At 39.1% G+C, this 144,179-nt stretch overlaps 5 protein-coding genes across 5 annotated transcripts; 4 read left to right on the top strand and 1 right to left on the bottom strand.

The window, feature by feature from the left end:
• Positions 1-35,505: 35,505 nt before the first annotated feature.
• LOC122472312 (olfactory receptor 8S1-like) lies at positions 35,506-36,417 on the top strand. Its single transcript, XM_043561732.1, has one exon. It carries the CDS (start codon positions 35,506-35,508, stop codon positions 36,415-36,417), a length of 912 nt encoding a protein of 303 aa, XP_043417667.1.
• Positions 36,418-59,706: 23,289 nt separating this feature from the next.
• Positions 59,707-61,353, top strand: LOC122472311 (olfactory receptor 8S1-like). Its single transcript, XM_043561731.1, has one exon. It carries the CDS (start codon positions 60,412-60,414, stop codon positions 61,321-61,323), a length of 912 nt encoding a protein of 303 aa, XP_043417666.1. The 5' UTR covers positions 59,707-60,411; the 3' UTR covers positions 61,324-61,353.
• Positions 61,354-85,632: 24,279 nt separating this feature from the next.
• LOC122473611 (olfactory receptor 8S1-like) lies at positions 85,633-110,757 on the top strand. Its single transcript, XM_043564260.1, has 4 exons — positions 85,633-86,558; positions 109,745-109,965; positions 110,091-110,256; positions 110,367-110,757. Exons 1-4 carry the CDS (start codon positions 85,633-85,635, stop codon positions 110,755-110,757), a joined length of 1,704 nt encoding a protein of 567 aa, XP_043420195.1.
• Positions 110,029-125,761, top strand: ZNF641 (zinc finger protein 641). Its single transcript, XM_043561729.1, has 6 exons — positions 110,029-110,189; positions 112,978-113,186; positions 113,811-113,902; positions 115,041-115,170; positions 116,053-116,166; positions 116,995-125,761. The coding sequence occupies exons 2-6, from the start codon at positions 113,003-113,005 to the stop codon at positions 117,747-117,749; spliced, it is 1,275 nt and encodes a 424-aa protein (XP_043417664.1). The 5' UTR covers positions 110,029-110,189; positions 112,978-113,002; the 3' UTR covers positions 117,750-125,761.
• A 2,562-nt stretch (positions 125,762-128,323) lies between these two features.
• LOC122472310 (testis-specific H1 histone) lies at positions 128,324-129,249 on the bottom strand. The gene has a single exon (XM_043561730.1). It carries the CDS (start codon positions 129,247-129,249, stop codon positions 128,506-128,508), a length of 744 nt encoding a protein of 247 aa, XP_043417665.1. The 3' UTR covers positions 128,324-128,505.
• Positions 129,250-144,179: the final 14,930 nt, after the last annotated feature.

The following is a 144,179-nucleotide window of genomic DNA, read 5'->3' as shown; positions in this document are numbered from 1 at the left end:
AACATTCCACTAAACAACAAATAGGTCGACCAGGAAATCAGAGAAGAAATTAAAAAATACATGGGGTAAAATGAAAATGAAAACATGATTGTCCAAAACTGTTGGGATGCACCAAAAGTGGTCCTAAGAGAGAAGCATATAGCACTACAGGCCTACTTAAGAAATAAGAAAAATCTAGGGGCGCCTGGGTGGCTCAGTCGGTTGAGTGTCCGACTTCAGCTCAGGTCACGATCTCGCGGTCCGTGAGTTCAAGCCCCGCATCAGGCTCTGGGCTGATGGCTCAGAGCCTGGAGCCTGCTTCCGATTCTGTGTCTCCCTCTCTCTCTGCTCCTTCCCCGTTCATGCTCTGTGTCTCTCTGTCTCAAAAATAAATGTTAAAAAAAAATTAAAAAAAAAATAAAGGAATAAGAAAAATCTATGGGGTGCCTGGGTGGCTCAGTGGGTTGAGCATCCGACTTCAGCTCAGGTCATGATCTCGCGTTTGTTTGTTTGAGCCCCGTGTTGGGCTCCATGCTGACAGCTCGGAGCCTGGAGCCTGCTTTGGATTCTGTGCCTCCCTCTCTCTTGGCCCCTCCCCTGCTCATGCTTTCTCTCTCTCTCTCAAAAATAAATTAAAAAAAAAAACATTAAGAAATAAGAAACATCTCAAATAAACAACCTAAACTTAAAACTAAAAGTGTAAAAAAGCAACAAACAAAAAGAAGAATAAAAACAACAATAAAGAAAGCCTAAAGCCAGCAGAAGGAAGGAAATAATAAAGATTAGAGAAGAAATAAATGATATAGAAACTAAAAAACCCAATAGAACAAACCAATGAAAACAGGAGCTGGCTCTTTGTAAGAATTAACAAAATACATAAACCTCTAGCCCGCCTTATCAAAAAGAAAAAAGAAAGGACTCAAAATTACAAATGAAAGAGGAGAAATAATCAACACCATGGAAATAAAAACAATCATAAGAGAAAATTATGAAAAAGTATATGTTAACAAATTGGGCAATGTGGAAGAAATGGATAAATTCCTAGAAACATATAAACTACCAAAACTGAAACACAAAGAAATAGAAAATTTGAACAGAGGGGCGCCTGGGTGGCGCAGTCGGTTAAGCGTCCGACTTCAGCCAGGTCATGATCTCACGGTCCGTGAGTTCGAGCCCCGCGTCGGGCTCTGGGCTGATGGCTCAGAGCCTGGAGCCTGTTTCCAATTCTGGGTCTCCCTCTCTCTCTGCCCCTCCCCCGTTCATGCTCTGTCTCTCTCTGTCCCAAAAATAAATTAAAAAAAAAAAAAAGAAAGAAAATTTGAACAGACTGATAACCAGCAAAGAAATTGAATCAGTAATCAAAAAAACTCCTAACAAACAAAAGTCCAGGACCAGATGGTTTCCCAGGGGAATTCTAGCAACTATTTAAAGAAGAGTTAATACCTATTCTTCTGAAACTATTCCAAAAAATAGAAAGGAAGGAAAATTTCCAAACTCATTATATGAGTCTAACATTTCCCTGATTCCAAAATCAGAGAAAGACTCCACTAAAAAATAGAATTACAGGCCAATATCCCTGATGACCATGGATGCAAAAATTCTCAATAAAGTAAGAGCAAATTGAATCCAACAGTACATTAAAAGAATTATTCACCATGGTCAAGTGATATTTGTTCCTGAGCTGCAGGTGTGGTTCAATATTTGCAAATCAATCAATGTGATACACATATTAATAACAGGATAAGAACCATATAACCATTTTAATAGACAAAATGCATCTGACAAAGTACAACATCCATTCATGATAAAAACCCTCAATAAAGCAGGTTTAGAGGGAACATGGCTCAACATAATAAAGGCCATACATGGCCTTTATATATATAAAAGCCACAGCTAATATCATCCTCAATGGGGAAAACCTGAGAGATTTTCCTCTATGGTCAGGAAGAAGACAGTGGTGTCCACTCTCACCACTGTCTTTAACATAGTACTTGAAGTCCTAGCCTCAGCAATCAGACAACAAAAAGAAATAAAAGGCATCCAAATTGGCAAGAAGTCAAACTTTCACTATTCACACATGACATGATACTCTATGTAGAATATCCAAAAGACTCCATGAAAAAGTTTCTAGACCTGATACACGAATTCAGTAAAGTCCCAGGATACAAAAATCAACATACAGAAATCTGTTGCATTTCTATACACCAATAATGAAGCAGCCAAAAGAGAAATTAAGAAATAAATCACTTTTAAATTGCACCAAAAACAGTAAGATACCTAGGAATAAATCCAAGCAAAGGTGAAAGATCAATACTGTGAACACTGTAGGACACTTATGAAAGAAATTGATGACACAAAGAAATGGAAAGACATTCCATGCTTATAGATTGGAAAAACAAATATAGCCAAAATGTCTATATTATCCAAAGCAAACTACATATTTAATGCAATCCCTATCAAATTACCACCAGCATTTTTCACAGAGCTAGAACAAATAATCCTAAATTTATATGGAACCACAAAAGACCCTGAATAGCCAAAGCAGTCTTGAAAAAGCAAAGCAAAGCTGGAGGCATCACAATTCTGGACTTCATATTATATTACAAAGCTGTAGTGATCAAGACAATATGGTACTGGCACAAAAACAGACAAATCAATAGAACAGAATAGTAAAGCTAGAAATGAACCCCCAACTGTATGGTCAACTCATCTTCAACAAAGTAGGAAGGAATATCCAGTGGAAAAAAGACAGTGTCTTCAACAAATGGTATTGGGAAAACTGGACAGCAACATTCAAAAGAATGAAACTGGATAACTTTCTTATACCATACACAAAAACAAATTCAAAATGGACTAAAAATCTATATGTGAGACAAGAAACCATCAACATCCTAGAGGAGAACAAAGGCAGTAACCTCTTTGACATCATTTGTAGCAACTTCTTTCTAGATATGTCTCCTGAGGCAAGGAAAACAAAAGCAAAAATAAACTGTTGGCACTTCATCAAAATGAAAATCTTCTGCATAGTGAAGGAAACAATCAACAAAACTAAAAGGCAAACTACTGAATGGGTGCAGAGATACACAAATGATATATCTGATAAAGAGTTAATGTCCAAAACCTATAAAGAACTTATCAAACTCAACACCCCCCAAAATAATCCAGTCAACTGATGGGCAAGAAGACATGAATAGATATTTTTCTAAAGAAGACACAGATGGCTGACAGACACATGAAAAGTTGCTCGACATCACTCATCATTGGGGAAATGCAAATCAAAACCACAATGAGATATCACCTCACACTTGTCAGAATGGCTAAAATTAACAATACAGGAAACAACAGATGTTGGTGAGGATGCGGAGAATGAAAGAATTCATCAGTAAAACTACAAGGATGTTAAAGTAAATTCTTTAAGCAGTAGGCAAATGATAGCAGATGGAAATTTGGATGTATACAATTTTTCCTACAATGGCAAACATGTGGGTAAATATAAAAGGCATTTATCTCGTTTATTAATCTTAAAGCATAGTTGACAGTTTAAAGCAAGTATAATAACAGCGTATTGGGGTTATAATATATGTAGAATTAAAATGTATGATAACAATAATACATAAGACAGAAAGAGAGACATGGAAGCATAGTACTGTATGGTTCTAACCCTATATATGAAGCTGCATATTATATATAGGTAGACTCCGATAAGTTAAAGATACACCTAACATCATAATGCTAAGAAACTCAAAATTTCCTATGAAGATCAGATATAAGGCAAAGATGTCCCATTTTACTGGTCCTTTTCAACATCATACTGGAAGTTCTAGCTAATGCAATTAAGGCAAGAAAAATAAATTAAAAGCATATAAATTGGGAATGAAGAAATAAAACATTGTTCACAGATGACATGATTATCTATGTAGAAAATCCAAAATAACTGACCAAAACAAAAACAAAAACAATAAAAAAGACAAAAGACAAACAAAAAAAACTCCTGGAACTAATAGGCATTTATAGCAAAGTTTCAGGATAAAAGGTTAATATACACAAGTACAAGTCCATCACTTCCCCATATACCAGCAATGAACAATTGGTATTTAAAATTAAAAACACAATACCATTTACATTAGCAACAGAAAAAAATGAAATGCTTAGGAATAAATTTAACAAAATATGTACAAGATCTATATGAGGAAAGTAACTCAGATCAACAAAATCAAAGAAAAATTAATGGAGAGATATTCCATGTTTATGGATAGGAAGACTCAATATTGTCAAGATGTTAGTACTTCTCAGCTTGATCTATAGATTCAATGCAATCCCAATCAAAATCCCACCAAGTTATTCTGTAGATGTTGACAAACTGATTCTAAAGTTGATATAGAAAGTCAAAAGACTCAGAATAGCCCACAAAATACTGAATGAAAAGAACAAAGTTGGGTGACTGACATTACCTGTATTCAAGGCTTATTATAAAGCTGCAGTAATCAAGATAGTATTGGTGAAAGAATAGACAAATAGATCAATAGAACAGAGTAGAAAGCCCAGAAATAGACACACATAGATACAGTAACCAGTCTTTGACAAAGGAGCAAGGGCAATACAATGGAACAAACACAATCTTTTCAACAAATGGTGCTGGACAGCTGGACATTGGCATGCAAAAAAATGAATCTAGACACAGACCTTCTACCCTTCACAAAGATTAACTCAAAATGAATACAGACCTAGATGTGAAACGCAAGCTATGAAAGTCCTGGAAGTTAACATAGGAGAAAACTTAGATAAACTTGGGTATAGCAATGACTTTAAAAATATCAAGGACAGGATTCATGAAAGAAATCATTGATAAGCTGAACTTCATTGAAATTAAAAACTGCTTTGTGAACAGTGTCAATAGAATGAAAAGACAAGTCATAGATTAGGAGAACATATTTGTAAAAGGCAAATTGGATATAGGACTGTTATGCAAAATATACAAGGAATACTCATAAGTCAAAAATTAGAAAACAAACAACCTGATTTAAAAAACAGGCCAAATACCTCAACATTTTACCAAAAAAGATACACAGATAGCAAACAAGCATCTGAAAAGGTGCTCCGCATCATATGGCATCAGGGAAATGCAATTAAAGTAACAATGACATACCACTACCCATCCTTTAGAATGACTAAAATGTGGACATTGTCAACATCAAATGTTGTTATAAGAATATAGAGCAACTCATTCATTGCTGGTGCAAATGCAAAATGGTATAGCCATTTTGGAAGACAGCTTGACATTTCTTACAAAACTAAAAATACTCTTACCATTTGAGGAGTTATGCTCCTTGGAATTTATCCAAAGGATTTAAAAAGTTATGTCCACACAAAAACCTACACATCGATATTTCTAGCAGCTTCACTAATAACTCCCCAGACTTAGAAGTAACCAAGATGTCCTTCAGTACGGGAAAGAATAAATAGAGGTACATCCAAACAATGAAATATTATTCAGTGCTAAAAAGAAATAAGCTATCAAGTCATGAAAATACATGAAGGATCCTTAAATGCATATTACTAAGTGAACAGAACCAACCTGAAACGGTTACATACTTTGATTCCAACTATGTGACATTGTGGAAAAGGCAAAACTAGAGACAGTATAAACATAAGTGGTTGCCAGAACTTGGTGTGGAGGGATGAATAGGTGGTGGAGTACAGAGGACTTTTAGGGCAATAAAACTACTCTGTTTTGTCATTATACATTTGTTCAAATCCATGGAATGTACAACCGCAGAGTAAACCTTAAAGGAAACTGTGGACTTTGGTTGATTATGATGTGTCAGTGCGGGTTCATCAATTGTAACAAATATATGATTCTTGTGGGGGATGTTGATAATGGGAGGCGCTATACACGTGTGAGGGCAGGGGTTTTGGGAAATCTCTATTACTTCCTTTCAATTTTGCTGTGAAGCTAAAACTAAAAAAACAAAGTCACAAAAATTATTGAAAGATAAAACCTAAAATGAAAGAATAGTCTATGTTCAAGTACTGGAAGTCTCAATATTGTGAAGATGTTAATAGTCCCCAAATTAATCCATTGAATCTTTACCCTAAGAATATTTTATTAATAAACAAAAGAAAAAGACTGAATACTCCACTATGAAATGATTATACCATCTTCTCAGTCTTGGTATAAAATAGTTACAAGCTTAAGGTAATTAAAAAACAACAACGAATAACAGCTATGCTTAGAACACTGTCTTCTGAAATCTTTCCTCCTAAAATCAAAAGCAAAAAAAATTTTTTTTAATACATTTGCTTTTGTCTTATTATCAAAATAAGAGGAAAATGCAATTTAAAAAATAAAGGAAGATGAGATAATCAGGAATAAGAGAAAGCAGATATTGTTGGTGCCCTACTCTTAACCCCTTACATTTTACCTTACCATTGAGGTACAGGCTGTCCTGATAGAGCCCACATTTATGTAACCTGTGGTATCAAAAACAAATGGTAGAACCAAAATGTATTCAAAATTTTTGAATACTCTGAAAGGGAAAGAAAGTACTATTAAGAAAACCATAGGCCCCAAATGGTGTCACTTACATTACGGCCCCAAGTCAGTAAACCAAGATTTAATGCTTCTTCTCCCTAACTCACCAATCAGGTAACAACTTGCCTCCTGTGGGAGGTTGGAGAGATTGATTGAAGCTTAGGGAGTGTCTTAGGTTGGATTCCCTAGAACCAGAGACTGAGAAGGATCTAACTACAGTTTCAACCCCCCAGAAATGTAGCTTATAACCAGTCAACACAGGAATTTCCTGATCAGCACTAGGAAATTTACTGATCCCTTTGAGCCAAACCATAAGAGACTCTTAAAAACTGAGAATAAACTGAGTGTTGATGGGGGTTGGGAGGGAGGGGAGGGTGGGTGATGGGCATTGAGGAGGGCACCTGTTGGGATGAGCACTGGGTGTTGTGTGGAAACCAATTTGACAATAAATTTCATATTAAAAAAAAAAGATCCCTTTAGTTCCCCCTAGGAGCGTGACCTCGCCAAAAAACAATGGATTCTTTGCTAATTTCCATTTTTCTCACTCTCTTACTGCCTTTAAAGACCCTTCCATTTCTGAGCCCTTTGGAACTCTCCTCTCCTAGCTAGATGGGATGCTGCACAATTCACGAAATGATTAATAAAGCCAATTAGATCTTTAAAATACATTCAGTTGAATTGTTACTTAATACCTTACCTCAGTAACCATATCAGAGACTGGGACTACCACTATTACAAGTGCTAACACTTTATAAGATAGTGTTAAATACCACACTCTGAAAGATGTATACGTGCATATATGGCTTTGCCTCAACAAATATGGCAAAGCAAGTGGGGTCAAAATGACTTCTTGATAGATTATTTCTTCCATTTGTGTTTCAGTAACCAAATTATGTCCTTTAGGTAATTAGCAAAGACTGGCTGGTGTCCTGGTTACCCTAAAACAAAAATTTTCTTCATCTCCTTCCCTTCCCTCTACGTCTCTGCTATGGTCTTTGACAATGGTAATGTAGTTTTAATTGAACAATGAGTTGCGTTTATTCAATATGCTCATAATAATTTATTTGATGCTACTTGTTGTTTCTTTCATGGCTGGTACTATGATAATTTTATGGGTCCCAAGTAACTCTTTACATTATTCAAAAGTGGAGCCTATTATGAGAGATTAAATCAACTTCTGAAGTTCAGAACTACAGCCATCCCAGTAGATTTCATCTTAGAATACAGCTGTTCGACTTCACCAAAACAACATTCTTATCCAACTCCTTCCTTATACTGGATATAATGGATTCCCTTACTTCCGTATAGATTTCTCCTGAGAGCATTCTCCTATTAAATTACATACAAATATCCTTCTCAGTCTGTGGTTCTAGGGAATCTAAGCTAAGACATTCCCTAAGCCTGAATCTCTCCAACCCCTGCAGGAGGCAAGATGTTACCTGATTGGTGAGTTAGGGAGAAGCATAGCTCAATCCCACCTTTCCCCTCTTTCCTATTTGCTCATGGAGAAGGTACATGCTAGTTTATTCACATGAATAAATATTCATGTGATAAAATTAGTGGAGCAAGTTCTGCCCTGTGTTGAGACATGTATGGTTATCTTGTGCTATCTATGATGGGATGGGTAAATCTAATTCAGGGGGAGTGTTAGCTACTCATGACTCAGTAGATCTTTTGTGTGTGTGTGTGTGTGTGTGTGTGTGTGTGTGTTCCTTATGTTATATTTCTTTGTTTTATCAGTATTCATTCTTTGTTTTAAGTTGTTTATATCAGCAATAATTTTTTATTACAGTTTCTGATTCCTGTGAGCATTATTCATTGTGTTCACAATTTGATCAGAAAAGAATCATCCATTACTAATTAGCTCTTCACATGAAGTAAGAAAATACAATTTTCATAATAGACAACTATAGAGAAAGAGGGAAACAGAGACATAGTGAGACAGGGTAGAGTAGGGTATGTGTATTAGTAAAATCAGGATATATGACTATGTGTTATAAACGTTTCTAAATTCTTAGAATATCTTTGTATAGATATACAAGAAATTGGTAATAATGAAAGAGTAGTTATTGTAGAGAGCGATATGACAGTGGTTAAATATATGCATAAATTATGACCCAGTGTCCTCTTTCTCTCTCTCTTCCTCCCACCCCATATTTCCTTTCCCCTCTCCTTCTCTTTCTCCTTTTACAACTCTCCCTCCTCCCCCCCCCCCCCCCATTCACACACGATCTGTAAAGGAAAACATACGAATTACATTTTGGCATTGATTGTGGAAGAATGGAGTTGGAAACTTGGAATTATATAATGGGTGTCAATCAGAGAAGCAGAAAGGAAAAAATCTTGGTGGATGCATACCATGGGGCACTATGTAGTAGTTAGAAAAAACGAGCTAGATGAGTTGTTACTATCTTGCTGAATTTTATGTGGAAATTCACATGCTAGAAATTGCACATGGCAGAGTAAGCCATTTAAATACCTTTTACACAGGGCCACCTGGGTGGCTCAGTTGGTTGTGTCTGACTTCAGCTCAGATCATGATCTTGTGGTGTGTGAGTTTGAGCCCCGCATCAGGCTCTGAGTGGATCTGTGTCTCCCTCTCTTTCTGCCCCTCCCCCTCTCACTCTCTCTCAAAAAAATGAATAAACATTTAAATAAATAAATACCTTTTACATGAACTATACAAACCACCAATATACAAGGACACATTCAAATGAAAGGAGATGGGCCTGTGCAATGAGCATGAAAATAAACAAAGAGTACATTGCAGAGACCAATAATGAAAAAATGCTACGAATTTAGAAGTTATTATTATACAAAACTTCACCACCACCACCACCACAACAAAAAACAACAGCAACAAAAAATTAAGTTGAAAGCTTGGCTTCAGGCTATGCCTCCAAGGAATGCTAGGTACCATCTCAGCCATCTTCTAGATCCAATTTAGCTACTGACCCATTGGCTACTTAAACCTAGTGGCACTTCTGGTTGACTAGACCTGATAATCCTTTGTTTTGATAATACTCTCAGGTACTTAGAATGGTCTGAAAGCTATATGGGAGGAAAAAAGTGGATGTGTGACTGGGAATGAAACAGCATGCGGGTAGGTGTTCAAAAAATTACCTGGAGAGAATTGTAACATTAAAAATTTTTTTAAAATGTTTATTTATCTTTAAGAGAGTGCAAGAGAGACAGAGTGAGAGTGGGGCAGAGAAAGGGAGACACAGAATCCAAAGCAGGCTCCAGGCTCTGAGATGTCAATACAGAGCCCAACATGGGGCTCTAACTCATGAACCAGGAGATCATGACCTGAGCCGAAGTTGGACCCTTAACCAACTGAGCCACCCAGACGCCCCGAGAATTGTAACTTCTTGATTGATCTTGGCTCTCTTCAGAGTACACTAGTAAGTTCAGAAATGCTTCTGAATATTTTGATTGGGGATTCCTGTAACCTCAATCAGTATGGTTCACTTTTTTCACAATTATGTCCAGAAAGAAAAAGGAAAAAGACTGTTTGTCCCCAGATGCAAAGTTTTCCTGAAGTCAGACCTGTTTGCCCATCAAGGCAGAAAACCTGGTCAATCTTTCTATCTCAGAAGATAGAAGCAAGGTACCATCCTGAATTCTCCTGCCTATCTACCAGATGTTAAAATAACAAAATTCAACAAAGTAAATCTGAAGATCTAATTGGCTTTATTAAATGATTCATGAATCAGGCAGCACCCCATCTAGCAAGTAGAGGCCCTTTGAGAAGTTGTACAAAATGGAAGGTTTTTATAGACAAAGAATGCAAGAAAATTATTAGCAAAAGAAAAAGATTGTTCTAGAGGAGGATGTTTGCTAGGGGAAAAAGCAAAGTGTCTTATTCAGATTACCTCATCTTTGGGGGATGGAGAGGACCCAGGTGAGAGACTCACTGGTGCTAATGGAAAGAAAAATTTTCCTAACTGATTGGTTAAGGTCACATTTCTGGAGGAGGTTAAAACTGCAGCTAGACTGGGTATTAAGTTCTGGTTTGGAAATTCGGTCTAAGTGATGCCATTTTAGGCCTGCAGTTTTCTTTTTTTAACACAGAGTTGCTGACTTTTCTTAATTCCCACTCTCTCTCTGCATATTTCACTTGGAATATGTCTTTTCTTCTTTCTTCTTTTTTTGTGTCCTCTAATCATCTAACTTGTAGTGATGCTTGCCTCACTTAGGCAAGACCTGCTTCTTAGGTCTCTGTTCCCTTAGTTTTCTTTATCTTTGTAGAGATACTGGGAACTTAAATTTAGAATGGTTGAAAAAGTTGGAAATATATGACTGAAGGTCATATGTTTAATTAGTGCTGAGCACTATTCATAACTAAATCCTCACATTCTAATTAAATCCTCACAACTTTACAGAGAATATTATTATCTCTGTGGTAACTTTGGGGGGGAAAAAGGAGGGATCAAAACCTTTCCCAAATTCACCCATAGAAAACAGTGGAAATCAAATTGTTATGTCTTTACCTAAGCCCATTTTCATTTCCCATGCCTTGATCCTCTTGTCTCATCTCTGGAGCATTTTTTAATATTGTGTTTCCATTCATAAGTTATTGTTAGTGTAGTTTTCTTCTTTCAACTCTTATACTAGATTTAAAATTACAAAGGGGAGAGGGGTGTCTGGGTGGCTCAGTTGGTTAAATGTCCTACTCTTGATTTTGGCTCAGATTGTGAGATCCAGCCCTGTGTTGAGCTCTGCACTGAGCTTGGAGCCTGCTTGGGATTCTCTCTCTATCTCTCTCTTTGCCCCTACCCTGTTTGCATGCACATGCAAGAGCTCTCTCTATCTCTTAAAATAAATAAATAAACATTAAAAAAAACCCTGCAATTCGGGAGAGAGACTGAACTCCACTGAAAGAAAAGGCAGGAGAGTTTTAAAGCACAAATACTATATGATTTCACTTATATGTGGAATCTATAAAACAAAACCAATGAATAAAAAAACAAAAACAAAAAAACCAGACTCTTAAATACAGAGAACAAACTGGTGGTTGCCAGAGGAGATGGATGGGGCGATGGGCAAAATAGATTAAGGTAGTTAAATAATAATATTTTATTATTATTAATAATTAATAATAATTATATTAATTATTATATTAATATAATAATATTGTAGTATATTATATATTTATATTATATAATATATAATATGTTATAATTAATAGATTTATATTAATTAATATATAATTATATTAATATAATAGTTACTATATTGACATATTATATTATACAATTATAATATATTAATTATAACATATTATTAATAATAATTAATAAAATAAATTAAGGTAGTTAAACCAAAATAGATTAAAATAGTTCAGACGTACAAACTCCAGTTATAAAATAAATAAATTATGGAGATGAAAAACACAGCATAGGGAATATACTCAATGATATAATAACATTGTATAGTGACGCATGGTGACTGCACTTATTGTGGTGAGTACTGAGTAATGTATAGAATTGTCAAATCACTATGTCGTATATCTGAAACTAATATAACATTGTATGTCACCTATACTTTAAATAAAGATAAATAGGGGCGCCTGGGTGGCGCAGTCGGTTAAGCGTCCGACTTCAGCCAGGTCACGATCTCGCGGTCCGTGAGTTCGAGCCCCGCGTCGGGCTCTGGGCTGATGGCTCAGAGCCTGGAGCCTGTTTCCGATTCTGTGTCTCCCTCTCTCTCTGCCCCTCCCCCGTTCATGCTCTGTCTCTCTCTGTCCCAAAAATAAATAAACGTTGAAAAATAAATAAATAAATAAATAAAGATAAATAAATAAAAAACTGGTATGAGCTAGTTGAAAAGCACTAGAGGATTGTGGGGGAGGATATTGATCATTGCGTTGTGTCAAATACATTGAATTATTCATGAGTTTCCAAATGTTCTTCTCTGTGATTAGGCCACCTGTATTTGCTAATTGTCCACCTAAATTAGGCTCCTATCCTCCCACAGAGACTGAGGAATAGGAGTACTATCTCCTTCAATGTTTGCATTTCACTGAGATAGTTCTCAGGTCCTTGGGAAAGACAGGCAAAAGGCTGGGAGAAGATTTATATCCACTTTAAAGAGGCAAAGAAAGAATTTACAATTTCAAGTTTTCTAGAGTAACTGCTCTAAGAAAAGAGAAATCAGAGAAGGGAACTGTCTATACTCAGGAAGAAACCTGTCTAAAGTTTAGTCAAGTTGTGGAGAACTTTAAGATTATTTTGGTCAATACATACATACACATAAGGAAATTTCTAAGATAATGAGGTCAAAAATTTGCTTCTGGCTGAACTCCACAGAATTCAGCGCATCAATTCAGCTGTCTCCTGGGCTTGCTGGCCCAGCTGCCCAGCCATTGGCTGCTTAAATCTAGCTGTCCTTCTGAATGGTTAGATCTGAAAAACCTGTATTTGCATAATACCCTCAGGAAAAATATTTAGACCAATAAGAGAAAATAGTGAAAAATAACTGTAATCAGGTTTGAAATGGTCTGGATAATTGGTCAAATATTTATATGTCAAGAATCAAAACTTTTCGAAATTTCTCTTTATTTGGATTCAGAGCAGCCCAAACTTATAAGAATCTAAAAAGGGGTTGTGAAATATTAGCCTGGAAGGATCCTGGCACATGCACTAATGCGTTTCTTTTTGTAATACTGGCACCTAGATAGACAAAAGCCTCTTCCTGGAAAGAAAGTTGTTGCTTTTTCCTTCTGCATGAAGGTTTATTGAGACATTCAGTTAACAGGCCAGAGCACCTAGAGGGTTTTGCCATCTGGGAAGAGGAGAGCCAGGTCCCCCTTGATATCTCTGATCAGCTCCTGGGCCATTTATCACACTTCCCTTCATCTCTTCCTCTCTATGTCTCCTTTGCTCTGTACTTTCTTTGTGTTTGAGCACTCCTGAGACTCTGCTCTCACAAGTGGGATCATCCTCCCCTCATCCATCTCCATCTCTCCCACCTTGATCTGGTTTTTACTTCTCTTTTTACTAATGTGTTCTGATCTGCCTTCAGAATGGATTTTTCTCTTCCTTGGGAACATTAAGGGATTACAATTAGGCAATGAATAGCACAGTTTAATCACAGCCAAAATGTGCTTAGCATGGCACATAAGTTATCTAAATAACTTCTTAAAACCATGTAAGAGAGGTATTATTAGATGCCATTTTGTGGATCAGAAAATTGAGATAAGGAAGCCTTAAAACTTTTTAAAAGATTATACAGTTAGTGAGAAACAGAACTAGGACTTGATGACTTGGCCCCAGATATGTCTACAAGACTTTCTTAATTTACTTGTATCCTGCTGCCTTCTCTTGTTTCTAGAGCAAAGTCTGTATTTCTCTGGGGCGTGAAATGTCAGGGAAGCTGATATTAGCATTGTAGCACTAGCTATCTGGAAAGGATAGAAAAAAAGATATTTTTTTGATTTTTGATATATGATTTTCATGTATCCTCTGCCTTCTCTTGCCTCTAGACCAAAGTCTGTATTTCTCTGGGGCATGAAACTTCAGGGAAGCTGATACTAGCATTGTAGCACTAGCTATCTGGAAAGGATAGAAAAAAATATTTTTTGATTTTGGTACTTAATTTTCACCAAAAAGATATTTTGAGGGGCACCTGGGTGACTCAGTCAGTTAAGGATCTGACTCTTCCAGAGCTAGCTTCCAGCACTAGCTATCTGGAAAGGATAGGAAAAAAAAGAAATTTTTTGATTTTGATATTTGATTTTCACCAAAAAGATATTTTGAGGGGCACCTGGGTGACTCAGTCAGTTAAGGATCTATTTCAGCTCAGGTCATGGTCTCACAGTGATCTTTGGGATCTGTGCTGATAGCATGGAGCCTGCTTGGGATTCTCTTCCTCTCTCTACCCCTCCCCTGCTCATGCTCTCTCTCTCTCCCTCAAAATAAATAAATGAACGTTAAAAGATATTTTGAGTTTCCCATCTCTCAATAGGTCATCTCAACCAGCACCCCATTCCTATGATCTCCAGAGCATTAATTTTTCTACTCTTACAGTAATCTCCAATTCTGTCCACCTATCAAGACTGTAGGTTACAGAAAATGGAAAGGATGCAAGATTAGGCATTTGCTGGGCAAAATTCTACACCAGGTAAACTTGTCTCTAATACCTTCCTACCTTTGTTTTTTGGTTATCTCCTCTTCTTCCCAGACCAATACATTCCCACAAACTCAGGGATTTCATGGTAGTACAGAGCCCTAAATTACTCTTCTGATCAACTTAACCTCATGTGTCTTACAAAAACAGTGAAACGCTGTTCTTTTCCAGGTCATCTAGGTTCTTCAAGTCTGTATGCCAAGTACTTCTTGTATGTCTCACTCTGTAAGGAACTGTTCTCAAGTAGCATTTCTTTTAGACAAGTTCCAACAAACCCAGGCTATGGCTTGTTGATACGAGGTGACAGTTGTTATTATGTTCCTTGCTTCCAAGAGCTCCTTGAATTTTAACTTTGCATGCACAATCTGAATAAATAAAACCTCATTGAAGAAATTTTCAGCATTAGCTGCAGGAGAAAGGAAGTGAATATTTTATTTTAGGGATATCATTCATGATCATTTTAATAGCTCTAACACAAAAACCTACTGTTTCATTTATAGATGTCAAGCCTCTGGCTAGTGACATTAACTCTTAGCACAGGCTGTGAGAAAATAATCTAGCAATATATATATTTTTCAATTTGGAGCCTCAGTTCCAAGGTCAGAAACCTTTCTACAATTCGTAGATTCTGTACACCCAGGGGTGTGAGTGCATCCATATTTGGGATGTTAGGAGGAAGGTTTTATTTGTGCTATCCTTAAAACCACCTGTGTAACCTGTCTGTTCACAATTGGTTCATGTGGACCCTTTGCCTAGGATGAAAGATTTCTTGATTTGATTCTCTCTGCAGCTACTTTTCCAGGGTTTTTTTTAGATGGGAGATTATAGCAGTTAAAGAAATGTTTGCTAGTACCCAGATTTTTTAAAGTAACAGTATCACTCTAAGTGGAGTATTAAAGTCCCCTGCAATGACCACATTCTTATCAATAAGGTTGCTTATGTTTGTGATTGTTTTATATATTTGGGTACTTTCGAATTCAGTGCATAGACATTTATAATTGTTAGCTCTTCCTGATGGATAGACCCTATAATTATCACATAATTCCCTTCTTCATCTCTTGTTACAGCCTTTAATTTAAAGTCTAGTTTGTCTGATATAAGTATGGCTACTCCAGCTTTCTTTTGACTTCCAGTAGCATGATAGATAGTTCTTCATCCCCTCACTTTCAATCTGAAGGTGTCCTCAGGTCTGAAATGAGTTTCTTGTAGACAGCAAATAGATGGGTCTTGTTTTTTTTTATCCATTCTGATACCCTATGTCTTTTGATTGGAGCATTTAGTCAATTTACATTCAGTGTTATAGTTGAATGATATGGGTTTAGAGTCATTGTGTTATCTGTAGGTTTCATGCTTGTAGTGATGTCTTTGGTACTTTGTGGTCCTTGCAACATTTCACTCACTTAGGATCTCTTGTAGGGCTGGTTTAGTGGTGATGAATTCCTCCGGTTTTTATTTGTTTGGGAAGACCTTTATCTCTCCTTATATTCTGAATGACAGGCTTGCCAGATAAAGGATTCTTGCTGCATGTTTTTCCTGCTCATCACATTGAAGATTTCCTGCCATTCCTTTCTGGCCTGCCAAGTTTCAATAGGTCTGCTACTACCCTTATGTGTCTACCTTTGTATGTTAAGGCCCGTTTATCCCTAGCTGCTTTCAGAATTCTGTCTTTATCCTTGTGTTTTGCCAGTTTCACTATGATATGTTGTGTAGAAGATCAATTCAAGTTACATCTGAAGGGAGTTCTCTGTGCCTCTTGGATTTTAATTCCAGGTTCCTTCCCCAGATTGGGGAAGTTCTCAGTTATGATTTGTTTAAGTACACCTTCGGCCCCTTTCTCTCTCTCTTCTTCTTCTGGAATTCCTGTGATATGGGTATTGTTCCATTTGATTGAATCACTTAGACCAATGGAATAGAATAGAAACCCCAGATTTGAACCCACAAATATATGGCCAACTAATCTTTGACAAAGCAGGAAAGAGTATCCAATGGAAAAAAGACAGTCTCTTTAACAAGTGGTGCTGGGATAAATGGACAGCAACATGCAGAAGAATGAAATTAGACCACTTTCTTACACCATACACAAAAATAAGCTCAAAACGGATAAGGACCTGAATGTGAGACAGGAAACCATCAAAACCCTAGATGAGAGAGCAGGCAACAACCTCTTTGACCTCAGCTGCAGCAATTTCTTACTTGACACATCCCCAAAGGCAAGGGAATTAAAAGCAAAAATGAACTGTTGCGACCTCATCAAGATAAAAGGCTTCTGCACAGCAAAGGAAACAATCAGCAAAACTAAAAGGTAACCGACGGAATGGGAAAAGATATTTGCAAATGACCTATCAGATAAAGGGCTATGATCCAAAATCTATAAAGAACCTACCAAACTCTACACATGAAAAACAAATAATCCAGTTAGAAAATGGGCAGAAGACATGAATAGACACTTTTTCAGAGGACATCCAGATGGCCAACAGACACATGAAAAGATGCTCAATGTCACCCCTCTTCAGGGACATACAAATCAAAACCACACTGATATACCACCTCATGCCAGTCAGAGTGGCTAAAATGCACAAATCAGGAGACTATAGATGCTGGTGAGAATGTGGAGAAATGGGAACCCTCCTGTACTGTTGGTGGGAATGCAAACTTGTGCAGCCGCTCTGGAACACAGTGTGGAGGTTCCTCAGAAAATTAAAAATAGAACTACCATATGACCCAGCAATAGCACTGCTAGGAATTTGCCCAAGGAATACACGAGTGCTGATGTATAGGAGCACATGTACCCCAATGTGTACCCCACATGTGTTGAAAGCAGCACTTTCAACAATAGCCAAACTATGGAGAGAGCCTAAATGTCCATCACCTGACAAATGGATAAAGAAGATGCGGTTTATATATACAGTGGAATAGTACTTGGCAGTGAGAAAGAATGAAATCTGGCCTTTTGCAGCAATGTGGATGGAACTGGAGGGTATTATGCTAAGTGAAATAAGTCAGGCACCATGTCTGAAATAAGACAGATACCATATGTTTTCACTCATATGTGGATCCTGAGAAACTTAACAGAAGACCATGGGGGAGGGGAAGGGGGAAAAATTACAGAGAGGGAGGTAGACAAACCATAAGAGACTCTTAAGGACTGAGAACAAACTGAAGGTTGATGGAGGGTGGGGGAGAGGGGAAAGTGGGTGATGGGCATTGAGGAGGGCACCTGTTGGGATGAGCACTGGGTGTTGTATGGAAACCAATTTGACAATGAATTATATTTAATACAAAAAATAAAAAATAAATTAAAAAATAAAGTAACATCATCTCCATGTGGACCAGGATAGGTTAAAGAACTATTTTATGGTGATGACACAGTCTTAATTTTCTCAGAAGAAACAAGATGGTCAAATAATCCCTGTTTTGAGGTAATGTTTATTTACTATTCACAATGTAGTGGATTTTATTTTGTTTTTTCCTAAACAGTATGTTTTCTAGTTTCTTCGTCTATAGCAATCCATACTTCCTTTCAAAAAGTGTCACTTATCTAGTCCACATGGACAACCGGTACCATTAGAGTGTCCTTTGGTATTCAGGAAATCAAGATGTGACAGTTATTTACCCAATTGACATGACAGAGTAAATGCCAAAGATAAATACATGAGACCCAAGCTAAGCTTCAGGATATCTTTCCTTGGAATATGTCTTTTAAACACATAAAGAGCAGAAGAGAGTTGGTTTTGAGTAAACATAATGGTAGTATCTCAATGAGGCTTCCTGACCTAGAGTTCCCTCACCAGATTGCTGTTGTTCTTTGAGTGGAAACTGAAGCTGAAAATTCTTCCCAGCAGCCTGAGAAGAAATGCATTCAAAGGATGGTGAGAGAGCAAACACATCTTCAGGAATAAGGAGACTATGGAATTTTCAGGTAGAAAACAGAGCAGCCATACTCAGTGAATTAAAGACATTTTCATCCAATTCAGGACATGCAGGAAATGGTGCTTTGAAGGGAATAAAATTGACCTTGAAATGTCAACAACCTTGACCTTAAAGTGTCAAGGAAAAATGAAGAAATATAAAGTTTTGTGATAAAGAGATTCTGTGATCTATGGCTTTTATACGAATGCAAGGCTAAATATCTCTAATAGGAATAGTATTCAGCTTTAAAAAGGAATGAAATTCTGACACACACTACAACATGGATGAACCATGAGGAAATTATGCTAAGTAAAATAATCCAGGTGCAGAAATTACTGCAGGATTCCACTTATATGAGGCACCTGGAATAGTGAAATTCATAGAGACAGAAAGTAGAAGGTGCTAGCCAGAGCTGGGAAGGAAAGCAGAATGGGAGTTGTTATTTAATGGGTAAAGAGTTTCCATTTTGCAAGATGAAGAAAGTTCTGGAGTCTTGTCATATAATAGTGTGAATGTACTTAACACTACTGAACCGTACATTAAAAATGGTTAAGACGATACATTTTATGTTCTGTGTATTTTACCACATTTAAAAAATGTATTTAAATTCATGTTATTTAACCTATAGTGTAGTACTGGTTTCACGAATAGAATTTAGTGATTCATCATTTATATGTACACCCAGTGCTCATTCCAACAAGTGCCCTCCTTAATGCCCATCACTCATTCAGCTCAATATCCACCCACCTCCCCTCCAGCAACCCTCGGTTTGTTCTCTGTATCTAAGAGTCTTAGTTTGCCTCCCTCTCTGTTTTTATCTTACTTTATTTTTCCTTCCCTTCCCCTATGTTCATGTTTTTTTTTCTTAAATTCCATATATGAGTGAAATCATATATTTGTCTTTCTCTGACTGACTTATTTTGCTTAGCATGATACATTCTAGTTCTATCCATGATGTTGCAAATTGCAATTCTTTTTGATGGCTGAGTAATATTCCAACACACAGACAGACACACACACACACACACACACACACACACACCACATCTTTTTTTTAAATATAACTTATTGTCAAATTGGTTTCCATACAACACCCAGTGCTCATCCCAAGTGTCCTCCTCAATGCCCATCACCCACTTTCTCCTCTCCCTCACCCCCCATCTACCCTTAGTTTGTTCAGTCCTTAAGAGTCTCTTACGGTTTGCCTACTTCCGTCTCTGTAACTTTTTTTCCCCCTTCCCCTACCCCATGGTCTTCTGTTAAGTTTCTCAAGATCCACATATGAGTGAAAACATATGGTATCTGTCTTTCTCTCCCTGACTTATTTCACTTAGCATAATACCCTCCAGTTCCATCCACATTGCTGCAAAAGGCCAGATTTCATTCTTTCTCATTGCCAAGTACTATTCCACTGTATATATAAACCGTATCTTCTTTATCCATTTGTCAGGTGATGGACATTTAGGCTGTCTCCATAGTTTGGCTGTTGTTGAAAGTGCTGCTATAAACATTGGGGTACATGTGCTCCTATGCATCAGCACTCGTGTATCCCTTGGGCACATTCCTAGCAGTGCTATTGCTGGGTCATATGGTAGTTCTATTTTTAATTTTTTGAGGAACCTTCGTACTCTTGTTCAGAGTGGCTGCACCAGTTTTCATTCTCACCAACAGTTAAGACGGTTCCCCTTTCTCCACATCCTCGCCAGTGTCTGTTGTTTCTTGTGTTGTTAATTTTATCCATTCTGACAGATGAGAGGTGGTATCTCACCATGGTTTTGATTCATATTTCCCTGATGATGAGTGTTGTTTAGTATCTTTTCATGTGTCTGTTAGCCACCTAACATGTGTCCAAACATGTGTCCTGTTTGGAAAAGTGTCTATTCATGTCTTCTGCCCATTTTCTAACTGGATTATTTGTTTTTTGGATACTGAATTTGATAATTTCTCTATAGATTTTGGATACTAACCCTTTATATGATATGTCACTTGCAAATATCTTCTCCCATTCCATTGGTTGCCTTTTAGTGTTGCTGATTGTTTCCTTTGCTGTACAGAAGCTTTTTATCTTGATGAGGTCCCAGTAGTTCATTTTTGCTTTTGTTTCTCTTGCCTCAGGAGACATGTCTAGGAAGAAGTTGCTCCATTCGAGGTCACAGAGGTTGCTGCCTGTGTTCTTTTCCAGGGTTTTGATGGTTTCCTGTTTTACATGTAGGTCTTTCTTCCATTTTGAATTTATTTCTGTGTATGGTGTAAGAAAGTGATCCAGTTTCATTCTTCTGCATGTCGCTGTCTAGATTTCCCAACACCATTTGCTGAAGAGACAGATCACAATTAAAAAAAAAATCTCTAATAGTAAGATAAGGAAATCTTAATACTGAGCTTTATGGACAAGATTGAACCAGTTAAGCAGGTAAACTGAGATCATCTTTGTTTGCTTCACTTGGGAGTTTTTAGAAGACACAGTAGGAAAACACATCAGAATGGGAAATATTAAATCAAAATTGATAAAATTTCTCTGGCCTCCTAATCATTGAGTACTAAGTATTTAAAAGGTAATATTTTAGCGTAAAAAATGTGGGCTGGTGTGTCTAAGACCAAGAGCTTCCCGACCTACTCTTTATTTAACAAAATCCACATTGTTAGGCTTTGTTCCTCATACTGGAGAATTCATGGTGAAAGATATAGTCAATGTCCTTGCTCTCATACAATTCACAGCTTAGTGAGGTGAAACCAGCAATAAAAGAAACAAATAAATGATGGATAATGAATAATTAAATCTCAAACAATGATAAGTTCTGTGTGGAGAATGACATTAGGCTTACATGGTAAATACTGTCTGGTTCTTTACTTTAGATTGGGTTGTTATGGAAGACCTCTCTGAGTAGGTGTCATTGAACGGAGATAGAATGACGAGAGAAGCCCTCCATGCTCAGGAGGAAGGCCGTTCAGGCAGAGGAAACAGTTAGTGCAGAAGCCTTAAGGTAGAAGCAGCTTGAGTTGATGGGGGACAGAAAGAAACTGCAGACCTGAAGCTCAGTGTGAGAGGGGTTAGGAAGACTGTCAGCGGTCCCCTAGTAACTTTTACATATTTAGATTTTTAAGCAGAAGAGCTTTGAAAGATTACTGTGGCTACTCAATGGAGAACTAATAGAGGGACAAGATTGAAATTGGTGATAAAAAGACTAATAGCTATTATAGTACTCCAGGTGAAATATGATGGCAGTTTTTTTTACTAAAGATGCTCAGAGAAAGAAAGAGTAGAGAAATTTGGGGTATGTTTTGGAAGTATAATTATAGGACTTGCTCCCACATTAGATATAAACTGGAAAAGAAAGAGAAGGCTCAAGGGTAAGTCAGATTTTTACCTGAGCAAACGGGAGATGGTGGCATCATTTGCTGAAATCAGCATATTTGGGGAAATGCACATTACGAGGGTGAAAATTAAGGATTTGATTTTTGTTTATTAGATTGGTTGGTCGGTTATTTGCATTTTAACTGAACTGTTTCAAGATGGTTTTTAGACATCAAAGTGAAATGTCAAGTCTCTAGTTGTATATATTATTTTGAAGTTCTAGGGAGGGGTCAGGGCTAGTATTTGGGGTATATGTGGTATTAGGAAATATTATATGATTGGCATAGAACGTCTAAGGAAAATGAAGTGGGGAAGAGGTCCTGGGAATAAGCTCTGGAGCACTTCAGCATTTCTTTTTTTTTTCAACGTTTATTTATTTTTGGGACAGAGAGAGACAGAGCATGAACGGGATTGGGGCAGAGAGAGAGGGAGACACAGAATCGGAAACAGGCTCCAGGCTCCGAGCCATCAGCCCAGAGCCTGACGCGGGGCTCGAACTCACGGACCGCGAGATCGTGACCTGGCTGAAGTCGGACGCTTAACCGACTGCGCCACCCAGGCGCCCCTAGCATTTCTAATTCAAGTCGAGAATGATCCAACAAGAGAAACAGGAGCAGCAGCCATTGAGTAAGGGAGAAAATCAGGTAATTTTTGTATCACAAAAGCCAAGAAAAGAGTGTTTCAAGGAGGACAGAGAAGTTAGCTGTGTTGAATTGAATCCACTGAAAATTCAAGTGAGAAGAAACAGAAAAGTTACATTGGATCTTGCAACATTGGTTTTGGAAGTAGTTGATAATATTGACAAGAGAAGTTTCAGTTAGCTGGAGTAAGATGAGGAGAGAGTGGCAGGTGAAAAAGTAAAGAGCAACCACAGATAACTTCTTTGAGAAGTTTTCTTGTGAAGGAGATTGAGAAAATGGGGCCACAGGTTTAGGGCAAAGGGAGTCAAGGGAGTTTTTGTTTATTTCTGCTTGTTGTTTTTGGTTTTGTTTTGTTTTTAAGATGAGAAAGACTAGAGATTATTTAGGTGTTCATGGAAATGGTCACGTAGATAATATAATATCAAGATTTTAGGCAGGATGGAGACAAACCTTAAATCAGTTCTATAATAGTTGATGGAAGGGAATTCTTGAAGAAGTTCCAACAGGCTGAACGGACACTTTTGGGGGATGCTTTACAGGGCTCATGCTTCAGGTTGGAGATTGAAATAAAATGATCTGTGTGATCCTTTGTGCTCCATAGAATCCCGTGATTCTAGAAGGGAGGCTTAACTGTGTGCATGTACGTGAGAGAGTGTGGTAGGAGTGTGTGTGCATGGAAATGTATAGCGAAGATCAAGTTCTGCCAAACCTGAGGAAGCCCCAGGCTGGTCCCTGGCTAGGAGAAGCATTTACAGGCCCTCAGTGCCCACCCCTTATTCTCCCACCCTTCCTCAGACTACAATTGAGGCAAGAGTGCCAGGGGCCGAGATAACTGACTAATATCACTTCCCCCATAAGTACAGATTAGCCCAGGCTCCCTGGGGCCCTCATTACTCACTTGCCCTCTCTAAGGGCCATCCTGCCATATGGGTACCAAGTAGAAAAAGACTAAAAAAAAAGATAAAATTCTTACATACTGGCCAGCATCTCTCCTCAGAACCAGAAGAGATAAAGAAAGAAGACAGGAAGAAAAAAAGGATGGCCAAAGCCTCTTGACAGGTACTGGCTCACACCAGAGCCCATGCATGTCAACACTTAATCCTTTATCTAAACTAAACATAAGGTGACTTGCTTAACTGCACTTGGACACAGCTTTCAACTGGTTGGGAGGGAAAATAAGTTTTTCCTAAGACCTGAGTTCTTTGAGTACCCCACATCATTCGTCTCTCAAAAGGAGGCAGAAGGCAGCAAATCAGGTCTCCAAGGAAAACTAGATTTCATAGTCCTTCTCAATCTTCCCCATCTCACCAGGTGTGAGAAATCTTACTAGACAGCTGTTCTAAACCTTTCATTGCACAGCAGAGGAACTGAGCCCAGGAAGAAGCAAAAATGCCTTTCCAATTTCACAAAAGAAGGTTATGACTGGGCTGAGATGAAATATTTAGGAGGTTGAGTAGTTTGTCACGTCATTAATCCATAATCTGTTTGTCCTTTTTCTTCATCAGATTCTAGACAAAAGGTTGAGATTCTTTTGGGATTAAATGGGGAGGGTGCAGCTACAGCTACCAGGTAAGCAGCTGGATGGAGCATTCCTGATTTATGGGTGACAGTGAGTTTGGAGTATTCTCATTTTCTCTGGTGGGGAATTTCCTAGCTAAATGCCAAGATCTTAAGCTGAAATTAATTTCAGAGCTCAGTTAGTTCATGGCCTAATCTCCAAGCAAGGCCTCATCTCCAAGCAAGACCAAATATATAGAAAGCATAGCCTAATTGTGCAGCTCCTTAGAATTTTTCAGAGATGAAGCAAAATCTGTAAATTTGCTTTGCATTCTTGTTATAAAACAAGATTTTTTTTTAAAGAAAAGTTTTCCATTCTCCATCTGAGCAACTAAGACTCCTTCAAGAAATGGCTTTTTAGACCAAATTCAATTTTGTTACAGAATAGGCAGGGCAGACACAGAATGGGAAAAGAAAGAGGTACATACTCTTTATTGGAGTTAGATTTAATTCATTGCTGAGTTTGAAGCAAAAGGGTACAATGTAGCTCATATATTACCTACCCCCAAAAGATATTTTTAATTGAAAGTATAAGAAACATATTTTTAAATGTAAAATCAAAACAGTTGTCCATTCTGTTACCAGCTTAACGATTTTTTCCCCATTTTTAATTTCATATAAACTCCTATTGTGTGCATATTTTTACATTATATGAATTTGTACTAATTGTATATTCTGATCTTTTTACTGAACTATAGTTTCTGCCTCTCTGTAATTATCATTTTCATCATTACATAATATACTGTTATGTGTTTCTACTAAAATGTAGCAGCTGTTCTCCAATTATTAGATCTTTAGGTTGATCCTAGTGCTACTATCTTGAAAATAATACTGGGGTGCCTGGGTGGCTCAGTCAGTTGGGCATCCAACTTCGGCTTGGTTCATGATCTCGCGGTCCGTGAGTTTGAGCCCCGTGTCGGGCTCTGTGCTGACAGCTCGGAGCCTGGAGCCTGTTTCCGCTTCTGTGTCTCCCTCTTTCTCTGACCCTCCGCCGTTCGTGCTCTGTCTCTCTCTGTCTCAAAAATAAATAAACATTAAAAAAATTAAAAGAAAAAAAGAAAAGAATTCTGGAATATACATTTTCCCACAGTTGTTTTTCTCTTCTTTTGAAGTATGCGTTTAAGATAAATTTCCAAAAGAGACATTTTATATTTCATATTGCCAAAAGTATCGTACCAACGTATAATGCTACCAACAATGTACAAGGGCATAGAAGTCTCACCGAATCTTGCCAGCACTGGCAAGTTTTATTTATTTAGTTATAAAGTTTATCTCCATATAAATAGATACTGAGCAGTATCATCATCTGGCTTTAGTTTGGAAGTCTTTGATTATAAGTAGAGTGGAGATCTTTCCCTATCTATCTATCTATCTATCTATCTATCTATCTATCTATCATATATGCATAGGATTTCAGGCATTCATGCCGTCACTTTAATTTCGCCCAAGGAATGACAGCAGCTGCAGGTCATCACAGAAGGGGAAAACTTGCATACAGACAGACCACTAATAGGTTTCTGAAGTCCTTCAACGCTTTATAATGATCCCAAAGGGTAAATACTGTAGAAGATTATTAAAAGAGAGAAATTTTAAAATAGTGAGGCAACAAAAGAGTAACAAAATATGTTAGGGAGAAATCAGGGAGATTACCCTGTGCTCTGCACCATGTTTAGACTAGACCCAGAAAAAATCAGTTGACTTGTTAAAGATCATAAGCTAGTTAGTCTAGTTCCTATCAGAAATACAGCATTCATACATGACCAAATTACTTTTGTTTTGCAGTTAACTTTACTCCATTAAGAGTATGTTATTATCACTATTTTTTTCCAACAGTGTAACAGAACCTCTCTAGTGAATTGACTAATCTAAGGTTCCTAAGCTAAACCAATTGCTGTTGGAATTAGGACCAGAAACCAGACTTTATTTTTTTTCTATTTCTTAAATTTTTAAATTTAAATTCCATTTAGTTAATATACAGTGTAATATTAGTTTAAGGTGTACAATATAATCATTCAACACTTCTACAAAACACCCAGTGCTCATAGCAAAAAGTGCACTCCTTATTGCCCATCACCTGTTTAACCCATCCCCCTGCCCACTTCCCTTCTGGTAACTATCAGTTTGTTCTCCATAGTTAAAGAATCTGTTTCTTGCTTGCCTCTCTCTTTTTACTTCCCTTTGCTTGTTTGTTTCTTAAATTCCACATGTGAGTGAAATCATATGGTATTTGCCATTCTCTGAGGTATCTCGCTTAACATAATACTCTCTAGTTCCATACATGTCATTGCAAATAGCAAGATATATATCTATATACCTATATATCTATATGCATATCTATTTATATCTATCTATATCTATACACACACACACACACACATCCCCATGTATCCCCTTGGTTCAGTATTTTTGTATCCTTTGGGTAAATACCTAGTAGTAGTGCAATTGCTGGATTGTTTGGTACTTCTATTTTTAACTTTTTAAAAATACTATCTGGAAATTTTTTTTCTTCAAAATTTTATTTAAATTCTAGTTATTCTAGTTATTTAACATATAGTGCAATATTGATATTTTTAACTTTTTGAGGAGCCACCATACTGTTTTCCAGAGTGGCTGCATCAGTTTAAATTCTCACCAACAGTGCAATAGGGTTTCCTCACCAACACCCATTCTTTCCTGTGTTGATTTTAGCCATTCTTAGAGGTGTGAATTGATATCTCATTGTAGTTTTGATTTGTATTTCCCTGATGGTCAGTGATGTTGAGCATCTTCTGCTTTATCCATATGTCTTCTTTGGAAAATGTTTATTCTTGTCTTCTGCCCAGTTTTCAATTGGATTATTCTTTGGGGTGTTGAGTTTTAGATGTTCTTTATAGATTTTGGGTAAAAAGCCTTTACCAGATATGTCATTTGCAGTTACCTTCTCCCGTTCCATAGGTTGACTTTTCATTTTGCTGATTGTTTCCTTCACTGTGTAGAAGCTTTTTATTTTGATGAAGTCCCAATAGCTTATTTTTGCTTTTGTTTCCTTTGCCACAGGAGACATATCTAGAAAGAAGTCGCTGTGGCCAAGGTCAAAGAGGTTGCTGCCTGTCTTCTCCTCTAGGAGTTTGATGGTTTCCTGTCTTACATTTAGTCTTTTATCCATTTTGAATTTATTTTTGTATATGGTGTTAGAAAGTGGTCCAGTTTAATTCTTCTGCATGTCGCTGTCCAGTTTTCCCAACACCATTTGTTGAAGAGACTGTCATTTTTCTACTGGGTATTCTTTCCTGCTCTGTGGAAGATGAATTGGCCATACAGTTGTGGGTTCATTTCTGGGTTTTCTGTTCTATTGATCTATATGTCTATTTTTGTGCCAGTACCATACTGTCTTGATCACTACAGCTTTGTAATATAATATGAAGTCCAGAATTATGATGCCTCCAGCTTTGCTTTTCTTTTTCAAGATTGCTTTGGCTATTCAGGGTCTTTTGTGGTTTCATACAAATTTTAGGATTGTTTGTTCTCCCTCAGTGAAAAATTCTTGTGGCATTTTGATAGGGATTGCATTAAATGTGTATATTGCTTTGGGTAGTATTGACATTTTAACAATATTTGTTCTTCCAACCCATGAGCATGGAATGTCTTTCCATTTCTTTGTGTCATGTTCACTTTCTTTCATCAGTGTTTTATAGTTTCCAGAGTACATAGATTTTTAACATCTTTGGTTAAGTTTATTCCTAGGTATTTTATTCTTTTTGGTACTATTGTAAATTGTAAATTGTAAATGGAATTGATTCCTTAATTTCTCTTTCTGCTGCTTCATTATTGGTATATACAAATGCAACAGATTTCTGTATGTTGAATTTGTATCTTGTGACTTTACCCAATTCATTTATCAGTTCAGCAGTTTTTTGGTGGAGTCTTTCAGGTTTTCTACATAGAGTAACATGTCATCTGCAAATAGGGCAAATTTGACTTCTTCCTTGCCAATTTGGATGCCCTTCCTTCCTTCCTTCCTTCCTTCCTTCCTTCCTTCCTTCCTCTCTGTCTCTCTCTGTCTCTCTCTCTGTCTCTCTCTTTTTTTTTTTTTTTTGGTTTGTTCTTGTCTAATTGCTGTGGTTAGGACTTCCAGTACTATGTTAAGTAACAATGGTGAGTGAACATCCCTGTCTTGTTCCTGACCATAGAGGAAAACCTCTCAGGTTTTCCCCATTGAGGATGATATTAGCTGTGGGTTTTTTGTATATGACCTTTATTATGTTGAGGTATATTCTCTCAAAAATTACTTTGTTGAGGGTTTTTATCATGAATGGGTGTGGTACTTCATTAAATGCTTTTTCTGCATCTATTGAAATGATCATATGTTTTTTAAAAAAAAATTTTAATGTTTATTTATTTTTGAGAAATAAAGACAGAGAGCAAGGGGGAGAGGAGCAGAGAGAGAGGGAGACACAGGATCTGAAGCAGGCTCCAGGCTCTGAGCTGTCAGTACAGAGCCTGACGCAGGGCTCAAACTCACAGACGGCGAGATCATGACCTGAGCTGAAGTTGGATGCTCAACTGACTGAGCCACCCAGGTGCCTCAATGATCATATGGTTCTTATCCTTTCTTTTATTAATGTGGTGTACATGTTGATTGATTTTGAACTACCCTTGCAGCCCAGATATAAATCACACTTGATCATGGTGAATAATGTTTTTAATGTATTATTGGATTTGGTTTGCTAGTATTTTATTGAAAAGTTTTGCATCCATGGTCATCAGGGATATTGGCCTGTAGTTCTCTTTTTTAGTGGAGTCTTTGTCTGGTTTTAGTATCAGGGTGATACTGGCCTCATAGAATGAATTTGGAAGTTTTCTTTCCTTTTCTATTTTTTGGAGAAGTTTCAGAAGGATAGGTATTCACTCTTCTTTAAATGCTTGGTAGAGCAACATCTGGATGGCTCAGTTGGTTAAGCATCTGACTCTTGGTTTCAGCTCTAGTCATGATCTCAGGGTTTGTGAGATCAAGTCCCCCATTGGACTCAGTGCTGACAGTGCAGAGCTTGGGATTCTCCCTCTCTCTCTGCCCCTCCCCTGCTTGTGCACTCCCTCTCTCAAAATAAATAAATAAACTTAAAAAAAAATGTTTGGTAGAAATTGCCTGTGAAGCCGTCTGGCCCTGGACTTTTGTTTGTTGAGAGTTTTTTGATTACTGATTCAATTTTTTTGCTGGTTATTGGTCTGTTCAAACTTTCTATTTCTTCATGTTTTAGTTTTGATAGTTTGTATGATTCTAGGAATTTATCCATTTCTTCCACATTGTCCAATTTGTTGGCATATATAGTTTTTCACAATACTCCTTTATAATTGTTCATATTTCTGTAGTGTTGGTTGTTATTTCTTGTCTCTCATTTGTGATTTTATTTATTTGAGTCCTTTCTTCTTTTGGTAAGTTGCGCTAAAGGTTTATCAACCTTTTCAAAGAATCATCTCCTGGTTTCATTGATTTGTTATATTATTTGTTTTAGTTTCTATATCATTTATTTCTGCTCTAATCTTTATTATTTCCTTCCTTTTGTGAGCTTCAGGCTTTGTTTGTTGTTCTTTTTCTAGCTCCTTTAGATGTAAGTTTAGTTCATTTATTTGAGATTTTTCTTGCTTCTTAAGGTAAGCTTGTATCGCTATTATATACTTTACTCTTAGGACAACTTTTGCTGCTTCCCAAAGATTTGAGACCATTGTATTTTAAGTTTTATTTGTTTCCATGTATATTTTTAATTTCTTTGATTTCTTGGTTGCCCCATTCATTTTTTAGTAGTATTTTGTTAACATCCATATATTTGTGGTCTTTCCAAATTTTGTCTTGTGGTTAGTTTCAAGTTTCATAGTGTTGTGGTCAGAAAAGGTGCATGGTATGATATCAGTCTTTCTGTATTTGTTGAGGCTTGATTTGTGACCTAATATGTGATCTATTCTGGAGAGTGTTCCAGTGCAGTTGAAAAGAATGTGTATTCTGCTCTTTGAAGATGGAATGTTCTGAATATATCTGTTAAGTCCATCTGGTCCAGTGTGTCATTCAAAACCATTGTTTCCTTATTGGTTTTCTGTTTAGATAATCTGTTCATTGATATAAATGGGGTGTTAAAGTCCCCTAATATTATTATCAATGGGTTCTTTTATGTTTGTTATTAATTATTTTGTATATTTGGGTGTTCCATGTTGGGTGCATAAATATTTACATTTGTTAGATCTTGTTGGATTGTGTCTTTATTAGGACATAGTGCCCTTCTTTATCTTTTGTTACAGTCTTTGTTTTAAAGTCTAATTTGTCTGATATTAAGTATTGCTATTCTGGCTTTCTTTTGACATCCATTAGCATGAAAGATGGTTCTTCATTCCCTCACTTTGAATATGCAGGTGTCTTTAGGTCTAAAATGAGTTTCTTGTAGGTAGCATATTTAGGGTCTTGGTTGTTTTTTTTTTTTATTCTGACATCCTATAGCTTTTTTTTTTTTTTGAGTGTTTAGTCCATTTACATTCAAAGTAATTATTGATAGATATATATTTTTTGCTATTTTATTACTTGTTTTCCATTGTTTCTGGAGATTTTCTCTGGTTCTTATCTTTGTCACTTGTGGTCTCTCCTTTGCACTCAGAGTCCCCTTTAATATTTCTTGCAGAGCTGGCTTAGTTGTCACGAACTCCTTTAGTTTTTGTCTGGGAAGCTCTTTCTCTCTCCTTCTATTCTAAATGATGGACTTGTTGGATATAATACTCCTGGCTACAGATTTTTCCCATTCAGCACTCTGAATATATCATCCCACTCCCTTCTAGCTTACCACGTTTCTGTTGAGAAATCTCCAGCTAGCCTTGTGGGTCTTTCTTTGTAAGTTAAGGACTCATTTTGTCTTGCTGCTTTAAGATTTTTTCTTTATCACTATATTTTTCAAATTTCAAGCAATATGTCTTGGTGTTGGCTTACTTTTGTTGATTTTGATGGGAATTCTTTATGCCTCCTGGATCTGGATGTCTGTTTCCTTCCCTAGATTTAGGAGGTTTTCAGCTATTATTTCTTCAAATAAATTTTCTTCCCCCTTTTCTCTCTCCTCTTCTTCCAGGACTTCCATAATACAAATGTTACTGCATTTGATGAAGTCGCTGGGTTCCCTAAGTCTGTTCTTGTGTTGCATAATTCTTTCTCTCTTTTGTTCAACTTCACTATTTTCATTATTTTGTCTTATAGGTCACTAATTCATTCCTCTGCTTCTTCAAGCCTCCTGTTTATTGCATCAACGCTGTTTCCAATCTTATTTATTGTATTTCCGCCTCTGGTTGATTTTTCAACTCTTTTATTTCTGTCATAAGGATTTCATTGATGTCTTCTATTCTTTTCTCAGGTCCAGTGAATATACTTCTGAATGTTACTTTAAATTCTCCCTCAAGCATGTTACTTACATCTCTTTTGCTTAGATCTCTGGCTATGGCCTTATCTTGTTCTTTTATTTGGGGTAAATTCCTCCACCTTGGCAGTTTGTCTATATCTCTGCCTTCTTGTCTGTGTTAGAAAAGTCATGTCTCCTGCTCCTGAAAGTAAGGGCCTTATGAAGAAGAGGTCATGTATCTCCCAGGGCCTGGCACTTAAAAAAGTGTCTCTGGTGTGTGCTGCATATGCTCTGCTGTTGGATTTGGCCTTTCCTCCCTTAAGGCCAGTTATCTGCAGAGGGTCTCCTTGCCTGCTGTGGGCAATGTTTGGTCCCTGAACTGAATGTGCTGAGTTTGAACTAGGTATGCTCTGGTCTGCTTGTGAAATGAAATCTGGTACCACCTCTGCCAGAACTGAGGCCCTGAAGAACTCCCTAGTCAAAAGACATGGTGTGGACAGAGGTTTATGCTGGTCTTCTGGGGGACGGGCCCACCACGCTGGGACTGAGGCAGACTTGGGTGAGAAAAGCAATCCTGCCAGAGTGCAGAGGGAGTGGGGCTTGGTGTAAGCAAGTTAGGCAGCCAATGTTGGCACTGTGCTGCTTCCCACAGGTCACTCTGTGTTTACGCTGAGCATGGGAGAAGAAATGGTGCCAGCTAGCTCCTTTGTTCCTGGAGAGGCATCCCTATGAGTGCTCCCTGTCGGGGACATGCTCTGAGAAGAGCAAATTAGCACCCTCTTGTGTGCCCCAGGAATTCTTTATATCACTGTTCCATGCCATCTGCTCCCCAGGTTTTTTGCCTGCCTTCTCTCCAGAAACAGCACAGTGCCCCTTCAGGCTCTATCCCAGACAAGCCACTAACCTTTAAAACTCCAGGCTTTAAGCCCTGCTGGTTGCAAGAACCCATGAAATTCAGTTACTCTCATTTTATAAGCCAATGGCTTTGGGGAGATGTTTTCCTTGTGCATCCCCCTGTGTGCTCCAATCTCTCTTGCCCTTCCCTGTGACCATGGCTCCCTCTCCCCCACCAGTACCTGCTATCCTTGTCTCCCCTAAAACATGTCTGTGCACTCTCTACCTTTTTCTGTGTGGTCTCTTCTCTTTTTAGTTGAGGAGTTTGTGCTGTCAGTCTTCAGGTTGATTTTCTGGGGCATTTAGGATGATTTGCTAGTTATCTAATTGTGTTTGTGGGACACGATGAGCCTAGGGTCCTCCTACTGTGCTGCCATTTTCCCTCCTCTTCAGAAGCCAGATTTTAAATCCTAAAATAATTCATTTTTATCTAGTTTGCCATGTAGACCTTGGGAGATAATTCTAATGAGAAAATAGAGATTCAGATTCAGATTTGCCTACTTGCCTAAAACCACATTGCCTGACCAGTAGCTGAGACTCGTGTCAAGGTCTTCTGACTCTCTGTACAGCCTCATTGCCATCCATTCAAGAAAGTCAAAGGGACCTCAAACTGACCCTTTCTTAGGACAGGGCCATGGGCATCAGAGTATAATATGACATCTTACTTCCCAGGGCAGTTTATGTCTCACTAATGGGGTTATTTATGAATCATACATTAATTTATTTATTCTTTTACTTATTCAATAATCAAAAATGCTTTTCTAATCTCCTACATTAAAAGTAGAATAGTGTACAAGAGCTAGCTTTGTGATGTTTTCATGCATTTATTCTATAAACCTTTCCTAAGTACCTACTAAGTTCTAGGCATTATGCTAAGCTCTGAGGATATAAAGATAAAAAACACTGACATGGTCCATGGCCTCATGGAACTTCTTAAAACACAGACATGAAACAAATTCATTCATTAAATATATACCGAGCCCTTTCTATATGTTAGGCACTCTTCTAAGTGCTAGGGATACAGTAATGACCAAAACAGGACAAATCTTTGAATTTACATCCCAGTGGAAGAGAAAGTTGATAATAAATGTATTATAAAATACCAGGTGCTGGTAAGTGTTGTAAGGACAAAGCAAGGTAATAAGACAAAGATTGACTGCAGGGGATAGGGAAAAGTTGAGGGAGGTTGGGAAGACCTCTCTTACATACCCTATTTAAAAAAAAATTTGTTTTACAATTGTAGCAAGCATAATAAAGGAGAAACAAATGTAAAAAAGGAAATTACAGTGGCAGAATGAAGAGTAAGGCCTTCCCTGAGGAAATGACCCTTGAGCTGAGACCTTAGTGTTCTTAACAGGATAGGCAAGGAAAGAGGAACAAAGATGATGGGTAGATTGGTGAGTAATGGAGTTGGTGGGAGGAGTTACAGTTCACTTCCCCTCACTGGACCTCAGTTTACTCATCTATAAAGAGAGGACATTGGGTTCTATGAGCTCCAATGAGTCCTTCAAATCAGAAAGGCATAGGTCCATGCTTGACCATGCTTAACGAGTACAGGATCTTTGTGAGTTTCTCTTTCCCTCTTTCCCATTGGATTTTTCTGTTATATGGAACTCCATCCTAGAGCATCTTCTATTATGAGTGGGCTCACTCTGAGTAAGTTTGTTGATGAATCTTTGACTCATATATTCAGCCCAAATATATTTCCTGAACTTCATGACCCAAATTCCTAGTGCCTCCTGGACACACCCTCATTGTCCCACAAGGCTCGTCAAACAACGTATTCAAAACTGTGTTTATTATCTTTGCCTCAAACATGTTCCTTTCCCTGGATCACCTATTTCAGTGAATGGGACCCCTCAGTCACCAAAGGCAGAAACCTGAGAATCAATTGTTTATTTACTTTCTTTCACCCTAACCAACAAATTGGTAATGACGTTTAGAATTCATCTCAGTGATATCTCTTAAATCTGCCTCCTCTTGTCTGCCCTCACTGTTGCAACCTCTGTTAACCCTTTATCATCTCTGACCAGGCTTACTGCTATACTCTACCAATTCTCCTTCCACAGAATGTTTGCAGGGATAATGATCTCATCTCCTTCAAATCCTTGTTTGAGTGACACTGTCTCAGTTTCTCCTCTCCTGACCACTCGATTTAAATTGCATACCTCACCGCCCTCCTCTACCCCCTCGTTAACAATATGTTTCCGTGATCTATTATTTTACATAGCACATAGCACCTTCTAACACATTATATTTAAATGTTATGTCTATTATTTATCTTCTGAGTTTCCTAACTAGAATGTAAGCTCTGTGAAGCTTACATTACAAATTTTTGTAATAGCACACCCTAACAGTCTAGAACTCTACATGGCACATAGTAGATACTCAGTAAATACCTACTGAAAGAATGAGCTAATTGCCCTAACTATATGCTCCATGACCTTCTGCTCATCTTCCACATTTCTGTAGGGTTAATGCTTCTAAACTGCCAATTTGATCACATGACCTTCATTCTTGGCACCACATGTCCCTGTGTATCCTCCTGCACCCACTCATTCTGAGATAATGAAGTTCTTCAGAGAAGCACTATTATTTTATGCCTCCCTATATCTGATAATACCATTTCCTTTGCCTAGAACACTATCTTCTACTTTGTCTACTTAGTGGAGCAAATATCAGTCAAACAGTCTTAAGCATTACTTCTTTGTTTAACAGGTCATCCAGAGATAATTGATTCACATTTTTGCCATTGCTGTATCCTGTGCATTATGTTATTACAGCCTTTATTTTGCTTCTTTATATGTCTATCTGCCTCTGTTAAATCCTAAGCCCTTTTGAGGGCAGGAATCATGTCTGAAGCAATTTTGTATTCTCACGATCTGGTACAGAGCCCAGCACTAGGATGCTTATTCAATATTTCCTGAATAAATGGGTATTAAAGTTCAAAGAAACAGTTACAGAGGAGGCACTTTGGAATGCTGCATGTCACCAGAATTGAAGTAATAATGAGTGTGACCCAGAAGGAAACTCCTTGGTCTCATAGATTTTTATTTATACCTTTAAGCTGGAAGTCACATTTGTTTTAAAATAAGAGAGGCAGTCTTATTCATCTGAAATGACTCAGCTACATTATGTTTTCTTCCAGGGCCAGTAACTTTAATCATGAAAAATCTCACCATCGTTACCGAGTTTGTCCTCATGGGATTGTCCAGAAATCCCCAGATCCAGACCATCCTTTTTGCACTATTTCTGGTGATTTACCTCTTGACCCTAATGGGGAATGTGATGATGATCCTGGTGATCAGAACTGATTCTCACCTTAAGACACCCATGTACTTCTTCCTAGGTCACCTGTCATTTCTAGATCTCTGTCTTTCTTCAGTAACCATGCCCAAGATGCTGCAGAACTTACTAATGCAGAAGAAAACCGTATCTGTGTGGGGCTGTGTGACCCAGAGTTTCTTTCTCATATTCTCTGGGAGCACAGAGGCCTGCCTACTCTCTGCCATGGCATATGACCGCTATGCTGCCATCTGCCACCCTCTCCTCTACAGCATGGTTATGAATAGGCCTTTTTGTGTCGGGATGGTAACTGCAGCATGGGCAGTAGGGTTCCTAAACTCCTTGCCAAACAGTCTTTTCACTTACAACTTACATTTCTGTGGCCCCAATATCATCCCTCACTTTTGCTGTGAGCTGCCTTCACTCTTCCCTCTCTCCTGCACTGACCCTACTGCCAATGAGGCCCTTCTTGCTGGGTCATGTGCACTGTTGGGATTTGTGACACTTCCCCTGATCCTCTTCTCTTATTCCAGAATCATCTCTGCCATCCTAAGCATACGTTCTTCTGAGGGTCAAGGCAAAGCCTTCTCTACCTGTTCTTCCCACCTTACTGTGGTGCTTTTGTATTATGGCACAGCTTTATTCAGATACATGACTCCCCTCTCCGGCTCCAAGTTGGAACAAGTGGTCTCCATTCAGTACAGTGTGATCACATCCTTGCTGAACCCCATCATCTACAGCCTCAAGAACCAGGAGGTGAAGGCAGCTCTGTATAAAATGTTGAAGCAATAAATGTGTCCTTCTGTGATGGAGAATTCCTATTGTATTTGGCTTGAAGACAGTGAGAAAACAGGTGATGAAATACATTCATAATGGCTAACTTGATCACTTTAAGAATATGCCATTTGATGAAAATAACCTCTTGTTAATAGAGGTTTAAGTGCGTGATTGCTTATTTTATTGTATGTGGCAAGAAAATTAAGTGAAGACTGAGAAAAAAGTACTAGAATGGAGTAGTGTAGACAGACTAAGTCCAAATATGTTTGTTTTGTCCAAGAGTTTTAGGATAGAGTTCAGAGTGTTTTTTTTTAAGATAGGAGTGTAAAATGCACTTCAAAGTAGAAAGTGGTTACTAATTGAATATGGTACTGAATGAAGTTTGCTTCATCCACCTAACCTTGAGTAGCCTAAAAAACTGATATGCCTAGTTGCCAGAAAGCAAAGACACAGGTTGGTGGGGACCTGCCCTAGCCCATTCAAGGGGGAAAATAGTTTTTCAGGTGTTCTGGTGGTGACTAGGGTCTGGGATGAGATCTAGTTCTTTGGTGACTTGTTGGAACCCAAAAAATAGAATGACTATGGTCTCACAAAATGATGTTTTCATTGAACCTTGAGGCTGTCAAGCCAATTAGTTCATTCAGTATTTCATGGTCTCATTCAGCCAGTCCCTTCTGAGTCCAGTGCCCATTACTGCTTTGACATATATTCAGTCAAATAAATTAATTTCTTGTCACAAAAGATTCATGGAGTGGGCATGGATTGCAAGAACATTGTTAAAATGTCAATACTACCCAAAGAAATCTACACATTTTTTTTTTAATTTTTTTTTCAACGTTTATTTATTTTTGGGACAGAGAGAGACAGAGCATGAATGGGGGAGGGGCAGAGAGAGAGGGAGACACAGAATCGGAAGCAGGCTCCAGGCTCTGAGCCATCAGCCCAGAGCCTGATGCGGGGCTCGAACTCACGGACTGTGAGATTGTGACCTGGCTGAAGTCAGACGCCTAACCGACTGCGCCACCCAGGTGCCCCGCAATCTACACATTTAACGCAATCCCTATCAAAATTCCTACCAGCATTTTTCACAGAACTAGAACAAACAATCCAAAAATTCGTATGGAACAGCAAAAGACCCCCAATTACCCAAAGCAACCTTGAAAAAGAAAATTAAAACTGGAGAGATCACAATTCCGGATTTCAAGCTATGTTATAAAGCTGTAGTGATCAAGACAGTATGGTACTGGCACAGAAACAAACACATAGATCAGCGGAGCAGATAGAAAACCCAGAAATGGACCCACAACTGTATGGTCAACTAAACTTCAACAAAGCAGGAAAGAATATCCAATGGAAAAAAGACAGTCTCTTCAACAAATGATGCTGGGAAAACTGGATGGCAACATGCAGAAGAATGAACCTGGACCACTTTCTAACACCATACACAAAAATAAATTCAAAATGGATTAAAAAATAAATGTAAGACAGGAAACCATCAAAATCCTAGAGGAGAACACAGGAAGCAATCTCTTTGACCTCAATTGGAGCAACTTCTTACTAGACATGTCATTGAATGCAAGGAAAAGAAAATCAAGCATGAACTGTTGGGACTTCATGAAGGTAAAAAGCTTTTGCACAGCAAAGGGAACAATCAACAAAATGAAAAGGCAGCCTATAGAATGGAGAAGATATTTGCAAATGGCATATCAGATCAAGGGTTAGTATCCAAAATCTATAAAGAATTTATCACACTTAACACCCATAAAACAAACAACCCAGTTAAGAAATGGGCAGAAGACATGAGTAGACATTTTTTGAAAGAAGACATCCAGATGGCTAACAGACACATGAAAAGATGCTCACGTCATTCATTGTCAGGGAAATACAAATCAAAACCACGATGAGATATGACCTCACACCTGTCAGAATGGCTAAAATTAACAACACATGAAACAACAGTGTAGGGAGGAGGTGAAGAAAGGGGAACCCTCTTGCACTTTTGGTGGGAATGCAAACTGGAGCAGCCACTCTGGAGAAGAGTATGGGGGTTTCTCAAAAACCTGAAAATAGAATTATTGTATGATCCAGGAATTGTACTACTTCGTATACCCAAAGGATACAAAAATACAGATTCAAAGGGGCACATGCACCCCAATGTTTATAGCAGCATTATTAACAATAGCCAAACTATGGAGAGAGCCCACATGTCTATCTACTGATGAATGGATAAAGAAGATGTGATATATATATATATATCTCACATACATATATATATGCATATACATACACACAATGGAATATTACTCAGCCATTGAAAAGAATGAAATCTTGGGACGCCTGAGTGGCTCAGTTGGTTAAGCATCTGACTTCAGCTCAGGTCATGCATGATCTTGCAGATTGTGAGTTTGAACCCCGCTTGCTGACAGATCAGAGCCTGGAGCCTGCTTCGGATTCTGTGTCTCCCTCTCTCTCTCTGCCCCTCTCCTGCTTGCTCTCTCTCTCTCTCTCTCTCTCTCTCTTAAAGATAAACATTAGAAAAGAAAAGAAAAAAAAGAATGAAATCTTGCCATTTGCAATGGTGTGGATAGAGCTAGAATATGTTAAGCAAAATAAGTCAATCAGAGAAAGACAAATGCCATATGATCTCACTCATATGTGGAATATAAGAAAAAAACCCAGATGAACACATGGGAAGTAGGGGAAGAAGAGAAGAGAGGGAAATAAACCACAAGAGACTCTTAATGACAGAGAACAAACTATGGGTTGATAGAGGGAAGCGGGTGGGAGATAGGCTAGATTGGTGATGGGTACTAAGGAGGGCGCTTGTTGTGATGAGCACTGGATGTTGTATGTAAGTAATGAATCACTGAATTCTATTCCTGAAACCAAAATTGCACTGTATGTTAACTAAAATTTAAATAGATAGCTAAATAAACAAATAAGATTCATGGAGTGAGGAGACAATAAACTCAAAACCCAAAGTGTAGGCTGACTCATATGATCTCCTTTAATGAAAATGTTAATATGAATCACTGTGTTTATACCCTTATAAGCATTAACCAAAAGTAAGGTTTTTTCTTTGGCATTTTCTTAATTTCTTACAAATCAAAATAATAAATATCGTTGGTTCATTTAATATTTTAATTATGAACTTTTAATCTTAAATATGTAATAAGCTCTAAGAAATTAGGGGAATGGATGGACAAGAAAGGTATTTTATAATTTTTAAAGATGTAAATATATAAAAATCAGTTTTCAGAAAAAATATACTTCATTTTGAAGTGTATTGCTAAAATATGGATAATGTTTTTATACAATAATAATTACCCTTGCATCAGTTCTAAGGATTGACATCATCTGATTTTGTCAAGGAAAAAGGGATTTTTTTTTGAAATTTATTGTCAAATTGGTTTCCATACAACACCCAGTCCTCATCCCAAAAGGTGCCCTCTTCAATACCCATCACCCACCCTCCCCTCCCTCCCACCCCCCATCAACCCTCAGTTTGTTCTCAGTTTTTAAGAGTCTCTTATGCTTTGGAAAAAGGGATTTTAGTATGGAGTGTAGTGAGTCATGTACCTCATGTGGTGCATCTGGTTCTCCTTAAGTGATCTAAATTTGAGATATGGTAGGAATAGAATTAACATGATTTAATTACTTTTTAAAGTTTATTTATTTCAAGAGAGAGAGAGAACATGAACAGGAGAGGGGGAAAGATGGAGAGAGAGAAAATCTCAAGAAGGCTCTGCGCTTCTGTCAGTGTAGGGCCTGACGTGGGGCTTGAACTCATGAACCATGAGATCATGACCTGAACCAAAACCAAGAGGTGGATGCTTAACTGACTGAGCCACCCAGGTGCCCAATTTAATGACTTTTAAAGAAACAGTTCATAATGACATCGTTATGCTCCCACACCCCAACTTTTAAAACATTATTAAGAGAAACTTTCCAAAGTGGACATATTTATATATAGTATAGGGGCATAACTATACCCAGAATCCTTACCCAGACCACACCCTAATAAAGGATATGAATGAAGTCACATAAACTATGTAAATAGTCTGTCATCTATATCATGTAACCATTCCCTTCCTCATCTGCATCTTTGACAGATGGATCCAAGGACCAATCTATATAATCAATCTCCCCTCCCTTAGGAGACTGAGACAGTTATTGGCACATGCTTACATGTGTGCTTGCCACCTGCTCCTTTATTTTCAATTCTTACTGCAGACTCTTACGCAGTAAGATCCCTAGTGGACTTCCCTACTTGCTTCACATATGCATACTATATGTATGAATTGTGTTGGTGAAAGCGTGGCTTACACTTAAACTGCAATCCCTCATTTTCTCACTTGCATTTCCACACCTATCTTAGTGCTATAAGTATTTTATGTTCTTGATTTATATTGCCCATATGCTTGCATAAGTTTTTGCATTAATTTATAGTCAAACCAACAGAATATTAGAGGGTCCGACAATGCTTATTTGCCAGGCCTGAGAATCATTTTTAAATCATGTTTTAATCTTTATCAATTTTATATGCATAAAATGCTACTTCTTTCATGTATTTGCATGTATTTTTTATCATAAATAACATTTAACATTTCTCAAATATTAAACGTTGGTATTTCTTCTTTTATCACTAGCATACCATTTTCCTGTTTGTTACTTCATTCATAGTATTATTTTTTTATTTGAATGATGTGTTTAAATTAGAAGGATATTGATCTTTTGCTATAAGTTGTTGCAAACTTTTCCAAAGTTTACCATTTTACTTCTATTGTTTTTATTTTTTAAACTGTGTTATGTAGCCATATCTATTTCTTTTTCTTTTTGTGTAATTTTCTCTGCTTTTAAGCTTACAAAATCCTTTACCGTCTGTGTCCAAAAATTTTCTTCTAGTTTTTTGTGTGCCTTTTTTTTTTTAACATTTAATCCTTCTGGAATTTCTCTTGCCCATCCAAACAATCACAGCTCTGACCTTTGTTCAGTTCAGGGAAGCAGGGCTAGACACAGAAATGAATGAGAAACAAAGGAAAGACATTGAGTTAAAACAGTGTCAAGAGCCAAATAAACTATATGGATGAATTCTCAGTAGTAGGTTTCCAACTAGAGTTAGTAAAGAGGATCTGAAACATAACTTTTGAATGGTTCTTCTGATTTATGTAAGGATAGGGAGGAAATGTGAAAGTGTTTCATCTGCTCCTAGGTTTAAAACCCTCATCTATAATCTTAAGATTCCCAAATTATAAATTCATTCACAACTTTAAGAAGCAGACTCATCTGTCCAATACCAATAGACAATTCTATGAAATTCTCCCAACATATCTTCCCAATTATATGTACCCTCTTCCACTGGTTATCCCATCCAATCCCTGACTTTAAATGTTGCCTCTGCTCCTATGAATCCCAAATATGTATCTCCACCCTGGACCTCTCCTGCAAGTTCCAAACTCATGTATTTAATTACCTACTTGACATCTCTTGGATATCTAACAGGTATCTCAAATGTAACATGTTCAAATTGAAGTCATTATTTAAGTTAATGGCACCATAATTCATCCAAAACCTGAGAGTCATCTTTTGATTCCTTTTTTTCTCTTTCTCCCAGCATATATTCAATATATAAATCCCAGTTGCTCTGTCTTCAAATTTATCCTGAATCTGGACACTTCTCATCACCTTCACCTCCACCAATCTAGTTCAAGCCATTATTTTCTCCCATCTGGACTCGGGGCTGGTATTCAAAATATTTAATAACCAGTAAGGCATGAGTACAGAGCAATCAAAATAGATTCCCAACAGATAAAAATGGATTATGATTTTCTTGTCTGCCATGAATACTGGCTGAATATTAGCCCAGCTAGGGAAAAAGGCAATAGCTTCCCAACTGATTTCACTGCTTCTATTATTGTCTCTTAAAGCTACAAACAAACAGAAAAAAAAAAACAGACTGATGAACTTTTTAGAAAAGTTATAAAACAGATTATATCACTCCCCTAAAGAGGTAGAAAAGAAAAATCTATAGTTTCCTATCACATTGAAAGTCCAAACTTCCTTTATCTACAAGGCCCACAAAATTTGTCTTTTGTGGGCTTGGTGACCTCACTTCTCTTGTTTCTTCCTTTTTTACTATACTCCAACCACACTGGCCTTATTACTGTTTCTCAAAGGCTCCAGATTTCTCCCCACTCAAGAGTTTTGCATTTGCTGTTTCCTCTACTGACATATTTTTCTCTGTCTATTCACATGCCTTGTTCCTTCCCTTTAGGTTTTCCCTAAGAGTATTCTCCTCATGGAATTATTTCCTGACTACCCTATATTAAATATTCTACCTTCTCCATTCTACTATTTATCACCAGCTAACAGTATTTATGTATATTTGTATTTACACTTGGTCCTCCCCAAAATAATATAAGCACCTTGAAAACAAAGACTTTATCTGTATTTTATGCACCTAAAACAATATCTAGCCCGCAGGAGACACTCAAAACTATTTGATGGGATTTCCATGTCTAGCCATATGGATAACTGGTGCCAGATTTGTCCTTCTACTCATAAATAACTAGAAAAATGAGCAAAATATCTGGAAAAGGTCCTGTTTGCCCCCACTAGAAAACAGGCAGCTCAGGATTTTGAATCCTGAAAGACAGGAAACAGATAAGGTGAGTCCTGCCTTTCTCACTGGAGGCACTTTATGGACCATGATGCAGGAGGGGAGAAAACAAGCAGAAAATGACAGTGTTGTTGAGTTAGGAGACACAGATTGAGTTCAAGAAGAGAAAGAAAGAGGGACCTGTGGGGACGAGTGCTAGAAAGAAGAGATAGTTAGATAAAAAATTTCAGAAATTTGAGTATAGAGCCCCATTAGCCTATGTTTAATGTTATGCTGTCTGTGAATCATTAAGTGAAACTCAAATAGGCCAAGTAAGCACCACTACTGTGAGAAGCTGTGAGAACAATTCCAAGAGATTTCACATGGCTGAGAATACTTAGTGACCATCCAAAGTGGAAAACCACATTGAACAATTGTAGAATTCAAGAGTCCATAAAAATGTCATACTTTGAAGTGGGGCTAACATACCCTGCCCAATAATTAATACTAATTCTTCACAGATTCTTCCAAGAAGCAGAACAAGAGGTAACACTTCCCATCTCATTGTATTAGGCCACTATTACCTTTATACCAAAACCAGATAAAGACATCACAAGAAAACTGCAGTCATCTAGGGAAAACCCTTAGGTAACATTAAACTCAATGGTAAAAGATTAAATACTTTATCCTTAAAATAAAGAACAAGAGAAGGATGTCCATTCTTGCCACATTTATTCAGCATTGTCGTGGAGGATCTGGCCAGGGCAACCAGGCAAGTAAAAGAAGTGAAAGGAATCCAGAAAGGAAAGGAGGAATTAAAACTATGTTCATTTGCAGATGACATGATCTGTACATGAAAAATCTAAGAAATCCACTAAAAATTATTAGTTCTAATAAAACTTATTAGAATTAGAACATAAGGGAAGGGAAACAAAAATAATATGAAAACAGGGAGGGGGACAAAACAGAAGAGACTCATAAATATGGAGAACAAACTGAGGGTTGCTGGAGGGGTTGTGGGAGGGGGAATGGGCTAAATGGGTAAGGGGCATTAAGGAATCTACTCCTAAAATCATTGTTGCACTAGATACTAACTAACTTGGATGTAAATTTTAAAAAATAAAAAATAAAATTGAAAAAAAAGATTTAGAACTAACATTGAGCAAAGTTGGAGGATATAAAATCAATAATAAAAACCATTGTATTTCTATAAACTAGCAATGAACAATCCAAAAACAAAATTAAGAAAATAATGCCATTTAGAATATCATTGAAAATAATAAAATACTTAGGAATGAATTTATTAAAATAAGTACAAAATTTATACTCTAAAAACTACAAATGATAAACACTATTGAAAGAAAACAATGGAAAGACATCCTATATTCATGTATCCAGTGTGGCTAAGTGAATAAAAAAATAAGATCCAACCATATGCTGCCTACAAGAGACCCCAGATTTAAGGACACACCTACACTCAAAGGGAAAGGATAGAAAAAGATATTCATGAAGGTGGAAACCAAAAGAAAATAGCTGTGTTTATACCAGATAAAACAAACTTTATGCCCAAAACTATAACAAGGGCCAAAGAGGGTCATTACATAATAATAAAGATGTAAACTTATCGAGAGAATATAACAATCATAAATATATATGCATCCAACATTGAAACACCTAAATATTTTAAGCAAATATTGAAAGATTTGAAGGGAGAAGTGGACAACAATAAAGTAATAGTAGAGGATTTCAATATCCCAATTTCATCGGTGGATATATCATCCAGAAAAAAGAACAATAAAGACATGTTGGACTTGAACCACACTTTAGATCAAATGGATCTAACAGACATTTATAGAACATTCCATCCAACAGCAGCAGAATATATATTCTTTTCAGTTGCACACAGAACATTCTCCAGGATAGATCATTTAATGGGCCACAAAAGATGTCTTTGCAAACCCAAGATATAAATGTTTTCCAACCACAATGATATGAAACTAGAAGTCAACAAGAGATAAGATGGAAAATTTACAAACATGTAGGAACTAAACACACTTATGAACAACCAATATGTCAAAGAAGAAATTGAAACAGAAACAAAAAAACTTAAATGAAAATGGAAAAAAATATACCAAACTCTATGGGATGCTGCAAAAGCAGTTCCTAGAGGGAAATTTATAGCAATAAATACCTAGATTGAGAAAACAGCCTAACTTTACACCTCAAGGAACTAGAATAAGATGAACAAATTAAGTCCAAAGTTAATGGAAGGAAGGAAATAACAAAGCTCAAAGTGGAACAAATGAAATGGACACGAGAAAAACGATAGAAAAGATCAATAAAACTAAGAGCTATTTTTAAAAAGATAAGATTGACAAACCTTTGGCTTGATGACTCAGATACATAAAATCAATGAAAGAGAAGATAACAATTGATACCACAGAAATACATAGGATCATACATACTGCTATGAACAAGTTTACTCTAACAAACTGGATAATCTAGAAGAATTGGATAAATTCCTGGAAACATTAAACCAAGCTGGACTGAATCATGAAGAAATATAAAATCTGAACAGACCAATAATGAGTAAGGAGATTGAGTCAGTAATCTAAAATGCCCCAATGTAGAAAAGTCCAAGCCCAGAATGTTTCACAGGTGAATTCTGCCAAACATTTAAAGAATTAATGTCAATCCTTTTAAGACTCTTCCAAAAAAATTGAAGAGATAACACTCCCAAACTCATTTTATGAGGCCAGCCTTACTCTGATACCAAAGCCAGACAAGGACACTGCAAGAAAACTACAGGCTAATATCCTTGTTGAATATAGGTGAAAAAATTATCAACAAAATATTAGAAAACTGAATTCAACAATACATTAAAAGGGTCACAAACTATGATCAAGTGTGATCTATCCCTGGGATGCAAGGATGGTTCAATATAGGATGGTTCAATAAATGTAATACATCACATTAATAGGATGAGAGATAAAAATCATATCATCTCAACAAATGCAGGAATGGTATTTGACAAAATTCAACATTCTTTCATGAAAAAACCCTCAACAAATTAAGTATAGAAAGAACATACTTCAACATAATAACATATATGAGAAACCCACAACTATCATCATATTCCACAGTGGAAGGTTGAAAACTTTTCTTTAAATCAGGAAAAAGACAAAGAGGCCACTATCACTGCTCTTAATCAACATAATGTAAATCTTAGCTATAGCAAATACATAAGATATAGAAATAAAAGGTATCCAAATTGGAAAAGAAGAATTAAAATTGTCATTTTCAGATGATATCATCTTATATATAGAAAATTCTAAAGACTCAATAAAAAAAAAACAGTTGGAACTAATCAACAAGTTCAGTAAAGTTGCTAGACAGAAAATCAACATCTAGAAATAAGTTGCACTTCTATACAATAACAATGAAATACCTTAAAAAGAAGTAAAGAAAACCATCCCATTTACAATAGCATCAAAAATAATAAAATTCATGGGAATAAATTTAACCACAGAAGTGAAAGATCTGTATACTGAAAACTATAAGACTTTGATGAAAGAAATTGAAGAAGACAATCAAAAGATATCACATGTTCATGGATCAGAAAAATTAATATTGTTAGTGTCCATACTAGTCAAATCCACCAATGCAGATTCAAAGCAATTCCTATCAAAAAACAATTCCAACGGGGGCTCTTGAGTGGCTTAGTCAGTTAAGTATCTGACTTTGGCTCAGGTCATGATGTCACAGTTTGTGAGTTGGAGTCCCCATCAGGTGAGCTTGTGCTCCATTTGGGTGAGCTTGAGCCCTGCTTTGGGCAAGCTTGGGCCCCACTTTGGGTGAACTTGAGCCCCACTTTGGGTGAGCCCTACTTCTCTCTCTCTCTCTCTCTCTCTTTTCCCCACCCTCTCTCTCTCTGCCCCTCATGGGATTTGTTCTCTTTCCCTCTCTCTCTGCTCCTCGCTCACTTGCGTCCACTCTCTGTCTCTCAAAAAAAAATTACAATGGCATTTTTCATGTAAAGAGACTAACAATTCTGAACCACAAAAGACTCCAAATAGCCACAGCAATCCTGACAAAGTACAAAGCTGGAGGCACCACACTTCTTGATTCCAAACTATACTACAAAGCTCTAGAAATTAGTATGGTGCTGAAATAAAAGTAGACACATAGATCAATTGGACAGAATAGAAAGCCCAGAAATAAATCCTGTATATACAGTTAACTAATATTTAACAAGTGAGCCAAGCACACCCAATGGATAAAGGATAGTCTTTTCAAAAAGTGGTAGTGGTAAAACTGCATAACCAAATGCAGAAATCAGACCCCTATTATACATGACTCAGAAAAAGTAACTTGAAATGGCTTAAAGACTTAAAACTAAGACCTGAATTTTTTTTTTTTTAGAAAGAGAGAAAGAGACAGCAAAACCAGGAGAGGGGCAAAGAAAGAGGGAGAGAGAGAATCTTAAGCAGGCTCCATGTCCAGTGTGGAGCCCAACATGGGGCTCTATCTCATGCCATGAGATCATGACCTGGCCAAAATCAAGAGTCAGACACTTAACTGACTGACCCACCCAAGTGCTCCAGACCTGAAAATTTTAAGCTCCTAGAAGAAAACAGAGCAATATCACTTTGACATTGGTCTTGGCAATGAGTTTTTGTATATAACACCAAAAACACATGAAACAAAAGCAAAAATAAGAAGTGGGACTAAACAAATTAAAATGCTTCTGCACAGCATGAAAAACAGTCAACAAAGAGAAAAGACAATATATTGAATAGGAGAAAATATTCTCAAACCATGTATCAGATAAGGAGTTAATATCCAAAATATATAAGGAACCCATATGGCTAAATAACAACAATAACAAAAATCTGATTTGAAAACAGGCAGAGGAACTGAATAAACATTTTCCCAAAGAAGACATCTAAATGGCCAACAGGTACATGAAAAGATGTTCAATCTCTCTAATCATCTAGAAAATGCAAATCAAAACCACAATGAGATATTATTTTATACCTGTTTGAATGGCTGACATCAAAAAGACAAGAAATAACAAATGATGGCAAAGATGTGGAGAAAAGAGAACACTTGTTAGTGGGAATGTAAATTGGTATAGCCATTATGGAAACAAGTATGGAGGTTCCTCAAAAATTAAAAATATAGAACTATTATATGATCTAACAATCCCACTTCTGGATATATACCCAAAAGAAATGAAAACAGATTATCATAAATCTATCTGCACTTACATGTTTATTGAAGCATTATTCACAATAGCCAAGATATGAAAATACCTAAGTGCAGTAATACACACAGACAGGAATATTATTCAGCTATGACAAAGGAAATCCTGCCACTGTAACGACATGGATGGACCTGAATATGTGGAATCTAAAAAGCTGAACTCAAAGAAGCAGAGTAGAATGGTAGTTACCAGGGTCTCAGGGGTGGGGGAATTGGGGAGATGTTGGTCAAAGGGTAAAAACTTACAGATAGAAGATGAATAAGTTCTGGAGATCTAATGCACAGCATAGTGATTACAGGCAACAATACTGTAGTATATACTTCAAAGTTTCTGAGAAACTAGACCTTAAGTGCTTTCATTAAAAAAATGATAATTACGTGATGTGATAGAGGTGTTAGGTAATGCTATGGTGGTAATCATGTAATATATAAAAGTATCAAATCAACACATGGTACGCCTTAAACTTATGTCAATTGTATCTCAATTTTCAAAAGTTGTCAGATAAAGCAGTGATTTGGGAGAAATTTAGAGCTTTAAATGCTTATATAAAAAATGAAAAAAAGTCTAAACTCAATGATATGAGCTTCCATCTTGAGAAGCTAGTAAAAGAAGAGCAAGTTATGCTCAAAATAACCAGACAGAAGAAAGTTATAAGGATAAGAACCCAAGTCAAGGATATAAATAATGAACAAAAAAATACAGACAAATTAAACAAAAGCTTTCCTCTTTAAAAAAGATCAATGAACTAACCTTCTAGCAAAACTGATCAATATCAACAATGAAAGAGGAACCTGACCACAAATTTTACCAATATTAAAAGGATAATTAGGGAGGGGTGCCTGGGTGGCTTAGTCAGTTAAGTATCCGACTCGGTTTTGGCTTAGGTCATGATCTCACAGTTTTGTTAGTTCTGCACCAGGTTCTGCACTCCAAACATCTGATACCAGGCAGGAAATTTATGAATGGCAATTATTATTCAATGTTTATGAATTTTGAATGACATTCTAGATAAACAAAGTCAGATCTTAAGTTCAGGAAAAAGTCCCTCTGTTGTGCTAAGGAATATTAGTCTAGTCCCACTTTCCTTAGTTCTCTTCTTTAGAAAAGCTAATTACTCTTCTACGTCTATTATTTTCTTTATGATCATCTAAAAATCATCTATGTCCTTCCTCCATGTTTTATAAAAAAGAAACCTTATAGTTTTTCTTTATCCTCATTTATTTCTATGCATGGAATCAACATTTTTTAATCTCAGGCTTCAGAACTCAAACTGGTTATCACTTGTACCTTCTGACATTCTCTTGGTGCCAGACCACTGACCCATTCTCCCTTAAAACTCCTATTGCACACTGAAAACTTGCTCCTGGAAAGTTCAGGATTTCAGTAGCCCCAGGAACAGCTGGCTCCACGTATTCAAACAATGACATTAGTCCTCTGTACTTTCCTCTTCCCAGATTATAGTTTATCTTCACTGTTTTGGCTTTATCCTCAGCCTCTCCACACAGTGAGAAAGTTGTCCACTGGCAGTTCTAGACTTTTTCTTAGTTTTAAAATCTAAGTTTTCTTAGTTTAAAATCTCAGAGGTAGTCTCTCTCTCTCTCCTCTCCCTTTCTTCTTCTTGCCCTCTCCTCAAACATTTATGTCTTACGTCAGATCTCATTAAGTGACTCAGATCAGCTCTGTGTGGATTACACGTCCATTCTTGGGATTAATCTCTGTGCGATATCAACCTCTAATCTTAGAGGGTAGGAAACCTCTGTGGTTGACAATCCAATATGGAGCAAATGAAGAGTAATCTATAAATGGAAAAAAAGATGCAGGAAAGACAAAACATAAATGTCCATTTCACTTAGTTTATAAACATACTACATTTTCATCCTTTACTACCCAAGATTTTGGTGTGTGATCTATCATGTTTACCTTTTTCAGAATGATGTACTTTCTCTAATCCCTACTTCCTCCCAACCCAATTGTTTTCTAGGAGTTGCTGACTCTAAATGGGCATAGAATGAGATTTCACAAGGATATATATGGAGGTTAAATGAAAATATGTTAGAAGATGAAGTAAATTTGTGAAATGGTAAGTCAATTTTTAATTCAATATTTCTCATGTGTTTCTACGTCTTAAAGCAAATTTCCAAAATGCGATTTCTCAAAGGACTTATATTCTTAACACATCTAATGAAATAGTTCTGTGGTGGTCAAGTGGTGGTAGAACTGGGGATGTGGATAAGGAGTAAGGGTGAGGAGAGTGATAACAGAGGAACCAAATTTTGGCCACCTCAAATTTGTCATTAATAAAATAAATAATATTTTTAAATGTGAGAAAGTTTTGAGAAGAGTACTTGGATATAGTGGTTGTGAAGTACAGAGGAAAGTACAGAGGACCAATATCACTACTCAAGATGGTGTTTATAATTTTTATTTTGAAAAAGTACAGCATAGTGGTAGAGGCTTTATAGTAGGTCAAAATAGCACTTCAGGTTCAAGCTCTGAAGCTCTCATTGCTCCATACACGTAGGAATGCAGAGGTCTTTATCTTTTTGGTTCACTAATATGTCCCCAGTAATAAGAACAGTGCATGGCAGAGAGTAAACATTCAGTAAATGTATGTGTAATGAATCTGCAGAAATAATTATATCATTTGTCAGTTTCTCTGTTAATGTAGAAGACATCAAGAAATTTCCTCATATTGAACTATTCATTCTTGCAAAAAATAGCATTAGGTCATGGTTTATCACTTTTAGTATTTTGATGTATTCTCTTCGCTAATATTTTACTTAAGATGTTTTATATCAATGTTAGTCTTTTTTTTTCCTCCTATGGTCTGTTTCATGGAGCTTTGGTATTAATGTTATACTTGCTTAATAAAAAGAACTTGGAAGCTTGCTTCTTTTTCTATTCCATGAACAATTTATATAGTATCAGGGCTATCATTTCTTTGAATGTTTGGTAGAAATCACAGTGAAATATCCTTGGCTTATTGCTATTGGCAATGGGAGAGAAAAGAGAGCATTGGGGAGAGGAATCTTTAATTACTTTTTTCTTATATTTTATAACTAGTTGGTTATGGTTTCTGTTTCTTCTGTATCTATGGTTATTTATACATTATTATTTATCATTTCAGTGATTTTTTTTCTTCCTCTTTTTTTTAATGAGTTAATTAATTTCATAAGACAGACTCTTGGATTTATTAATTCAGATGCTTCTTCTAATTAATTTATTTCAGCTTGTATTTTTATTGGCTCTTTCCTTTTACTTTCCTCAATTTATGAGACAGAGAAGAAGAGAGAGTGCATGAGTGGGGAAGGGGCAGAGAGAGAGAATCCCAAGCAGGCTCTGTGCCAGCAGCCAGAGCCCACAGTCCCATGAGGAGCTTAATCTCACAAACCATAAGATCATGACTTGAGCCAAAATCAAGAGTCAGGAGTTTAACCAACTGAGCCATCCAGCTGCCCCATTTCTTCCTATTTCTGCTTATTAATATTCCACCATAGTTGATATGTTGTGCTTTTCAAAAGATTTGCTAGATATCAAATTTTAGTTTTGATTTCCTTTTTTCTTATAAGAGATGTTCCAGATGGCAAGGATAGTTTACAAGTTTGTAATTAATTTATAGTTTCATTACATTTAGTAAAATGTTATCTATATTTTTCTATTTGAGAAAATTTATTAAGGTTTTCTTTCTAGCCAAATAAAATATATCATCCATTTAAAAATTTTCTATGAGTTATAAAGTTATAGATAACTAAATTTTATTACTAACATCATCTACATCCTCATTTTTCCCCCCTCTGGGTGTAGGATGAACTAAAGAGTTGAATTAAGGTCTTCTTTTATTAATTTGGTTCAGATATTTCTGGCATTTCTGATCATTTTGGAGGCTAATTTTTTTGGAAACAGAGCTATTCACAATTATTAGTTCTTTATCATGAAGAATAGTCATTTATTATAAAATATTCTTCTTTGACATGAGTAATATTTTTACCAGTAATTAAACTTTATCTATTACTAAGATCTTAACCATGTACCTTCTGTTTATTTCTGTTTATCTGATATAACTTTATTCTTGTTCTTTCATTTTGGAATCATTCTAATTATATTTGTTTCTTGTCTATACTATATTTACATTTGGCTTATAACCTAAAATGGGCATTTTAATTTTAATAAATGAGTTTGTCTTGTTTACACTTATTGATATGATAAATACGGATAAAATTCCTTAATATGCTATATATAAACATATGAATATATGTAAATAAATAATATACATGTGTTTAGGTACGTATCTCCAAAGCCGACATTATGCTTAATGGCATAACACTAAGAACATTTCCATGAATCAGAAAAAGGAGTTCCTTATAATCACTGCTATGTAAGTGTATATAATATTAAATGTTCATGGAATATCTCTGGAGGCATTAGTGAATACAACTAAATAAGAAATGAAGAGTACGAACTGTAAAGAGAGTAACATTAGGATTTTTACAAAGGATATGATTGTTTACCTGGAAAATTTGGGATATCTATACTCAGAACTGTTACAAATGATAAAAGAATTTATAAAGTGACTGGATATAAAGTTAATAAACAGAAATCAGTAGTCTTTACATCTTCGACAACAACTAATTAGAAGACATAATGGAAGAAATTAATGTTATAGTAGCAATAAAAAATACAAAATACCTAGGAATAGACTTATTTAAAATGTGCAAGAACTATTAGAAGAAAACCTTAAGGTTCAATCAAGGGACCCAAAAGAAGATTAAACAAACGAACAAGTATATCTTATTATTGAGTGGTAGAACTCAGTTATAATGAAGATCTCATATCTATCTAAAAAGCCTATAGATTTAACATAGTCTCAATAAAAATGGCAACAAGCTTCTTTTAGAATTGAATGATTTCTTTCTAGAATTCAAAGGGGGAAAAAAAAGCAAAAATACTCAGCAAATTTCCAGGAAAAAAAGTGCAGTGGGGAAATAGTCCTTTAGAATATGAAATCGCATTATAAGGATTCAATAATTCAAACATATGCATGAATATACAGAATTGTCCATAAATGAACCCAAATGTATACAATTTAGAATGTGTAAAAGATGCTAATTCAGATCAATAGACTGAAGATGGATCATTCATTACAAGATATGGGATAACTGGTAGCTCTGTGTGAAAAATGAAACTGGATTCCTGTCTTATAACCAAATAAATTCCAAATGAATTGAAGAAAAATAATGAAACTACAAAAATGTGGAAGAATGTCTAAGCATAAGTAAAATGTCTTTGTAAGTATGACCAAAATAGTTGAAACTATATAGTAAATGATTAATAAATTGAACTGTATCAAAATTTTAAAAGTTATTCAAAGAAGAAACACTTTAAACAAAATGAAAAGACAACAAAAAAACTAGGAAAATATTTCAAGAAGAAATATTTTAAACAAATCAAAAAGACAGCAATAAAACTAGAAAATAATTGCAACTTGTATCACTCAATTCTTTAAAATATGGTAAGTGGCGATGAATCAATGAAAAATCAATTTGCCCGGAATAAAACTGGGCAAATTACATGAGCAGAGAGTTCACCAAGTAGAAAATATATGGGCTCTTAAACATATTAAAATATGTTTAAGTTCACCTAGAATAGAGATAAATGCAAAATAAGACTACAATGAGATTTTTAAAAACTATTAGCTTGGCAAAGATCAAAAGGTTTGATAAGACACTGTTGGCAAAAGTATGGGAAATATGCACTATCATACATTGCCAATGAACTTTTTTTTAAGTTTTATTTATTTATTTTGAGAGAGAGAGCATGAGCAGGGGAGGGGCAGAGAAATGAAGAGAGAGAATCCTAAGCAGGCTCTGAACTGTCAGCCCAGAGCCCCACTCAGGGCTCGAACTCACAAACCATGAGATCACTACCTGAGCCAAAATCAAGAGTGGGACACTTAACCAAATAGGCCACCCAGGTGCCCTGCTAATGAGCTTTTAAAATTAGTACAGCTTTCATGAAGAGAAATCTGGATATCTCTATAAAAAATGTTTTGATCTTTTCAAGTATATCTTTTCTTAGGAATTAATCTTACCAATATTCTTACAAGTGTGCAAAAGGAAACATATACAAGGATAATCGTTATATTTCCCTATGCAGGCAGGGAGCTCCATTTGTTCACTAATGTCTTCCTGAGCATCTTGGAAGAGCTTCTTGGCCATAGTAGATGCTCAAGATATTTGGTGAATGTGGGGCGCCTGGGTGGCTCAGTCAGTTAAGCGTCCGACTTCAGCTCAGGTCACGATCTTGCAGCCCGTGAGTTCAAGCCCCGCATCGGGCTCTGGGCTGATGGCTCAGAGCCTGGAGCCTGCTTCCGATTCTGTGTCTCCCTCTCTCTCTGCCCCTCCGTTCATGCTCTGTCTCTCTCTGTCTCAAAAAAAAAATTAAAAAAAAAAAAAAGATAGTTGGTGAATGAATGGAAGAATGATGAAATCTTGGCTATTGCTGTTTATAAAGTACATGTTAATAAATATAGTAGTACTCCCATACAAGGGACCACTAGACAGCCACTTAAAAAAATGAAACAGCTCTGACATCTGAAACTAATGTAACAATGAGTGTCAGCTACACATCAGTTAAAAAAAAAAAAGCCAACATTCTCTATGAAGAAAACATGGTCCTCCATTAAGAGAATCCTACAAACCACAGTCTTTGATGTCCTTGTAAAATATCTCTGATATCTCTCTGAGAAATTGTTTTCTTTTGGAAACATGAACTATGACCTCTGAGTCCTTAAAAAGATAAAAATAAAAATGAGGCAGCCTATATATGTCAATATGGAATGGTCTTTAAATTGATGAGTAAAAAAAGAAAGTTGCAAAATGGTATATAAACTATACTATCATTTATGTGTGAAAATACTATTATACACAGATGTGGTTATACTTATAGACTATCTCTGGAAGTTTATACAAGTAAAATGATAAACAGTTCTTGCATCTAAGAAAGGGATTAATTGAGGAATAGGGATTGGAGAAACTTACTTTTTGTACCATGGATATGTATTAAAATATCTTTTTAAATGGGGAAAAACTAAAGGTACTTTCAAGCGTGCAAAGACTAAGGGAATTTATTACACATGACTACATTTACTAAAAGAATACTTCCACAAGAAATAAAGTGATCCCAGAGGGAAGGACTAGAATGTAAGGGGAAAACTCTGATAAGAAAAATAGCTATGTTTGTAATTTAATTATTGATTATTAAAATAGCTATTTCCAGTGTATTTTTAATATCTTAAATTACAGAAAACAATAACCCAGCAGATAGGGTAGGATTATCAGGTGAATACTTAAAAAATGAGGGAACCATTCTTCACTTGTCCAGGAGCAGGATCCTTTATCTCCCAGGCTCTACAATAGTCATTTTAGTGATTTGTTTGCTCCCACTCAATTTCTTCCCATCTATCCAATGGTTCAGTAATGGCTCAGGATAAACTCTGAGTTCCTTAGCATGTCATATAGCAGGGGTAAGCAAACTTCTGTTTAAAGGGCAGGGTAGCAAACATTTTAGGCTTTGTGGGTCATATGTATAGCGTCTGCTGTAACCCCTCAACTCTGCCATATGTGAAAGCAGCCATGGCCTAAAGTAAATGAATTAGTGTGGCTATTCCAATAAAACTTTACTTATTACAAACAGACAGGTAAGCTGAATTTGACCTATGAACCATAGTTTGTCAACCTCTTGCATATAAGATTCTTCTTAAACCAGCTCCAAACTGTAATTCCGGTCACTCCCCTTCATGCTTTTTAACCTGGCAATACTAAATTTAATATAGCCATATCAAATTTATTTTTATAAAAAGGTAGTTTATGTATTAATGAACATAAATGTAAATAGTAATGCTATATGTAATACTTCTAAACCTGATCCCTAAATGAAGTTAATTCATATTTACATTTTTATGCTATGTGTATGCAATGTAAGTACTTCTAGTCATCCATTACCAATTGGTGTCCTGCAGCTTATGAGAAAGGTGTCCTTCATTAAAGGAAATCACTACTCCTCCTAATCTTATCCTACTGGGGAAGAATTCTAGACTCCTTCCGAAGTTAAGCGTGGATAAAGGGCCATTTTCATTATGGCTGAAAAAGAATAATCACCTCCCTCTCCCCAACGTTTTCTTAACTATGCAGGGTTCAGAAATTTGATGTCTGGTCAACCCTAGAAAATGAGGACTAAAATGTGATGTTTCTTACATTCCAGTATCAGGGGAAAAATTCATACTGGTTGTAGAAGTCACTAGCAACATGAAAGAAAAGGAATGGTGGATGCAGAATCCAGAGTGTTGTGGCGTGAAAAGTGAAAAAGCTTGGCAGGTAATATAGTGAAGTTAGGCTTTCAGTAAATGTAACTGTGAGAGAAGTAAAGTAATGCAATGTAAAATCAGTTCACCCCCTGCCCCAGTGAAAAATGGGGTCAACTGGATACTTGTAAATATAAGAGTTATTTTAATTTGTTTATATTCTTAGTACAAATGAATAACAGAAAGAAACTGATGATAAAAACAGAAAATTGGCATGGCTGAAGGAAAAGGACCCAGAGGCTCAGGATGGAATGGGAGTTAAAATACACATACAGGTGTTAGCCTTAGATTCAAGGCAGATACCTCTACTAAAGAAAGGGCAGAGAAACACATGTGTAAGTGGGAAATCAAGAAAATGAAAGAATTCCTGCCTCATACCTCTAATTGCTCTTACAAGGCCATGTGAGGCAAATGTGAGGGAAGAAACATAGCACACCTGAAGACAATAGAATTTAGAGTAAATCCAAAAGAAAGAGGAGAATGTTAGACTTTATACATGAGTATGTGGGTGGTGTGTGTGTGTGTGTGTGTGTGTGTGTGTGCACGTGTGTGTGTGCGCACGCATGCCCATGCTAGCAGACACACCAGTGCCTCTCAATGCACATACTCGTGGCTGAGGTTGAGAAACCCTAAACAGGGCTTTATTTGTCAGATTCTGCATCATGCCTTATGCTCTGCCTAGAAATGTTTCTGCGTCCCCACTTCCAAATCACAGCCAGCCTTCAAAGTCAGCACCAGATCTCAAATGACTCCGATGCTGCAGCATCCCCCATGTGCTGTGAGCAGTCCCAGGCTCCCTGAGGTCTTTCCTCATGCTCATCTCCCAGGGTTATCTTGGCAAAGAGATGGCCAAAGAGAATAGGGCTTGAGAAATATAAGACTCGTACAAACTGGTCAGGAGCTCTTCTCAGGATTCAGGTAGGTTACTAGAGGAAGACTGACAAGAGTTAATGACTTAGCAAGGCCCAGAAAGTCCCAGTGCCGAGAATGCAAGCCCTTTGGGCATTAGCTAGCGCTGACCCCATAGGCTCTGATCCTAGAAAATGTCAGGATATAAAATTGACTTTGCCCAAGGCCTAGCTAGAGCACTGTCTCATCCCACTTGCCCAACTGTGGTGGTGGTGGGTGGGGGGAGACAGGCAATCTGGTTCAGAATCCCAAATAGGAGCCAGATTTAGAACAATCCAGCTCAGCAATAGGAGTGAAAAATGTCCAATTTTCATGGGTTTGCATAACTGGGAGGAATCCGGGTCTGACCCAGATTCCTCATGGTATTGAAAAAGAAGTAAAATCAAGCATAAGAGAAATACATTGCCTAAAGTAAATAAGTAGACCAGTTTCTCCCCCTGGGAGTAGAATCTCATGAGATGTTCATCTGTGTGCACTTCTGTCCATCTGGGATCTCTCTATCTCCTCTGCTCATGTCCCTGGTCCCTGACACTAAAGCATGTCTTCTTTCGGCATGAAGGAGTTGTCAGGATGGCATTGTCTCAAATATATGCCATAGGAGGAGTAAAGAAAACAGGAGTCCTTCTCATTCCCTCTTGCCTGACTTTCACTAAGTATTCTAAGGTCTTATGGCTTTAGGGATAGCAAGAGATCATTAAGTTGCATTCCTTGTCTCCAAACAAGAATAATCTGCAGAGAGGACAAACTGGGAGTTCAATCTCTTAGCAAATTTCAGAGGTGGAGATTTCCCCTTTGCTGTAATTGTCAGAACTAGGAATGAGAAAGGAAGTCTTCTTGATCTTAAAAGGCAATGCCACTAACCACAAATATTCCCACATAAGGGCACAGCTCACCCTTCTTTTTTTTTTTAAGTTTGTTTATTTATTTATTTTGAGAGAAAGAGAGAAAGTACAAGTCGGGGAGGGGCAGAGAGAGGAGAGAGAGAGAATCCCAAGCAGGATCCGTACTGTCAGTGCAGAGCCCAATGTGGGGGCTTGAACTCATGAACCGTGAAATCATGATCTGATCTAAAGTCAGACACTTAACTGACTGAGCCCCCCAGGCACCCCCAACAGCTCACCCTTCTTACTTTCTTCCTATTCCCTCTTTTAGTGGTCAGTTCCTTTCCATGAAAGCTCCCAGAACAGTTTCTCCAGAAATTTGTCTTCAACCACTTAAAAGTCTTCTTAAATAAGTTCATGTCAAACACATGAAACAGATATAATTGTTCCATTTTAAAGATGTGAAAAATTGTCCTTCAGAAGGTTTAAGTTCATACAGCTTTCAGTTCTTAGGTCCAGCTTTTTAATTCTAAACACAGTGCTATATTTAAGACATAGCTATGTAGTCCTCTAAGCATACCTTAAATGGCTCAAAAAATATGTCATCCCTCTGCTGGCTGTGTTGTGGTAGGAGGAGCACTGGACGGAGAGCAGAGTGTTCTGGTTCATTCCTAGCTGTTCTGCTGATCAGCTGTGTGATGCAGAGCAAGTCCCCTCATCTCGGTGGGCCTTCATCTCCCTGCTAGAGATGCTATGAGAACCTGACCTCTTGGGCTTGAGGACAGAGCAAGCTTGTCTGCGGCACATCCACCCTTTCCCACACACATTTCTCCAGTTTTGCAGTATGAACTGAGTGACAGGTTACTCTTGAAGGATCTTGAAATGTTTGGGAAGCCCTGTGCAATCTGTAGTAACATTTTCCAAGTCCTTTCTTCACATCTTTACCCAAAATTCAGACAATGAGAGGGTGAGTTCTCTACTCCTTGGCTTTAGGACCCAAACCTAAATATAAAAACACTTGCAACTCAATTGTCTGTTTTCTGAAACAGTTTCACTTGATGCCTCACATTTGTTTGTTCTCATAACTATACTCTTTTTAAAAAATTTTTTTTCAACGTTTATTTATTTTTGGGACAGAGAGAGACAGAGCATGAACGGGGAAGGGGCAGAGAGAGAGGGAGACACAGGATCGGAAACAGGCTCCAGGCTCTGAGCCATCAGCCCAGAGCCCGACGCGGGGCTCGAACTCACGAACTGCGAGATCGTGACCTGGCTGAAGTCGGACGCTTAACCGACTGCGCCACCCAGGCGCCCCTGTTCTCATAACTATACTCTTAAGGGTCAAAGTGTGTAGTTTGATTTAGGTTCCAAAGATGTTTCCTATATTCACTGACAGAATTAATGAGAGGGCCAAAGGGCAGAAACTCTGAAAGTCACTGTTATTAGTTGCCTAGGGCTGATGTAACAAAGTACCAGCAACTGGCTTAAAACAACAGAAATGTATTGTCTCACAGTTCTAGAGGCTGGTGTAAGTAGGACCACTCCCCCCTGCTAAAACTTGTATGGAAAAATCCTTCCTTGCCTCTTCCTAGCTTCTGGTGGTGGCTGTTAATCACTGGGATCCCTTGGCTTGCAACTATATCACCCCAATCTCTGCCTGTGTTGTCACATGGCTGCCTTCCCTCTGTGTGTCTGTTTTCACATGGTACTCTCCTCTTCCTTATAAGGACACCAGTCATATTGGATTAAGAGCCCATCCTATTCCAAAATAAGATAATCTTAATTTACCAAATCTGCAATTATCCTAATTCCAAGTAAGGTAACATTGTGAGGTGCTGGGGGTTAGGACTTCCAACATATTTGGGGAGTGGGGATGTAATTCAACTCATATCTATCACAATTGGAAATACTCAACTTATTTACCTTTTCTGTTGTTAGGCTGAAAGGATTATCTCCTGAGAAGTTTTAGGGTGTGGGAGTGATACTGATTACTAAAGACTACTCAGATTCTGTAATACAGTTGATTTCTTTCTAGGGTTGGAATTTATAAACAGCCATGGATAACTTCACTTTCTTCACTGAGTTCATCCTCCTCGGGCTGTCTGCTGACTGCCGCATCCAGACTCTGCTCTTTGTGGTGTTCCTGGGGATTTACCTCCTGACCCTGGTGGGGAATCTGGTGATGATCCTGGTGATCAGAGGGGATTCTCACCTCCACATCCCCATGTATTTTTTCCTTGGACATCTGTCCTTCCTAGATATCTGCTTCTCTTCAGTTACTATGCCCAAAATGCTACAGAACTTCCTGTCTCAGAAGAAAAGCATCTCTGTGTGGGGCTGTATCACCCAGAGTTTCTTTTTTCTTCTCTGTGGGTGTGCGGAAGCCAGTCTGCTCTCTGCCATGGCCTATGACCGCTATGCTGCCATCTGCCACCCTCTGCTCTATACCATGGTCATGAACAGGCCTCTCTGCATGGTAATGGTCAGCGCAGCATGGGGAATAGGGGTTCTGAACTCACTGGTAAATAATCTTTTCATCCACAAGTTACATTTCTGTGGGTCCAACATCATCTTCCACTTCTGCTGTGAGCTGCCCTCACTCTTCCCTCTGTCATGTACTGATCCCACTGCCAACAAGTTCCTTCTGTCAGGGTCCAGTGCATTTCTAGGGCTGCTGACGCTTCCCCTGATCCTCTTCTCTTACTCCAGAATCATTTCTGCCATTCTGAACATCCGCTCCTCTGAGGGCCAAGCCAAAGCCTTCTCCACCTGCTCCTCCCACCTCACCGTGGTGCTCTTGTTCTATGGGACAGCTCTATTCAGGTACATCAGCCCTGCCTCAGGCTCAGTGTTGGAGCGCGTGGTCTCCATTCAGTACAGTGTGATCACATCCTTGCTGAACCCCCTCATCTACAGCCTCAAGAACCAGGAGGTGAAGGCTGCTCTGCAGAGGATACTGAGGCAGTAAATGCACTCCTCAGAGGAAGGATTCTCTGTGTGGGGTTCAGTCAAAGAATGGGGAGGAGAGATCTTCAGCAATACCTGCAAAGGATAAAAGACATTTGAGGTCAGTGGTTCTCTAAGTGTCATCCACAAGTCAGCATCAGCAGCATCTGTGAGCTTGCTAGAAAGGCAGATTCTCAGGCCCAACCACTAATCTACGGAATCAACAGTAGAGCTCAACGATCTATGTTTTAGTCAACTAGGTGAGTGTGAGAAGTATGAGAAAAAAAATGTTCTAGGACAGCTAATGTGTTTGAGAAATTTGTCTTTGGTGAAAGACAAAATATTGACATCTCAAAATGTAGAATCTCTTTTCAGTGGGAGAGTTAGTCTGTCAAGTAGTCAAGATGAGAACATTTGATTGTGTGATCTTATGATCACACTTTCTGCAAGACTGGGAAAGAGAAAAATAAAAATCTACATTATTTTAAGACCTTACCACTTGTTGGGATGAGCACTAGGTGTTGTATGGAAACTAATTTGACAATAAATTATATTAAAAAAAAAAAAAGACCTTGGAAAGAGGGGAAGAGCTCCACTGAAGGCAGACCAGCCCATTCCCTCCACCACCATTTGGGAGCGTCATTCTAAAAGGTTCTTCGGAAGCTAGCACAGCATAAAGCCAAGGGACAGATGTCCCAGAACAGTGACTCACAAGCGCTTCCTCCACCTCACCTAGAGCACCTGAGGTCATCAAATAGCCAGTGTTCCTGGTTAGTGGTCACTAGTTTGTCTTAGAGAGTAAAGACAGCCTGAGGCTATGGTGGAAGCAATAGACCAAATGAACTGGAACTTCCTATGCGAGTACTTTCACTGAGAACTCCTGCTTCCTGACCTGGTTGCCCTGGGCCATGCTGTCAGGAGCTCTGGGGGCTGAGTTCTTGCTTCTTTACATTTTGTCACAAGACTACATTTTCCATATTCTTCCTAAGGGTCTGCATGCCCTTTCAATCTTTATCTTTTTATCTTTCACTTAAGAAATAGAGCATTCCCAGAGCCTTAGGAGCTCCATGTGTGGCCCCCATCATATCACTCTTTCCTCTCCCCAGAGGTAACTATTGTCCTGAATTGCACAGTACTTGGTACTCATTCCCTTGCTTTTATTAGAAGTTTGCCACTTATTTGTGATCCCTAAATAAGACTGGTGAGTTTTGCCTGTTCTTGAAATTCATATGAGTAGAATTATGCTGTAAGGTTTTTTCTATGACTTGCTTCTTTCACTTAACATGATTTATTCTTGTTTTTAGGTATGTCTTCATAAGCAGCATAGAGCTGCATTTTTATTATTTTATCCAGTCTGAAAATTATTTAAAAAGAAGAGTTTAACCAACAATTGTTATAATAGTTACTTGTGTGTTCAGATACATTTCTGTGTTTCCCACTTCTTCTGTAACTTCCTTTTATTTCTTTCCATTTTTCCCTCTCCTTGTCTATTTTTTGAGAGCTATCCTAGTTTTCTTTTTTTTTAAATATACTAATTTTACTAAACAAAATCTAAAGTTAGTATCTTTATCCTCTTCTAAAACAATATAAAGATAATAAAACACTTTAACTCCAAGCAACACCATCCCAAATTTATATGCCACTAAAATCCAGTATTTTAGTTCTAAAATTTCCCCCACAAATTAGACATTATCATTACTATTTTAACCAGTCAGCTTTTATTTAAATTTACCCATATATTTATTATATCTTGGCTCACTATGTCTTTTTAAAAAATGATATGGTTGGGGCGCCTGGGTGGCGCAGTCGGTTAAGCGTCCGACTTCAGCCAGGTTACGATCTCGCGATCCGTGAGTTCGAGCCCCGCGTCAGGCTCTGGGCTGATGGCTCAGAGCCTGGAGCCTGTTTCCGATTCTGTGTCTCCCTCTCTCTCTGTCCCTCCCCTGTTCATGCTCTGTCTCTCTCTGTCCCCAAAATAAATAAACGTTGAAAAAAAAATAAAAATAAAAAATGATATGGTTGTTATATATATAGTATTTACAGTTGCTGAAGAAACTTAATTTATGGAAAATATATTTGTAAAGGTACAATTATAGACAAAATACAAAATTATATATAGCACCATAGTGATATTTTATAACCTAAAGGAAAAATAAAGGAGATTTTAAATGATTTGTATTTTTACTATACATTCTATAGATCTCTATACCTCACTAAATTGAAAAAAACTTTGTTTTATAGTATAAGATTAGAGGTTATTGTATCAATATTGCCTGTGCCTGCCAGTAAAACATACTAGAATTACCAGCTACAAATATTGACTTTTCTGATAAAACTTATCATTACTTTCGGGATTGTTTTATTAAACCGTAATGCTTGGTATCTGTTATTAAACCATAATACTTGGGGAGAACCTGGGTGGCTCAGTTGGTTAAGCGTCCGACTTTGGCTCGGGTCATGATCTCCCATTTCGTGAGTTCAAGTCCTGCATTAGGCTCTGTGCTGAGAAGCTCAGAGCCTGCTTCGGATTCTGTGTCTCCCTCTCTCTACCCCTCCTGTACTCATTCTCGGTCTCTCTCTCAAAAAAATGAATAAACATTAAAAAAAAAATTTTTAAACCATAATACTTGGGATCTGTGTGTATTTTTTGTAGAAGGGACTGAAAATACTTTGCAAATATTGAATAACATTTTGGGTACCAGTGACAAATGACACGTTAATAATTTATTCCTATGACAGTACCCACCAGCACACTTGCACTTGAGACCCTAATGAAATGCAGGCAAACTCACCATGCCTTTCTGCGTCTCAGATCTTCCATTAGTGGTCATTTTCTCATGTCCAAATTTGATCCTTTAGAATTCTCTGTGTCAGTCTGTTAGTGATGAACTGTTTTTGTTTGCCTGAAAATTACTTTATTTCTTGAAAGGTAATTTTTCTGGCCATAAATTTCTAGGTTGTAGCTTGAGTTAAGTTCTATTCTCTAGAAAGTATATATATTTCTTTCTACCTGTTACCTTTGAGTCAGCCCCACTTCAAATTAAATTCTCTGCTTGACGTGTTTCTGAGCACACACACAGACAGCATGAATTCAGACTTCACTCTTGCCTGAGCACCAGGCATGAATAAGCACCAGGTTATGAATTTGCAGGAAATATCCTCTTCTTCCTTTACCCAACTTTAATGTCAAAAGGGGTAATTTTCTCATGGCCCTCATCCCCATGGTAGATTATTTCTTATTTATGCTTCCACTGAGATTGTAGCACCTTATTTCTTTTTATTTGTTATTTATTTCTTAATATAATTTATTGTCAAGTTAGCTAACATACATTGTATACAGTGTGCTCTTGGTTTCAGGGGTAGATTCCCATGATTCATCGCTTACATACAACACCCAGTGCTCCTCCCAACAATTGCCCTCCTCAATGCCTGTCACCCATTTTCCCCTCTCTCCTGCCCTCCCCCCACCTGCTATCAACCTTCAGTTTGTTCTCTGTATTCAAGAGTCTCTTACAGGCTTGCCTTACTCTCTGTTTGAAACTATTTTTCCTCTTCCCTTCCCCCTTCTGTTAAGTTTCTCAAGTTCCACATACGAATGAAAACATTTGATATCTGTCTTTCTCTGACTGACTTATTTCTCTTAGCATAATACCCTCCAGTTCCATCCACGTTGTTGCAAATGGCAGGATTTCATTCTTTTTCATTGCCAAGTAGTATTCCATTGTATATATAAACCACATCTTCTTTATCTATTCATCAGTTGATGGACATTTGGGCTCTTTCCATGACTTGGCTATTGTTGAAAGCACTGCTGTAAACATTGGGGTAAATGTGCCCCTGTGGATCAGCACTCCTGTATCCTTTAGATAAATTCCTAGTAGTGCTATTACTGGGTTAAAGGGTAGCTCTAGTTTTAATTTTTTGAGGAACCTCCACACTGTTTTCCAGAGTGCCTGCACCAGTTTGCATTCCCACCAGCAGTGCAAGAGGGTTCCCATTTCTCCACATCCTTGCCAACATCTATTGTTTACTGAGTTATTAATTTTAGCCACTCTGACTGGTGTGAGGTGGTATCTCAGTGTGATTTGGATCTGTATATCCCTGATGATGAGTGATTTTGAGCATCTTTTCATGTGTCTATTGGCCATCTGGATGTCTTCTTTAGAAAACTGTTTATTCGGGGTGCCTGGGTGGCTCAGTCAGTTACGGGTCTGATTCTTGGTTTCAGCTCAGGTCGTAATGTCACTGTGAGTTCAAGCCCTGTGTCGGGCTCTGTGGTGACAGCATTGAGCCTGCTTGGGATTTTCTCTCTCTCTCTCTCTCTCTCTCTCTCTGCCCCTCCCTGTTCTCTCTCTCTCTCAAATAAATAAACTTAAAAAAAATTTTTTAAAGTGTCTGTTCATGTCTTCTGCCCATTTCTTCACTGGATTATTAGTTTTTTGTGTGTTGAGTTTGGTAAGTTCTTTATAGATTTTGGATACTAACCCTTAATCCAATATGTCATTTGCAAATACCTTCTCCCATTCTGTCAGTTGCCTTTTAGTTTTGTTATTTCCTTCACTTTGCAGAAGCTTTTTATCTTTATGAAGTTCCAATAGTTCATTTTTGCTTTTATTTCCCTTGCCTTCAGAGACACATTGAGTAAAAAGTTGCTGCGGCTGAGGTCAAGGGTTGTTGCCTGTTTTCTCCTCTATGGTTTTGGTGGTTTCCTGTCTCACATTTAGGTCTTTCATCTATTTTGAGTTTATTTTTGTGTATGGTGTAAGGAAGTGGTTCAGTTTCATTCTTCTGCATGTTGTGTAGCACCTTATTTCTAACAATTACATAATTCTTGCGATGTACCAGGCATTCTAAGAATTTTATGTATATTAACTAATTTAATGCTCTGAACAACACTATGAGATAGGTACTATTATTTTCCTCATTTTACAGACTTAGAAACTGATGCACAGAGAGGAAAAGTGACTTTCCAAAAGTCAGTGGGAGAGCTGGGATTTAAACCCAGGCAGTTTGGGTACAGAGTCTATGCTCACAACTGCAAGGCTATACTGCTTCTGGGATTTATTCCAAAGAACGTTTGTCACATCCACTGTTTAGAGTTTTCTTATTGAAATGATTTCTATGAAGAGTCTCCTATTAGACTCCCTAGCCTAGCTGGTCTCTAGGTTTTATCTCTTGCCCCCTGCATCAAGCTGGTTAGGGTACTTGCTTAGCTTCTAGGAATTCTGCTTTCATTTCATTTGTGAGTTCGGAAGAACCAAAAATATCATCTCGGCACCCTATTAATTTTTTGTAATTTAGCATATTATTTAAGACTGTGAGACAATTAATCAGCTATACTGTCAGAAATAGAAGTTACCTCCTCAGTCAACAGATCTTGATACTTTCCATGCCCACCAGGCTAACCCAATTTCTGACCCACTCCTCTCCTGACTTCCAGACTTGTCATCAACATCTTGAGTATCTTATGTTTTATTAAGATACCTTGTTTTAAATAAAATATTTCAATAAAATATAACTGCATTATATTGAGCTATGACACTCATAGTAATTGTTTCAAAAATATAAATTTATCCTTTGGAGTCCGCTTCTGGTTTATTTTGGAGGTAGCAAACTGTCTGGATTCCTTCAGAGAAAAAGGGCCTTGGTAAAGAACATAACCAGTCATGTGTCTCATCTAGAATATCTGATTTCCCTAGAACTTCCATCTTTAAGAAGCTGCCATCTGAGATATATTTCGAAAGTAGCATTAAAAAACTTGGTAACCAATAAATCTGATGAATGAGGGAAAAACAAGAATCTTATTTCATTTGATTTGGGTTAATATGAACTATTTCATAATTATGGAATAATTAGAATTTTTGTCAGGTTTTTCTATTGTAAATGATATTGTAACCAATATCTTTGTACCTAAACACTGGTGTTCATTTTAGGGTGTTTCATTAGGATAGATTTCCAATAGTAGATTTACTAGGTCAAACTGTATTAATGTGCCATCTTTATAGCTTCTGGCCATACCAGGGCTTGGAAGATGGAGTCACATAAACCATAACCAAAAGTATCTGGGGGAAGGAGGTTCACCTACTATTGGATGTTTGTTCCCTCCCTCATGACCTGCCTTTATGGGAAACCCTAGGGGTATTTCTTGGCTCTCTAAGCAGGTCTTCTCAGTTCCCATAAACTGCCAAAAGCACTTGCATGGAAAGTATTGAAATGGCCCTACCTGCTAGGGCCAGTACCTGGACAGAATGGATCTTTTTGCAACATTCAGGATTCTGATCTAGGAAAATGAAATCTGTATGCATTGAGATTTTCTACTTAGGAAACAGGTGATTTTTCTTTTCTTTTCTTTTCTTTTCTTTTCTTTTCTTTTCTTTTCTTTTCTTTTCAAGTTTATTTTGAGAGAGAAGGAGAGAGAGTGGGGGAGGGGCAGAGAGAGTGAGAGTGAGTTGGGGGGTGTGGAGAGAGAGAGAGAGAGGGAGAATCCCAAGCAGGCTCTGCACTGTCAGCACAGAGCCTGATGTGGGGCTCAATCTCATGAACTGTGAGATTGTGACCTGAGCCGAAATCAAGAGTCAGATGCTCAACCTACTGAACTACCTAGGCGCCCCAGTGATTTATCTTCATACTGATTCTATGTATTTCTTATCCAGGATTAGTCTCAGTTATTTTATTTTTTTTTTATAGATAATGTAAACAAAATCTTTTTTTATTATGTCTTCTAAATGATTACGACCAGCAAAGAGAATGTATAATAATGAAACTTATGACACGTACCACATACATGATATTTGTTATATATTGACAAGTAAACTTATGCTAATAGTCTTGGAAAAGCACACTGTGTTTTCTTTTACTCTCATACTTACAACACTTCCATGGACAGACGTGTGGGTTTTTTCCCACACCGACCAATTTTCTGCCACCAGCTGGGTATGCAACTCAATTCAATTCTGATACTGGGGTTAGCACAAACCTGGTTGGTTAAAGGCTTAGTCCCACAAGACTATCCATGCCCTACAACTTCAGACACCAATTACAAGTCCAATTGTCACTTGTGCTTCTGACCAACCCTCTATAGATTAGATGTTCCCACAATCCCCTCCTGGGGTTTGATAATTTTCAAGGGCAGCTCACAAAATTCAGGAAAACAATTTACTGACTAGATTACCTGTTTATTATAAAGGGACACAACTCAGGAACAGATAGATAGAAGAGATGTATAGGGCAAAGTATGTGAGAAGAGCTACTGAGCTTCAATGCCCATTTGGGGCCCACACTCCTGGCATCTCCACAAGTCTGCTAACCTGGAGGCTCTCCAAAGCCCATACTTCAGGCATTTTTATGGAAGCTTCATCACATAGACATAGTTGATTCACATACTTTCTAGCTCCTCTCCCCTCTCCAGAGGATGGGAGGTAGGACTCAAAGTTCCAAGTGTCTAATCACAGCTTCGTTTTTCTAGTAACCAGTCCCCATCTGGGAGCCCACCCAGAGTTGATGTGCCTGTCATTCCAGAAATTGTGAGGGACTTAGGGTTCTGTGTTGGATGCTCTTATCACTCAAGAAATTACAAGGATTTAGGAGCTCTGTATCAGTAACTGGAGTCAAAGACCAAATACTAGCAAGAACAAGGGGCAGAGACCAATATATATATTTATTATTTCACAAGTAGGTAACCACACACACACACACACACACACACACACACAGCATTGCTTCCCTAACCCAAAAAGTGTATATACTCTTTTAAATTAAAAAAAAAACTTCCAATATTATCAATATTCTCTTATATTGTTTTATTATAACATTAAAAAATGTTCACACAAGATGTAACTTCCTTACCTTTATGGCATATAATACACTGTGAAACCAAACCAGTCTTATGAATTAAACTTGCACAATATCACAAAACTTATAAAACTCAAATTAACTACATTAATGGGATAGATACTATCATTTCATACAACAACATTATCTTTGTTTGGTTTAGTAATACAAAGCTGTATTTGTTTGCTTTATGTTTGGCCAATTTTATCCGTTTGATTCTGAGCATAATGAATTATCATTTGAGTCACTGTAATTATCACTGTTGTTTATTTTTCTTTTTAACAGCTGACTCTCTTTATCTACTATATGCTATTTTAATGAAATGGTCAATTTAATGCTTTTCAGTAAAATAATGAAAAAAACATTGTTTAATGAAAAGTCTTTCATTGATATTTAATAATGCAGATACTGGTGATTATCCTTCTTTCACTGCACTTTGATGTCTTTCAGCCTCCACTTGGCCCAAGAAATGATTAGTCTTCAGTATTTTCTGTCATTTGCCTGTAACAATTAAAATGACCCATCACTGTGGAAAGATCTTTTAACTGTAAATTATCACTGCAAAAGAGAAATACATTCTAATTAGTAACTATTAAAATACTAAACATGAATAAAACAATAGAAGATAATTGTGGAATTTCTACATTAGAACTGCCAACCTAATAGCAGCCAGACAGCTTAACACATCAAATTTAACTTCCATTGTTATTTCTTCTCTGATCTACGGGTTATATGAAGGTACTGCTTATTTTCCAAACATTTAGGGATTCTCTAGCTATTTTGCATTGAAATACTGAAATAACGTTAAATCGACTGTTTCTACTTAACTTAGATAACATCATGTTCTATCTGATTTTGGTTCTTTTTTTTTTTTTTTTTTCAACGCCCACTTATTTTTGGGACAGAGAGAGACAGAGCATGAACGGGGGAGGGGCAGAGAGAGAGGGAGTCACAGAATCGGAAACAGGCTCCAGGCTCTGAGCCATCAGCCCAGAGCCCGACGCGGGGCTCAAACTCACGGACCGCGAGATCGTGACCTGGCTGAAGTCGGAGGCTTAACCGACTGCGCCACCCAGGCGCCCCTGATTTTGGTTCTTTAAAATGTAGTGAGATTTTTTTAATGCCCTGGTATATGACAAACTTTAGAAAATGTTTCAGGTACGTACGAAAACAGTGAGCATTCTGCAGTTATTGGATACAGTGATTCATGTATGTCAGTGAAGTCAAAATACTACTTATGTTTTTCCAACCTTTCACATATTTGCTGATTTTTGGTCTGCTTTTTCTATCAGATTGTTATCAAGGGTGCGATTTGTCTATTTCTTCTTTTAGTTTAATTTTTTGCTTTATATATATATTGAAGCTTTGTTAGGTGCTCTATCAGTCAGCTATTGCTTCACAATAAACAACCACAAAAGTATTTAGTGGCAGCAGTAACTGTTTAAGTTTATCATTTATAGGTGAGGTAGCTAAGTGTTAGGCTGAGATCTGCAGATTGGCTGGACTTGCTTCCTGGCTGTAGTCTGTTCCACATGTCTCATTCTAGGTAGGCAATGCCTACCTGGGGCTATTATTCTCATCATAGAGGTTAGAAACGCTCTGAAAGACAAATGGAAACATGCAATGCCTTTTAAAGCCTAGGCTTGCAGGAGGCAGTCTGCCACTTGTGCTTACATTCCATTGGCCAAAGCAATTTATTCACATAGCCATAGGGTTCGCAACTTCAATGGAATGGAGAAGTGTATTTCTCCATGAAAATGGTGGAGGAGGTTAGTGGATATTTGTTGAACAATGATCTAGTCTATATGTGCTTACAAATTTAGAATTGTTATGTTCTTGGGACACCTGGCTGGCTCAGTCGGTTAAACATCAGACTCTTGATTTCGGCCCAGGTCATGATCTTGTGGTTCCTGGGTTCAGGCCCTACGTCAGACTCTGTGCTAACAGTGTGGAGCCTGCTTGGGATTCGCTCACTCTCCTTCTCTCTCTGCCCCTCCCCTGTGCTCACTCTCTCTCTCTCTCTCTCTTTTTCTGTCTCAAAGTAAATAAATAAACTGAAAAAAAATTTAAAAATTGCTATGTTCTTGTTGGGTTGATTTTTCTATCATTATTAAATGTGTCTTATCTACAGTAATTTTTTTCCCTTAAAATTACTTTGATATTAGTATAGTTTCACAAACTTCTTTTGGTTAATGTTGCTTATATATCATTTTCCATCTTCTGTCATTCTGCAGTCTTTATATTTCAGATATGTCTCTTGTAAGTACTATACAGTTGGATTTTGTTTTTTCATCCAATACGATTATCTTTACCTTTTCACTGGGGTGTTGGGTCAATTTACACTTACTACAATTACCCATATAATGTGGCTTAAATTTACCATCTGACTGTTTTCTAACTCCCAACTGTTCTGTTCCTTTTTCCTCTCCTCTCCTGCCTTCTTTTGAATTTACTAAGAATTATTCTATTTTTCCCTCCACTAACTTGTTTTACTTTTTTTTTCACTATTTTTTTAATTTAAATTTTTGTTAGTTAGCATACAGTACAGTATTGATTTCAGAAGTAGAATTCAGTGATTCACACTTACATACAACACCCAGTGCTCATTACAACAAGTGCCCTTTAAAAAAAATTTTTTTTAATGTGTATTTATTTTTGAGAGAGACAGAGTGTGAGCAGGGGGCGGGCAAACAGAGACGGGGACACAGGATCTGAAGCAGAGTCCAGGCTCTAGGCTGGCAGCACAGAACCCAGTGCAGGGCTCGAACCCATGGACTGTGAGATCATAACCCGAGCTAAAGTCAGACGCTCAACCTGCTGAATCACCCAGGTGCCCACAAGTGCCCTTTTTAATACCCATCACCCATCTAGCCCATCTCCCACCCACTGCTCTCCATCAACCCTTAGTTTGTTCTCTATAGTTCAAAGTCTTTGTGGTTTGTTTCCTTCTATTCTCTTTATTTCCCCCCTTCTCATATGTTCATCTGTTTTGTTTCTTAAATTCCACATGAGTGAAATCATATGGCATTAGTCTTCCTCTGATTGACTTATTTCAGTTAGCATAATACATTCTAGCTCTATCCACGCCGTTGTAATGGCAAGATTTCATTCTTTTTTGATGGCTTAGTACTATCCCATTGTGTGTGTGTGTGTGTGTGTGTGTGTGTGTGTGTGTACACCATATCTTCTTTATCCAGTCATCAGATGATGGACATTTGGGCTCCCTCAGTAGTTTGGCTATTGTTAATAATGCTGCTATAAACATTTGGGTGCATATAACCCTTCAAATCTGTGTTTTTGTAACTTTTGGGTAAATACCGACTAGTGCAATTCCTGGATCATCAGGTACTTCTATTTCTAGTTTCTTTGTTTTTTTTTAATGTTTTTATTTTATTTTTGAGAGAGACAGAATGCAAATGGGAGAGGAGCAAGGAGACAGGCAGGCACAGAATCTAAAGCAGGCTCCAGGCTCTGAGTTGTCGGCGTAGAGCCTGACGTGGGGCTTAAACTCATGGACTGTGAGATCATGACCTGAGTTGAAGTCAGACATTTAACCAACTGAGCCACCCAGGCACCCTGTATTTCTAGTTTTTTGAAGAACCTCCGTACTCTTCTCCAGAGTGGCTGCTCCAGTTTGCATTCCCACCAACAGTGCAAGAGGGTTCCCCTTTCTTCACCTCCTCCCGACACTGTTGTTTCTTGTGTTGTTAATCTTAGCCATTCTGACAGGTGTGAGGTGGTATCTCATCATGGTTTTGATTTGTATTTCTCTGATGTTGAGTGATACTGAGCATCTTTTCACGTGTCTGTTAGCTATCTGGATGTCTTGTTTGGAAAAGTGTCTATTCATGTCTTCTGCCCATTTCTTCATTGGATTATTTGTTTTATGGGTGTTGAGTTTGATAAGTTCTTTATAGATTTTGGATACTAATCCTTTATCAGATATGTCATTTGCAAATATCTTCTCCTATTCCATAGGCTGCATTTTAGTTTTGTTGATTGTTTCTTTCACTGTGCAGAACCTTTTTATCTTCATGAAGTTCCAATAGTTCCTGTTTGCTTTTGTTTCCCTTGTGTTTGGCGACATGCCTAGTAAGAAGTTGCTCCAGCCGAGGTCAAAGAGGTTGCTGCCTATGGCCTCCTCTAGGATTTTGATGGTTTCATGTCTTACATTTAGGTCTTTCATCCATTTTGAATTTATTTTTGTGTATGGTGTAAGAAAGTGGTTCAGTTTCATGCTTCTGTATGTCGCTGTCCAGTTTTCCCAGCACCATTTATTGAAGAGACTGTCTTTTTTCCGTTGGATAGTCTTTCCTGCTTGATCAAAGATTATTTGACCATACAGTTGTGAGCCCATTTCTGGGTTTTCTATTCTGTTCCATCGATCTATGTGTCTGTTTTTGTGCCAGTACCATATTGTCTTGATGACTACAACTTTGTAATATAGCTCTTTGGGTGAAAATATACAACTAAAAATTGTCATAAAGAAATACAGACATGTCCACTACACCAGAGAAGAATGCCAGATCTAGGAACTACTGAGGAATACTCCATTTGAAATGGTGATTAAACAAGGTAATCAAACTCTCTTAGCTTGAGAAGACTAAAGATAAGAGAACAGTCAGAGGCTCAAAATTAGAGGGATAATGTCCATGTGAAAAGTGGATGAAGATTGTCTCCAATCTGGAAGTACTCCAATTCCAATCCAACAAGCCCTCTTTTTCTTTCTTAAGCTGATCTGAGCTTCTCCTTGCTCCTAAATAATCCTAATATGATATAAATCATATTTTTATCAAATGGAAGCTGAGTATCCTTCTTTCTCATTCTTGAAACTTTCATTTATTACTCATATCTTTTAACATAAACCAATAATTTTATCATACAAAAGAGTATAGTTTGAGGGGCGCCTGGGTGGCTCAGTTGGTTAAGCATCTGACTTTGGCTCAGGTCATAATCTCATGGTTTGTGAGTTCCAGCCACACATCAGCCTTGCTTCGGTCAGCGTGGAGCCTTCTTCGGATCTTCTGTCCCCACTCGCTCTCTGCCCCTCCCCCACCCATGCTCACTCTCTCTCTGTCTCAAAAAATAAATATTTTTTAAAAAGTAATAGTTTTAGCAATCATTCTTGTTTTGTTCCTAATTTTAATAAAAATGAATCTGGCAATTCACTGTTATGACATTACATATCAGTTTATATATACTCCATATTTTTTTCACATTATAGCTATATGTTTTAGTTTTAAAGAGATACTATCAAAATAGGTATCAAATTTTATAAAGTAGATTTTCAGAATTTATGGAGATTATCATATACATCTTCTTATTGGAACAATTATAAATTTTCCTAATATTAAACGATCATTACATTCATGAGAAAACCCACTCAAGGATACATCTTTTCAAATAACATTAAATTAAATTAACTTGTATTTGGGAAGTGTTCATATGTATTTTATAATTAATAGTGATTGATATTTAGCTTTCAGTATTTAGATTGTTATCTTATTGATTATATATTCAAATCTTGTACAATATTGTTGATTGATTCCCCCCATTTCATCTGTCAAAGACTAAAAATAGCTAGCTAGATAGCTAGATAGTTAGATATCAGTTTGCCACCATAATTGTGCTTCTGGCTATATTTCCTTATATTTCCATGTTTTTGCTTTTTGAAATTTTTTCAAAATGTTTTCAAAATTCATTGTGAAATTGTACTATGTAGCATAAAAGATCCTGATAGCTTTGTCTTTATTGTGGATTATACATATTATAAAATGGAATTCTTTTTTGGCTTAATGTTTCTATTTGAATTCACTTTCTGTGTTGTTAGTATTTCCACTTGTTCTTTCTATTTAATTTTTTTTTATTTGGCTGTAGTTGACACACAATGTTACATTTGCTTCAGGTGTAGAGCATAATGATTCAACAAGTTTATACATTATGCTATGTTCATTCCAAGTATAGCCATCTGTCCCAATACATAGTTACTGCAATATCATTGACTATATTACTTATGCTGTGCTTTTTATCCCTGTGACTTATGCATTCCATAACTGGAAGCCTGTATCTCCCACTCCCTTTCACCCATTTTGCCTTTCCCCTCAAACCCCTCCCCTCTGGCAACCATCTGTTTGTTCTCTGATTCTGCTTTTTCTTTTATTCATTTGTGTTTGTTTTTTTTTTTTTTTTTAAGATTCCGCATATGGTATTTATCTTTCTCAGTCTGACTTATTTCACTTAGCACATAACAGAAAGCTTGCTAGGGCACCCCCCACCCCACCCCATGCAGAGCACTCAGGAATCTCTCCGCTGACTGCTTCAGATCCAGCCAGCCTGCCAGGGTGCCCCCTGCATGGAGCACCCTGGGAACCCCAGGTCCATGCTTGCATCAGTTTCAGCCACCTTGCAAGGGCACCCCCTGTGCAGAGTACCCTGGAACACTCCCGCTTGTACCACCCTCAGCTCCAGTCAACCTAGCCAAGGCATCCCCTGTGCTGAACACCTTGGGGCACCCTGGCTTGCACCCAATTCAGCTTCAGCTGTCCCTCAAGGTCACCCTTAGTGTGGAGAGCTTCAAGACAAGCTGGCTTGCAAACAGTTGTTCTTCCTTTTTATATATTTTCACTAATAGTGTCTTTGTCCATCATTTTAGTTTAAACAGTTCTGTATTATATTGTTATATGTACTTTATCTTTAGGCAGCATATCATTAGATTTTGTTTCTGAAATCTGTGCCTTTTTTTTTTTAATTTTTTTTTTCAACGTTTATTTATTTTTGGGACAGAGAGAGACAGAGCATGAACGGGGGAGGGGCAGAGAGAGAGGGAGTCACAGAATCGGAAACAGGCTCCAGGCTCTGAGCCATCAGCCCAGAGCCCTACGCGGGGCTCGAACTCACGGACCGCGAGATCGTGACCTGGCTGAAGTCGTACGCTCAACCGACTGCGCCACCCAGGCGCCCAATCTGTGCCTTTTTATGAGGATACTTAAAACTTTTTATTAAATGTTACTGTGGTTTTTACACTTAAGGTCATAAATTATGGCTTACTTTATTTCTAATGTCTTATGAAATAATTTTTGTTGTAAGCTTCCTGTCTCTACTTTAATTTTTGCCATAAAAACAGACATAAGAGCTACCATTTATCAAGCTATTGGCCAGCACTGTTCTTGTATACTTTAAAGCAATCTTATGTATTCATTATAGCAATCTTGTAAGGTAAAAGGTCCCTTTTTATAAATGAAAAAACTGGGGGTTGCCAAGGCCATGGACTTACTTGAGTTTACTTCGCCAGTGAGTGGTGGAGTCAGGATTGACACCCAGGAATTCTGCACTACAGAGTCCAAATTCATGACCATTCTGTTTCTCTCCTTCCCTCTTCCCCCTCCCTCTCTCCCTCTCTCCCTCTTTCCCCCTCTTCCCCTCTCCTTCCCTCCCTCCCTCCCACTATTATTTGCACTGAATTGAAAAATAAAAACTTTGAATTTCTGATGTATGTATGTATCTATGTATGTATGTGTGTTTTAAGTAGGCTGCATGCCCAGTGTGGGGCTTGAACTCATGACACTGGGATCAAAAGTCAGATACTCTACCAACTCAGGCAGCCAGGAACCCCTTGAGGTTTTGATTTTAAAAGGGTATACTGGTCACATGATGCAGCATTTCTTCCAAGAAACAAACTCTGGGAAAAAAATAAAAGGGATTATTTGTAGTCTCTTTCTACCCCACTTAGAAGGAGTACTCAGAAGTTTCATTATAGAAATAGTAATGTAGTTGACTATGGGATACAACAGAGGTGTTATATACTATGGAGTATATTCCATATATATCTTTTCTGAAGGGTTGAGGCAATCATAGGAATGGATTAAAATGTAGATGGGTGAGTAAAATTTTCACTAACTTGTACTTTCCTTGTGTCTCCATTGGAAAGGTATCTAAATCTTAGTGTTTTTACATGTAGAAGCCTTTAAAAGCAATTGACTTGATTACTCATGGAAGGGCTCTAAACTCCATTATATTTTAAGGATATAAAATATATATATATATATATAATATATATATATAAGGATATAAAATATATATATATACACACACATATATATAGTTTATTTATAAATAAACAATATATACTCATATATATACACACATATATATATACACACATATATTTATATATATGTGAGTATATATATATATGTGTATATATATATGACATTTATTTATTTATTTATTTATTTTGAGAGAGAGAGAGCACAAGCAGGTAAGGGTCAGAGAGAAGGAGAGACAGAATCCCAAGCAGGCTCTGCACCATCCACACAGAGCCCTATGTGGATCTCAAATTCACAAGCTGTGAGATCACAACCTGAGCTGAGATCAAGAGTGAGTTGCTTAACCGACTAAGCCACCCGGGCGCCCCTTTAAGGCTTCTTATAGAAGAGAGGGTTACTAATTGTTCCTGTTTTATTTTAAATAAATAAACCTAAGCAGTTTCTTTGTATATACTGAGTGGAAAGGCTCCATGGAAGGGAGAGACAATACAAGAGAAAGAGCATGGTTGATTCATGGAGATGTTCAAAGAGAAGGGTCAGGCTAGGATCCACGGCAGAGAGAGGCACTGACCATAGATGAAAGAGGGCCTTCCCCTAAGGCTGAAGGGGAGAAAAGAAGAAATCCATGTGTGGAGATTAGGAAGTTAGAGGTCACCTGTAGCAAGAACAGAACATTTCCTCTGGAAATTATCAGCTGAGAGTTAGGAGTATAGGGTTAAAGGCATACATAGTTTCAGGAGAGTAATGAAACTATTGAACTAGTCACACTGGGAAAGGAAAGTATGTGTGCTTGGGGAGAGAGAGAGAGAGAGAGAGAGAGAGAGAGAGAGAGAGAGAGAGAAAGATGGGGTGTTCTCAGAATCCAGGACGAAACAAGTCCTCAGTAGAGTCTCATACACTAGAGTTCATCAGGTCCCCTGTTCCCCTCTTAGCAAAGCAGTTTGTAACCAAGAGCCTTCTGCCCTCCTGTGTCTTCCTGAAGCCACAATAGTGGTAGCTTGTCCATCTCCTGTCTCTCCTATGAGCAGTGAACAATTCCTGGCTCCCAGCAGTGCCTACTCAACATCCCTTTTCAGGGCCCACCTGGCACAAGATTAACAACAAAGTGTTGAAGAGAAACATATATAAGTCACATGAACTGGGCATGAGCTCTCCTCAACACCAAGGGAGACAAAAGAAGAGTAAAATAATAGATGGGTACCAGATTCTCTTAGGTGAGACCAAAAGACTAAAAAAAGCATCAACTGGATGTCTGAACACTTTAGCCTTTCCCTAGAAGTGATCTTGAAGTGAGCTGTTTTGAGTTTGAACTTGACTCCAGACCTAGCATTGATCAGGAACTAAGCCTGCTTTGTGATGAATCCATTTGGAACCCTCTGCAGAAGACCCCTACTGCTAAGGTTTCTTTGACATGTTAGAGCCCTACTTTGGAGGCAGTAGACAGCCTGGCTCAAAGTGCAGGGTACATTTTGGACCCAGGACAGGCCTGCTCAATGAGTAGGTCAGTGAATGAGAAATACATCTAGCTAGAAGGATCTGAATGGACACTAGTTCTAAATTTTTATTAGAACTAGAAATTGAACCCAAGATGAGGAAGATTATTCCTCAAGTCACAAAATGAAGTAGTAACTATTCTGCAAGTTTCAGCTCTTTACCTACTTGGCTATTTGGAGTTTTCTGTTCTGTTTCTTCATGTCTGGAAGATAGATAGATAGATAGATAGATAGATAGATAAAAGCATTTTTAAGAAGGAGGATGGCTAGAGTCATGAATATGGAAACCAAAGAGGAAGTCTTTCTCCTACTTCTGTTCAAAGATTCCCTAATATATATCTCAGATAAATGAAGAGCCATAGTGATTATAGAACATGTAGGTGGGGATGGGGGAAGGCCCACACACTGAGTAGCCTCTCAGTACCTGTAGTGGCTCCTGTGGCCCTGAGGAAGCTCCATGGAGCCCAAAAAAGACTCCAGAAAACTTGCACTATAGTCTAGAATCTTAGGAATTTCTAAGTTTCACTGAGGCCAGTATCTGGCTCCAGATGGGATCAAAACATAGCAAAAGTAACTTTTGCAAGAGTATAATGAAGAGCATGGAAGTTTTTTGTTTTGGGGTTTTTTTGGGGTTCTTTTGGCTGCTATTTTTAGGAAAGAGGATCAGAGAATTCCTCTTTGCATGAATAAATCCTAATCTTTCATGTCTACCGTCACTTTTTAATTCATCGCCACCAGGACTTCTTCAGATGCTTCAGGTAGGGAAACAGGAGAGGGAAAACTAGAAGGGTCATCTCTCATATGCTAATTCCCCCACCTGTGTAGAGTTCTGCTTTCAGCCATTAATTGCTCATAGTGCTCAATTTGGCTTTTCCTTTAGTTTTCTCTTCTTGGAATTTTCCCTGGCCCAAAAGTCCCCATTTCTGTTCCAAGAAATCATATCCCTGATACCTGTATCTCTGTGAGCATTCAGACATCCTGGGTAAGGAGAAGTTCCAGACAGAGCCAGTGGCCCAAAATCCCAGGACCACCCAATTCCTGTCTGGGTTCCCAAGTTCCCCCAGGAGAAAGCATAGTTTCCAAACCAGGAAAGACTTACTCATAAGCAAACTTCTGTAGTGCTGCAAAGTAGGGAAAACATGGTAATGGGACTCAGAGAGTCTTGGGAGTGAGTCCCAATTTTACTACTTTGTAAGGTCTATGACTGAGTATGTCACTTAATCTTTCTGACCCACAGAAATGGGGTCAGTAATACCTATGTTACAAGATTTTATAAGGATTAAATGAGATCAAAAGCATATACAGACCTTGTTATGGTGCCTGGCGTAAATTATGCATTAAATAAATAATAGTTATTATCTTATAAGTAAAGTTTAAGTAAGGGAGGTTGGGATGGAGAATGTGTAAAGGAGGGAAAAAAGGAAGGGAATTAAGATTTTTCTCCATGGGGTACAATATAAAATACAAGTTGTAAGTTAGTGTATCCCAGCAGGAGAGGGAGAACATCTGGGGAGAACAAAAGATGAAAAAGTCTTAGAAATAGGTTGGGAGGGACTGGGAGCCAGGTATCCCTTTGAATTAGTGTTTTATTTTTGGGCAAACAGCTGGTAGTACAATTACTGGATCACCTTGTACTTCTCTTTTTAACTTTTTGAGAAACTGCCATACCATTTTCCACAGTGGCTGCACCAGTTTGTATTCCCACTAACAGTGCAAGAGTGTTCCCCTTTCTCCACCTCCTTGCCAACACCTCTTGTTTCCTATGTTGTTAATGTTAGCCATTCTGACAGGTGTGAGGTGGTGTCTCATTGTGGTTTTGATTTGTATTTCCCTGAGGGGGATCTGTGATGTTACACATCTTTTCATGTGTCTGTTGGCCATCTGTATGTCTTCTTTGGAGAAACATCTATTCATGCCTTCTGCCCAATTTTTAATTTGGGTGTTGAGTTGTATAAGTTCTTTGTAGATTTATCAGATATGTCATTTGCAATTATCCTCTGCCATTCCATAGATTGCCTTTTTATTTTGTTGTTTCCTTCGCTGTGTAGATGCTTTTTATTTTGAAGAAGTGCCAATAGTTTATTTTTGCTTTTTGTTTCCCGCACCTCAGGAGACATATCTAGAAAGAAGTTGCTACAGTCAGTGTTAAAGAGGTTACTGCCTGTGTTCTCCTCTAGCATGTTGATGGTTTCAGGTCTCACTTTGAGGTATTTCATCCATTTTTAATTTATTTGTGTGTGTGGTGTAAGAGAGTGGTCCAGTTTCATTCTTTTGCATGTAGCTGTCCAGTTTTCCCAACACCATTTATTGAAAAGACAGTCTTTTTCCCATTGGATAGTCTTTCCTGCTTTGTCAAAGACCAATTGATCAGATACTTGTGGGTTCATTTCTGGGTTTTTTATTCTGTTCTATTGGTCTATGTGTCTATTTTTGTGTTAGTACCAAACTATTTTGATCACCACAGCTTTGTAATATAACTTGAAGTCTGGAATTGTGATGCCTGTGGCTTTGCTTTTCTTTTTCAAGGTTGCTTTGGCTATTCGGGGTCTTTTGTGGTTGCACACAAATTTTAGGATTGTTTGTTCTAGCTCTGTGAAAAATTCTGGGGGTGTTTTGATAGGTATTACATTAACTGTGTAAATTGCTTTGGGCAGCGTAGTTATAATGAGCACCAGGTGTTGTATGGAAGTGTTGAATCTCTATATTGTACACCTGAAACTATTATTATGTTGAATAACTGGAATTTAAATAAAAACTTTAAAAAAAAGAAAGTGTGACTTAGGTAGTTTTATAAAGATACATGAAACATAATTCCTCAAGATTTTATCATTGTTTCTCAGTTGCATAGATTTCATTTACTTCATAAACATTCCATAAATCATATTAAATACAACCACAAAATCCAAAAATAAAAAATAAAAATAAAGGCTGCTCTATAAGTCTAGGTCTTGAAGTAAAGACTATGTAGTAAAAGAGCCACAGCTATCTTAACAGACATGTAACATGATAAGTGAATTGTTATTGTTGGTAACCACTGAAATTTTGGGTCACTTATTATCACAGCATAATTGACCTAAGCTGACTGATACGTTAAACTTCCCCTTCTGTAGGTCCATTAGCCTCTCTTCATCTCTGAGCTGCCTTCACTCCTCCTTCATCCAGTATAGATCTTACTGTCAACAGTTAATATTTGTGAGATCATTTCCATTTCTGGGCTTATAAACTATCTCTAAGCCTCTTTTCCTAGTCCAGAAACATCCTAGGTATCCAGTCTTCTGGGGGCCAAGGCAAAGCCTTCACCTGAGTCCACAAATGCCTTAACGCCTCTCATCCACATCTGAATATAGTAGGTAATTTGTCCCTGGAGGCAATAGAGGAAACAGAAAGAGAGAGATTACAGTGGACCAACAAGTGAATGAGGAAGAGACTACAGTATAGAGTATACTCCTTCCCCCTCAAAAAAAATGTGGCTATAAAGAGAAGGAAAGACAAGGAAGTGGTTGGGAAATCTAGCAGCCTGGAGTCTGATATGCTTTCTTATATCCTCCAGTTAGTTAGCTTCTCTCTAGTCCCCTGTTACAGAGGAGTAACTTCTAGTGTGTAGAGGTACACCAAAGTTTTGGTTTCACCTTTTCTTGTGTCTATACTCACCACATGTTTCCTTTTCAGAATAGGTCCTTTCCTGCCACAGTACTGACCCTAGGAAAACCAGCTCCCTTGGAGGAGGAAGGGCTATTGATTCTGCCCCTACACTTTTAAATGGGAAAAACTTGAGCAACAATCAGTGCTGAGGACCAATAGAGAGCCATACAACAAAATTAGAAAAAGGAACATTTTCTCTGTGAAATAGGAGGCAAGAGCCTGAGCTGAAAGCTAGAGAAGCAAGGGTTGAGAAAGGAGTGTCTTCATAGGAGTAATGACCTTTTAAATTGTGTGGACCTGGCTGTGTGCGTGTGTGTGTGCATGTGCATATTCACATTAAAAATCGAAGCGCTACCAGAGACAAGACAGAAACTTTACAGAACCTCCTGAACCCCTTCTTCCTAATTAGTAAAGCAATTTGTGGCCAGGAGCTTTCTGCACTTGTATGCCCTCAGCCAGACCTCTTTTGGCAATAGCCATGTCAGTAGCCACTTTGTCCTAGGACCAGTGGCCCCTTTGGTTCAGGTTAATGCTGCCTCTCCCATGGGCAGTGAACAATTCTTGACTCTCTGGAGCCTCTCCTCCCCATTCCTCCCCAGGGCCCACCTGGCATAAGATCCGAGCGATTTAATGAAAGAAGAAATACAAGTCATACTAACTGGCCAGGAGCTCTCTTCAAGGATTAGGGAGTAAAAGGGGGAAAAAAAAGAAGAGAAAAATCCAAGTCATAAGAGAGCCACCTCCAGAAAGACCTTCACCAGAACACTTTGGCTCTTAACCACTGCCTGTCTGTATCTGTCTCTACTCATATAATTGGCTGGAAAACAAAGTCCGCTTTTCATGGGACCTGGCTCTCATCTCCAGCTGTTGGAGCCGCGTCTCCTTCCTGCAGCAGTGTCCTGTGGCAGGCAGCCTGGCTAGAAAACCAGAAGACACATCAGACCAAAAGCAGTCCTGCTCAGTATGGTTGGTGAGAGCCTTAGAGGCACATTGATATATGTAACTGGGAAAGATTTGTAGAGACCTCCGACCCAAGCCCCTCTAGTTTACACTGGACCCAGATTAGGGAAGTAACTTTCTCAAAATCAGACATTGCTACTTCTGGTCAGATAATAGTTGAGCTGGAAGATTAAGTCTTCTGCCGTTTGTCCATGTGGGGTCTTCCTATTGTTTCTTCTTTTTTTTTTTTTTTTTAATTTTTTCTTTAACGTTTATTTATTTTTTGAGAGACAGAGAGAGACAGAGCATGAACGGGGGAGGGGCAGAGAGAGAGAGGGAGACACAGAATCGGAAACAGGCTCCAGGCTCTGAGCCATCAGCCCAGAGCCTGACGCGGGGCTCGAACTCAGGGACCGCGAGATGGTGACCTGGCTGAAGTCGGACGCTTAACCGACTGCGCCACCCAGGCGCCCCAGAGGCTTTTGTTTTAAATGGGAATGTGTTATTGGCCACAAAGCCAGATGAAGAGTAGGAAGATTTCCTGGGGCATTGAAAATGAAAAAGACGAACAGAGAGAGATTCGTAGTCCTTTTGGCAATGGAATCCCCAGTTCACTGGGTTTTAGAAAGTTTTTATTAATGAAACCCTTTGCTTCAATGAAATTCTACCACCAAATCAAGTATGACAAATAGATGTAAGAAGAGCTGAGGCAATTGAGATGGATGTGAGGGCCCAAAGACTCCTCTGACTCCTCACTCCCTCACCATTTTAGAGTGGTCCCTAAAGCACTACAGCAGAGTATATAAGGTTGCATTCAACACACTTTGAAAACACAGCCCTGGTAGTGTTCTGGAATCCTAGGTATGAGGGATTTCAAAAGGGCACCAGTCTTATGTACCCACATAGAACCAAACTACTGAGATGCCCAATGGTGTTGGGGAAGAGACCACAAAAGAATATTCTTTTTAGGAGTTCAGGTTCCTTTGCCCTGGGGCTTTTCTCTCACTTCAATCCAATTTTCCCTTTGCCTTTCTCTCTGGAGAAAACAAAGCTAGACTGAGAGTTTCCTGAAAGTCTCCAAGTCATTTCTTTATATAAAAAAAAAGGGGGGGGAAGTAATCAATGGAAAAATAATTTTACGACATTAGAGAAACTGTTTACAAGAAAAAAATGCCCATAAACCTACTGCCCAATAGAGAAATTATTTCTATTTTCAATATTCTATGTCAATCTTTCTTCATACATACAAAAATTTGATTTTTGCACAGCATGTTATGAGCCCTCTGGTTTATAAAAGTATTTGTTTAATTTACCCAATTTTACAGATTAATAAGGTAAGGCTTAAGGAAACTGAGTAACTTTTACCAAATGATACCATTAGAATGTTTGAACTAAGACTCAAGGTTACTACTGTACTCTAAGACTAGTTCTCTTTCCGCTTCAATAGCAGCTGACACAGAACTGTAGATACCACTGGCTAAGTATCAGAGCCAAGGAATATTAAAATACAATTTAAGTGAACTCCCTACTAGCAAAGTTCCTTGTGATGCCAAAACCACACAAAATTCAGCTTCTAATAATCAATTCAAAACCACAAGTGTGGTGCACTAGCATATCAGATGAGTTGGAACATCTGGTTTAGTCCCAACCTCAACATCACTTTGCTATGAGAACTTAGGCAATGCATTATCCTCATTTTTTTTTAATTTTTTAATGTTTATTTATTATTGAGAGACAGAGAGAGACAGAGCATGAGCATGGTTGGGGTAGAGAAGAGGAGACACAGAATCAGAAGCAGGCTCTAGGCTCCAAGCTGTCAGCAGGGAGCCCAACACGGGGCTGGAACTCACAAACCACAAGATCATGACCTGAGCCGAAGTCAGATGCCCAACCCACTGAGCCACCCAGGCGCCCCATCCTTATTTGTAAAATGAAGGGTTTAAAGTCCACTATGACACCACCTTAGTTACTGTGAGTCTATGACCTTACTATTCTGAGAAGGAATCACTTGTGCATGGGCTTCCTAGCCCTTAACCATAAAAGGTTTTCTAGGCTTAGCCACTGGGGCTCTTTTCCCTTCTTTTGATTCCAGGATGTACCTGACTTACATGTGCATGGTATTTTTATTTAAAAAAAGTCATGTAGGGTGAAGGTATAGAGATCATGACAAGATAGTGCTAGTAGTTAGAAAAGAAGGGCAAGTGAAGAGATTGTATCTGAGAAGACACTTCCTTATCCTGAGTTTCCTGTTTTGGTCTATAGGTAAGGAGATATATTGTCTGCGAGTAGAAAACTCCTGTTCGCTGAGAAAGACTCAGATCAATGTCTTATCAAGTGGAAAAATCATTCATTCCTTTTGAGGGACAGAATCTCTAAGCAACCATGAAAAATGTCAGTATGATTACTGAGTTTGTCCTCCTGGGATTATCCAGTGACCCCCAGATCCAGACCATGCTCTTCGTGCTGTTCCTGGGGATTTACCTCCTGACCCTGGTGGGGAATCTGGTGATGATCCTGGTGATCAGGGTTGATCCCCGCCTCCACACACCCATGTACTTCTTCCTTGGACACCTATCCTTCCTGGATCTCAGTTTCTCCTCAGTCACTGTGCCCAAGATGCTACAGAACTTCTTATCTCAGAATAAAAGCATCTCAATGTGGGGATGCATCACTCAGAGCTTCTTTTTCACTCTCTCTGGGGGAACAGAAGCTTGTCTGCTCTCTGCCATGGCCTATGACCGCTATGCTGCTATCTGCCACCCTCTGGTCTACACCATGCTCATAAACAGACCTCTCTGTATTGTGATTGTGAGCATAGCGTGGGCAGTGGGATTTCTGATTTCCTTGCTGAATAGTCTCTTCATCCACAAGTTGTATTTCTGCGGGTCCAACATCATCCTCCACTTCAGCTGTGAGCTACCTCCTCTCTTTCCTCTGTCCTGTACCGATCCCATTGTCAATGAGATTCTTCTTGCGGTGTCCTGTGCATTTCTAGGGCTGCTGACGCTTCCCCTGATCCTCTTCTCTTACTCCAGAATCATTTCTGCCATTCTGAACATCCGCTCCTCTGAGGGCCAAGCCAAAGCCTTCTCCACCTGCTCCTCCCACCTCACCGTGGTGCTCTTGTTCTATGGGACGGCTCTATTCAGGTACATCAGCCCTGCCTCAGGCTCAGTGTTGGAGCGTGTGGTCTCCATTCAGTACAGTGTGATCACATCCTTGCTGAACCCCCTCATCTACAGCCTCAAGAACCAGGAGGTGAAGGCTGCTCTGCAGAGGATGCTGAAGCAACAAAAGTGTGCCTCATGGTACAATAAAAGCTGTGTGATTCTGCTCAGGAAATAGAAAAAAATTATCTCTAAAGAAGAAAGATTTTTATGGGCATAGAGCACTTGGGGAAATTTCATTTCAATTAAATTCAAGTATTTGGGGGTGCCAAGGTGGCTCGGTTGGTTGAGGGTCTGACTCTTGATTTCAGCTCAGGTCGTGATCTCATGGTTCATGAGATGGATCCCCACATCAGGCTCCATACTGACAACGCAGAGCCTGCTTGGGAATCTCTCTGCCCATCCGCCATTTGTACTCCCTCTCAAAATAAATAAATAAAAACTTTAAAAAAAATTAGAAAATGATAAATGTGAGCTCACCCTATGTCCTTAAAAAAAATCAAGTATTTGTCTGGACTTCAAAGCAAATAAGCTATCACAAAAATGGAGGGTGGGGAAAAGAGTTTGATATATAGTCTCCTATCTAGCAGCCCTTTGCAAAAATAATCTGAGAGGGATCTTGGCTATATTGAGAAGATAGCAGGGCTGACACAGATAAAGCATATTTGGAGCAGAGCAGGGTGTCTGGCCAAATTGATTATTTCTGGATGTGACTTTGAGGATGTTTCCAGATGAATTTGAATCAATGAACTGAGTAAAGATTACCCTCACCAATGTGGGGCATTGTTGAAGGCCCAACCTTCAACAATCGGTTGAGGGCCCAAATAGAACAAAATTGCAGTGGTAGGGAAAATTTGCATTCTCTGAGCTGGAACATCCATCTTCTCCTGACCTCAGACACTAGGGCTCCTTGTTCTTGGGCCTTCAGACTCAGATGGGAATTTACACTACTGACTCCCCTGGTTCTTAGGCTTTTGAGTTTGGATGGAATTACACCACTGGCTTTTCTGGGACTCCAGCTTGCAGACAGCAATCATGGGATTTCTCAGCCTCCATAATCATGCCAGTCAATCCCTCATAACAAATCTCTTTTCCTACACTTGTCTTAGCCAAAAGGCCAAGAAGCAATGTATATCTCTTTTTCTATTCCATTCTCTTCTTTCTATTTTTCTGGAAAAGTGTGACCAATACAGCAGGGAAAAGTAAAAATAATAATTAATCAACTGTCAGATTGAAAATCAGTATATTGTGCCTATTTTATTTTTCTTAAACTCTCTCACCTGAGGTCTCACATTTAAAAATACAGAATGTGCATTTGATCTAAATATATATTGTATACCAGTATATGGAGTGGAGAATAGACATGATCATTATAGAAACAAAATTAAAAGATTAACAAAGTACGCTTTGGATATACTTAATTAATAAACATAAATATATAACAGCAGCCTACTGAGAAAAATTAAAGAAGACCTAAATAAATGGAAAGTAATATACCATGCTTATGAATTGGTAGCCTGGTTATTGTAAAGATGCCAGTTGTTCCCAAATTGATTTATATATTCAGAGTAATGTCAGTCAAAAATCCAGAATACTTTTTTTTTTAATTTAAAAAGTTGATTCTAGGGGCGCCTGGGTGGCGCAGTCGGTTAAGCGTCCGACTTCAGCCAGGTCACGATCTCGCACTCCGTGAGTTCGAGCCCCGCATCGGGCTCTGGGCTGATGGCTCGGAGCCTGGAGCCTGTTTCTGATTCTGTGTCTCCCTCTCTCTCTGCCCCTCCCCCGTTCATGCTCTGTCTCTCTCTGTCCCAAAAATAAATAAACGTTAAAAAAAAATTTTAAAAAGTTGATTCTAAAATTTATGTTGGGATGAGCACTGGGTGTTGTATGGAAACCAATTTGACAATAAATTTTATATTAAAAAATAGATGCTGGTTCAACATTTGCAAATCAATCAATGTGATACATCACATTAATAAAAGAAAAGATAAGAACCATATGATCCTGTCAGTCGATGCAGAAAAGGCCTTTGACAAAATTCAGCACCCTTTCTTAACAAAAACCCTCGAGAAAGTCAGGATAGAAGGAACATACTTAAACATCATAAAAGCCATTTATGAAAAGCCCACAGCTAACATCATCCTCAATGGGGAAAAACTGAGAGCTTTTTCCCTGAGATCAGGAACACGACAGGGATGTCCACTCTCACAACTGTTGTTTAACACAGTGTTGGAAGTTCTAGCATCAGCACTCAAACAACAAAAGGAAATCAAAGGCATCAAAATTGGCAAAGATGAAGTCAAGCTTTCACTTTTTGCAGATGACATGATATTATACATGGAAAATATGATAGACTCCACCAGAAGTGTGCTAGAACTGGTACATGAATTTAGCAAAGTTGCTGGATACAAAATCAATGTACAGAAATCAGTTGCATTCTTATACACTAATAATGAAGCAACAGAAAGACAAATTAAAAAACTGATCCCATTCACAATTGCACCAAGAAGCATAAGATACCTAGGAATAAATCTAACCAAAGATGTACAAGATCTGTGTGCTGAAAACTATAGAAAGCTTATGAAGGAAATTGAAGAAGATATAAAGAAATGGAAAAACATTCCATGCTCATGGATTGGAAGAATAAATATTGTCAAAATGTCAATACTACACAAAGCTATCTACACATTCAATGCAATCCCAATCAAAATTGCACCAGCATTCTTCTCGAAACTAGAACAAGCAATCCTAAAATTCATATGGAACCACAAAAGGCCCCGAATAGCCAAAGGAATTTTGAAGAAGAAGACCAAAGCAGGAGGTATCACAATCCCAGACTTTAGCCTCTACTACAAAGCTGTCATCATCAAGACAGCATGGTATTGGCACAAAAACAGACACATAGACCAATGGAATAGAATAGAAACCCCAGAACTAGACCCACAAACGTATGGCCAACTAATCTTTGACAAAGCAGGAAAGAACATCCAATGGAAAAAAGACAGTCTCTTCAACAAATGGTGCTGGGAGAAGTGGACAGCAACATGCAGAAGATTGAAACTAGACCACTTTCTCACACCATTCACAAAAATAAACTCAAAATGGATAAAGGACCTGAATGTGAGACAGGAAACCATCAAAACCCTAGAGGAGAAAGCAGGAAAAAGACCTCTCTGACCTCAGCCGCAGCAATTTCTTACTTGACACATCCCCAAAGGCAAGGGAATTAAAAGCAAAAATGAACTACTGGGACCTTATGAAAATAAAAAGCTTCTGCACAGCAAAGGAAACAACCAACAAAACTAAAAGGCAACCAACAGAATGGGAAAAGATATTTGCAAATGACATATCGGACAAAGGGCTAGTATCCAAAATCTATAAAGAGCTCACCAAACTCCACACCCGAAAAACAAATAACCCAGTGAAGAAATGGGCAGAAAACATGAATAGACACTTCTCTAAAGAAGACATCCAGATGGCCAACAGGCACATGAAAAGATGCTCAACGTCGCTCCTCATCAGGGAAATACAAATCAAAACCACACTCAGATATCACCTCACGCCAGTCAGAGTGGCCAAAATGAACAAATCAGGAGACTATAGATGCTGGAGAGGATGTGGAGAAATGGGAACCCTCTTGCACTGTTGGTGGGAATGCAAATTGGTGCAGCCACTCTGGAAAACAGTGTGGAGGTTCCTCAAAAAATTAAAAATAGACCTACCCTATGACCCAGCAATAGCACTGCTAGGAATTTATCCAAGGGACACAGGAGTACTGATGCATAGGGGCACTTGTACCCCAATGTTTACAGTAGCACTCTCAACAATAGCCAAATTATGGAAAGAGCCTAAATGTCCATCAACTTATGAATGGATAAAGAAATTGTGGTTTATATACACAATGGAGTACTACATGGCAATGAGAAAGAATGAAATATGGCCCTTTGTAGCAACATGGATGGAACTGGAGAGTGTGATGCTCAGTGAAATAAGCCATACAGAGAAAGACAGATACCATATGTTTTCACTCTTATGTGGATCCTGAGAAACTTAACAGAAACCCATGGGGGAGGGGAAGGAAAAAAAAAAGAGGTTAGAGTGGGAGAGAGCCAAAGCATAAGAGACTCCTAAAAACTGAGAACAAACTGAGGGTTGATGGGGGGTGGGAAGGACGGGAGGGTGGGTGATGGGTATTGAGGAGGGCAACTTTTGGGATGAGCACTGGGTGTTGTATGGGAACCAATTTGACAATAAACTTCATATATTGAAAATAACAAAATAAAATGTATGAGAAAAAAATAAAAAAGAAAAAATAGATAAATAAATAAATAAAAACTAAAAAAAGATAAAAAATAAAATAAAATTTATGTAGAAGCAAAATGGTCCAAAAAATGCCAAGCTACTCTTGAAGCTAAAAATAACAAGGTAGGGGCACTTGTGTGGTTGAGTCGGTTAAGCGTCTGACTTTGGCTCAGGTCATGATCTCGCGGTTTGTGGGTTGGAGCCCCACGTCTGGCCTTGTGCTGACAGCTGGACCCTGGAACCTGCTAAGGATTCTGTGTCTCCCTTTCTCTCTGCCCCTTCCCCTGCTCACTCTTTCTCTCTCTCTCAAAATAAATAAACATTTAAAAAAAGAGCAAGGTAAATGATCTTGTTTCACCAGACATCAAGATTTATTATAAAACTGTAACTAAGATTTTCTATTACTAACACAGAGACAAACAAATACACCAATGGACAAGGAAAGAGAACTCAGAAATGGGCCTGAAATACAGAAATGGATATTGAGATCATAAGACATATCAATTCATTCAGGATAGACTTTTCAGTCAGTAGGGCTGGGATGATTAGTTATCCATGTAGAAAATTAATGAAATTTTATCCTCACCCACCATATGTAAAAATCAATTCCCATTAGACTAAACTACTAAATGTGAAAGGCAAAACTATAAATCTTTTATAAAATAGTACAGGACAATGTATTGATGATAGAGAAGGATTTTTAAAAACAAGATATGAAAAGCACTAAGTATAAAAAGTTGATAAATACAATTATATTAAAATTATGAATTTTATCAAAACTCCCTTAGGAATGAAAAGACAAGCCACAAAGTGGGAAAAATATTTGCCACACATATAAATACCAAAAATCCTAATATCCTACATTATAAAAAGAAAAAAAATCATTCTGATAGAAAAATGAGCAAAAAGAACAGGAACTTGACAGAAGAGGAAGTCTAAATCTTTAATTTTGTCAGCCTTAATAGTAGTCATGCAAATTAAAGCCACAATGAAAAGTACCATTAAACAGGTATCAGAATGGGAAAAAATTAAGGAGTCCAATAAAATGAAGTATTGGCAATAATGTGGAACAATGAGGACTCTCATTTTAGGAAAAGTTTCAGTGACCCATTATATGGTAAAGTTAATTCAGCCCAGAATTCCACTAGGTATTTATCCTAGAGAAACTCATACTCATTGCGCCAAAATAAATGTACAAGAATGTTCATAGTAGCACTGTTTGTAATAACCAAAATCAGAAAATAACTCAAATGGCCATGTATAATAGAAATAGATAAATTTTGATATATCCATACTGTGAAGTGAATATAATCAATGAAAATTAACAAACTATAGTCACATGGAATAGCATGAATGAATCTTGATTATAATATTGAACGAAATTATATGTAATACATTTTTCTATTCATATAAAATTCAAGTAAAGGCAAACAGGACTATTTTATTTAGAGATGCATTATAAATGGTAATACCATAAAGTAAGCAAGGAAATCAGTAAGAATGTTAGGGCAGCTTGGGTTATCATAAGAGGGGAAGGAACAAGGTTCATATAATGGAGTGGTATACATTCCCAGTGCTGATAATCTTTAAAAAAATGTTAATTTTTTTCTTATAGTGTTCACATAGATCTTTGCTTTATAATTATTTGTTAAACTATACATATATGTTACATGTACTTAAATCTTAAAAAATCTTATATAGTGTTTATATAGATCTTCACTTTGTAATTATTTGCTAAACTATACATATATGTTACATGTACTATTCAGGATGTATGGCATATTTCAAAATTCCTTAAAAACTGTAAACATCAAAATAAATGGTGAAATACTGAAGTATTTACTATTAAAATCAGAAATTGGGCAGAGATGCCTGTTTTCTCCACTATTTCCTAATATTGTTTTGAAGATTATAACTAAGGTAATAAGACATGATGATGAAATACTTAGAATGATCGTAGAAAACCAGTTACTTATTCTTATATGCAGATAATGTGATTATATTCATAGATAATTCAATAGGGTGGGGTGAAAAGTATGAGAAGTAATAAGAGAAACTAAGTTGGCAACACACAAAATAAATACAAAAAAAAATAGCCTTTTACTATCCTGTCAGTAACCAATTTGAACTGGAAATGGAAAAAAAAATCATTCATTCACATTAGCAACAAAATCACAAAATAACTTGTAATAAACTTAACCAAAATAAAAGTACAAGGGCACCTGGGTGGCTCAGTCGGTTAAGTGGCCAACTTTGGCTCAGGTCATTATCTCGCAGTTCGTGAGTTCAAGCCCTGCATCGGGCTCTGTCTGATAGCTCAGAGCCTGGAGCCCACTTCTGATTTCTGTGTCCTCCTCTCTCTGCCCCTCCCCTGCTTGTGCTCTGTCTCTCTCTCTAAAATAAATAATAAAATGTTAAAAAAAAAAAAAGGTACAGAATTTGTATGAATAAAACTATACTGAGTGACATGAAACAAGCTCTGAATAAATGGAAAGACATACCACATGGCTGTCCTCAGCAAAATATTAATAGTTAATAATAATAATAATAATAATAATAGAATATATTTGAAGGAAATTGAGCATCTCAAGAAATCAAAGAGAAAGCTGAAGATCCAAACTTCGGGTAGGTCAGGAGTTAGAGTACCTGTGGAGATCTAAGTCATGGAAATTAATGAATAATCTCTTCAGATTGTCCCCCTATTGGACAACCATAACCTTTGATAATGAAAATGCCTGAGTGAAAGGGTCCAACTGGCCTAGATTAAGTCACCTTGTGCTTGAGAAAGGACATATAATGCCATTTTCCTATCTAACCCAACTTTTTAACCTGCCCTTTAAAAGGATCTACAACTCAGCAGTCACAAAAAAGACAACAGCACTCCTGTTTTAGTGAGCATGTGGTTGGCTCAATATATAAACTTGGTTTGGCACCTGAGTCACAAGGTCAGACGGATATGTCCATAAATTATTAAAGCACAGTCTTATGGTGTATAAGTACTTTTCCTTAGCTTTAAGGCTCATTTCTACATCATTGCTTTGATTCTTATTGGCAATATATATTGACCTATTTTTCTCAGCCTGCCTGGGTAGTCACTTTTCTTGAAGTGATCCTGATGGAAGCCTCCTTGAGTGGCCAGGACAGGCCACCTTCACCTTTCACTGTATCCTGACTTTGAGCTCTGAACCATTCTGAAGGTTCTCTTGGCCTTTCCCCTACTCTCCAGGATTAGGCTTCCTTAGCAGGCCACCCTCCTCACTTCCTACTGGTGCATTTGTTGTGTTAGTGAAGGTCCTACTACTTGCATGGGCTCAGCAATATTTGAACTCTCGTTGGCACAAAGGCAGTCAATGAGCCAAACTCTGCAGCCTTCTTCTTGACCAAATTCAAGATCCCTTCTCTGTCTTGAGACTCATATACCTCTAAATGGTATGGTCTGATGACAGAGTTAGCCTTCCCAGCCCAGGTATGACCAAATGTGATGCACCCTATTGCAGCCCAAACTGTGATTTTTTTGCTTCACCTCTGATCTTTTTCTTTTCTCTAAAACCCTGCATCCCTAAGCCATGTGTTCAAATTTGGATTCTTATATCTCCTTTTACCTGATACAGGCTTAAAAGTTCTTTTGTATTTTTCTAGAAATGAAAATACCATTTTCTGGTGAAGCAAACGTGAAAAATCAAGCTTGGGTGATTGATTGTGATTGTGATTGTGATCTACTCTTCCACAAACTATTGCCTTGTATCCAAAGTTTTTGCTAAACAGAGATGAGGTCTGGAAAATTAAGACCTTAACCCATGGACCTTTGGAGCCCTATGAGGGTTAGAAGGCATTAAAGATGAAGAACTTGAACTGAACTGGGCAGCTAGACAGGCTATACAGGTTGAGTCAGCCCTGGCTACCAATTTTGCTACATAATCACCATATACCATTGAAAAGTGAAGTTAAAAGGTTTCATATAGTATGGGTCAGTTCTAATAGAATTTGGGCCTTGGAATTGGTGAGTTAACTAGATGGTGACTTTGTGAAAGTTATTGAACCCATGTGATCCTATATTCTTATGTGTAAAATTAACTTAATAAAGGATAATTTTATTTTTGCTTTCATTCTCTCAACAGTTTTATGTTAAACATCTGCCATTTACAGATGGGAAAACTGAGGCTCAGAGGGGTTATTTAATAGTTTATTCCTACAGAGCAGAACTAGGACTAGGTATTTTGATCTCAATACCTGTGTTTATCCTGACTTCACCACACTTTCATTTCCAAGGCCCTGATCATCCCAAAGCACCCATTGCTTAGATAGAATTCTGGATGATCTTTTTATTTAAAAAACACATCTTCCTATTGTTATTTTGGTGATATTGTAATAAATAAAATTTGGGGGTAGTTGAAAACAAGAAAGAGAAGGAAGGAATGAAGGGAGGAAGAAAAAGGAAAAACGGAAGGGAGGAAGGAAGGAAGGTGAGGGTGTGGGGAAGGAGGGAGGGAAGGAGGAAGGAAGGAAAGAACCGCCCCTAGAAGAGTAGGTATTATATTTCCCATATTTAAAGAAAATAAATGTTATAAAATAGTATTAATTAACAATATGATAAAATATATTTGAAATTCATATTTTATATTTGTTTTTCATCCCAATTATTAGTACTTATTTTATTAAAAAAACATTTAATGTCTAATGTTTTGGACCAAGAACAGGGAATAAGGAGCAAGATGATTGACATAGACCTTAGGGAGATTTCCACTTTCAAGGATCTTCATTCAACATTCAGTGGGCCTGATGTATTAAGTATTCAATACTCAGTGCTTGGTTTCTGGGATAAAGGTTGGGTTGGTTAATATAGTTACTCCCATAAATATTTTACCATCTGCCTAATTTTGTGTCTCCAAAGTTGGTTCCTTCTGAGTGCTCTAAGAGAATTGTTCTAGGCCTCCTCCCATCTTCAGTAGCCTTGGACATTCCTTAGACCCTGTCTTCCCATTGCATCCCTCTAATTCTCTGTCCTCACATGGCATTCTCCCTGTGTCTTCATATTATAATCTTCCTTCTATCCATGTCTGGCTCTGTGTCCAAATTGCCCCTTTTCCTAAGGATACCAGTCATATTAGGTTAGGGACCACCCTAATTATTAACTTGATTGCCTCTGTAAAGACCTTATTTCCAAATAAGATTGTATTCTGAAGTGCAGGATATTAAGACTTCAACATATCTTTTTTTGAGAGACACAATTGCAATTCCACCCATAACACCTTCTATCTTTCCTTTTTTTCCTGTAAAGTTTGACAAATTAGTTGCAAACCAAGTGACTCTCCTCCAGTTCATTCTGATCAATATGATTTTTCATATTGCCACTATGCTATGATGAAAACTCATTTTTTTCTTTTATTATACATTTAAGAAATGCCTGGAAAAGTAAATTCAAGTAGAGGTTATACAAGGATGAAGAAAAATAGAGTATTCCTAGAAATAAAAGTATCAGCTTTGTAAAATATGAAAAAATGAAGACAAGATATTACAAAGAGTTAAGTTGTATCTGCTCTAAGGAAAGTGCTCCAGATGGTGAGATTCCAAAACCATCATCCATGGGCTGCTGGATTGCCATATTGACTGTCATCGTATTCTACTCAGTTTTGCTTCTTTTTTGGGGGGTGGGAGGGGGCAGAGCGCAAGCAAGGGAAAGTCAGAGAGAGAGAAAGGGACAGAGGATCCAGAGCAAGCTCTGTACTGACAGCATAGAGCCCAATGTGGGTCTCAAACTCATGAACCATGAGATCACAGCCTGAGCCAAAGTTGGACACTCAACTGACTGAGCCACTCAGGTGTCCCTACACAGTCTTGCTTCTGACCAGAGAGTTCATTTTCCAGAAAAAAATTATGAGCAATGTGCTCATGCCAATGGAGTTTATTGGTTTTACCATATTCTCCATAACCCTGACGCTGCCATTATAAAATGGAAGAATGGCCTTTTGAAATCTCATTTATCATGGCAGCTGAGTGACAACACTTTGTGGGATTGAAGCAGTGTCCTACTGTAGCAGTTCTCAATTATTTGGTATCAGAATCCCTGTTACACAATACACAAAAATAAACTCAAAATGGATGAAAGACCTAAATGTGAGACAGGAAAACATCAAAACCCTACAGGAGAAAGCAGGCAACAGCCTCTTTGACCTCAGCTGCAGCAATTTCTTGCTGACACATCCCCAAAGGCAAGGGAATTGAAAGCAAAATGAACTATTGGGACCTAATCAAGATAAAAAGCTTCTGCACTGCAATGGAAACAATCAACAAAACTTAAAGGCAACTGATGGAATGAGAAAAGATAGTTGCAAATGACATATCAGATAAAGGGTTAATATCCAAAATCTATAAAGAACTTCCCAAACTCAACCCCCAAAGAACAAAAAATCCAGTGAAGAAATGGGCAGAAGACATGAATACACACTTTTCCAATGAAGACATCCAGATGGCCAACAGACACATGAAAAGATGCTCAACGTCACTCATCATCAGGGAAATATAAATCAAAGCCACACTGAGATACCACCTCACACTGGTATGAGTGGCTAAAATGAACAAGTCAAGCAACAACAGATGCTGGTGAGGATGTGGAGAAATGGGAACCCTCTTTCCCTGTTGGTGGGAATGCAAACTGGTGCAGCCTCTCTGGAAAACAGAGTGGAGGTTCGTCAAAAATAGAACTACCCTATGACCCAGCAATAGCATTACTAGGAATTTATCCAAAGGATACAGGAGTACTGATTCATAGGGGCACATTTACCCCAATGTTTATAGCAGTGCTTTCAACATAGCCGAATTATGGAAAGAGTCTAAATGTCCACCAACTGATGAATGGATAAAGAAGACGTGGTTTGAATATACAATGGAATACTACTTGGCAATGAGAAAGAATGAAATCATGCCATTTGCAGCAATGTGAATGGAACTGGAAGGAATTATGCTGAGTGAAATAAATCAGAGAAAGATACCATATGTTTTCACTCATATGTGGATCTTGAGAAATTGAACAGAAGACCATGGAGGAAGGGAAGGAGAAAAAAAATAGTTACAGAGAGGGAGGGAGGCAAACCATAAGAGATTCTTAAATACAGAGAACAAACTGAGGGCTAATGGGGGGAGGGGGAGAGAGGAAAATGGGTGATGGGCATTGAGGAGGGCATTTGTTGGGATGAGTACTAGGTGTTGTATGTAAGCGATGAACCACGGGGATCTACCCCAAAAACCAAGAGCACACTTTACACACTGTATGTTAGCCAATTTGACAATAAATTATATTTTTAAAAAAAGAATCCCTGTTATATTCTTAAAACTTATTGAAGACTCCAAAGGTATCTTTTTAACGTGGGTTATACCTATTGATATTTACTGTTTTATAAATTAAAACTGAGAGGGGCACCTGGATGGCTCAGTCAGTTCAGGGTCCAACTCTTGATTTTGGTTCAGGTCATGATCTCACCATAATGAGATGGAGCCCTGAGTTGGGCTCCATGTTGGGCGTAGAGCCTGCTTAAGATTCTCTCTCTCTCCCTCTGCCCCTCCCCCACTCACACTCTCAAAAAATTTTAATTAAAACTGAGAATTTAAAAAAATGTTTTTCAATTCACCTAAAAATAACAATAATAAATCCATTATGTGTTAACATAAGTAGCATTTGTTAATGTTTTGTTTTTATTTATTTTGAGAGAGAGAGAGAGAGAGAGAGAGCAAGCACAAGCAGAGGAGGGGCAGAGAGAGAGAAGGAGAGAGAATCCCAAGCAGGCTCCATGCTGTCAGTGCAGAGCCCGACTCAGAGCCTGATCTCATCAACCATGAGATCATGACCTGAACCAAAATCGAGAATCGGAGGCCTAACCAACTGAGCCACCGAGGTGCCCTAACATAAGTATCATTGTCACTAAAATAATTATATTTTCTGAAACAAAAAAATGAGAAGAGTAGCATTGTTATACATTTTTGCAAATCTTTTTAATGTCTGACTTAATGAAGATAGCTGAACCTGTTTTTTCTGAAGTATATGAAGAATATCCTGCCTCAGACAGATACATTATTGAAAAGGGAGGAACATTTTCAGATCTGAAACTATATCAATGATTGTTTCATACTCTGTTAAAATACATTGGTCTATATTGCATTTTGAGTAGAACTTTCATCCAGGCATGATTTTTAAAATACCATGCATTGGTCATATGAGAAATACTGGTTCCCTGATGTTCCAAATATGTATTATACAGATGTTCCAAATATTAACTTAGTTACTTAGCTAATATAAAAAATCACATCCAAAAATATCATCACCAATCTCAGAATGTTACCACTAGCAACAAATAATGTCAGTTTTATTTTTCTCTGTCATGCTTATTTATGTTGATTTTAAGAAAAAGTCTGGCAAATATTTTTTTTAATTTAAATTTTAGTTAACATACAGTGCAATATTGGTTTCAGGAGTAGAATTCAGTGATTCATCACTTACATACAACATCCAGTGCTCATCACAACAAGTGCGCCCTTCTTAATAACCATCACCCATCTAGCCAATCCCCCATCCACTTTCCTCCATCAACCTTCCGTTTACTCTTGTGGTTTGTTTCCCTCTCTCATTTTCCCCCCAATTCCCATATGTTCATCTGTTTTGTTTCTTAGACTCTACATATGAGTTAAATCATATGGTATTTGTCTTTCTCTGATTGACTTATTTCACTAGCGTAATACATTCTAGCTCCATCCATGTTATTGCAAATGGTAAGATTGCATTCTTTTTGATGGCAGAGTAACATTTCATTGTATATATGTGCCACATTTTCTTTATCCATTCATCAGTCAATGGACTTTTGGGCTCTCTCCATAGTTTGACTATTGTTTATAATGCTACCATAAATGTCAGGGTGCATGTACCCCTTTGAATCTGTATTTTTGTATCTTTTGGGTAAATACCAAGTAGTGCAATTGCTAGATCATAGGGTAGTTCTATTTTTACCTTTATGAGGAACCTCCATGATGTTCTTCAGAGTGGGTGCACCAGTTTGCATTACCACCAACAGTGCAAAAGGGTTCCCCTTTCTCCTCATCCTTGCCAACACCTGTTGTTTCTTGTGTTGTTAATTTTAGCCATTTCTGACAGGTGTGAGGTGGTATCTCATTGTGGTTTTGATTTGTATTTCCTGATGATGAATGATGTTGAGCATTTTTTCATATGTCTGTTAGCCATCTGGATGTCTTCTTTGTAACAGTGTCTATTCATCTCTTCTGACCTTTTTTTTAACTGGTTTATTTGTTTTTTGGGTGTGGAGCTTGATAATTTCTTTATAGATTTTGAATACTAACCCTTTATCAGATATGCAAATATCTTCTCCCATTCCGTACATTGCCTTTTAGTTTTGTTGATTGTTTCCTTTGCTGTGCAGAAGCTTTCTATCTTGATGAAGTCCCAATAGTTCACTTTTGCTTTTGTTTCTCTTGCCTTCTGCAATGTGTTTGGTAGGAAGTTGCTGCAACTGAGGTCAGAGAGGTTGCTGCCTGTGTTCTCCTCTAAGATTTTAATAGTTTCCTATCTCAATTTAGGTCTTTCATCCATTTTGAATACATTCTCTCAAGTAAAAGTGCTATTCTATTTTTTTCAAAAAGTAATTACTTCAGTTCACAACTGAAATAAATGTACAGATGCTTTATCTTTTTTTTTTTTTAATTTTTTTTTTTCAACGTTTTCATTTATTTTTGGGACAGAGAGAGACAGAGCATGAACGGGGGAGGGGCAGAGAGAGAGGGAGACACAGAATCAGAAACAGGCTCCAGGCTCCGAGCCATCAGCCCTGAGCCCGACGCGGGGCTCGAACTCACGGACCGCGAGATCGTGACCTGGCTGAAGTCGGACGCTCAACCGACTGCACCACCCAGGCGCCCCTACAGATGCTTTATCTTAAGACAACCATCCTGCTTTGTTTTTCAGCACAAGAGATTTATGCATCCTTCCCATTTTGTTACACAGAAAAGTAAAAAGATGTATACTCAAGTGTCAAGATTTAATAAAATTAACATTTTTTATTGTTTCACAAAAATGTTCTCAGTGTTGCAAAGCTATTCTCCTATGTTTTCTTCTAAAGACACTAAGGAACAATTTGGAGATAACATATCTTAATAATAGTGAATCTTTCAATCCATGAACATAGTGTATCTCTCCATGTTTTTAAACTTCTTCAACTTCTCTCTGCAGTGTTTTCTGGTTTTCAGTGTACAAATCTTACACATCTTTTGTTAAACTTATCTCTGAGTATATCATATTTTAAATATCATAAATTGAATTGCTTTACTTTTATTTTCCCACTGTTGCTTATTTATAAAAATATAGTTGATTTCTGTATTTACCTTGTATCATGTGACCTTCTTGAATTCACTTATAGTCTAGTAACTTCTTTGTAGATTCCTCTAAATTTTCTATGTACATGACAAGGTTACTTTTCTTTTCTAAACTATGTGGATTTTATTTTTTATTTTTGCCCTTTTTTGCACTTATTAGGGCCTCCAGTACAATGTTGAAAAGAAACAGTGAGAGCAGACACCCTTGTCTTGTTTCCAATATTAAAAAAAATTTTTTTAGTATTAGGATAATTATAGCCTCCTTAAATGAGTGAAGAATTGTCCCCTTCTCTCTTTTCTTTGTAGGTATTTTTCTTTGTAGGATTAGTATACTTTTGTTTAAGTTTGATCAGATTCACCAGTAAAACTATGTGGACCTTGAAATTCCTTCTGATTTATGATTACAAATCTAATTTCTTTAGTTGATATATTTAGATTTTTATATTTTCTTATAATTTGATAATTCTTTCAAAGAACTTGTCCAGTTCATCTAATTGTCAAAGTCATTGGCATAAAATTGTTCATAACAGTCTTTTATTAGCTTTTATTAACTTTTGAGTCTATGAAGAATCTGTAGTGATGTACTTTTTTTTATTCCTGATATTGGTCTCATTTTTTCTTTTTGTCTAGTGAAGGTTTATTAACTTTATTTATTTTTTTAAAAAGTCTTTGTGACAACTTTTGTAATTTGGCATTATCTAATAAAGATGAATATTCACATGTTCAGCAATTCTAATCCTAGGGAAACTGTTGAACAAGTACACCAGAAGTAATTTACAAGGTGCTCACAGTAGCTTTGTTCAAGGAGGCAAAAAAAAAAAAAAGTAAATAATTCATTTCCATGTACAAGGAAAAAAAATAAATGTAGTGCCTATGCATGCACAATCATAAAAATGAAAAGTGGGATACATAGTGTATTCATTTTCTATTGTTGCATAAAAAATTACCGCAAATTTAGTAGCCAAAAACAACACAAATTTATTGTCTCACAGTTTCTGTGGGTCAGAAGTCCAGGCATGGATCACTTTGGTACTCTGCTCAGGGTCTCATCAGGCTAAAATCAAACTGCGAGCCATGCTATGATCTCACCTGAGACTCAGTGGTCTACTTCCAAGATCACATGGTTGTTAGAATCCAATTTCTTGTGGCTGTAGGGCTGAGGTCCCCACTTGCTTGCTAACTGACAGCCAGGGAATACTCTTAGCTCCTATGGGCTGCCTTCAGTTCCTAGCCACATGGCCCCCTCACAGTATGGCAGCTTTCTGACTTTAGGAAGTGCCCACTCCTATGGGCTCACCCCCTTAGATCAGGGATACTCAAGATGATCTCCATTTTGATTAATTCAAAGCCAAATGGTCAGTAGATAATCATGGAAATGAAATTCTGTTGCCATGCACAGAACAAGAAGTTCTCAGACACCAGACTGAGCGGACGTGCAGGACTGCCTCTGCAAAAGAGCAGTAAAAGCAGGAGACTGCACATAGCCTTTATTTCATATTTTATCAGATATAAGTATCCAAGAGTATCAAAGTATGGAAAGAGAACACAAAGGATTTTCAGACATACATCTGGTGACAACGTGAAGGCATGCAGGGAGTATGTGCAGTTCCAAGGAGTGTCAGGAAATTGCAGTGGGTTCTGTTTCTTAACTGTCCTTGGGGGGGATCATGGGGCTTTGTATCTCATAATGCTAGCACGTTCAACAGCCTGAGACCAGAACATTGCTGACATTTCAGCTATTGCCCCATTCACCCTCCGGGGCTTACAATACATTCTCTAGAAATAACTCCATAAAAATTCTACCATATTCACAAGTCCCATCCATATTCAAGAGGAATGGACTACAGAGGACATATATGAGGGGGTTAGAATGTTAGGAGACATCTTAAAATTATTTTAGCACAGCCATATGATAGGCAAATAACTCTAATCTGATGGAAAACAACTTTGAGCCTGTATTATACCAGCCATTATATGCTATAGGCATTTATAATCTCAGAAGAACTTTTAAAGTCTAACTCTTTCTGCCATGGGGTATTAGATGATGCCAGGTATTTCTCTAAAATGGTTCAGAAATCTGGCCTACTTAAAATATAAATTAAGAGGTAGAGATAATAGAATTAAAGATTAGGTTTTCAGTAACATAAATAAAATGTGTTGTAAATAAACAGCTAAATTAAGAAACTATACTATACCAATGAGAAGTCTGCTTTGAGTAAGCTTTTGTACTATAAAAAAAAAAAAATGACAGTTTGAGATTACACCACTCCAAAGCTGTCCCAGTGTAATATGATATTTCACAAGTGCCATGTTGACCCAGTCTTGATGTCATGGCTAAAACTCTCAATTCTCCTTCACTGGCAATTTATCAACCCCCACCCCAAACTACTTCCCTTATCAGGCTCTAACACTCCTGGGTTACAATATACACATACCCAACTGCCAGGGCCCCCAGATACCTACACTCAGGAACAGCTACTTCTTTCTTAGGCCCATTGAATTATTTAAAATATCTGATCCCCAGGAAGCCTGCCTGGGAAACCTACCTAACTCTATCCTGTTTGCCATACATAAGCACCTTCCTACAGTTTCAGCTTACTGTTACCCTGTCCTCAGGTGCAACCTGCTATGCATCCCTGCACAACCGACCTCTCTCTTTGGAGCTGTAATTAACAAAGAGTTCTGCCTTTTTATCTATCTGAGTTGTGTCCCACCATCAAGAACCTCTTTAAATCTTATAAAACATCTAGTCTTACCCTAATTGTAACACCAGCTGTCACTAACTGACAGCTGCCTGCACTTGGTCCACTATTTGCACTGACTACAAATTATTTCTGCCAAGTAATACTCATTGCCAACATCTTGCTTTTGAATAGTGCTCTATAAATGTTACACCATATGCCTATATTTTTACTTAATTTATTCCTCACAACAGCTTTTAAGGAAAAGAAGAACAACATTATACTAATTTGATAGATGAGGTTAAGGCTCTGATCTGTCACCCAGAGGCACAGCCAGAATTAAAAAACAAATCTTTTGGTTCTTAATTTAGCACTATTTCTAGGATACCCTTGTGCCCACTATTTAATTTAGCACTGTCTTTTTAATTAACATGTTTCTACTTCAAGAGTACGTGAAACTATTAGCTTCTATTAAGGCCACTCCTTCCCTCCCTCTCAATATCAAGGACAGTAGGATTTGAGTGTAAGCCACAAAACTTCTTAGGCTTTGATACGACTACCACTCATTGCCAAGCGTGGTTTAGAGGATCCTCACAGGCCTGGAACTTCTGGAAAGACAGTCCCTCTAGCCTTAACTCTGTCCAAAACAGAACTGAAAGAGAGTCCACAGAGCCCAGCACACTCCTTGGTGAGACCTCACACACCTCATCTTACTCAACCCCAACCAATCTTTATACCTCACCCCTCTACTGACAAACTGACTAAGGGACCAGTCCCAAGAAGGAGGCTATAATTAGAACTGATTATCCACCCCTCCTCCCCCCCCCCCCCCCCCCCCCCCCCCCCCCCCCCCCCCCCCCCCCCCCCCCCGCCTGAGAGAACTAATCCCATCATGCCCTATATCTCTGCTTACAACACTCACCTTAAGAATCCTCAGCCTCCAGATCATCTCTCGAAATAGAGGTTCTCACCCTATTACGGTCCTCTACATTGCCTAATTTGAATCAGACTCCAACTCCCAAAACAACCTCTAAATCCTTCCATTGTGACCTTTGGTATTCAGGGTCTTTCATCAACAAAACCCCCTTTCTATAGACTGAATGTTTGTATCTCCCCAAAGTTCATGTGTTGAAATCTAATCTCCAATGTGATGGTATTTAGATGTGGGGCCTTTGGGAGGTGATTAGGTCATGAGGACAGATGGCTCATGAATGGGGTTAGTGGCCTTATAAAAGAGGCCTCAGAAGAGAGCTCCCTTACCTCTTCCACAGTGAGAAGACATCAGAAAGCAAGTTCTCACTAGACACTGATCTTAGACTCCTCAGCCTCCAGGACTATGAGAAATAAATGTTCAGTGTTTATAAGCTACCCAGTCTACAGTATTTTGTTACAGCAGCCCAAATGGACCAAGACACCCCTATATCCTTCAACGTCTTTGATAGACGTTTCTTTATTTTCTTTATCTAGTCAAAACCTGGCTGTCCCTTAACAAAGCACGCTTCCTATGCAGTCCTCTGGAGAGGTGGCTATTTTTGCGCCTACCACTTACATACCAATACATTTCAAATGATAAACTGAAATCCATTAGTGAGTTGTGAAACTAATTTAGTGGGTAGTAAATGGAAAACTTTTTAAAATAAAGTAATAGAATAGAAACCAACAGCATACATTGCATGTGGTTAGGGTAGGTATAGTTTCATGAAAGTTTTGTTTCAGCTATATGAATGATGGCTTTACACTATCTACGGCCAGAAGTAAAATGTTCTCTTTGTTTTTCATGCTGCCTCAAGTACCATTTCCCTCCTTCCTTCATAAATAACGTCCTGTATCTTTGAAGCACTTGCCATCAAACCATCCTACACAGCACGCTTCCTTGTTATTTTGACCTAACATATCCTGGTCATTCTCCTTTTTTCATCAAAGCCTCCCTCAACTGGCTTGCTGTCCCACGCTCCATAACACCATCATCATTCCTGGCGACCCCGATATCCATGTGGACAATTCCATCTTATGCCCTGGGTTAGATTACACAAGTGTGGTTATTAAAATACTGAAATACTTTCATAGTCGCTGGTGCCTCCAGGACCAACACTATAGGCTACATCCATTTTGATGGATCCATGTCCATGCTAGTGTTGGTAGTTAAATACTTTGGATACTATCCCTGCTGACACCCTAGCCTCTCAGCTCCTTGGCTTTCTCTTACCTGAAATGATTTTGTCCACCACTTTGGCCATTCACTTTCACAGTCATATCCTACACTTAGTTACTACCAATGACTGAAACCCCTCCCTATCTCCAATTCAAGCTCCCCACTCTACCACCTGCACCTTCAGCTCATTACATTCTAACCAATTTGTCTACTTCACTAAGACTCTGGAATAAAACTGATCTTTCATCTTATGTTTTCACTGTCCATCACCCTACTAAAGTCCTCTTTTCAGTCATTATGCAGCTTCAATTCTTAGGTCTTACCATTTATTGCATTCTTACTATGCATTCAATTGTTTATCTACATCATCTCATCCTTCACAGCAACGCCACCAAGTAGGGGTTCATTTTGGCATTCATAATGGCATTCATTTTATTGATTAGTAAACAGCTTTATATACATAAATCTGCCCAAGATGATAGAAAGTGGAGGTTCTACAGTTTAAATGTCTGAACCACTATTTCCTTAACCATAGACTAGGAATAACTTATCTGAGTTGTGAAGATCACATATACAAAAAGTACTTCGTAAAATGTAAAGTGTGCTACAAATGTTAGTTATAATTATTAATTACTGGTTAGGAGACCCTTAACCTTTCTCTACATAGGAGCCCTAATCTGAAACTTCCCTCAACCCTTCTCTCTTGTTTATAGTCATGGACATAGAGGAAGCAAACATCCCCACTGACCTGTTGGTAGAAAATTCATCTCTGACACTAGTCTTCAAAACTTTGAATGGAAGAAAAGCAGTGTCATAAGTGGTGGTTAGGTTCTAGTTAGCAACAGAAGGTAGGGCTTCATAATGGCCGAACAAGTTTTTATAAGCCAAGCTGATAATTCATTACAATCAACTGACTGATAAAAGAACTCTTATAACACAATCTTGAACTGGTAAATACCTGCATTGTACTTTCTTATTCAAACCACAGCAGAACAGGATTTCAGAAGTGAAGAAGCCAAGACTGATAGGCAAGAGACTGAGTCTTTTAAGGTCTTTCAAAGTCTATAGAGAACTTGAAACCGTAAGTGCCTGGGAACTCTCCCTGAGGCTCAGAAAGAACACTGCTGTGTCCTAAGGAACTCTATATTCCACACACTAGAATCTGGCTATGGGCCCACTTCATCCCATTCTGAGGTTCTGAACTCTATCAATAGGGCAGCCACAGGCCACCACATTTTCTTAGAATGACATGACTAGACCCATCAGGTATATTGCTTTCTTGTAACACTAAATATAATGACTCTTTATTATTTGACATGGCAAATAAAAAACCCCACATTCTCATCTTTCTATCAATTTCCTCATTTCAATTCTCCTCTACTCTAGATAGACACCCCCACATCTGTATTCTTCATCCCACAGCATGCCACAGCAAGTCCATTTGTGTCTTCTGATTCTATCCAAGCTGTTCTTCCTACATTTTGCCATCAAGACTGATCTTGAAACTTTTCCACCAGAACGTTTTTAAAAGATGGAATTATCTACCTGAAACTCACTGCATATTTAATTATTCCACCTTGTAACATTATATAGGCATTTGGATTTGTCCATATATTACTGTGAAAGCTAAGGTCTACTCTGGTGTACCAGGTTATAAGTCTAAGCCCAGGGCTCAATTTCTAATTTTGCCTTTTGGCTCACTTAATACCCCAAACCCATGCTGAGATGATATCTACACTTCACAGTTTGCTGATTGATAGGTAAAGAGATGGCACATCAAAGCATAATATAGAGGTGTTTTATATTTTTCCCTGTGATGTTTAAGACAAGGTTCTGACATAAAGTATATGTTTACTAATTATTAATGGCCCACTATCATGCCATTGGGCCAGAGCCTATTTTGCCTCCTCCCCCCCTTTTTTTTAAAGGATACAATCTTACACTGGTTTGTTTCCCAAAGAAGAGAGGAGAATCTGGGCTGCCTCTCCTATCTATCTATCTATCTATCTATCTATCTATCTATCATCTATCTATCTACTAGCTCTCCCCAAATATCCCTTTTAAGTAAAGTCAGGTCTAGGTGCCTGGTTATGTTCATTTTGTGTGGCAGAGGCAATATAAGTGTCCATTAAACCCCATTTCCTTTTCTACTAGGCACAAGCATTTTACTTCCCAGCCACCCCTGCAGTCAGGTGGGACCATGTGACTATACACCTGAATTCAGTCTAAGGGAATGGGGTGAAAATGATGTACTTCACTTCCAGGCTGGCCCCGGATATCTCCAACAGGTCCACCACAGTTCTCCCTTATCTGAGGCCCATAGATTGGACAATTACAAGGCAACTGGTGATGGTGGAGCCACAAGATACAAGCCATGTCCTTCCATGATTTCAAGGAGCAGATAGCCCACCCACTGGCCCCAACCAACCCACTACACCTGACTTATATGAAACATAAGTCTTTATTGTGTTAAATCACTGAGATAGTGGTTTTATTAGCCTACCCGATTAACACACCTTATATTTATCAACAGTGGTAACATAATGAAAAGAACCCCTGGACTTAGTTCCAGAACTCCAAGATACAAATCTTGGCTTGACCACTCCCCCCACATACCCGGTGACTGGCTCTATAGTATACTCTATACCCTTTCCCAATTGCAGGTCTATCACATTCTCTTCTTCCTCATTATGGAGCCCTCTCTACTCTTCTGTGCCTCAAGACTTTTGTGAGGCATTCTCTGACTTCCCTCCCATACATATTTATTTCTTTGTTCCTAATGTGGAGTATACTCCTCCATTTTAGCATCTATTACATTTAACTGCAAATATTTGTTGACCTATGTTTCCAAAGACTGAGTTCTTGAAACACAGACAATTCCTTTGGGATCGCTGACTGCCAGCAGTTAGTTTTAGTGCCTGGCACATAGCAAAAACTAAATATATATCAAAGGAATGATTGTCACTTATGACCTTAAAGTGAGTCATTTATTTTTTAAGTCTATAAAATTGTACAGAATTGTTGTGATAATGAAATAATGTGATTTGTAGATTATAAATAGGTTCTAATGGTAACATAGTTTATTCCTTCTCATCTTTCTCAAATTCATCTTAATGCTTCGAGGTAGCTCTGTCCAATAGAAAAATAAGCAAGCCACATATATAATTTAATAATTTTAGTAGCCATATTTAAAAGTGAAAAAAAGTAGGTGAAATTAATTTTAATAATGTATTTAACCCTATAGGGTTACCTGGGTAGCTCTGTCAGTTAAGCCACCGACTTCACCTCAGATCATGATCTTCTGGTTTGTGAGTTTGAGCCCCCATCGGGCTCTGCACTGACAATTCGGAGCCTGGAGCCTGCTTCAGATTGTGTCTCCTTCTCTCAGCCCTTCCTCCGCTCACAGTCTGTCTCTCTCTCTCTCAAAAATAAAAACATTAAAAAAAATTTTAAGAAGAAAGTAGTGTATTTAGTCCTATATATACCAAATGCTGCTTATTAGCTATTTGACATTTTGTTAATTCAGTCTTCCAAACCTGGTGTGTGTGTGTGTGTGTTACAACACATCTCTATTTGGACTAGCCACATACAGAGAGTTCAGCAGCCACATATGGCTAGTGGCTCCCGCAAACTGGACAATGCGGCTGCAAGGCCTACTTCAGATAGCACCTTGTCCTTGAAGTCAACCTGACGATCTCTCAAGCAGCATTAGTGACTCCTCCTCAATGCCCTCTCAAGCCCCCAATCCATGCTACCTTGAAACCTACAAGTCAAGCTTCTTGACGAATTCCAGATTGTTGCCTGAGAATTTGCTCTCACAGCGATTGTCTGGCATACAACGATCGGTTATTAAATGTCGGGGTAATTAATGAACCCGTGTGCAAAGAACCCCGTGGGAGGCCGAGGGCCGGGACCGAAAATGGTCAGTCAGGGAGCGGGCGCGGGTGGGCGGCCACCGTAGGCGGGATCCGGCGTCCCGGGGCGGCGGGCGCGGAGGTCCCCGGCTCTACCGGCCTGAGCGATGGGGGGCGTGGGGGCCACGGTCCACCCCCGCCCCCGCCCCCGCCCCCTCCCCCTTGCCGCCGCCGCCGCCGAGCCCCGGAAGCGGGCGGGGATTTCCTGTGCCCGCCCCACCCGCGCCCGCCCGGCCGCCGTCTCCGCCCGTAGCTGGCTCAGCAGCCGGCGGCTCAGACGAAGCGGAGGGCGGAGGGGAGGGGCCGGCGGCGCCCAGGAGGGAGGCACGGGCCGCAGGCCAAGCCGACCGGGGTGAGTGGGGCCGAGCCGCAGTTAGTCGCGGCTGGAGGGAGGGACGCCCGGCTTCCCGGGAAGGCGGGTGGGGGCCCAGTCACCCACGGGGCGGGGAGGAGGATCGACGCGGCCTCCGGTCGCTGCCTTAACCGGGGGGTTGGCCCCACTGACATTCTGTGTCCGGCCTTCGCCCAGGCTTCCCCGTCCCCAGCGTCGCTGTCAGGCCCCGCGGTTCCCGCCGCTGTCACTCGGGCACAGGTTACCCCGTGGCTCCTTTCTCTTGACTTGCTCTTGCCCCAGTTCACGGGAAACCTGTTTTCTGACCTCACTTCCCCTGCCCCGGCTCAGCCTCTCGGATTCTCTGAAATCTGACCCTCTCCAGGGGCACTGTGACAAGAAGAAGGGAAGAAGCAACCTTACTCCGGAGCAGGCGCCCGTCCCGCCCATGCCCCACCCGGGGCGGAGGGCAGGGTTCTCAGACCGAACGGGAGAGACACGTCCTCGTGCCCTTGGGCCACTCATTTTGATACACCGCCTTTTCCCTATTCAACAGCGCCCGCTGCAAAAACTTCTGCAGGTGGCTTGAGCCCCGGATATGTGAGGAAAAGTGAGAAATGCAAGCCCTAGAACCCAGACTCCAGTAGGCCTGGGAACATCCTGGAGCCAGGAGAAACCTGGTTAGGGCTGACACCTTAACTGCCCAGGTGCTGTCTCTGAGAGAGTGAACATGTAGGAAATGCAGTGTGAGGATAAGTAACCACCCCCTTGCTGCTGAGATTTTTGCCAGCACTTCCCCAGGTTTTCTGTGGAAAGTAGTCTCCGGTAGTCTGGAGAGGCTCACAGCTAGCCCAGTAAGCTCTGCAGAAGGAGGCTTCCCTTCAAGGGACTGTGCTGCTGGGGGGATGGAGAAATGAGTTTGAGACAGGTGTTCAGATAGTAGCTGTAGGTAAAGCCCTGAGGGAGGATGTTCAAAAGGAGCTTGAGAAACAAGGAAGACCTCCAGTGAAGGGAGGGAATTGGCACCTTATATGTTAAAAACGAGGCAAATACAGGGGCTGGAATTCAGAAGAGAAAGCTAAAATGGAAGTTTCCCTTTATTGCTTTATGGGGAATTTTCCTTTCTCATGAGAAGTCTCTGAAAAGGAAACCTCCTAAGCTGGGAATCAGTCCAGGATGCTCCCATGAGGCCCTGAGACTCCTTTGGACTTCTGAGATGAAAGGATAATTTGTTCCCTTCCTGTGCATTGGGTTTAGGGTTGTCACCTACCTCTTCCGTCAAAGACAAATAGGCAAGAAAATAAATGACTTGACATCTGTCATTACCTATCCTGGGCTTCTGGGTTCTTGCAAATGTCATTGAATGGGTATGAGTGAGCCAGGATAGTTCACCAAGGTTCTGACCTGTTTTTGGAAGCCTTTCATTGGCTCTGAGGCTTCGGTACTGAATAAAAATCACACCACACACACCCACACACACACCCACACACACACACACACACACACACACACACACACACACTGATGTTGCCAAGTAGAAGGGCTCTCTGTGCCATCTCATAGACTGTTTATCTGCGAGGAGGCAGGGAATCCCTTGTCAACAACACATGAGACCTGCCCTGACCCCTAAGATGTCCAGAGAGGAGAAAAGCCCACAGCCTGGTCCTATGCACCACAGGATTATTATTAAGAATTTTTGTTATCTAACCCAAATCTCTTCTCTTGGCAGTCAAGAGAATACACCTGTACACAGAGATAGAAACCACTTCTGTTTTCTCCTAGACTGGAGAAAACTATATCTGTTGCTTTTAAACTTTTTCCCAATGGCCATATTTCCCATCTCTTTCTCCACTTTTGTTTCTTCTGATGGAACATACTCTGGCTTCTTCACACCCTTCTTTAAAATTGAATATATTTTGCTAATGAGATCTGACTGGATCTTTCCTGTCTCAGGTTCTTTCTTATGTTTCAACTCATAGGACTTTGAATTCACCATGAGGTCATATTAGCAGCAACTATTTCCCCTTTATCCACTTTTGGTTCAAACACTTTCTCTTTTACTTTTCTCCATCAGACATCGACTCCTCGTTGACTAACAATCTCTCCTATCTGTCAGGGTTGCTTGGGAGTTTTACCCCTGCTTTCTGAGTTATTGGTCTTTGAACCACATTTATTACCAGTTCTCATTTTCTGCATCAGAGTGAGAGGTTGTGTCCCTTTGTTGAGGCTTAAGTGAGGTGTCATTTGGTTTAGTCTCATAAGGGAGGTGTGTGCTCCTGACACACACATACCTTTGGCTGGGACTGCAACCTATAGTAGTCATTTCATTCTGAACAAATTGATGAGAATGGATTTGTGGCAGAAAATCTTACATGTGATTATATCCATTTTTGTTGAGTGGAAGTTAGTGCATATTCTTTCCTGCATGTGTCCAGATTGCTTACTTTATTGTATTTTCAGTGGTTGAAATTAAATGAATAGCTTTTGAATTTCCAGGATTGTTCTTTTTTTTTTTTTTTTTCAAATGAAGTTCTTACAGCCATCAGGGATATTCTGTATCTACCATGAGGTCCCCAAAATAACTGTTAGTGACTTTGCTATTTAGCACCTGCTCATTTCTTAATTTCTCCAAGAAGCCTGGCCCAGGCTTAGTTGATTGGAACACACCAAGCTTTTAAAATTCACCTTCCATCAAGCTTCTCGTACCCAGTTTCATCTTTTATCCCTAGGGCTGTTTTCCATAACTCCCTTAGGAGTATTACCCCTTTACATTTTTAATGGGCACAGCTGATAATGAATTGTGTTTCAGGTCACAATTTGGGTTTGCAGCAAAGATGCTTTCAGAACAAACAACAGTCCTGGGGACAGGATGGGAGTCAATGAATGTCCAGCTGGATGGAACAGAGCCTCAGGTGGAAAGGGGAAGTCAAGAAGAGGGGCCATGGAGAACAGCACCAGGGCCACTGGAGCACCTTTGCTGTGACCTTGAAGAGGAGCCACAGTCCCTTCAGGAGAAGGGTAAGAGCCTGGAGGGTGTGTGTGTGTGTGGGTTTGGGTAGCGGGGAGGGGAGAGCACAGTACAAAGAGTAGTCTCTTAATCTATGTTGAAAGCAGAGTTAAAATCCCCAAATTGCCATGGACTGAACACCATAACCAGTACCAGGACTAGTCCATTCTTCCTGCGTCCTGGTCACAGAGTATAAGGAGCTCCTGGGTTCTGTAAACCATGAAACTGGGTTTCTCCCGTTTCTTGCATAATCATTCCCTCCACATGCTGCAAGTGCATGGTTAGTGGTATTGTATGTGGGAGACAAAGGAAGTGACAACAGCTCTGATTACTGTTGAGAACATACCCAGTGAGATGCACTTTACTAGGTGAAAATTACATTCAAATAATATAAATTCAAACCACAGCTAGTCCAGTAGAGATGGCTGACATATAAGTTCTACTAAAAACCACTCAATACCCTTGCAGAATATTTTGAGTAAAGGTCTCTTCCACTAGGTGTATGCATTTGAATTTTATCAGTGGGCAAAAATACAGGACAATGTGACCCTTAAGCTCCTTTAACATGGGGCCCAGTCTCTTATTGGGAAAGGGTGGATGGTCCATCTCTAGTGGTTCCTCTTTCCTCTCTTCAGCTCAGTCGGCCCCCTGGGTTCCTGCCATTCCCCAGGAGGGGAGCACCGGAGATTGGGAGATGGCAGCTGCACTTCTTGCGGCAGGATCACAGGTGGGCCGTGTGCTTCCCTTAGCCTCTCCCAGGGTCTCATCACGACTGCCTTTCTGTAGCCTCAGCATCACCCTATTGATTTGTTATTTCACATGATCACTAATAGTATCCCCATCTTATAACTGAGCAGATTCTTTCCTTTCCAAGGGGCTCATCATACCCTTGAAAAAAAATGAGTGGAGGCTTGACAAGAAGAGGGTGAATTCCTAGAGGTTAATTTGTTTTTAATGGATGGTTGTGCTATCCCTAGAGGGATTTTAAGAACAATTTATTAATGTCTTTTAAGAAAAAAAAATCTGGAAAGATTAGGAAAAGATGACCTGAAGGAAGTTTGGAAGAACATAAAATAGGCAGGACTGGGTGGACAGTGGAGCATTTATGGAAAAAAAAGAGAAAACAGAAAGGTGTAAAGAGGGGCAGAGCCAGAGAGATTTAGATTCAGAAGGCAATGGAAGAACCACAGAAGGACTACACTCCCAGAATGCTTACCATACTGTGGTTCTCTAAATGCTTTACGTATATTAACCCATTTAACCCTGAGAGAAACTCAATTATGCCCATTATACAGATGAGAAAATAGGGTAGGATAAGATTGAAGCACTTGTGTATGGCCAAACTGCTAATAAGTGGCAGAGCCAGGAGTCATTTGGCTCAAGAATCTGGGCTTCTAGCCACCATACTATGCTACCTCAAAAGATAGGGATATGGCATGATCGGTGGAAGGCGAGAAAGAATGTTTTATCTATATGATTTTGTGCTGATAGAAAAGGAATGGTCAAGTGAAGGAAGGAGATGTTAGTACCCAATTTCTGCAATGAAAAAAATAAGGCAAGTGGGAAGCACTGGCCAGACACTGTAATTAAACAGAGGGAGCAATGAGCAATGAGGGAGCGTGCCTCCAACTTGCCATGGTCCCAGTGGGAAACTCCTCAAGAGACATTATCCTTACTCACTCACTGACCATTACTTTTACACCTCTGTTCATTTACCCTTCACCAAAACTGTATGCCCTATCTCTGGGAAATTCTCTTTCTAGATGCTCCTGTGCCTCTCTCCTCTACTATCTCAGCATTTTATACTGAGATCACATTTTCCTTAACGAACAATTACTAACAGATGATGCTACATTTTGTTTCAGGGCCTGGTAACCATCAAGGATGTATCACTGTGCTTCTCTCAGGAGGAGTGGCGGAGCCTGGATCCTTCTCAGACAGACTTTTATGGAGAATATGTCATGCAGGAAAACTGTGGGATAGTGGTCTCTCTAAGTAAGCATAATCTTCCCTAGCCACTTTTATAAGATTATACTCTGGGAGGATGGAGCCATCTGCTCTAGAGCTGATGCTCTAGAGTGTCTGTCTAGGGTACTTTCCCTGGCTGGCAATATATGTAAGCTTTCACCAGAGAAAGAGCATTAAGCCTAATTCAAGGAAAATGGAAGTGAGGTGTCATTTTTTATTTTTATTTTTTAATTTTTTTAACGTTTATTTATTTTTGAGACAGAGAGAGACAGAGCATGAACAGGGGAGGGGCAGAGAGAGAGGGAGACACAGAATCCGAAACAGGCTCCAGGCTCTGAACTGTCAGCACAGAGCCCGATGCGGGCTCGAACTCACGGACCGTGAGATCATGACCTGAGCCAAAGTCGGACGCTTAACCGACCAAGCCACCCAGGCACCCCGAGGTGTCATTTTTTAAAAACAACAGCAAAATAATGCTGAATTGTGGAGAAGAGAACTTTAGGCTCACCTTGGTTGGGAACTGGGAGATTCTTAGAAAGCAGAGAGGACATTTAAGTGATAGAACTGAGTCCTTGGAAACTCAGCGGCCATCTAGGGTAAGATGGGAGTCTGGGGGTAGGACAGCTCTAGTAGGGCTAATTAAGTGAAGTTAAACACAGTTGGGCTAGTATTTGAAATTCGAGTGGAATTTGAGTAGAAGAGAACAGACACACCAGGGAAGAGAATGTGATTTTCTAAAAGAAAGAAGAGGGACTTAAGAGAAATCACATGGGGGCTTGGGTAGAGAGGCCTATATCTGGCCTTCTTTTATCTTCAGCTCCAAGGAGTAATCTAGGAAATAGCTTTTGTCAGAAATAGATAATTACAGTTGAACTCATTGACATCTCTGTTTTCCTTTCCCATGGGCAGGATTTCCAATTCCCAAACTGGACATGCTTTCTCAACTAGAAGGAGGGGAAGAACAATGGGTCCCTGACCCCCAAGACTTAGAGGAGAGGGACATCCTGAGGGTCACATATACAGGTAAGCACCTACAATAGACTTGCAGCCACTTCCTTCACCCCTCTTGGAGTGTCATCATTACATGTCCGTCTAATCCCTCCTCTGCTCAGCAAGTTACGGAGTCAAAAAGTACAGAGATATTTTTCTTCAACGGCAAGACAGTGTAGCAGAAAGGTTTAGAAGGCAGGCTCTAGAGCCAAACTTTGTGGATTGTAATCTAGGACCACACCTGGGGGACCTTGGAAAAGAAATTCACCCCTCTTTGGGTTCCTCATCCATATATTTAAATGAGATTTAAATATATTAACATAGTAGAACAGTACCAGGCACATAATAAGCACTCAATAAATGTTAGTTGTTGTTGTTGTTATTGTTGATGTTATTGTAAATGCTTTCCAAAATGTCTCTTGTATTGCTGACAGGTGGTCACTCAGCCAGTGAGGATTGCAGCACATTTCTTAACTCTCTCCACCTATGCTCATAATAATAAATAAATAGCAACAATAGCATAGACCATTTACTAAGTGCTCACTATGTGCAGGTACTCTACTATCTATCTTATAACATTTATCTCATAATTATTCCCATTTTACAGAAGAGAAAATGAAGGCTTACAGAAGTTAAGTGGGAAAGCTGAGATTCAAAATTGGGTAATCTGCTTCCTAAGTCTAGGCTTTTAACCTCTGCACCTCTTGCACTGTCTTATACAACATTAGAGCCTGTTCTCTCAGCCCTTGTGGGGTAAGGTTTAGGCCCCAACAGGAATCATACTACCTCACCTATGACTTGGGTCCTGGGGTACTCTCTTGTGACTCCCCTCTTGGGGTTGGTATTTTCCCTTCTCCACAGGAGATGGCAGTGAGCACGAGGGTGATACCCCTGAACTAGAAGCAGAACCTCCCAGAATGTTATCTAGTGTGTCTGAAGATACTGTTCTCTGGAACCCAGAGCAGGATGAGAGCTGGGATTCCATGCCCAGGAGCTCCAGAGGAATGCTCCTGGGTCCACCTTTTCTTCAGGAAGATAGCTTCTCAAACCTTCTATGTAGCACAGAGATGGATTCCCTGTTAAGACCGCACACATGCCCCCAATGTGGGAAACAGTTTGTGTGGGGCTCCCACCTTGCCAGGCACCAGCAAACACACACTGGGGAGCGGCCCTACAGCTGCCTCAAGTGTGAAAAGAGCTTCGGGCGAAGACATCACCTGATCCGGCACCAGAAAACCCACCTACATGACAAGCCCAGCAGGTGCTCTGAGTGTGGCAAGAATTTCCGATGCAACTCCCATCTAGCCAGCCACCAGAGAGTGCATGCGGAAGGCAAATCCTGCAAGGGCCAAGAGGTTGGAGAGAGCCCTGGGGCTAGGAAACGGCAGCGGGCCCCACCAGTGCCAAAGTGCCATGTGTGCACTGAGTGTGGGAAGAGCTTTGGCCGACGGCACCACCTGGTGAGACACTGGCTGACCCATACTGGGGAGAAGCCCTTCCAGTGCCCTCGCTGTGAAAAGAGCTTTGGCCGTAAACATCACCTGGACAGGCACCTGCTGACCCACCAGGGACAAAGTCCCCGGAGCAGCTGGGACAGAGGGACATCTGTCTTTTGAGATCTGTTTCTGCTGCAGCTGTGGTCACATCTATCAGCAGCTGGTGCTACCAGGAGTCTCTCCCAGAGCTGCCCCTCTCCTGCACCCCAATGGCCAGAATCATGAGCCCTGGCTCCATGCCTGGAAAGATGAGGTTCCAACATTGGCCAGACATTTCTCACCAGTTCTGTGAGATACCACACAAGATGAGTTCTTTGGGCAAAACTTTAGGAAACAGTGCTTACTACATGGGCTGATATTCAGCCTGAGCCCATTCTCAAGGGAGTTTATTACTGAGGTCCAAGCCGAGTGGTTGGAGCCTATGCTATCCCAGTTAAATATTTGAGTACCACCTTTGTATACTGTAACTATTATATCCTCTCTATATAGAGAGAGAAAGACCATATTAGCATATTAAAGGCTCTGAGAACTTTCTGGGTACAGGGAATTGTTAAGCCTCTTTTAATGCAGTGTTTCCTAAATTTATTTGACCTCAGTATCCTTTCTATCTTACATCCCACAGAACTGGTGACTCCATGAAACACACTGGTGAACACTGGGTTAGAGAGTAATGAGGAAACAGGAAAGAAATAGTGATCAGGTACCCAGAGTCCCCCCTTTTTTTTATCCAAATGAAAGCTGAGGGGCAGACCTCATTCCTGTGTGGGTCCATCACCCTTAACCAGATCATCGAAATATACATCCACACCTCTTACCCCTACCTCCTGAAAAATAGAAACAAGAACCTTTTCACCCCCTATTCCTACTCTCTTCATCCTCTTCATACATATATCCAGCTGAGAGATCACCCTACATACAATGCTAAGAGATGGACTTATACCCACAAGTAACCCAGGCCCACACGGAAGAAAAAACTTTATCCCCTTGAACAGACCCCTCTTCTCTTATCTGTGTCTTTATGTGTCTATGTGTATCTGTGTGCAGGGTCTTTGAATTCAGAGAGCATGCAAAGTGCAAACTGTACAAGCTAGATTTTCTAGGGGCTGTTTTCTGGGGATGAGGGTAGTAGGGATTGTATGGGAGTTTTTGTTTTGTTTCAAGATAGGAAGTAAGCTGAGCAATTAAGAGAGCCCTCATGGAAGGGGTTAAGTGATGGGTTAAGTTGTGGGAGTTGAGATATAATGTCTTCCCCAGTATTAGTGAGATCAAGACAAACGTGGATATATATGTCTAGGTCTGACTCTCCCGGCCACAGATTCTTTTGGCCTGGGAGGAGAAAGACCCATCCTCAGTGAGGTGAGCTGTTTCTTGTTGATTTCAAGTAAGTTGCATATAGAAGCTTCCTGCTTAGTGGGTTTCTTTGTCTTGTTTTAGTGCTGGGAAATTAGGGCAGGAATCACAGTGCTTGCAGGTTGTTGTCATCATTCTTATTTGACCTTGATTGCCTCATCAAGGAGACAGTTTTTCTTGGGGATCTCATTCTCCCAGAAACAGAACTTGAGGGAAATGGCTATGGTTTAGCTTTTCAGCTGATGCAGGGTAATGCATTGGGTTCTCTTCCCAATTCTGGACAGGTATCCACACTAAGACTCTTAACTCCAGGACTTACATAAGTATTCTAGCATCTGTTGGTTGATAAGTTGGTCATTGTTTTGCTTTATTGATAATGTGTTAATACCAAGCTTATAATTTAAAAATGATCTTGTATGTAAGAGCAGTTTGGGGTTAGGGAGAGAAAGGAGCAAAGTGGATGAAAGTGGGGTAGTTTCTCTTTAATGCTTAGACTCTGGTTTGTCCTTAACTTATTTCTCAACCACAATTGGTGGAATTAACTAGAGAGGCAAGAGGAAGTAAGCTGCAACGATCTAGTTTAATGACTGTCCCATTTGCTTAGGAAAAACTGGGTGAATCACAGCTCTTCAGAGTTCTGGACCCAAATGGAGCTGAAAATAGGGCCATTTTGTTGACTTGGCTTCTTAGAGTGTATATGAGTTGAGCAGCCGAGCCCCTGCCTCCCTTCTGCTGCTCAGAGCAGCCTTCCTTCTTTGCTTGGAATGTACTGTTCTTGCTTACGTTCCTAGTATTAGAGCAAAATGGCCAGCCCTTTATAAGGTCCTCAGAGAAAGGAACATTTTAGGAGTAGTATTAGGAGATACCCCAGGGACTAGGAGAGTATTGGATTCCAGTGGTAAAACTGGGCTATACCATTTCTTTTACCCTCCCACTACACCTCATTCATTAATGCAGATCAGCTCTATGTAAGCAATGGTTCAGAACCTGTTTTAGATCATAGACCCTTTTGAGAATCTGGTAAAAACCAGAAACTCACTTTTTGAGAATAACAGACTTTAGCAATTCACTCTGCTTTATATATACATTTAGCAGGTTCAGAGCCTATCCATGGAATCACTAATCTGGGATCATAGGGAGTTACCCTGACCCAGTATGGTCGTTATATATTTGTGTCAAGAATTACAGGGCAAGGATCGCTAAGTATTTTAAGGACTAAGATATCAGAGGCAATAGGGGATAAAGACAGAGTCTAGTCTTTAATGACTACAAGAGTATTGCTTACATTCTACTTATATTTTTTAAAACGATGACATGCTAACAAATCCAGCTCCTCACAAACTTTGTTTTAAAGACCTGTGGGAGGTGACTCCCTGTGCTATCAGATTACACCTCTTAATAACCAAATGTTAACCTCCAGCCTTTGATCTGTTTTAGTAAATGTAAGGAGAGTAAGCGAAGCCCCCAAAGTGTGGGGGCAGTCGTAATACCCAAATGAAAGGCATCATGGAGTCTAAGGGCCTTCTGCAGAAAGGACATCTTAGGGCATTTCTGGTATACCACTGTCTTCTCTACCTCGGTCCAACACCACTTTCCTTGGATGAAAAATAAAATAAGCAACAGCCATCAGATGGGTGAATAGATTTGAATGATTTGTCCCATAGGGAATCAGTCTCAAACTCCCATCTTTCTCCCAACTTGCTTTGCCACGTGTCCACCCATCCCCTTTAAATAAAAAAAAACTGTCTCTGTGTTCTCTCTGGGCAAATGTAAAATGGGGAAGTCCATCTTCAGAAACCTGTCACCTTTTCTTTCTGTGGTGCCTCTACCCTGTTCAGGGCCCAAGTGTCCTCCCCTTTCTATTCCATCAAAGTATGTCTTCAAAGAATCCCTTACACTGGAGGAGATAACTCAAAGTATTAGCTTTTCCCAGAGTCATTTACATTTTAAGCCTTAGCTCTGAGAGTAGAGGTAGAAAGAAAAAGTTTTCCCTTGTTTAGCTCCTTCCGGGAGCTAAAGGGGTGATAATTTGTGACAAAGTCCTTTTCTTTCCAGCACTTCTGCACTCAAACCACTGTTTCCTTATTTCCATCAAGGGCAAGGTGAGCCCTGACTCAGAACCAGAGATGCCAGAAGATATGTTCTTTCCATTCCTATTCAGATGAATGCACTGGATGGGGGTGAGTGAGGCTGGGCAGTAACCGAAAAGTGAAATCTATTCCCATATACCCCTTAGAGATCCTGAGCTGGCAAAATTTCCTTCTATTCCTGGAATGCTATATTAGGCCTTGGGTCTCAAAAGGTGGTCTCTGAACCAGCAACATGGACATCACCTGGGAACTTGTTTTAGAAATGCAAATTCTCAGGCTCCATCCCAAACAAACTGAATCAGACACTCTGGGAGTGGAGCCCAGCAGTCAGTCTTCACTTGCCTTCGAGAATATCTGATGTATACTAAAGTTTGAGAGTCACTGGCTAGGAGATTCAAGTTCCACTTCAATCAGTGGTACCTCACCCTCTTCAAATGGGGAGAGAGGGAGGGAAATCTTTAAACCCCTGCTGCCAGATTTATTTTCTGCAACCTCTCCAGGCTAGTTTCTCTTCATTTCTGGTTCCCTTGAGTCCCAAGGTCTTCCTGCACCCTTAAATCGGTGAAAGGACTGGGTTAGGCAACAATTTTAGAAATTGTGTGTTTGGGGGCGGGGGGGCAACTACCAATGTGCCGTGACTTACTGGGGCTAGAGCTTCTAAAATGGGCCCTGAGGATTCACGGGTCCAGAAATCTGAAAGGATAAAAAGGAGAAGATACCTCAAAGAAAGGAAATCCAATGTAAAACTGAAAAACCAACCTCCAAGGAAATGGTCCTCCTTTGCTAGTTAGTGGTCCTTCTCCAGGCCTAATAAGTTGCCCTGGAGGCTTGCAAGGTGGATATTTAGCACAGGATAGAGGGTAAGGCCAGCTCTCCCAAGCCCTTAAGGAACCAAGTTTTCCAACCTCACAATTGCATTGGAGACCAATGAGGTACCATGCAAGGGATTTCTAACCATGAATTGGCATACCCTATGGACAAGGGCAACAGAAGTACTGGAGAGTCCCCAGGACACAAGAAAGAACCAGGCTCATTTAGTAATATGTGACAGAAGTGAGATTTGAATCCAGACTCCGTTTACCAGGTAGAGTTGTAATCAATTAAGCCATGGCACCTGTGTCAAAAATGCATTTCCTGCTTGAAGATTCTGTCCAATTCAGGCTGCAAGAAGGGGCCTGTCTTGCAGGCCCTGGTCCTGTTACCTCTAGCTCCTCTCCTAACCAAACTCACGAGGACAGACTGAACTAAAATGACCACTCCTGTGGGGCTCTCCAAGGTCAAAAGGTTGGAGTGAACCTAAGTCTCTTTGGAGGTGATAAGCTCCTCTCTCCAAGGTGGAGAAGCTTAGCTACAGTTTTTTTCAACTCCAGTCTTCAGGGTCTCTCTCTCTTGCTTTTCCAGTTACTGCCTTCATTTTCCCAATAAATGGAGCTCCTCCTCCATTCTTCACTCCCATTTCTCTTTTTCAGTTGGTTTGGTTTAGTAGCTTTTCGTTTTGTTTTGCCTGGGGAATGCTTCACCTTCCTAAGGATATATGTTCTTCCTAATCCCTATCCTTCTCTTTCCATCATAGTTATTGTCTTTAGGCTTCTAGCTAGTTCCGTTCCACCATGAGCCCCTCCATCCCTCTGCCTGCTGTCCAGTTTGTCAGCTGTAAGCCTACAAAGCAGGGTCAAGTACTCATACTTCCCACTTTCTTCCCTCCAGTCCTTGGCTTGGCTCTAGCAGCTCAGCTGCCATCTTACCACCCTGCATCTCTTTCTCTCTCTCACCCTTCCCCACATCCTAGCCTGGCTAAGAGGTTGTCCATACTGCCAAGTCCAGGCCCTACACCATTCCCTACAGGCTCTTCTTCCCTAGATTTAGCTTCCAAAGTGGGTTTCTACTTTTTGCTACTTTAATTTACTCAATCTCTTCCTGTCTTTTGTGGCTCCTGAGAATCCCTCTCAATTTTATAAGCCATTTTTGGCAATCTCACTATGTGCCAGGCACTGGCTCTTCCAGGCCTGGGAAATAAAGTGTGACCATGGTCCCTGTACTCAGCATGTTCCTCAACTGAGCCCTCCCCTGGCACCACTTTCCTGCCATGTCTCATGATACTGCACACCAAGGCACACTCTTCCAGGAACTTTTGGGAGTGTATGCCCACTTGCCATCCAACCCAACTGCTCAGTGCCTGCTGGATTTCTAGCTCTTGTCTAACTTGATTCCCTCTGATGGACTGTGAATTTCCCATGGGTTACCCACTGGGGACCTTTGTATCCTTAGGGGTCTCTAATATGCTCGCCATGGTCCCTGTCAGTTGAATAAAGGTCTTATTGGCTGTGTCACTGATTTCCTCTCTCAGTCCTCTCCTCTCCTCTTCCCTCCATTCTCAGCTCTTCTCTCATGATCAAAAGACTGCAACAGAGTGGGAGATACCAGACAGCTCTGGGAGGAGTCACACAGTCATACGTGAGCCCCTTCACTGCTTCTCCCAAAAACATAAACCTTGAGATGCCACAAATTAGGCCTCCCCATCTCTCTTGGTGTCCTGGCTTCCAGATGTCCCTCCCCTGGTCTTCACCCAACCTGGAGCTGGGAAAAGGAGATTGCTGAGCAGGACTGGGCCTAGGGTAAGGCAGGTAAGGGTCTAGGGAGCAAATATAAGAAGGTCCTCCATCTCGGGGTCATTCAAGTGCTGACCCTGCTCTTGGGAGACCCTTAAAGTGCTGAACCCAAGTCTGGAAACTGAGGTGATGATGGTGACTATGAATTGACCCCCTAGGCAAATTTACAGTAATTGGAGATTTGGTGGGGGGAGCCAGAGGAGGCATGCACAGATGGGGTTAGGCAGGAACTGGGTCCACCAGACATACTCACCCTTGTGGATAAAGAGGATGAGCATATGGCAAAGGAGATCAAGAGAATAAGGTAAAATAATAAAATTCGTGTGGGAGTAAACATGGGAAGCTGGCATGGACACCACTAGCCTCTGATCCACTGACACAACCTCCCACCTATGGAGCTTCATGGGACATGGGGAAGAGGGGAAGGAGCCATTCCCCAGGCCTTGAGTGCATCCCAAAGGCTTTGCTCTTCCTCCGTGGGAGTTGCCTTAATGGAGCTTCAAGCCTACTGTTTAGGGGACAATCTGCCTCTGCAGCTTTCTGAACACCAGCCAGACTGTTTTGGCACCTACCTCAGTGCTTCAGGTTTCCCTATTTTCTTATGTTCACTCTTAACTTCCCACTGTCACTTGGAGTAATACTCTTGACAAGTCTGGTCTTTCTCCTAACCAGAAAAGGAGGAAGGAAGGAATTGACAACAGGGGGAGGAGAAACCCAGCCATGATTGTTCACTGAGGGCCCTGTTCTTTCTGCCGGCTCCAGTGGTCTATTGGAATCCTGACTTCCTCTCCTTACTCCCCTCTATCAGTGCCTTTCCCAGCCCCATCCACGGGCCTCATGCTGAACCCCCCACCCCAGTCTTCAGTTCCTCTCTTCCAAATCCTTTGGCTTTTCTCTTTTTCAAACTCCCTTTCTGACATGGTGCCCCTACATTAATTTCCCAGAATGTCTTCTTGTCCTTGCTAGGCATTTCTAGCTCAACCACACTGCCTTGCCATTTCAGAGCTCCCCAGAGGAGCAGGGACAGGAGAGAGCTACTGCTTTGAGACCACTGACAAATGGAGATGCTTGCATGTTCTGAAAACCCCACAATGTGTTTAAGAACACCCTCCCCCACAAAAAGCCTCTAAGTTACCAAAACACTCAATGTAGAAGTGAATCCTAACTTCTGATCTTTACCTACATTGAAAAGATATCTTGGAGAGTTACTGAGTAGATGATGAGGCCCCATCTGACATCAATAATCGTAGACAAGAGAGCACTGGATTCACAGTTAAAAGTCAATTTCTAAAGTGCACATTTTCTAAACATTAGCTTTTTCACTTAAGATCTAAGAGACTGAGGTGAAAATGAAATGAAATAATGCATGCAAAAGTACAAACCATCTTATAAATGAAAAAGCTGTAACAACTACATGGAATTTTCTACTTTATTTTTGAACAAGTTACAATTCACTTGATTCTGAAAACAAATACAAAAAAAAAAAAAAAGATATAGTAAAGAGTCTCACTTCTACGTATCCTCTACCATTCCCATCATGTTCCCCTCACAGTAGAGAAGCAGTTTTTTTGTGTGTATCTTGCCAGAATTTTATACAATTACAAAGAGGTATATTTTCCTCCATTTTACACAAAAGGTAGTACGGTATACTCAATGTCCCAAATTGTTTTTTCACTTAACATATCTTTGGGAGCTTGTCATAATACATAGAGAATCCCCCCTTTTTACAGCTGCATGCGATTTCACTTTATGGAAGCTTCAGTTTAACCAGGCCCCTGGTAAAATTTAGATTATTTCCTTTTCTGTTACTGCAGTGCTGTACTGAATACGTTGGACATAAGTCTTTTCACAAATGCATTTACATCTAAAAGATAAAGTGGTTCTGCTGGGTCAAAGGATATTTGCATTTGTAATTGTAAAAGGGAAATTCCCTCCATTTACACTCTCACTAGTGTTGTGAGTGCCTGTTCCCCCCCAGCCTTACCAATGGAGTAGGTTCTCAAAACCTTTGAATTGATTAAAAATGTTATCTTACTGTTTTAATGTGCATCTCTCTTATGAGTAAAATTGTATCTTTTTCATATTTTTAAAGGCCATTTGTATTTTTTGTTAACTGTTTTATCAACAACCATCGAATAGTTGATGCAAAAGGGCATCTAAGCTTTGTTACAACTCTAAAGTCCAACAATTTTCTGATCATCATCATCGACTAGGCAGTTGAAAGCAAAGAATTGAGGTCAGGATGTTCCATTTGCTCTGACTAATGTTAAATACCCAAATATGGCACTAGAGTGTGAGCAGTGAGAAGTGGGGATTATGCTTTATCCATCTTTATTCAGCAAAGCACCCAGAATCTTGTAGGCATTTAGTTATTAGTGAACACTTGGGATGAGATTACCTATTCTTGGGAATTCCTTTCACAGAAGTACCCACCTAGCATTATAATCTAGATAATCTGGATAGCTTGCCAATGAGTAAAGTCATTTCTTATATTTCATTGGAGTACAGCCACCCAAAAGCTTATGAATGAAAAATAATCTGTAGTGACCATTGATAGCTATTACAGTCAGGATCTGACACTTAATACATTCAATAAATGTACTGACTGAATGGATGGAAATTTGCTTAAATGAAATCATCACAACACAAACAGAACTGTGATGGTTCTTAGGAAATCTAGAAAAATGTTTGCCCCTGTTTTGCATCCCATCTTAGGAGAAAAGGTATCTAGTTCTAGATCATCTGATTCTTTAGGTAAAAACTTGCCAGGACTATAGGGGCATCTGGGTGGCTCAGTCAGTTAAGCACTCAACTTCGGCTCAGGTTATGATCTCATGGTTTGTGGGTTCGAGCCCCGCATCAAGCTCCACACTGACAATGTGGAGCCTCCTTGGGATTCTCTCCCCCTCTCTCTGCCTCTCCCTGATTCACACTTTCTCTAAATAAAAATGAAATAATAAAACCTCCCAGGACTATAAAGGGGCAATACATCTGGCTACCACAAGGACATCTGATTAACTTTGTTCCAATTGTGTTCAATAGACAATGTTTTTCACAGCCTCTTTTCAGATGGCTCCCTATTCTCTGATTCTGTTTGCTTCATTCTGCTACTCACAGACAATTCAAGAACACAATGAACCTAATTACAGCAAGGGGAAATTTCAAAGTTCAAATCATCTATAGATGAGATATACTTCAAGCATTTTACTATTAGCTTTGCATAGGTTTAAAGTGGTAATTCTTATTTAAGGGTGTGAGGGGGTGATTATTAGCATCACTTAAGCTTTCTTTTCTTCTTGTGTGGTTGTTTTGTTTTGTTTTGTTTTTTGTAAATACACATACTCTGTTCCCCCTTGTAGGTGATATCAGACTCTTGGCAAAAGCTTGGTCAGGTACACTCTGAAAAAGCTCCCCAGGTTGTCCCAACATCTTCCCACCTCCAACGATCACTCTCACCTCTTTTCAAGAATAAAAAGCACCTTCCCAGTTGTTCCCTTTCCCCTATTTGTTTGGCTTCAGTTGGAAACAGCGTCATTTCCCTGAACCAGCAACTTTGATGTTTACTTCCCTAGGGACCACTTCCGTGTCCTGTCACGACCTATGGCATGAGAACTACTCCCATGCTGCTCTTAACCTTTGCTTTCAGAACTAAAAGAAATCATACATTTGCTCCATATTTGATATATAGTATTCAATGCCTGTTGTTTTTTAAGAAAAGCAAAAGACTTAGCTATTCATTAGCCTTCCCCATCTTATATTTCTGATAAGCATTCTATAAATCTTTGTTGTTTGTTTTGCATTCATAAATCTTGATAATATCCTCTCTTATAGTTAGTGCTTTCCCAGTTGATAACTCCTTTACTGAATTTTGGCAAGAAAAGCCTATGTCATGATATTTTAAGTACTTCTTATTTTACTAACACTTAAATCATCCTAGCCCAATTCCAACTCTTTTTTTACAGAGAAGGAAAACCAAGCTATGAACAGGTAAGTAACAACTCAGCCAAGGTCAGAGTGGCAGAACTTTGACTAGAATCCTGGTCTCATTAAGTACTGATCCTGTATAGTTTTCTGCTATAGTCATTATTACATAATCACAAATTATTTATACTCATTAAAATCTCAGTAATGAGCACCTACCCTGTGCCAAGCTCTGTGCTAGATGCTTTCACACTCTCCTTTAAGTGAAGAGTAACATATAAGACAAAGTTTTAAAGTTAAGATTATCAAGTCAAGCAAAAACTATAAACCCATTACAATTTTGGGAGAAGGGCCTTTTTCCTAAAAGGAATTTCAGTTAAGAACACTTTGGATCAGTGAGACCACTCAACTTAAAGGTTGTCTATTTTCTTGTCCCAACGATGCCCCCCACTTTGCTCTCTACATGCCCTTCTCCCCCAAACTCAATTTGGATTTGATAGGGTGTCTAACGTTAATTCAGTACTTCTATCTAATCTCATCAAGTTGCTGCTTTTCTACTACCTATTTTCTTTTTTCCTTCTGAAAGGCATTTTCCCAGGTCCTGAAGCAGGAATAGAATCCCAACGTCTCCTTGTCTCTTCACCCCATATGCCTCTGCTATAGGTCTCACCTCACCACCCACCCTTACCCTTCCTGGTACAGCAAAGACGAAACAGACACAATGTAGTGGAAAGGTCTTGTGTATAGTTTTGTCCACTTCAGTGTGTGAGAGCTGCTCTCATTAGAGCCTAAGGGGAAAGGCATCTGTGCCTGGAGGAAGGGAAATTGCTCCCACACTACAGGCATCCGGCTGCATACGGAGGACTTTAAGCTTTAGTAGAAGTCTTTGTGCGAACAGCCCTTGGGTCATGCATGGGTCTTCCCCTGACTGCTAAAATTTAGGTCACTTTTAACCAAGGATGTCTTCTGGATGGTGCGTTTTACCAACGTCTCCTGGTCCTGCTGCTTCTCTTCCCTGGGCTTCGAGCTTGGCCTCTTCTCTCCGGTCCTAGGCCTGACGTCTTCCTTCATGGCCCGACCTCTCCCCTGGTTCATCACCTTGGCCCTTGCTCCCTCCTTGGCTTTGGAACGCACCGAGTCCTTGGCTCTTGGCCTGACCTTCCTCATCCTCGTGTTTCCCTTCGTGCTCCGTCTCCATAATTCCCTGGCCTTCTTGGCCGCCCTGCGATGCGTGCTGCGCCTCCGTGGGCTCCGTGGCCTAGAAGGAGTCCTCCTCGAAGAGCGCACGTCCCCCTCCAACCTCGGGCGTCCCGGCTTTCTCTTCGGCTTTGGACTCTTCCAAACCCTGAAGTAGCCGGAGGCATCGCTACCGCTGACTCGGAGAAGCGTGCCCTTAACATCAGATCTGGGTGCTTCGCCTGAGTGGCGGCACTTCCGGCGCACTTCGTAGCCAGCATTTCCGAGCTCCTTCTTGAGAGTGGCCAGAGTCAGCCCTTTGTGTGCTGTGATGGCTCGGAGCAACAACTGGGACACTTTGAGCACCGAGGGCGGACCCCGCCTTGGCGGTGCCCTGAGAGTTTTTTCCGTGGCCTGCTGGGTTTTAACTTCAGTGCCTTTGGATTCGCCAGTGGGCCCAGGCACCTCAGCCATGGCCCCGCTCCCGCCTCCGCGGGGCCACTGCTCTGGGCCTCCCCAGCCAAGGCGGGAGCTAAAGCTGAGACTGGCTGGACCACGTCACAATGGCAAGGCCCCACAGAGATGTTCAGGTCGTGGTTAGGGAGCTGCCAGATCCCACCCAGGTAGGGTGTCCAATCAGACTTAACTTTCTTCTAGGTCTAAACCAATCCAGAACTTCAGTGCCTCTGCACCCATAAGAATCACCCTTAGGATCCCAGGGTGCCCCGCCCCTTATTGTGCTACCACTTCTTGACCTTGATCTCAACCATTTACTTAAGTTCACTATTTTTCCGTGGTCCTGAATACCATTGACCCACATTTCCCTAAGGTGAAAGAAGCTGCCCCCAACTATCTAAAACAGGTCATACGATGCCTTTAAAAAAAAAAAAAAAAATGTGGTAGTCTAGCAAACAACCCCCGACCTAGAAACTCCCACCTTTTCCGCCCACCAGTTAGAGATCTATGGTCATGCCTCCCTGATGTGTCTCATGACACGGTGGATTCTATGCAAGAATATGAAGGAAAGAAGGAACCACTAAACCACTACCCTAAACAATGATTCCTACATCTGAAATTCAGATGCCTCATTCGGTTGGATTGGAACAGTCCAGTTTACAAATAGCCTAAGAACTCTGGTATAATCATTATTCTTTGAGCAGACTTTGCTTTTCTGCCTCTTGTCCTTCTTCTTGGATTGCCCACCCCTTTTCTCTGCCCAGTATAGCCTGTTCATCTTTCAGAGTCCTGCAAAATACCTTTTTCACTGAAGCCCCCTCATTCTTTTGGTCAAATGATTTCTCTCAACTACCACATTAAAATTTTGCAATGCTATACTGCATTTTCTTTATTTTAAATTAATTCGGTACTAGAGGATACAATGAGGTACAATAGTTTTAACAAGAAAACAGCCTAGACTCAGAGCTGTAAGACATAGACACATACCCCAGCTCTTGAACAGCCATGTGGCATTGCTAAATCCCTCCATATCTTTGGATCTGACTTTTTTATCTTAAAAAAAAAAAAAGCCAATAATACGTTCCTACCAACATCACAGAATTATTGCAAAAATTCAGAAGAGGTGATGGTAGATGACAAAGGACTACCCAAATATAAGGCATAACATTAACTTTACCCTGAATGTTTATATCTTTCCAACTAAATTAAAAGGTCCCTGACAGCCAAATAGCCTTTGAATTTCTATGGTCCATGCTGCACTCAACATTATTCTTTATTAAACACAGCAGGCATTTAATTGAGTCTGTGTAAGCTCCTCTCTGGTGAGGAGACTTTCTCTGGATTCAAAGGAAACTCCCAGAAAATCAGGAGAAAGGAGCAGGATGAATCTCAAAGGGTTGAAAAGGAAGCTAGTTGCTCAAGGACTTACTATTTTGGACACAGTTTAGTGGGAATTATTCAGAGAACACTTCAAATTGCAAAGCATATCCTACTTCTCCAAAGGACATTCACATATACCCAGAAGTCACAGTCTAGACTGTGACATGGTTTCTCCCAGGAATAAAAGTGCTAGAAAGTAGCTTAGACCAGTGCTTCTTAAACTTTAATGTGTACTTCAAAAAGTACTGATTCCAGTACATTAGGTCTGGAATGAGGCCAGAGGTTTTATCTTTCCAACAAGCTCCTAGGTAGTTCCATCTGGTTATAAAACAACCCTTAGAGGGAGTGGGGAGGAGACAGAACGGGAGAGGCAAGAGATTAGATTGGAAAGGTAGGTTAGGGCCAAGGTGTGAAGGACATAACATAAAAATGACACAGCTATAAGTAGTTACACAGCAGTAAGTGGTAGAGTGTGGATTCATGCCTAAGTCTACTGAATTCTAAGGCCTGAGTTACTAACTACTGAGCTAGGTTTCCTTTTCTCCAAGGTTGACCCTCCCCACACCTTTATGTATCTCCACCACAGAGCAAGAGGAAGTTTGTCTCCACAATTACAGCTCAGAATCAAAAGGATCTACCAGCACTCATTGTACCTTCTCCCAGTCTTTAAATTAGAGCAGGGTACTGTGGATCTCTAAGAACAGGAGAGTAACACATCAGCACAGGGACAATGCATGAATGAAGAGCTGCCAGATGGAGAGGCAGAGCCACATGGAGCAGGATTTCTCTCATTCGTGTAGTCTCTTGGTCTGGCTATGCTTCCTGTTTACAGAGGTCAGTGGCCATAGGATGGGGCAACCACTAGAGATAAAAGGGCAAAACTGTTTGCTTTGAGAATAAGAGGAAGGTAAACAAAGTCTGACCTTCATATCAACTGGCTCCAGGTAAAAATAGGTTGGCTGCACACAATGGTATCATCATGAGAGAAAGACAAGAACCAAATCAACCATGTTTATTGATACCCCAGTGATGAGAAAAGAGGCCAAATAGAAACCTTTGGGAGAGGGTGAAATTAAAGGAAAAGAAACATATAAAAGCAAAATAAAATAAAACATTTTCACTTATATATAACCATTCATTTATACATAGATTTCTGTATGAATATACTCTAAGTAATAGAGGAAAAACAAAAATGAGAGGTAGGAAACAAATGCCCTACTACCACTCAGCTGGTTCAGAGGTTAAGAAAGCCAGCTAGCTGACAGAAACTTTCTATAGCACCAATCCCTTGGAGTTACTTTGTTCCTCTTTGGAATAAATCTACTTGCCAGCCCTCTTATTCTGATGCCCCAAAACAAAAAGACATTTCAAAAAAAAAAAAAAGAAAAGATTTCATTAGGAAAAAGATTTCATTAGGAAAAGATTCACTACAAACCAGCATCATACCTCTAATTAGGAGACACCAACTCCAGCTCCAGAAAAACAAAACTGAACCATCTTTTCCAATTGTAATGGTCTATGATTACAAACCAGAAGTTACCACCTAGCACCACCCTGTTTTGAAAAAGATCAATAGCTCTTAATTTCTGGAAGCTTTGGAGTTAAGGGGGTGGGGGCAGAGGAGAAAAAAGGATACTTGGGAATAATGTTTAGCCTAAATCCTTCTGCTTCAAGTTCCAGAGCAAGATCATATTGTTCTCTGTTGGTAACAAGACTCTTCTATGATGGTCATGATTCTGTGAGGTCTCCAGAGGAACTTGGTTGCCTTAGACAGGGCTACCTTTAATTACTTACAAAATTCTAGAACATCAGATTTCATTAATCTCACTCCCTCACATAGAGTTATGCAGCTCTAACTTCATTAAGGATAACTCCATGTAAGGGTACAGCAAAATTTAGTAGCACACTCTGATCTAACTTCAATCTATACCTCACTGTCCCTCCTTGATCCACAGGCCTGCGGCCCCAAGGTTCTAGGTCTCACTCAATTATCTTGGATTGACTCAATTTATCTCTCCCAAAACCAAATGACATTAACCTGTTCAATAATCTATTATAACTCCCCCACTGACCTTAAACTGTTAGTTGTTTTTCCCCAAAAGACTCCTTTTCTCTCCTGAACTACTACTCTGTGCCTGGCACAACAGTCATTTCAACAAATAAACCCACCAGTCCACTCATGGCTTTTGGGAGGACTAAAGTAGTTCACACAAACGAATGCGAAAATAAAATATCAAGATTCCATAAAAGCATGGAAACAGACTAGCAATTGGGCATTCATCCTTCTAATCCTCAGCATCATTGTTCATAAGAGAGTCTAGACAATCTAGATCCAGGTGATCTTACTGGAGGACCAGGAAAATCTCTCAGCAATTATGTAAAAAATAAGATCTGGTCTCCCTGACTCCTCCCAGGAAGCTCTAAACACCTAGTGTAACACACCCCTCCCCACAAATATAAAATCTATACTCACCCCTCCAAAAATGACAAGAGAGACATAAGGGCTTTGGTATTAGCAAAATCCTACCCAAGTTATTTTTCTCACCCAAAGGTGTGCTATATAAATTAAATCTCTCAGAAATTACATCAAGCATCATTAATAGTTAAGTCTTTCCATGATCCCACAATGTGGGACCTCTAAGAACCATTCTGCTATAGTCAGTTAAATCTCAAAACTGAAAACCCATTTCTCTAAGGATTTTTACTTTCAATATGAGGCTTAGGTCATCCCTAGACACAGATAAGCTGCAGTCCCAGAATAACACTACATGCTGGGCATCATTCATTTCTGTTATAGTAACTCCCAGCCATCAAACCCCTTTGTCAATTCCCAAATTACAGTATAAATGAAGCCAAAGCAGAAACACACAAAAAAATGGCAGAGTAATAAATCAGTTACCATAGATATGTAACTCTTGTAGTCTGAAAATTGAAATATCTCAGACCTATAACCACTACAAGGAACCTTATTTCTATCCTAATCTTTGCAAATCTAAAATTCCAGGAAATCCAAATTCACTAACTAAAAATTTCTTTCCTCCAAATTAAATGGTGTAAATAAACGCCCACGCTCAGGAATACAACCAAGAGCAAGACTGATTTGCATTCACAATTCACAATACACTTCCTGGAATTATCCTGAATAATTTCCCCCATTTTTTCCTTCAAACCTGCAGTTCTAAATATTTCATTTCAAAAACACTTACCTCTCCATTTCCTAGGAATAATTACATCTAGTTTTCTATTTTAATCCTACTCTTCTTCCTGGCTTTTTCTCAGCTTTTGATCCATCTAGGGAAGAAGAGCTACTTTTTATTGAAGGCCTATGGATCAGGTATTATGTAGAAGTTATCACTAATTCTTTCAACAGCACTGAAAACTGGATAATATTATTCACATTTACAGATGACAAGGTAAGTGGTGTACTGAAGGAAAAGTTTGGAATGAGAATTCTCTACACCTCACAATTAAGCCTACCAAGGATTCCTATTTTTCATTTTCCACTTAGAAAAAAAGAAATCGCCACACCAGCTCTTATATCATTTCACTAATCAAAGCTTTGGGCAAGAAATTCAGATTCCCCTTTCCTCACTATACCTTCTACCATACTAGTTATGCCAGTTGCCAAATTATTACTTTTGTTACCTGAATGTGAAAATGGATCTGGGCCTTTTAAATATTTTTCCTTTTCCAGCTGACGTGATGTTAAGCTTTATAAGTAAAGGGTACTGCAGAGACTTTGCAGGAGGAAAGGGTTTTCCCTTTCAGTTTGGTTCTCTGGTCCTTCACCAGGTTGCTAGAGCAGAGGTTGGAACACTGTGGCCCATGGGCCAAAACCAGCCTGCTGCGTATTTTTGTATGGTGTGTAGGCACAACTCATGTGGACTAGCACTTTGAGCTGCAGAGAACAAGACATAATGTCCCCACCTCATTTCACAGTCCACTCCCAACATATGCTTCCCTGGCCTGGGCCGTGCCTCACCACTCTCTAGGGCCAGTGCTGGCCCCATACACAGTCCCCATTCTCCACTGGTGGCAAATGAAAAACAAATTTATATCTTTTTAAAAAAAATTTTTTTTAATTATTATTTATTTTGAGAGAGCACACGAGCTGGGGAGAGGCAGAGAGAGAGGAGAAAGAGAGAGAATCCCAAGCAGACTCTGCACTGTCAGTACAGAGCCCAGTGTGGCACTTGACCTCACGAACTGCAAGATCATGACCTGAGCTGAAATCAAGAGTTGGACACTTAACCAACTGAGCCACCCAGGTGGCTAAAAGACCTACCTTTACCTTTAACAAGGTAGGAGTAACTTTTCATGAGAAAAACGCATAGAATACCATAGTTAATAACTTGAAAAATTTTAAGCACAATACTCATGTTTAACAACACACTAATAAAACTGAGATGGATCAAAGAGTTAAACATATAAAATGAAAGCAGGAAGAAGTTTATGTATTTATCTGATTTTAGGAAGAAGAAATATTTTCTAAGTATAAAATTAATGGAAGATACCACAGAGTAAATACATGATTATATAAAAATCTAAAGGTTTTGCGCATTAAAGGATTAAGACAAGAGTGAAAAAGCAAACTGAGGAAAAATCTGCCAAAACAGTCTAAGAGTTATTTCAAAATTAAGAGTAAACCCCCAAATTAAGCAATATATAAATGAAAATAATGGTTACTATGTGAAAAAACAAGCTCTTCCCTTGACTATAACATTACAAAGGAAGTAATAATTTTTGACCTATCAAAGTAACAAAGATTATTTTTTAATAAAAACAGAGATAAGAGACTTCTATTCCCTGATAAGATAATCACTTCCACTCAACCTCTCCTATAAATAAAAACCTTGGACTAAAATATATAAAACTACCAGAAGCCTCTAAAAAGCAGATAAAAGCAGGCAGACTGGCTCAGGGTCTCAGGACTTAGGGGACACAGTAGCTGCAAGTTCCTTGAGTTTTCTTTTTTGCCTCATATATATTCTGGACGCTAGAGCAGCCTAAAAACCAGAACTTCCAATGGCCCAGACAGGAAGAAAAAAAAAAAAAAAGGAGAAAATTCTATTCTGTCTAGCTATAGGACTGGCAAAAGGGAGCATCATGGAATGGAATCTTTCCAATTTTTACCTATCCTATTCCAGGTGGTTATCCTCAAACTACCAGCACTCCTTCCCCTCCTCACAACCAGTGAGGTAGCTCCTGAAAGGCAAACCCTATTTCAGCCTTCTACTCTATTCCAGGGAAGTGCCAATAAAGAGGCAGAGCAACTCCTCCTCCCCACTGTGCAGCAGTAGCAGATTCCGCATAACATAATCCTACAGCAACACTGTAGGGACTCAGCAGAATGGAGATGACAGAAGAAAGAGTCACTGAGCTTGAAGATTAAAAAAAAAAGTATTCAATGTAAACAAGGAAAAAAAATTAAATGAGTTGAAAATAGTCTTAGAGACCTGTAGGACAATATCAAAAGGAACAATATTCATGTCACAGAAGTTTCAGAGGGAGAAGAGAAAGAGACTGGAGCAGAAAAAATACATAATCATACATACATATAAAATAGTTGAAAATTACCCAAATTTAGTGAAAGGTATAAATTCACAGATTCAAAAAGCACAGCAAAACCCAAACAGATGAACTTAAAATTATAGTCAGACACATCATAGTCAAACTACTTAAAAACTGAAAGAAAAAAACCTGAAAAGCAGACCAAGAAATACAAGACATTACATTAAGGGGAACAAAGCCTCAAATCATGGCATTCAGGCCATTAGTTAGTGGAACATTTTTAAAAGACCAATTATTGGTCCAGATGGCTTCTAAAATCCCTTCTGTGGGTTGCAAATTGAATATGGTGTTTGCATGTAATTGAATGGACAACTGTACACACACATGAAAAGGAGATACTGAATAATTCACTAAAGTGTACTACCTTCTCTGCATGAGAAGGATTAGAGAGAAAAAGAAAAGGCCTTACTGTTCCCTAGGGCACTGATTCTCAAAATGTAGTCCTTATACCCCTGGGAAAGTCAAGACTTTCAGGGGAGTATCACGAGGTCAAAACTTTTCATAATAATCCTTAGAAACTATTCACCTGTGTTGACCTTGACTCCAATAGTGCAAAACCAATAGTGGGTAAAACTGCTGGCGTTTAAGCATGAATCAAGGCAGTGGCACCAAAGTGTACTAGAAGACACTATATTCTTCACCACTACACACTTCTAGAAAAGAAAGGGAAGAAAAGTTTTACTTTAAATATCGTTGATGAAGCAATAAAAACTAATTTTATTAAATCCAAACCCTTGACTACCCTTTTTTTAATATTCTGTGTAGCAAAATATTTATATTTATTTTTATCTTTACTTTTTATCTTATTTATTTAAAACTTTATATTATTTTTATTTATATTTATGACTGTATACCTAAACCAATTCTACTATGTACTGTCCCAAAGAAAACAGGGTGAGCAACATTTCCCCTGCTTATTCTACCTTCGTCCTGTTCACGTCCTATACTGACCACGTAATGAGTCTCCTGCCTCTTCCCTTGCTGTAGAATATTTGTGTTCGAAAAGCCTCCATTTCTGGATCTGCTAAAATCATTCTTCAAAAATTCGCAAACTTCCCCACCTCCAAAAGTGAAGGTTCACAAACAGACCTGGCAGGGATGCAGGCATAAGACTCGCCAGGGAGGTGGAGGGGCCCTCAGAAGACCAGAGGAATCCAAATTAAAATGATGGTTCACAGTTAACCTAATTCGGAGAGAGGGCACAGCCTCCCCAGGCTGCCCCGCCCTCTGACCTAGAAAACCCGGAACTCACGAGTCAATAGTGGCCAAGCCCAGGAATTATAGTGGGCGGTGCTTCCCTGCAAGAACAAAACAAAACAAAACAAAACAAAACAAAACACCTCAAACCTCCTCCCAGGAGCCTCCGCGCGGTGAGAAAAGCAAATGTTAGCCAATGAGAGCAGCTGTTCCGTGGCTTTCCCGCCCTATACCCCAAAGGCTGAAGGAAGGCGGCTCTTTAGAGCCAGCGGGGAGTTATAAAGGACCTCGGTAGCTGCTGCCAGAGAGCACCTGCCCCGCGTGGGATAAGAGGAACAAAAAAAGCTAAATAATAGTCAAAGGAGGAAATGCGACCATTATTAGGTAAGGCCTAGGAGCGAAAGGAACACTGAGAATGAAGGTTACTTTGTGAGGCTGGGGAAAGGAAAATGTTGGCCAAGTGGATGGAGGAAGAGACTCTTGGAGGTGGGAAAGAGTTGCTTGTGAAAGGTTTAGACCGGGCAGAGAACAGGTAACAAGGCATTTAGTCAGAAAGAATGGCATGGGCAGGGCCACAAGACGTCCTTTCTCCTGCGCCTAGACCAGGTATTTCTGAATAGTCCACAAAATATATCCTTTCCCTTCCTGTGTTCACCTGCAAGTGTTTCCTTGTCCTCTGAAGAGCTTTCCTACTACAGGTGATGGTGTTTCGGAGTGATGGTGGGGCTCCAGAGCTGATGGCCAAGAAAGAATTCTTGAAAAGTCTTTGGTGCAAAAAGGTGATTTTATTAAAGCACAAGGACAGGACCCGTGGGCAGAGAGAGCTGCACTGGGGTTGTGACGGGTAACTGGTTATATACCTGCAGGTTGGGAGGGGTTTAGGGATAGAGTAAGTGTCTAACGTATTTTGGAAGCAAGGTTTCCAGGACCTTAACAGGCTAGTGTTGTGAGGAAAACGCTATTTATTGCTGTTTAGTAGAACCTCAGTCATGAGACCGTTTAGATGTATATCAGAGGGCCATAAGCTTGGAGTGTGATTGCCAGCATATATCTTGGGGCAGTTGAGATAAAAGAAGTAGGCTTATAGGATGCTGGGGGGTAAGGATAATGTTAAGCCAAGATTCCCTTTTGCCGGTAGCAAAGCTCATCCAGGCAGCTGAGCTCCTAGAGGAAGATCACTCTGCCTGTTTCAAGGACTTGTCAACGGACTGTAGGCAATAAGGGAATTTAATTTGTCATTTGGCCTTAGTTTCCCACATCGCCATGGCAAGCACTTAAACTCCTTTCTTTTGTTCTTGGGTAGCCAGGAGTGTCCGAGGAATATCACATATATCCCACCTGGGGTTGGAGGCTGGGGCGGGGTGGGGGTGGGGGTTGCTGTTAGCCTGTACTTTGCCAAGGGAGCTTGCCCCGTTTTCCCTCATCAGTCACTATGCTGTACATTACATACCCATGACTTATTTTATAACTGGAAATTTGTTTCACCCATTTCACTGATCTATCCCACCCCCCCCCCACCCCCCACCTCTGGCAACCACCAATCTGTTCTCTATCTATGAGTTGGGTTTTTTCTTGTTTTTGTTGTTGTTTTGTTCTGGGTTTTTTTTTGTTTTTATTTATTTTTTAATATAATTTATTGTCAAGTTGATTTCCATACAACACCCAGTGCTCATCCCAACAAGTGCCCTCCTCCATGCCTATCACCCACTTTCCCCTCTCTCCCACCCTCCATCAACCCTGTTTGTTCTCAGTCCTTAAGAATCTGTTACGGTTTGCCTCCCTCCCTCTCTGTTTGTAACTATTTTTTCCCCTTCCCCTCCCCAATGGTCTTCTGTTCAGTTTCTCAAGATCCACATATGAGTGAAAACATATGGTATCTGTCCTTCTCTGACTGACTTATTTCACTCAGCATAATACCCTCCAGTTCCATCCACATTGCTGCAAATGGCCAGATTTCATTCTTTCTCATTGCCAGGTAGTATTCCATTGTAAATATAAACCACATCTTCTTTATCCATTTGTCAGTTGATGGACATTTAGGCTCTTTCCATAATTTGGCTATTGTTGAGAGTGCTGCTATAAACATTGGGGTACAAGTGCCCCTATGCATCAGTATTCCTGTATCCCTTGGATAAATTCCTAGCAGTGCTATTGCTGGGTCATAGGGTAGATCTATTTTTAATTTTTTGAGGAACCTCCACACTGTTTTCCAGAGCGGCTGCACAAGTTTGCATTTCCACCAGCAGTGCAGGAGGGTTCCCGTTTCTCCACATCCTCACCAGCATCTATAGTCTCCTGATTGGTTCATTTTAGCCACTCTGACCGGCATGAGGTGGTATCTCAGTGTGGTTTTGATTTGTATTTCCCTGATGAGGAGTGATGTTGAGCATCTTTTCATGTGTCTGTGGGCCATCTGGATGTCTTCTTTGCAAAAGTGTGTATTCACGCCTTCTGTCCATTTCCTAACTGGATTATTTGTTTTTCGGGTGTGGAGTTTGGTGAGTTCTTTGTAGATTTTAGATACTAGCCCTTTATCTGATATGTCATTTGCAAATATCTTATCCATTCCGTCAGTTGCCTTTTAGTTTTGTTGATTGTTTCCTTTGCTGTGCAGAAGCCTTTTATCTTGATGAGGTCCCAATAGTTCATTTTTGCTTTTAATTCCCTTGCCTTTGGAGATGTGTCGAGTAAGAAATTGCTGCGGCTGAGGTCAAAGAGGTTTTTGCCTGCTTTCTCCTCTAGGGTTTTGATGGTTTCCTGTATCAAATTCAGGTCCTTCATCCATTTGAGATTATTCTTGTGTATGATGTAAGAAAGTTGTCTAGTTTCATTCTTCTTCATGTTGCTGTCCAGTTCTCCCAAAACGATTTGTTGAAGAGACTTTTTTTTCCAGTGGATACTCTTTCCTGTTTTGTCAAAGATTAGTTGGCCATACATTTGTGGGTCCAGTTCTGGGTTCTCTATTCTATTCCATTGGTCTATGTGTCTGTTTTTGTGCCAATACCATACTGTCTTGATAATTACAGCTCTGTAGTAGAGGCTAAAGTGTGGGATTGTGATGCCTCCCGCTTTGGTTTTCTTCTTCAATATTACTTTTGCTATTTGGGGTCTTATGTGGTTCCATACAAATTTTAGGATTGTTTATTCTAGCTTTGAGAAGAATGCAGGTCAATTTTGATTGGGATTGCATTGAATGTGTAGATTGCTTTGGGTAGTATTGACATTTTAACAATATTTAATCTTCCAATCCATGAGCATGGAATGTTTTTCCATTTCTTTGTGTCTTCTTCAATTTCCTTCATGAGCTTTCAATGGTTTTCAGCTTACATGTCTTTTACATCTTTGGCTAGGTTTATTCCTAGGTATTTTATGGTTCTTGGTGCAATTGTAAATGGGATCAGTTTCTTGATTTCTTTTTCTGTTGCTTCATTATTGGTGTATAGAAATGCAGCCGCTTTCTGTACATTGATTTTGTACCCTGCAACTTTGCTGAATTCATGTATCAGTTCTAGGAGTCTTTTGGTGGAGGCTTTTGGGTTTTCCATGTAGAATATCATGTCATCTGCAAAAGGAAATTTTGACTTCTTCTTTGCCAATTTTGATGCCTTTTATTTCATTTTGTTGTCTAATTGCTGATGCTAGGACTTCCAACACTGTGTTAACTAACAGTGGTGAGAGTGGACTTCCCTATTGTGTTCCTTATCTCAGGGGGGAGCTCTCACTTTTTCCCCATTGAGGATGATATTAGCTGTGGGCTTTTCATATATGGCTTTTATGATGTTTAAGTATGTTCCTTCTATCCCAACTTTCTTGAGGGTTTTATTAAAAAAAATGCTGTATTTTGTCAAATGCTTTTTTTACATCTATTGACAGGATCATATGGTTCTTATCCTTTCTTTTATTAATGTTATGTATCACATTGATTGATTTGCGGGTATTGAACCAGCCCTGCAGCCCAGGAATGAATCCCACTTGATCATGGTGAATAATTCTTTTTATATGCTGTTGAATTTGATTTGCTAGTATCTTTTTGAGGATTTTTTGCATCCATGTTCATCAGGGATGTTGGCCTGTAATGCTCCTTTTTTGTGGGGTGTCTGTCTGGTTTGGGAATCAAGGTAATGAGGGCTTCATAGAGTGAATCCAGAAGTTTTCCTTCCATTTCTATTTTTGGAACAGCTTGAGAAGGATAGGTTTAACTCTGCTTTAAATGTCTGGTAGATGGGGCGCCTGGGTGGCGCAGTCGGTTAAGCGTCCGACTTCAGCCAGGTCACGATCTCGCGGTCCGTGAGTTCGAGCCCCGCGTCGGGCTCTGGGCTGATGGCTCAGAGCCTGGAGCCTGTTTCCGATTCTGTGTCTCCCTCTCTCTCTGCCCCTCGCCTGTTCATGTTCTGTCTCTGTCCCAAAAATAAAAAAAAAAATTAAAAAAAAAAAAATTAAATAAAATAAATGTCTGGTAGAATTCCCCTGGGAAGCCATCTGGCCCAAGACTCTTTTTTGTTGGGAGACTTTTGATAACTGATTCAATTTCTTCACTAGTTATGGGTCTGTTCAAATTTTCTATTTCTTCCTGTTTGAGTTTTGGTAATGTGTGGGTGTCTAGGAATTTGTCCATTTCTTCCAGGTTGTCCAGTTTGTTGGCATATAATTTTTCATAGTATTCCCTGATAATTGCTTGTATTTCTGAGGGATTGGTTGTGGATAAATCCATTTTCATTCATAATTTTATCTATTTGGGTCCTCTCTCTTTTCTTTTTGAGAAGTCTGGCTTTGGGTTTATCAGTCTTGTTTATTTTTTCAAAAAAACAACTCTTACTTTCATTGATCTGTTCTACTGGTGTTTTTTTTTTGGATTCCATATTGTTTATTTCTGCTCTGATCTTTATTATTTCTCTTCTTCTACTGAGTTTGGGGTTTCTTTGTTGTTCTGCTTCTAGTTCCTTTAAGTGTGCTGTTAGATTTTGTATTTGGGATTTTTCTTGTTTCTTGAGATAGGCCTGGATTGCAATGTATTTTCCTCTTAGGACTACCTTTGCTGCATCCCAAAGGGTTTGGATTGTTGTGTTTTCATTTTCATTTGTTTCCATATATTTTTTCAGTTTATTCTTTAATAGCCTGGTTGACCCATTCGTTCTTTAGTATGATGTTCTTTAACCTCCATGCATTTGGAGGTTTTCCAAACTTTTTCCTGGGGGGGATTTCAAGTTTCATAGCATTGTGATCTGAAAGTCTGATCTCAATTCTTTTGTATTTATTGAGGGCTATTTTGTGAACCAGTATGTGATCTATCTTGAGGAATGTTCCACATGCACTCAAGAAGAATGTATTTTCTGCTGCTTTTGGATGAAAAGTTCTAAATATATCTGTCAAGTCTATCTGGTCTAGTGTATCATTCAGGGCCATTGTTTCTTTATTGGTTTTCCATCTAGATGATATGTCCATTGTTGTAAGTGGAGTATTAAAGTCCCCTGCAATTACCACATTCTTACCAATGAGATTGCTTAGATTTGTGATTAATTGTTTTATATACTTGGATGCCTTGAATTTGGTGCGTAAGCACTTAAAATTGTTAGGCCCTGTAATTATTATATAATGCTCTTCTTCATCTCTTGTTACAGTCTTTAGTTTAAAACCTAGTTTGTCTAATATAATTATGGTTCCAGCTTTCTTTTGACTTCCAGTAGCACATCAAACATTTTTTAATGGACAAGACTAAACTATCATAACTATGGATGCATATTTGTATGATAAAACTGTATTTTAAAAAAGCAAGGAGTGATTACTTTAAAAGTCATGTGAGCCTTTACATATGGGGGAAGAGAGAGGATTATTACTGGGACAAGGTTAATAGAATTTCTGGAGTGAGGTGCACAGTTCTATTTCTTCACCTGGGTTTCTCCTACTGGAGTCCATGAGGTACCAGTTTATTGTCTTCTACACTTGCCTAGTTATAGTTATTCATATAATTCATGCTAATTGAATTAATGTAATTCATAGTACAGTCTCAAGACATCTCACACTAAGGACAGAAAATCCTTACAAGATGGAGAGACGCTGAATTTTCCTGTCACCTATTGCACCCCTCGTGTTAGTGGGTTTTAATGTCTGAGGGCACTTATATGTGTGTTTATTAGGGAGGGGTAATACTCATAGTGACTTGTGTCTTAATTTTTAATAGTAAAGTTATAAACTTTATATTCAACTTGGATTTTTTGTAAATGTTTATGTTTATTTCTTTTGAGATTTAGTGCTCATTTAGTTCATAAATTTAACAAATTAAATTTCCTTAAATATTGAAACCATTTACAAACTTTCTCTCCAGCATTAAACCCTGTTATACACTGAAAGGATTCTGAACCACTTATTTGTCCTGAAATTACACCATCTTTCTCTTTCATATAATTCTTATGTGTGTCATGGTTGCCATTTTGTAGTCCTATTGATATTTACCACCTTCAGAAGTAAATTGTTCCCCTGACTACCATCTGTCAGGGTTCCTTTCCTCCTATGTAGGGCCCCTCCAATCAGAGTAAACATTAATTATCACTAGGTCACCTGTGATGGACCTTTAGCTGGTCAGTGTAAATTCAGTAGAATAATTTGCCTTAAAAAATACTGTGCTTACTGATATACTCAAATGCCTAGATATTGCAATAACAATATTCTTATCCACACTGACCAATTATTTTTTTTCTTCCTTTTCTTCAAACCTTTTTTTGGCTCACTTTCTTCCTTTTAACATCATTGACTGAGTCCAGTGGCTTAAATTGTAGCTATAACTTCAACACTGGGGGACATTG

The sequence above is a fragment of the Prionailurus bengalensis genome, chromosome B4 (assembly GCF_016509475.1).
Source record: "Prionailurus bengalensis isolate Pbe53 chromosome B4, Fcat_Pben_1.1_paternal_pri, whole genome shotgun sequence".
Classification (NCBI taxonomy): domain Eukaryota; kingdom Metazoa; phylum Chordata; class Mammalia; order Carnivora; family Felidae; genus Prionailurus; species Prionailurus bengalensis.
Note: the sequence above shows the minus strand (reverse complement) of the source record. Positions and strands in the feature narration are given on the sequence as shown.

Excerpts from the sequence above, each read along its gene's own strand:
- ZNF641 (XM_043561729.1), top strand. The coding sequence starts at position 113,003 with ATGCTTTCAGAACAAACAACAGTCCTGGGGACAGGATGGGAGTCAATG. Across the intron at positions 113,187-113,810 it reads ACAGTCCCTTCAGGAGAAGG|CTCAGTCGGCCCCCTGGGTT; the intron begins GTAAGAGCCTGG and ends TCCTCTCTTCAG. Across the intron at positions 116,167-116,994 it reads CCTGAGGGTCACATATACAG|GAGATGGCAGTGAGCACGAG; the intron begins GTAAGCACCTAC and ends CCTTCTCCACAG.
- LOC122472311 (XM_043561731.1), top strand. The coding sequence starts at position 60,412 with ATGGATAACTTCACTTTCTTCACTGAGTTCATCCTCCTCGGGCTGTCT.
- LOC122472312 (XM_043561732.1), top strand. The coding sequence starts at position 35,506 with ATGAAAAATCTCACCATCGTTACCGAGTTTGTCCTCATGGGATTGTCC.
- LOC122473611 (XM_043564260.1), top strand. The coding sequence starts at position 85,633 with ATGAAAAATGTCAGTATGATTACTGAGTTTGTCCTCCTGGGATTATCC. Across the intron at positions 86,559-109,744 it reads CAACAAAAGTGTGCCTCATG|CGATTGTCTGGCATACAACG; the intron begins GTACAATAAAAG and ends TTGCTCTCACAG. Across the intron at positions 109,966-110,090 it reads TGGGGGGCGTGGGGGCCACG|CTGGCTCAGCAGCCGGCGGC; the intron begins GTCCACCCCCGC and ends CTCCGCCCGTAG.
- LOC122472310 (XM_043561730.1), bottom strand. The coding sequence starts at position 129,249 with ATGGCTGAGGTGCCTGGGCCCACTGGCGAATCCAAAGGCACTGAAGTT.